This window comes from Drosophila suzukii, chromosome 3 (assembly GCF_043229965.1).
Source record: "Drosophila suzukii chromosome 3, CBGP_Dsuzu_IsoJpt1.0, whole genome shotgun sequence".
Taxonomy (NCBI): domain Eukaryota; kingdom Metazoa; phylum Arthropoda; class Insecta; order Diptera; family Drosophilidae; genus Drosophila; species Drosophila suzukii.
The window spans coordinates 64879901-65024079 of NC_092082.1; the positions used below are offsets into that span (position 1 = coordinate 64879901).

General features: G+C 39.6%; 2 protein-coding genes across 3 annotated transcripts; both read right to left on the reverse strand.

Annotated features, from left to right (window-relative positions):
* Nucleotides 1-28671: 28671 nt before the first annotated feature.
* On the reverse strand, nucleotides 28672-43057 carry Antp (homeotic protein antennapedia). Of its 2 annotated transcripts, XM_036819081.3 has the most exons (4): nucleotides 42428-43057; nucleotides 41780-41818; nucleotides 41434-41647; nucleotides 28672-30957 (listed from the first exon to the last, which is right to left on the reverse strand). In XM_036819081.3, the coding sequence occupies exons 1-4, from the start codon at nucleotides 43055-43057 to the stop codon at nucleotides 30707-30709; spliced, it is 1134 nt and encodes a 377-aa protein (XP_036674976.1). In that variant the 3' UTR covers nucleotides 28672-30706. The 2 variants fall into 2 exon arrangements, with proteins under 2 accessions (XP_036674976.1, XP_036674978.1); XM_036819083.3 differs by lacking the exon at nucleotides 41780-41818.
* Nucleotides 43058-43499: 442 nt separating this feature from the next.
* LOC118878017 (uncharacterized) lies at nucleotides 43500-97334 on the reverse strand. Its single transcript, XM_065865536.2, has 2 exons — nucleotides 96901-97334; nucleotides 43500-43637 (listed from the first exon to the last, which is right to left on the reverse strand). Exon 1 carries the CDS (start codon nucleotides 97087-97089, stop codon nucleotides 96994-96996), a length of 96 nt encoding a protein of 31 aa, XP_065721608.2. The 5' UTR covers nucleotides 97090-97334; the 3' UTR covers nucleotides 43500-43637; nucleotides 96901-96993.
* Nucleotides 97335-144179: the final 46845 nt, after the last annotated feature.

The following is a 144179-nucleotide window of genomic DNA, read 5'->3' on the forward strand; positions in this document are numbered from 1 at the left end:
CTAAAATGTTTTGTCTTTTATTGTAATGGCTTTTCCATAAGGGCAAAGAAAACCTTCGATGGGGATTGCAAATAGGTTTTACATTTTTGGATAACAAATCTTTACATCTTTAAATTTCTAAAATCGTTTTTTTAATTTAACAACTTAAAAATAGGAGGTTTGCGGATCTCAAGAAATCATATCTCAAGTGATAGATGTATGTATTTAAATCATATTGTTACAACATTCCACCCGCCAACGGCTGCTGCTCTGTTATCGCGTTTGAAGTTATACAAAACAATGGTGCCCACTGAGACTTTATCCGTAAATCAGATATATCTATAGAATTTTGGCAATTACGACATCAGATTTTCAGAGTAATAATATACCCTATATATATAAAAAAAAATATTTTTTTAAACAAAGAATGGGAAGGTACCTTTTGGAGCTATGTAGCTTCTCCTTGGCTTATGTGTTGAGAATTAAGATTTCATTTTTCGGGTATTGGGTATTTTGAATTTTTCATTGTGAGGATACCTTAAAAAAGATTTTTTTTGAGAGTCTACTTAATTTAGTGTCCGCTTTCTTAACTTCCTGAAAGGAACTTTAAATTTAAATATCAATGTTTATGGAATACTGACTTTCACGCTTAAAAAAGTATTTTCTTCCAGTCGTCTTGCTCTGATATTCTTTGTAATCAAAAATGGAATCTGCTTCCCCGTTTTGTTCTCCTAACTGCGGCCCATGAATAAGTTTCCACGGCCGCAAACAATAGTTGGGGAAAATACACCGAAACCGGTGCACTCACAGATAGTATTGTCGTTCGTCGAAACTTCAAAGATATCCGACATTTTTGTTTTGTCTTGCGTGAGTCGTGAGCGTAAGCCAGCTAAAGTTTTGTATGGCGCCTCTCTACAGTTGTTCCTCAATTAAACTTTCCTGTGCCTCCATACTGCCCTTTCCCCGCGATTGCCCCACAAGGCAAACACAATGTAGCGCAAGTAAACAAAAATATCTGGAAGATACAATTATACGCACGCAATTCGTCAATCAGAACGACATTTTTCTTTTATTTGCTCGCCGGTCATTAAGAGCCACAGCAACCTGAGAATGGGAGAACAAATGTAATAAAAGTGCCGCAAGGCGTTGTTTCTTTTTTTTTGGAGACCAAAGTCTGGGGGAATAATAACTTTTGTTGTGTTTGGGTTTGTTTTGTTTCGAGTTCAGGGCTTTCCTGGGCAATTATAATTCTGTTAGATTGAGTTGCTCTCTCCGGATTTTTCTGCTGCAGTCCGAATCGCTTGAATGCCGAGATGCTCGCACAAAAGGTAAACTAATTAATTGATTAATGGCCGCGATCACACGCCTTATCTCGCAAATTAATATTATTCAATTTAAAACTGACTTAAAGTCGTTTTCACCACAACTAAGAGTTGTCGCACTATAATGGCGCTCATTAATTTCCCCAGCCCCAAACAGAGAAAGAGGGCTATAGCGAAGAAAGACAGAGAGAGCAGTCAGCAAGATCCTTTTGAGATCTTTATCGCCTCGCCGATCCCTCCGACCATCGATAGTCCCCGAATGAATCAGTTGCCGCTTGTCACATGCGCCCAAGTCGGTCCTCAGATAATGCCAATGGATCGCATAACTCAAATCTCGGCTCTCGGGCTCCGAACCACCGTCCTGGTCACATGAGTCCCCACAATTAATTGAGCTGTTAAATGTAAGTCTCGGAGAAACGAAAGGGAAAAATTAAAACCGACATCCCAATTAATATTTGGCTCGTTTGCATGTCGGGGCGACCAGAATACTCGGGACAGTTTACAGGTTCTACAGGTTTTTCCGTCCTCCAAGTGCCGCCGAAGATTTTTTCTCGCGAGGCATCCCCGAATCGTATCGATTTCAATCAGTTAGGTGTGGATATTTCAATTTCGTCCTCAAATTACTCTTGAAATGATAAGTTTTGGGTTGGTGATTCTGGGAACACGACTTGTACAGTTTAGAAAATTATGAAGAAATACGAAACAAGTAGTCCATAAAGTGTTTTTATAAGATCATTCTGTTTAGGACATGGGGTTCTATGAAAAAAAGATTAAAAGTGATAAGTTTCTCGATACAAATTGTAACCGTTATAGTATATAGTATTTTATTGAACATAAATAAATTAAAGTATGTAAGTATTATTCAAAGTACTATACAAGGTATTTCACAAAAAATACATTTAAATGTGTTTTTCAAATATATTTACGGCGTTACTCGCTGAAGGATACCTTCAGAGGCTGGAAACCAATTAGATGATTGTATTCCCCCAGTGCGCTGAATGTATCCCATAGATTAAAACATTTTAATCACACGCATCGCTTGGTGGGTTTTCCCGGCTTTCCCAGCTCGCTGACTGATATGGATTTGTTCCACGCAACGTTCGGGGGATCAAATATATATAATGAAAACTTCAACGCCATCGAGGGTTCCTTACCTCTGACGGAATGCTGCCAGAGTTTGGCAGGGTTTTCGGGCAGTCGTCATCGCCGTCATCCACCAAGATGGTAGGCATTTAAGGCCGACACAAGCACACAGACGGGCCAGTCCGAGAGTATCCTTTTCGCTTCTTTCACTGGCTCGGCCTCCCTTCAGGGGCGTAGTGCATGATAAATGCCGGGGAATCCGTCAATGTCAAAATCAGACTGTTACAAAGCAGCAACGGCGTCCGCAGCTCTCCGAGGGGAATGGAAAGAGCAGGGGGACATGGCAGGAGCAGGAGCTCAAAATGGGAATGCGTCCAGGATGCGAGCAGGAGCATCAGCATCGCAAACAGCGACAGCCGTTCCGGATCCGGAATCCCATTTCAATATCATGCATTCAATATTCACTTAATAATTTCGTAACATTTTTGCCTTTTTCGGGATCGCATAATTTGAGCACGAAACATATGTACACTGCTACAACCAAATTAAAACATTAGTAATTAAGAAACAATAAAGAAGAAGAAATTTTTGAGTTTTCGAGACATAAGTCCAGAAGGTAACTTCCATTATATAGAATACCTGTAGTTTTTTACCTTGTCTTAATTTCAAATGATGCAAACAATTGTATAATCCACACAAAAATACTTTTTTGGCAAATATCGTTCATCTAAAACAAGAAAGCTCATCTAACTTGCATGCCTTAAATAAATGGGAAATGTTTTTCTCACTGTGCTTAAAGACAGTCAGGAACATGCGTATATGCAGGCCATGCAAATGCCAATGCAAAATCATCTAGCGGAAATTATGCTGACTAATTGGAGGCGATTAATCAGCTCCTGGCGCCCACACAGCAACAATTGCAATGTGAGGCGGCGTGTGCAGTCGTGGCTGTTGAGTAACTGGCTAGAATTGAATTTGATATGCTCCATTGGCACCTTACCTCATGTCAGCCCAAGTCGGGATAAAGTAATTAAATTACTCAGTGGTGCAAAAGTGTTATATATTAGTGTTTTTCATTTGACATGCATGCTGAGCGGGGTTGCGTAGTAAGAAAAGAGAAAAGTAATGCCTTGTTATTTAACATTAAAAGAAAAGATGGACTAGAATCGTTGACTATAATTTTGTGGTATTTTCCTACTCTTATCTAAGGCCTAAAAAACCATAAAATATAATTTCATGAATTTAGCTCGAATTTCTATCCTCCCTAAACATTAAAGTTCATCCCAATATTAAACAAATTTCCACATCAGCACAAAAAGTAAATATTTTGTCCGGTCCGGGCGGACAAAAAACGAAATAAGCATGTCCATTGGCGAGTATTTTGACAAATTGCCCGATTGGACATTGAAACATTTTATCTGCCATGTCGTCGATGCCAATGGGCGTAGTCCTGTGGGAGGAGGGTGGCTTGTGGGTGGTGGTTGGTGGGTGGCTGGCAGGCGAAGTGGGTGGAATCTGAGGACGGGGATGGGCCATGGGCAATGCGTTGGGTCAGTGCGTGGCATTTTGGTCATTTATATGAACACTCGCCCTTTTTCATTGCCAGTTGGTGTCCCTGCCTCCCTGCGCCCCCAATATCTCCTTCTCCCTTGCTCTCCCGGCATTTCGCTATCTCTGTCTGGGCACATGTGTGGAACTTCCAAACTCCAAACCAAACTCAACCGAACCGATCCAAAAGGGCCGCCTTCGGGAGCACATCATGGCGAATGACAGATTAGCAAAGTCCCAATGGACATTTGTAACCGAGCGGATACTCGAGTGTGGCCGGTACTTTCACTGAAAGAAAGCATTACTTACCCTAGGAAAAATCCATAGTATAGTCACTCGAATATGTTCGAATTTTTAAACAGTCAGAAATTAATTTTTAAACAGTCAGAAATTATTTGATTGAATATTAATATTGATTAAAAACATATTTCTAACTTTTAAAATTACCGTTTGGCAAGAATGTATCCTTAACTATTCTGGTAAAACCTTGTATATTTATATAATAAACAAAAAACATCTTTCAAAATGTGATTCATATATTTATTAAAACTATGTTTTCTGAAGTATGGAGGTCAAACCCAGCTTTCCGCTTTAAACCTTTACATTTCTCCAAAATATATTACTTACAAATATTTTTTGTTAGTTAAAATATGTTTATACTTTACCAAAGGGTTCAACCAGTATGTGGCTTAAATAATTTAGTAATCGGTACATTTTTGTTAAAAAAGCTGCTATATATATTTAATGAGGTTAAATGTGTAATTTTAAAGTCCTCCCTGTTTTGTTCGAGTGTCGACGAGTGGGATTATTTCGGGTGGTGGATGCGAGTGTAATTTAAATTGGCAGCCTGGCCGGAACGCATCGCTTTTGACCGCTGCCCACCTTGAGGTCCCCGGAGACGCTCGCCGGTGGACGCTCCTTATCGGCCGTGATTACTTTCTAATCCGTGGCAGCATCAGAGGCAGTCGGTCCGGCGTTGACACAAACAAATGGCCAAGTGGCAGCGGCAGTCGGAATGACAGGGCACATCAAACGGGCCAGAGTGAAAGGTATTAATTGCCGGCCGGAGTCCAGGTAGGCCGGCAGGACTCGTACTTGTGGTGGGTGAGAGTGTTTTTAATGTGAAAGCAATTTCAGCAAATCCAAGCCAACTCAAACGAAACTGCCGCCGCTCACAGGTACACGTGGAAATTCTCTAGTTATTATGACCAAAGTGGCCATAATTATTTTGATGTTGCTTTGTAATTAGTGTTCGATCAGCTGAATGAATGGGCCGGGGGGAAAGCCAGAAGGCGAAAGGGAAAGTGAAAAATTGCATTTCATGCGTGGCTGCCTCAACAAGGAAATTACGCACTTATTCCGTGCGCATAGAAAAGTGAAATTCGGTTGGGAGCAACTAATTGCAGTCATTCGGTGCACTTGCAAAATGGCCGACTTGGGTGTAATGGCCGAAAGGAAACCGCTGTAATCGATGGAAGGCAACATCTGAGGGAGATGATCTGTGGGTTATTGCAGTGCAGGAAGTGGAGATGAATTCGTGGATTGATTGATTTGTAGGGTGTTGGAAATGCTCCTTTTATGCATTGGGGGAAATAAGAAAACTTACAAGTAAAAGCAAAGGTAAAGTGATATTATTCAAATTTCTACAGTATGCATTTGAAGGATTTTGAAAAGTATGCCATTTAAACGAATCTTAAATTAAGTAAGGGTTTATCGAGTAACATCCAATATAATCGAGTGCGCAACATTGGTTGTACTTGAAAATATATTTTATGATTGAAAAGCGTATATACATTTTCTTGTTTTTATATTATATATATTAATATTATTACAAAAATACTAATCATCTCCCACACACCCAGTTGGAACATCTGGTCGAATTGAATACACCTAGAGGTTAAAGGGCGCCTAGGCCAAGGAGATCTCCTGTCATTTGAATGCGTCTCTCTGTCGGCGGTTGAGTAATGGCCGCAACTCCCGTTGACGAGCACAACAAATTTCATTGCAACGTCTCATACTATCAATGTCGGCAATATGTCAAATATAACAGCAGCAGTCGGGATCGGGGGGTTCGGGAGACACATATATGTGGACTGCGGGAGTGGCAGCCACGTGATGCCAAAAAAGTAAAAATAACAAAATGAGAGATGCAGAAGCTGCTATGCGGTGCAATGGCAGAGGCGCATAAAAATTCATTTTGAAAACTTCTGCTCCCGACAGCCGCTCCCGCATGTGAGGCACAAATTAATAATGACGCCAACGGCGTCGACGGCGCGACGAGGCTATATAGCCATATATCTAGATGCAGTCGGGTGGGCGCAGATTCCACCTAGAGATGAGTGCTGGATAAACCATCAGCATCTCTAATACGTCTATAATCGGAACTTCAGATGGGATGATGTAATGAAGTAGCTTACACAGTAATTTTTTTTTTTTAATTTATCTTGAAAATGTTTCTAGTTAAACGCACTCAAAAATATAAATAGTTCTTACTTAGAAGTAATTTAAGCAATAATTGCATATTTTATAAATTTAACTTAAAGTTTTTACTAATATCTTACTGTTATGAATGTGCACTAGGTTGAAAGCTTTTAATTTACTTTATTTGGATTAAAAACACACCAAAATGTAAATAAAAATGATCAAATTTTTTTATGTTATTCGATAGCAAGGACCCAAAATAATAGTTTTTTTATTACTTTGGATCGAAAAACCAAAGAAGAACACTAAAATTCGGATAAAAAATAAAACCAATTTAATGCGGTCAATTCACTCCCGCAATGACCAAGATTATATTAAGTTTTCTGAAACCGATAAAAAAATAATATATATTCGATTTTTTATAAAAGTCAAAAAAATAAAAAATAATACAAAAAAATTAAAGAACACAAGCATTTTAAATCAAGAGGAATCAACCCAACTCCATTGTAGGATTTCAAAATGGTTTTTAAAATAACAGTGGCACCCCTTTTAAATATCATCATCATATCGACATGCCAAAGCTTAGGAATGATCGATAAGAAATAAGTAAATTATATCTGCGTTTCAGGAAATGTATTCTTAAAAAAAAATACCGAAGACTTTATATATTAAATTATTATATTATTATTATCTGTAAATTTTGGAAAAGTTTTAAAAATAAATATGTTTGTTCTATGTAATTTATATTTCTTCCTATCCGCATTTTCTGCCGACTATCATAGAATGATATATTGTTTATAGATCCGTGTCACGTTGTCATATCTGTCGAGTGCAGAACTCGACATCAAAGACCTGGTGAATCGCTGTCTGACTTTTACCATTGGCTTGTTTGAGTGACAGATCGTTCTGCAGGAAGCTTTGAAGTGGAACCCGTGGAAACCGTTTAAGATATAATTAACTCAGTGCTCACGAAAATTGGCGAAGAATAAGTGGAGGTGAAATTTGTTTTCAATATTCAAATGCCCCCGAGCTAATGACAAACACGATTCCCCATTATGTGGAAAATGTGTTAACAGAGGAGTCAACGGAATAAACAAAAAGCAAACAGAAAGCCCAAATCAAATGACAGTCTAGCAATGGGAAGAATCAAAACTTTGCCCACTGACAAACCACTCAACTCATTGACATTGAAAACAACAACGGCCTGGCCAAACAAACTCACACACAAAATTAGATTAATTTGGGTAATTTGAAGTTTTGTTGTAATGAGTTTGGTCAGTCATTTGGCTTTGACGTTTTCGTTCATTTGGCTTTGTTGTCTTTATTTCGAGGGACCGCGACTTTGTCAACGATTTTCTTATCCCCCGCCCAGTGAAAATACATCAGAAAACCGAACTCGGACCCAAAGTTTTATTCATCTAAGAATTTTTGTCATAACGTTGCCTCTGATGCTGTTTGCCGGTTGCTCTTTATTTATTCGGCTGCCCGAAATGTTGAAGTTGCCCATTTTTTGAGTGCCCCGAGCGACATCAGTTCCGCATTCAGGGATTCCGATTCCAATTCCAATTCCGACCCGCCTGCAGTTGCATCTCCGGGATCTCTGGGGAGCCGAGGGTCTGAGTTTCCAGGCGGGCAGGGGCGAACGTGTTTCTTATTATTTTTCGCTGATTAATCGATTGTCGGCTGCGTGTCGCTGGCTCTCCCTGCCTCCATATGTCATCCCCAGTGCAGCGCCCAGTGATTCAGACACTTGTCACTGGAAAAATGTAAACATGAAATGCATTTATGTAGAGATGTGAAAAAATATCTGCGCGAAATACAAATATCCCCCCGTCATCTCGGGAGGAATGCAAAGTTGCTGTGGGTAAAAAATGGTTTGACATGGCGCGTCTCAGTTGAGAGAGTCGCTGGGATTGGATCGGGGGAGCCGTTGCGTAAGGGAAAATGGATTACTTTAATTCCTAAGAAAATTTTCCGAAAAAGGATTTATAAGTAGCGCACGCATACTTAAGTGTCGCATCGTTAATAAAGTATTTGCAGCTATGAAACTAAAGTAAATATATATAAATATTTTAATTATATATGAAATTAAATTGACTATTTAAACATATTTCACGTTAAAGTTTTAAAGTTTAGAATACAAATCCATTAAATCCCTTAAAATAAAAAATTTTGTATGGATAGAAAGATAGATATATAGATAGATAGATAGATAGATAGATAGATAGATAGATAGATAGATAGATAGATAGACAGATAGACAGATAGATAGATAGATAGATAGATAGTTAGATAGATAGATAGATAGATAGATAGATAGATAGATAGATAGATAGATAGATAGATAGATGGATTGATAGATAGATACATAGATAGATAGATAGATAGCAAGATGAATAGATATTAGAAAGATTTAAGCCACCGTCTAATATTATGTTTTGCTCAATTTAAGTAAAAGCAAAAGAAATGTAATCCAACTGAATTATATTATAACAGTTCACCTAAAATGGATCTCCTGACCTCACGATATCTTCAGCATAGTACAAAGTGCTCTAAAAGTTGTGTTATTCTTATTCCCAAACGATTCTGTTTGCGAACAAAACCCAAAGCTTGAAATTGAGAAAACGAAAGCGAAATATTCAACAATTCCCAAACGTTACATTTTGAGCCAGGAGCAGGCTCGCAATTTGAGCCGCATGGATTGGATTTCCTTCAGAGCCTTTGGCATTGGCCTGCTCATTGTTTTCCGAGTGCCGTGGCCCGGGTTCCCAGATCCCAGTTCCTAATTCCCGGTTCCCAGTTCCAAGTTCCCAGTCCCTTCTCCGGATTCTGCCCTCCCTGCTGGCTCTGCCGAGCATACTGGCTCCCCTCGACCTCAGATCCCGGCTGCTGGCTCGGTCTGCTGGGCTGCTTTTGATGATGATGGCATTTCCTTTGGTAGTTGCGTACGTCATAGATTAATGGCAGCAATCCATCAAAATCACTCGATGGACATGACGAACAGCCGAAAATTCAGAAGAAGCAGCCAGCCCGTCCAGCAGCTCTGAAGGAGCAAGTGAGACAGCAATAAGGGAGAAAGGGAGGGGGATGGTTTGCCAGCTTGCCAGTCAAGAAAGGCACAAATTTTGGGTTTTTTGTTTACCACGTTTGGTGGATTTTTTGTTTGTTTTCAGCTCCTGTGAGTTTCGTTCAGGCTTTTCGACCACCAAAGCTTACATTGGCTTTATGTTTTGCTGTAAGATAGACCTTCTTTTGGTTCAACCCAAGTTTTAAACAAGAAAGTGAACGTTTTCTTAATGTACATGTTTTTTTAAATTCAGACTAACTAGTCTCCATTTTTTAAATACGTCCTTCGAAAGCAAACTACTCATAACTGCTTATAACAAGCCGACTTTGACAAAGCGTTGTTAATTTAGGTTAAGCAATATTTTTTCAAAGCTATTTTTTTTATAATATTTTACTTTTGGTAAACACAATTTGAAATTAAAGTTTAAATGTGATTTAATTTTATGTGGACTCACAATTTTGTAGACAATTTTTTAAAAGTTGTATCTGAAATAATAACATAGGATAGCAATATTTTTATGAAGCTGAAAATTAAAGCTGTGTGCTTGATACAATATGTGTATTGATCGACTGTTGACCCTGTATCGAATCGGATTTGAAGATTCCCATTGAATCGAAGGCGTCAAAGTGCATCGTCCATGCCGACGCTGTGATCAATCAATTGCCGGAAGAACTGGCAACTCGCGGCAAGGTCCAATGACAACGCTTCTATGAATAGATCCCAGATCCCAGCCATCGCCAGCACACTTACCAACGAGATCTAGGAGGCACACCACTTAGCATGAATCCGGCATTAGTGGGAAGGCATCGACATCCCCAGAAGACACTTGAGATCGGCCATGGGAGAGAGGAAAATCGGGAAAGTGGGAAATTCGGGGAGAGCACTGGCGTTCGCTTGCCACGTTCAATTAACAACAAAAGTGTGACTGCGACACGTCCTCGGTGCTCGGAGTGATCACTGTACACCTCTGCGCCCAGACATCTGTGAGTTTTATTCAAAACTCTTGTCTCCTGGTCGACGGCATTATCGGAAACTGATTAATAACCATTGTCGGGCTATGACGGCATTACCAAAGTGTGAGTTCATGTTCCCCGGTCCCAGGCCCCTTAAGAAAGCGAAGATCTTGTTCCGAACTGTGTACTTTGTCTTGATCTGCGAGGGGTTTCGGTTTCTCATTAGGCATCTTCCAACCAGAACACGATCTGTGGATTTAAAAAAGTAAAGGGGCTGAAAATAATTATTTAAAATAAGTTTTCAGTAAGGCAGGCAATACTTTTCGGTTGATTTAGTTGTGGGTTATAGCATTAACACAAGATTTTACAAAAGCACGTTTAATTTTATTGGTATAAAACTCGGGGTACTGTCGCTTTATTGTCTAGTCTTACTACGATTGCAGAATTTTTAATAAAAAATGGATATTGTACTGCAATCCAATATAAATGTTAAAATAGTAAGTATGTGGGTTTAAATTGAACAGAGGTGCAGGTATTAAAATGAGTTACTTAAATGTTCAGAACTATTTTCGGCAATTTTCCATTAATCAAAAACTTAAGTTGGACAAGGGCATTTATTAGGGAGATTTAACAATCCAATAATACAATTTAATTGTTTTTTAAGTGCCGCACAAATTACATAATCACGTTCGGAAAAGCCAAGGGCCTAAGACTCGGATTCAGAGTCGAATTCTGAATTGGTTGGCTCCATTTTTGGGGATGGGCATCTTTTTCTGCGCTGGCCCCTTGCGATTATTCGTCTGTTTTGGTTGATAAATGCTTTTATCACCGCATCGAGTTCATTCAGTGCCGGCAGCGCTTAATCTGAATGCCATCGTCAACTGATGGCAGGGCATTAGTTTTCCAGGGGCGTCCAGAGGAAGGGGGCCTCTTCTGGGGCTTGCCAGCGGAAGTTTCATTACAGTCGCCCAAAGGAGGAAATGAAACGAATGCCCCGCTCTGCGAAAGCGCTGAAATCGATGCGTATCTTGAGCGATGATTTGCGGTGTGTGCCAGTTGAAACTTTGTGAAAACCATAAAATAATTAACACTTGATTATTATTCGGGGAGCGATGACTGGACGAAAGTTTGGCAACTCCGCTTAAGTGCCGACATGGGTGACATCGATTTAATTTGCTCGCCAACTCCTGCGAAAACTATTCCGCTGCAATCTAAAAACAGATTTAGACTCTGCCGCTGTCAGCAGCAGAAGTGCAGAAAGGCAGCTGAGATTTTTGGGGCGTTGGGGGATGCAAATTTCTTCACAGCAAGATGGATGCAAACATTAATTTATCAAAAAATTCCACACCCTCGGCGGTGTTTTTCCGCGTCGCCTTTGTTCTTTCTAATAAACTTAAGTGCAAGTTGCAAGCCGGCGACAAAAGAAGCCAAGACAAAAGGAGCAAGAATAAAAAATTAACGTCAAACAAAGAAAATCCACCATTATTATGTGCCACGCACACACACACAAATGCGGGTGAGGGAAATGCGGTTTACTTTGGTTTTCCGGAGCGGCTTCAAAAGTTTTGGAAGTATCCGAAAATATTATACATTTTAAGTATAAATTCCGGACTTAAGGCTTCTATTTGACTTAAAGGTTGTCCACTTACTTTTTTGACTTTTTAAACTTTGACTTTGACTTTTTTAAATGTTCAATAATTTGTAGGTGAATAAATAAAAATAGAGATAGAGTTTGCACTTGACCCGAAATAAAAAAAAAAACGTATGTTCTTAAAATATTCATTAAACATGTTTATCAAAAGAACAATATCTGTGCTAACCACAAATTAGCTCTACTGGGATCTTTAATGAATACATTTTGTTTTCATTAGAGTGCTTTTTTAGTTATTCTTTCAATTCAAATAATATGTTGTTAGTTTAAAATATTGGCAGATGCCCTATTTTGTTTCGTAACACAATGATCTGTTATGTTTAAAGTTTCATTTTCACATATACTGAATTATACTTCTTCTATTGCAGTTGAATATGTGGTTTCTCGGTTGCCTTTGTGAACTCTTAAAACCACCCAGGCAAGGACAAAGCGTGAAAAAATCCGCTTTTCATCCCTGCGAGGATATTCTTTTCGGGAAACCATAGTTCTCTGTTACTGTTTTTTTTTTGCTCCGGGGAAACAAGGGTGACATGATGGACAGACGTCGACGTTTTTCATCAGCGGTCGTCATCTTGTGTCATCGTCAGACGGCAAATTTTACACTGGGAGAAAGTGATGCTAAAAGTGTTCATCATATCTCTCCTTAGATTTTTTTTTGTATTTTAGTGTCACTTGTTTATTTATGTGTTAAAAATAAATATTCTAATTTAAATAAGCGATATTTACAATTTATAATTTAGTTAATGCTTGTATATAAAAGCAAACAAACTATCATAATTAAAATTTCTACAATTCTATAATTTACCGACTAGTTTGCTTATAACATACTATAATACTAGCGGAGTGTCAAATGTCACTACTCCAAAATTCAATATTTTTAAAAACTCTAAAAGCAGAAAGTTGCTGACATCTATTGAGCATATTACTGTAAAAGTTCCATGCTGAAAATTCTGCGGATCCTACAGCTCTTGGGGTAAACCAATTTTTGTGCACTTTTAAAAGTTGAAGGGTAAGGTGACGAACTGATAAAGTACACTAAAACTGTATGCAGATGTGAAAATGATTTATTTTTTCTTCAAGAAAAGTTTAAATTGTAAAATTATGGAATACAAATTTTACTTTAAATTGAACAATTAAGTTCACCCACACATAATGCTCGGGTGATTTTAGTACTTTTACGGCATCTACAAATATTATTGGCCTTCTTTAAATACTACTACTATAATATTTTTCGCCGTGCACTCTGCCTGTGAAGAGACTCACGCACCCGGAATTGTGCGTATGGCGGCCATTGGCATCATGGCGGTGCTACGGTGGTGCCATGGTGGTGGTGCTGCGATGGTGGTGGCAGTTGTGCGTATTTTTGTGTCACATTCCAATCTATATCAATCTTGTGTTTGCAATGACGGATGGCATTTGTCAATGTCAGACATTTTCGTTTTCCATTTGAGCCTCTAATGGCAGACGGGCAGAAAGGCAGGAAGGCCGGAGCAGGAACGCGGCCAGGGTCCTGTGTTCCGGATCCTGCTCAGTGTTCAGTGTTGTCCTGGGCCTTAAAGTCACTCAGCCACTTGCCGAAGTCATCGCCCACGCCCACCCCGCCCATACCGCATCCCACCACCCACCTCTCACCCCCCAAACGCCCTCGACGCATGAGTTTGACGAATTCGATGTCAAATATTTTCCTTGTTTCCCTCGACATTTTTTTATGAAAAGCATTTTCTGAGAATTAGAATTGGCTTCTCTGGGTGCCCTTTTCCCCCGAGACAAGGGAAATTCTTTTGTGTTGGGGGTTGTTGTGTTTGTCCCCCCCCTTTTCCATATCAGTGTTTTCGGGAATCAGTGTGTTTGTGCCGGAAATCAGTAAATGTGTTTGCATTAAGTGTTTTCGATTCACAAATATTTGCATTCTTTTGGTGGATCCCAAGCCTTTATAGGTAGGGAGTTTATTTGAGTATACTGCTAGTATAAACATCGATTTGGGTGTTGAATGAACAAAAACATTTAGACTATTTATATAAAATACTAAAGAGGAATCTCTAATCTAATAATAAGAAGTTACAGGATAGTTTTTAAAATTAGCTTTCTTTAAATGGAAGATTAATAGGCAGATATTCTTCTAAATATATTAATTTACAAATTCCATTTAGGAAAATAGTAAGCACTTTTGGAAAGAAAAATAGCTGCCAGAACAAGAAAAATAGTTAATTCCAGGAACAGTACAAACAAATTAAATTAAATATTTCCCTAAATCGCGTGTAACCTTTTCATTATAAAAGAGCTTGCTACTCAAACCAAATCTTCATTGCACTTCACCTCTTGAAAGGAGTTACTCACAACAAATTGGAAAATCATTAATCACAGTGCTAAATGTTTAATTTAGCAGGCAGGGCAGGACAGTCGCCGTCAAAACAAACACTCGACATCATTCAACATTAAGTAATGATAAACCAAGACCTGCGTGTCCCTATAAAATATGAAGAACAACTGAAACAATGATGAGGCTGAGCAGAGTAAACAGAAACCACCCGCCAATGTGTCAGCGGCCAAAAGGGAAAACAGTCCAAACATCCAAAACCAAAACCAAAATAAAACGAACCGAAGAGCCGCCGTTTTGTTGAACATCATTAATAACAAAATACAACGAGCGGAGCGGTCAGAATTAATGAATGCTTATGAGATGCCACTGCAAAGATGTGCTAAACGCACGTCCAGCCCAGAGAACTCGGTTCCAGTCCGGTTCAGACCCGTGCGAAGGATCGCATCCGTGGGCAGTCGGTCGGATCGGAAATTAATGAACTCGGCCAAAATTAAAACCGAGAAACAAAACCGAAATGCATAAACAATTGAAAAGTGTGTCGACACAAGACGAAATGATTGGGTGGGTCGTAGAACTCCCAAACCGAGGTACCATGTTGTCTGCCTCGTTAGAGACTTTCTGTATCCTTTAGCAGCACCTTAGTAGACTCCATGTCGACATTGCATTTGTTTGATCATTTCGAGTGGAGCGGAGCGGGGAGTTTGGAGTGGAGTTGGGTGATTGATGAAGCCCAAACGTGAATTTCACACCCTGCCGATATCGCAAACAAATCGAATTAAAGACAGAGCCAAACGATGGCTAATTAATTTCCACCAAATATTGATAAATGACTCGTTGGCCAGCAATGCAAATCTACAAACGAAGAAACTACAAAGTATCTCCACTCTGAAATACGTTCTAATAGTATTTGTATGATTATGCTTCAAAAATCTGTAACTTATGAACTTTGCTCTTTTGGAAGCCTTGCTATATTATATATATTAAAGAGTAATAATAAGATATTTTAAATAATAATTGGCTGATACTTAAAAAGTTTGTATATACATAAGAGTTGCTAAAAGTTCCCACAGTTTTGAAACGACGTGTACTAAGACTTTACCGGCTTTACGGATTATCTTGATATAACCTTTTGTAAATATATGTAGGTACTAAGATAAATTTAACCATTTATTAAAAGCTCCTTAGGTTAATACTTTCGTATATCGGGATAAAAAACATAAATAAAACAAACACTTATTTCTGAATTTTGATCTGTTGATACAAGATGTAAATGAAATCTGTTTCTGACGTGCCATAACTTTGCGGCTTAGTTCCTCCAAGTGTAGTTGGATCGAGGGACTATAAATAGACGGCCCTGATAAATGATGTGCCGAAGAACGGCTTCAAGTGACGGGGGCAATTATGCGAGGAGCCAGATGAGGCCCAAATGACAGGTCGATTGAGTTAACGTTAACGCTAAACGCTAACGCCTGCTGCCCTGCGAGCCAAGTGGATGAGTCGAAAGGGAGGAGTTGCTGCACCGGCTACCAGCTAAATTTGTGGCTATTTCTGTAGCAGCGCTCGGCTCGATCGGCCCACGATCGATCGCCAATCATTAATAATCCATTGGAACAAGGTCTTATGGCAGAAGCAGTCTTCGGTGGAGTAACACGGACCAGGGCCAAACAGGTGTGCCGGCCCCTCTGCCACCTTTTCCCCGCAAATCTCTTCTGTCTGGGGATCGTGGGCTTTCGAAATCGATCATCGTCACGCCGCAGCTCGAGTCGATTAAAGTGAGCGAATTTTCATTACCAGAATTCATTTATTTCGCTAGAGAAAAATATAATTAAATATCCCGTTGATTGTGTTGGCTGATCGCTTTTCGTTTTTGTTATTCGGCTTTCAATCTTGTGGCTACAAATTGAGTGGGCTAGAATGGTCAGAGAGGCCAGGACCCCACACACGCTGAATTGGTAATAGAGATTGTTTACGGAATGAGGTAAAATGAAATGTATAATGGAATTGGGATTTTAATTTAAGCACTGGATGAGGTGTGATTTTCAAATCACAAAACTTTCTAAACATTAGGCAACTATAGTAATTATACAAATATTTCCAATACTAATTTGAGAGAAAGCAACAAATAATTCGTATCTAATAAGCAACCACTTAAGTGTTTTAATAATAACCAGTTTGGGAAACAATTTAAGAAATATAAACTTACAAAAATATTTTATGGCTTAAACTTTAAGAGATTTAATTTAAACTTACTTTGGTGCAAAGGAGAATCCTGGGCTGAACCTATTGACTCGGCAGTGAAATGGAAACTGATCTGCTGCTGTCGGCACATCACATTCCCATTACCATTTGCCATTTCTGCACCCATTCGCATCTGGCTCGTCAAAGTCAAAAGTCATAGGCCATAAATCACCGACAGACAGTGGGCCACAAAGGATAGAGTCAAAACACAAAACAAACAGACACCCAATATTTCGCCCACGCGGAGAAAGGATGTGTGCAAAGCGAAGTTTTATGACGGTCACTGTCACTTGGCAATTGACGTTTTGAAGGACATGGACTACCTAGGAGAAGGATTACAAAGGATTGCCGAACAAGCGAATGGACAATATTTGCATATCAATTCGCCACGCATCCCGGAAATGTCAAGGACATTCCATACGAAAACAATGGTGAAATTGGAGAGAGTAGGTCGGGCTGTAAGGGTGACAAAGGTTAAGGGTAGGGTCTTTGAAAGGAGAGCGTTCCCGTAAATCGGCCTGCTGCAATTGAAGGACATGTGTTGACGGGTTTTCAAGATGATTGTTCGGTTCCTCTATATCTACACTCAGCGATAAATTGGCCACAATTTGAAAATTGCTTTAGGGCCATTCACCGACTGTTAATGCAATCGGGGGGAGGTTTGGGGATACTCTCCTTCGTGCTGTATGAAATGGTTGCACATTTGCATAATTATGGTAATTATCAATATATATTCATTAGTGTGAGACTGATGCTTAAATTTAATTCCCTTTTAATTAGCCTCATAACAATTACGTTCGACCAGTTTCGGGGGCAACAAGTTGTTTCATTGTACTTTAAATGCATAAGTTTACAGACAATTTACATGCACTTTGATTGCGTGAAAAGTAAAAAATAAATGCAGAAACTCCGATTCATCTGCAAAATATGTATAACAATTATTGCTTCTAAAGAAGACAGGCTTAAAATTGATCTGATAAATGAAAATCAGCGAAGTAAAAATACCGGAAGGATTAAATGTTACTTAGTCACGAAAAAATGATGATATTTATTTGTTAGATTTTATTTATTTATTTTATTTGTTAGATTTGTTTGTACTGTATTTAAACTAGTTTTAAGAAATTATTTAAATATACATACAATGAAAAATGGTTTCCAAAATGATCTCCCTTATCTGACCAAGCCAGTAGCCTTTGTTTTAGGCCACCGGGTAAATTTTAGATTTATTTATTTTCCCTACCTTTCGTCCAAGCCTTTATTCAAATCACATGGATTTGTTTTGTAATTAAACTAAAATGCAGGAGAACGCCTAAAGACAGAGAACCAAAATCAGCCATTGACCCCACGCAGCTGGGAAAGCGGTGGGAAAACTGGTTTTCCAACTCATTTGAGCCTGGTCAGTCCGGCAGGCAGGCGATAAATTCTCTACCTGTCAATAGATGAGCGGCTACCTTAATGGCATCCCAAAGATCAACCGGCAGGGCCTTTGATTGTGTGGGCCCCTGCTTTCTTCCCTTTCTTTTCCCACATCCAAAATGGCTGGCCAGAAAATGTTGAATGCACTGGCCGGCCACCACTTAAAAGGCCGTTATTATGGAATAATCGCTCGAATTATTTAGCAAAAAAGAAAAAAAATGACTTGGGCGAATTAGGGCCAAAACACGCACTAAATGGGGAGTGGAGTCATACTCGTACTGGGTTGCCTGTACAGTGGGTAATGGCTATGTCAACAGGCCAGCAAGCCCCGCAGCTCCAAGCCGGCCAATGAAGTCATTAAAATTTCACCCTTATTATGGCTTTTAAAGTGATTGCAAAATGAGCTGGAGAGAGGTGGTTCGCCGATGAAACGTCTTCATTAAACATGCATCAAATATGCGATTAAGTAAAAAGTGCACGCACATTTTCCGTATGCAATAATCAACCTGCCTTCCTTTATTTTTGCCTCTTTTATGCCGTCTACGGAAGGTGCAAGGAAGCAATTTCCTGTAATTGCCACCATTCTTGTTAATCACACTTGCATAAGACCATATATGTACGAGAGGAAGGTAGCACATTCAGAAGCCGGGGCATCCAAGTGCAACAGGCTAAATCGTTTTCTCTCCGCTGCCTTCTAAATTCGCGATGAAATATTTATGAGCTGTTTAAAATGCACACACCTGAGCTCGGCTGTGTTATTTCTGGTTCAGGTGGGGCTCCCACAGCCAGAATAAAAACCATAATTGAGGTCCTGCTGGCGAAGATCGCAATACTTCCGTTACGCGACTCCAATCGACCGCTTTAGCAGCTCCAAATAGTATGGAATTATTTAATATTGGGCCATCAAAGAGCATTCCCATCAACGAAGTACCATTTAACTTTTTTGGAAAAAGTAAAAAATTTGTTACAAATTGTTTAAAATCGTCTACATTATTTTGAAAGTTAAATTTAAATTACATATACTTTATGTTGACCCCAAAATGTTGTAATTCATTATGTATCTTTTTGGCTGTTTTTGGAGTTAAACACAATCAATCAAAACAGCAAGAAAATACACATTTCGTTATACTTTCGAACAGGAAATGGGACATACGTTCGTAATGCAACTTAATAAAGAGAACAGTATAATTATATTTATAAAATGGGTGGAAACACTTTAATCAAAAAAGGAGGCAAGCCGTACTTGCATTTTGTTTTCTCAAAAGTATTTCTCCTCTAACATATATCAAGTTGATGCCTCAACTTTTACCACAATTTGTCCATGCGCAGACACATAATCAAGCGACTTCCTTTGGTGGCGCTCGAAAGCGTCGCTATTAATTACTCTAATCAAAAGATTCCTTTTTCTTAGGCCTTACAGAGGAATGGGTATCGTTAATCTGCGTTTGGCTCGGTTTTGCCTTTTTGCATTCGCCATTTCACTCCGTAATTTGCCACAATTAACGACTGATCAGCAATTAAAGTTGCATTACCAGCGACGGGTTTTGAGTCCCAAGCGGCACCTGCGGATTGGCTGGGTGCGTGGATAATGAATTCCATGGTAAGTCCGATCCATCAGTTGGCCGGCCATATATGCGGTGGGTCGTGATTGCCTCTGATTGCTGCTGCAGCATCAAAAACGAGTTAAGGCCACCGCCGAGTATTTGGTGGACTTTTCGCAGTTTCTAATGATGATGACGGAGCCGCTGGCCTCGTCGAATGTCGTCAAACTCGCAGTTCACCAAATGACTGAGAGGAGGTCAAATTGACGCCCATTTGGCCTAAACATCAGTTGATCTTTGGGAGTGGCACTACTGCAGGAAAATATAAAAATTTGGTACATCCCCTCCATTATGTGTATACTTTGAACCCTTTAGTCATTTTTGAATTAAATCAACGCAAACTTGACATACAAATTAAATTAACAGTCAGGAGACACCCAAAATATTATAAAAAGAAAGTATTTTTACTTCATTAAACCATTTTTTCACTTTGACAATTTATATTTAAAGCCACATGCAAACTTTTGGAGCCCCTTTTTATCCAAAACATTTAATAAAGTTGTATATATTTTTTTTTAAGAACTTGTTCAAAACACTTTAAATTTATCAAATTTGTCAAAGTAATAACCGAATGCAAGTTAAACTTAACATTTTGAGAAGTAGTTTGTAGTTGAAAAGTCCGCGTGGTTAACTAAAAGAAGATACACGCTACAAATTAATATTAACAAATGTTAAGAAACTAAGAAATAAGTTCTCTACCCAATCTTTCGAACATATTTTTGGTGGGATTATCGATCCTTCGTGGTTGTTTTACCCCAAACGAATCTGTGTGAGTTTTAAAGACCTAGTTAAGTTTAGTTTTCCCATCTTAGCAACCACATGTTGCTGTCCCCACTTAGCATATTAAAAAGTGAGCTCACCCTGCAGCAAATCCCGTATGCAACTCCTTCGCAGGCAGCCAAGATTTATGGAATTTAATTTCCTGAGCTGCCTTTCCTGCCCGGCCAGCCGTGGAAAGTGGAGTCTTGTTGGGTTTTATTAGGGGTCTGTGGGGGTGTCGGCAGTGTAAACAAGGATGCAACGGATGCGTGGCCATGTGAAGAGTGACACGTAATATTTGCAGCAAGCCACGGGCTGCTGCCACTTCTGCTGCTGCTGTCGGCACATCTGCAGTCGCCGCAAATGGAAAACTGGGGAAAACGGAAAAATGAGGAATGGCCCCGCCAGCAGGACGACCCAATAACATTAGGCCAACGGCAGTGGCAGTATTACCAACTGTTACCTAGGGAGGAGGCTCGGAAAGGGCGAAGGATCAGGGGAGGGATGGGCTGCCTTCGGCCGGAAGACAGTGAAAGTGAAAGTGCGCCTAGGCAGGTCGCGACGGCAGGCAAATTTCATGCACCATTGCGTGACAGGCAGCGACTCAGCGTGGCAGGGTAAAAGTGTGCCTGGAAGCGGCAGGACATCGTTTCTACACTGCGGGAAAACAGGGAGTTAGCTGATGTCAATAAGGTAAATAACAATTGTACTAAGTATTCTTTGGTAAACCTGTTTTTAAATTACAACTAAAAATGATATATATAATTTGGTGACATTTAAAAAGTAATACTACGTGGATTTATATTGATAATAGTAGGTACAATTTAATAAGTTTGCCGTTCAACAATTTTTTGTAGTCTTAGTCCCACTTCTATTTATTAATTTTAGAACATTTAAGATTTATTTCAGTAAGTAAGGGCACTACCCTTTGATTAATAAGAACTAAAACATGTCCCGATTATTGTCCTATCAGGGAACTGTCCAGGAAAGATCTTCATAATTTACGCTGCATAGTTATTTGTTGCTCTCCTATAGACACACTAAATTTGATAGGTAAATATTTAAAAAAAATGTTAGTTGTTTCTCCACTTTTCTCTCCCTGCACTGCCACTGTCGTTGTCCTTGCTGTCGTCCTCTCCTCGTTAATGCCACACACAAAGGGAAGGAGTTGCGCGGAAGGGGGAAGAAAGGGCAGGGCAGTGCGAAGCAGGCGAATAATATATGAGTGCACTCACTCAAACTGACTAAATTCCCTGTCCCACTCCCCCGGCTTCTCCGCAGTTTCCCCACCTTCACATCCAGCCCCACTAAAAAAACCGAACCGAAAAATGTTTGCTCTTGATCGATTGCCGTTGAACCGTAGCGGAGGCAACGCACGCGTAACAAATGCAATCCTCCTTAAAAGCAGAAATGTGTCACACGTTGGCAATACACTCCGCCCATGGACGCCCCCCTTGGACGCCCCCTCCTCCGCAGGCTCGAAGACCCTCCAATAATGGCTGAATCCTTTCAGTGCAACTCCTTGACTCCGCCACCCTTTCCTTGTTTTTCTCCCCATTGTCGCCGTTGTTGCTGATGTGTCCTGGCAGATCCTTTTGTTGCCCTTTTACAGTAAACTTTTTGTCCTGAGCTTTTGTTCCACAAGCTTTCTCCTCAGCTTCTTCTGGTTGTGCAGAAAACAAAGATAAATTGGTTAATTTCCCCCACCCCTTCCAGTCAGACATCAATCGATGTTCCTGTCTCCATCTCGCTCCCGCGGATGCCTTCTCCCTCGCTCTGGTAATGGACTTGACTGAGCTTACGCATTATTCTATTTCCCAGGATATTTTCTCAGTTTTTACCGAATTTGTTTCGTTTTCTTGGGTTCTTGGGAAGGACACTGAAATAGTTAGCCCATTGGCAGCTCGACTAGCTAGGATGGTACCGAAAGATCTATTACAAAGATATAAAATTAAATCTATAATGTAATATTTTAGGCCAGAGGTGTTCTGCTTGAATTGGGGAACGACACAAAATGGTTATGTTCTTAGTTTATTTTTTAATTGAATCAAAATAACAAAACCAGCCTCGAAGCACAATACAAAATATTTTAAAACACATTTCTTTATTAAACACAAATACCTCAGATTATAGGAGACTTTAATTTGCTTGGGCCATGTTAATTATAAGGCAGTATTTTTTCATCTAAATAGATAAAGTGGTATGTGCCAAATATATTACATTATAAGCCCTAGAAGATTTTTAAAAGTAGTAAACACTCCCCTTGCCCCTGTTTTACTGCTAATGCATTGACTGGTAGTTGGAAAAAGTCCAGACAGTGATAATTAAAAGTCAATGTCTTAACACACGGGCGGATAAGTATCAATGAGGTGCAAGTTGCTAGATGTATTACAATCCATAATCGTTGCCAGTTACTATGGCTATTCGTCACTCAGTTTCCAGAGAAGTAGAAGAGATACTTGTAGAAAAGCCGAGCAAGTTCATCGGGTCAAGGGTCGGCGATATAATGTGGATATCTCTCAGAATGCAATTTGCAGGCACCACTATTTTTACATGTTCCTATTCATAAATTAAGTTTTCCCGAAATCAGCTACCGTTGGTCTTCCTGGTTCTTGAATCTCCCCTGCACAACTCCTGGATCCTACAACTTATTGCCTAGAACAAACAGCGGGGCAGGAAAAACACAGAAAGCGAAACGAAAACTGAAATACGGCTGCATCATTAAATTTAATATGATACTCATTTAATGAAATTGTTGCCGATTTGTTTTGAAATACACGCGCTGGCTCCGCACTCCCGCTCCTTTGCCCCTTTTCCCCGGAAAACACCTCCGCTCCTTGGAGTTTGACGCCTGCTCCGAAGAAATACAGTGAGGGCGGTAAGTCCGTGCCCCTCTTTTCCCCCTCCCCACATCTTTAGGCCAGGCTTCAGCTTCAGAAACAGAATCAGTTTTTGTTTCGGTTCCCTTACCCGTGGCAAATGCGGGCGGCGGTTTTGGGGCAGGGCTGAGAGAGTGCAATATTGCGAACATGGCCGGATAATGACGACAACGCCATAGCCATTGACGCCGACGTGGGTTCGGAAGGAAATATGCACTGGCCGCAGGCTGAGGACGAGTGCGAAAGGCAGGAAAGGATAGGTACACTGCCACTTAGGAATTCTAAATATGAAAATGAATATTTCTTAAGAAATATCGTTTAGCTACTGCAAGAAGTCCCTATACAATACTATTTTTTTTACAAAGTCATTAGTTCATGTAGTAGATTTTAATTTGGAAAGGAATACTTTTTAAGCCATTCATGAATTATTTATGAATATGTTATTAAAAACAATATGTTGATTTCTTTAATCGCCCCAGCTTCCAAAATAAAAATGTATTGGGAATATTCATAAGTTAATATATTTTGTCACATTTATCTGATACTTTCTTTAAAATTCCTCGATTTTCTTCCAGTGTTTTCTGGGATCGTAGTTAGTGGCAAAAATCATTCTAATGACAGCAAAACGTAAAAAGCTCTGAAAGTGTTAAGTGGTTCCTCATTAAACTTTATGTACTGCCCTGCTCTCCGCCGGTTGTTCGTTTCGGATTGGGTTGGTTCCGTCCGCTCCTGTCCCGCTCCTCGAAGTCGGTTTGAGTGCGGGGGCGGAGGGTGGTTTTGTGGGATGAGGCTTAAACGATTGCCCGACCAGCGTCATTAGCACTTTTAACCGCATATTAAATTTAGTAAAGCCCTGATTAATGGGTTCGCACTTCATTTTTGTGCATTTGACCAGCTCCGAGTTCCTGCTTCCCTACCGGCATCTGTATCTGAATCTGGGGCTCTTCCTAACCCACGCGAACGCTCATGCTACCGAAAATCTTATCTTTCAATGAGTCGCAGAGACAAATGACACGTGATTTTATTTGATTTACTTACATCTGCAGCTCAATTTTCAGTTTGACTTCTGGTGAGTCGAGTATCTCGCTCTCCCGCTTTTTGTCGCTGGCCTTTCTTATGGCCAACAGTTTCAGATACAGTTACAGATACAGTTCCCTGCTTCTTCATTCGGGCCATTATCCGAAATGATTCGATCATTAGCGACGTCGTTCCTGGTCGCAGTCGGGATTGTTGTGTTCTTTCGGCATTACGGGTAATTACTGGAATGTTGTGACAACATTTCCCTGCCTTGTCTTCAAATTACTTAATTTTAATGGCCAGCCATATCGCACGAAAAGATTGAGACGTATAAGGAAATTTATACACTCTGCTGTAGGCGGTAAGCTTCTTTCCTTCCTCTTTTTATGAACTCAACAGTTGGTGGCGGTAATGGAAATCGCAATCTCAATCAGTTAGTATTAAGAAGGAATGTATTTCTTAAAGGGTCGAAAAATACACACAAAACAATTTGGCTAGTTAAATTGAACAATGCAGATAGTTTAGTAACTATACAAAATTGTACTTAACTATTAAAAATGGTTATATATGTATTAGATTTTGCTTTATTTACGGTTACCTATTACGAAAGAATAACTACTTGATGTGTAAAATTGACGATTCGGTGGTTGGGGACCGTTTTACTATTATATTGGTCAATTTTACCAATTGATTTTTTTGTGTGTACAAAGGAAGGGGAAATTATTAAAAAGGAGCAACATAATAAGGCAAATTCATTTATTCAAATATGATTTTTAAAGATCTTTGCAACAATATTTTTATGGCCTGCATTTATAATACAAAATTGAGTATACTTATTGTGTAATGCCGATTAGTGCATTAAGGATCTATCAGTATTCAGCAGTAATTGAATTTTTATGTGTTGCAAAGTTAAATATAACAAAATAGTTTCTTATTATTTGTATAATACTGTTAAAGAGTATCGCATAATCTTTAGCTAGTCTTAGGTACTGATTGGTAGTTTGCAGATAAAGTTGCACAAACTTAATTCGTTATTTGAAATCCTATATAAACATTTTGTAATTTTTTTAAAGCAATAATTTTTTGTAATCAGAAATTTTTATATTTCTAACAAAATAAGACTGAAAATTAAATTTTTTATGGATTTTTTGTAAACATTTTGTAATTTTTTTAAAGCAATAATTTTTTGTAATCAGTAATTTTTATATTTCTAACAAAAGAAGACTGAAAATTAAATTTTTTATGGATTTTTTGTACACATACTTTACAAAATATATTTATTAAGCATTTGTGAACGAAATTTGTGAATTAATTAATAAAAATGAAAATAATTTTATTTTTTAGAAATCCGTTTAGAATTGTAGTAAATTAATTAGTTTTTCGTAATAGTAAGGCATTTCCAAACATTTGATTTCATTTCCGTTCCGCCGGCGGCAAGTGGACACCGACTCTTGTGAATCGCCGGCAAATGGTTGCCCCTACAACAAACACAACGCACTCACACTCACACTCGCACAACAGCAACAATAGGAGCTGTCAAAACGGCGGCCATATTGAAAGTCAGTCAAGTATTTCGAAACCCGGGGGCGGAGCCAATCGACGCGCATGCGCATGGGGCAAGTGCGGGTGCGAGCGAGGCGACAAGTGTGTGCGTAGAGTGCGTCGCTTGTGTGGAGCGGCCATGCCACCGTTACTCCAGTGTCTGGGTAAGATGGTGTGGTGCGGAGCGTTTTCCCTTCGACGTCGCATGCGCATCGCACGGTAGAAAAGGGGGAACTGCTCAGGTCCGCTCGAGGGTCCGGGTTTCAGGACCGGGCCGCGAGTTCTCGAACTCGAATTCGAACTCGAACCCTCGGTGGTGTGGGTGCGCTCTCTTGCTCAGGTAGCTGTCGATGTATTGGTGCCCGCTGCACTGGTATTGGTGCGATCTCCGAAATTTCGCAGTTCGAAGTCATCTTCGAATTCGACTCAAAACCGGACTTGAATTCGGCTTTCGGTTTGGACCCATAACAGGTTTGCTCTGGGCCCAGTTTACCTGCCTGCTGTTCGGGCATCTCTGCATCTGTATCCGTATCTCTGCATCTGTGAGAGTGCTGGGTCCAAATGCGACTCCAATTTCCCCGGCATAACCACTGCATTCGGTTAGGCGGTTGCCCGAATCGCTTTTTGGGAGTTAATATTCTATTAGGAGCTCATTTGGCTGATTGCCAGCCAGGATGTGTTATGGCTTTTTGCGCAATTGAATTTGGCACTGGGAACCACGCAATTGGAGTTTGTTTTCCACTTCTAATTATCGACCAGTCGCCCTTTCAATGATTTATGTGCCTTGATGGATCGACAGATCGATGGCCGATCGATTGATGGATTGTGTGAACCCCGTCTCCGAGCACTTGTCCGCTCGCATCGCGCTGTCTTCATTATTAGCTCGAGTGGATTTCTGACATCTTGCTTTGTTTCCTACAAATTCTCAACCGGTCTCAATTTGCTTTCCGTAATTAATGATTTATCTCAGTCTTTTTGAAGTGTTGTCTTAATTCCAGCGAAGTGATTATTGATAGTTTCTCCATCGCACTCACTCGATCCGAAAGTGTGAGATGTCTCAAGTGTCTTGGTATCCATCTCGGATAGGCCCTAGGCATATGGCTCGATCGACGAATGTTGCAGTTTACTCGTTTTCAGATGGCGGGGGTTACTCGTAGATTAAACATCGGACATTTACATCATTATTTTTGGCCAATGGGTATTGATTGATTAGATTTTGATTCATTACTTCAAAGACTTCATTATTCAATGTGTCCACATCCTTTTGAATTTATTCAAATAGTTTTACAAAGACTTGTTTAATTTTTGTTGCCACTAATCGTGGGATACTAGATAAATATGATGGAATATTACACATAGTAAAAGGAGTAAAATAATTTCGAATAGTTTCTAAAAGCCAAGCCTTAAATGTAAAACTTAAACATATTCTTTAACAAAGCAACTATGGTTCGTATCTAAAAAATATTTATAAATTTTAAAATCAGAAAAAAAGTATAAAAAATACATTGTTTTGGGTACAAACCTCTTTACACCTAAGTAGACGAACATTTTTCGAATACCAATCAAAATAAAAATACAACTTTTGAAGAAGTCATGTTTAAACATCGGTTTAAATGAATAAAATTTTAATTTAAAATTTTAAAAATACTTTATTAATTTGCCTTTATACATTTATAAGATACAAATTATAATTACTACATAAATTATATATACTACATAAACATTTAATTCTATACCTATCAATAATTAGACCTTACACTTGTTTTCAATCTCAAACTTTTTTGTGACATATTTAATAGCCATATTCTGCCAACTTATATCTCTGGGCTACCGTATGGATAATTTAGCCAAAATTACAAATCTGTCCCTCGAAAACATCTCTTAATAAGCCATTCAACTCATTATCACACCCCATCGAATATGAGACTCACAGCATAGGTATGCACACTTTCAAAGCTAGATCTCTACGTTCTGTGGACTAGGTAGAATTCATAATGAAAATTCTATTTGAGGGCCAAGTAGGAACCATTTTAATTAACTTCATCAGACCGAAAACCAAATAGGAACTCAAACTTGGCAGAAAATCTTTTGGGAATGGATGCGTCTTCTCGATGTCGCTGATTCGACCATGGAAATGGAATCTTCACATTCGCATCCGTGAGTCCAAATTGGCAGCTGCTCAATTCTGAGGCTATTTATGTCAACTAGGGATGCGTTGTGATTGCGGCAAACACATCGGCGAGAATGCCGACATCTAATGCATTGGCCATGCTGGCAGAGCAGTTTCAAAACTCAAAATTCAAAATTCTGCCTGAATTATTCATGCTATTCTGTGACGTAAACGTGAGCACATTCACTGAATTTCGCGATTACAAATGGCCGGCGATTATGCGAACAATGAGAATTCAATTTGTTTGAGCTCCTGACTCGGGCTGAGTCAAGTTGAGGCCAGTTTATGCGGGTGGAGCAGCTGCTGATCGTGGTCTTCGGATGAGGGGCTCAGGTGTCTGGGCTGGCCATTGGCCAGTGCTTTGTTAATGCCACTTGATTAATCGCTTATTATGATGTCAGATTAATAAGATCGTTTTCAGAAATGGTCCGTGTTCGAGGCCTGCGAAAAAAGGCGAATGTTTAATGAACGATTCCACGTGAAATTGTTATATCAATTCTGTGCTTACCTTCTGACATAATCAGTGGCCTTAGGAAATATCCATTCATGCCGTCATTGCACAGTGGAAGTTACTGAAATTACATGGAATTATCAACTGAAATATTAAATATTTAACTCTTAAAACGCTTACCTTACCACTCAGAGGATTCACATATCCCATGGCCCACTAAAAGGAAACCCCATGCCAGTAAAACCTCCTTCAGATTAAATTTTTAAATACTATATTTTTATTATAAATATTACAAATAAAAACAAAATCTCATTTGTAATTTAATTATAATTTTCTTTATGCTTTTTGCTTTGCCTTGCAGCCCTTCCACTGCATTCTCCATCCTTCTTGTTTACACTAAAGTTTAAATTTTATTTACAACAAATTGTTTAGCTTCCACATTTCGTTTCAATTTCGCACAAATGTTTGGGTGTATTTAATGTTTTTGTTTTGTTTCAAATATATATATTTTTATCAACGCATTCGAATTTTGTTTCTTGTGAATTTCTACATTCTATATTTATGTTTTTACCAATTTTTTTTTAATTTTCTGAATTGAAACTTAAGTTATTAGTTTCTTACAGAATGAGGCCGAAAGTTACGTATCTGGATTGAGTTGAATTTCGCTCTCAAGGTTCTTTAAGCCAATACATTGTAATTTTTTTGAAATCTTTTGACTATTTTCTTCTTTTGCAAATCACAAATCCTTTCACCTTGGATTGGGAATCTGGTTGGGAGGGGAAGGGGGTTTTCTGGGGAATTTACAAACGAAACGCTCTACAAAGATACATGTTTTATATTAGGCTTGTTTAATTATATATATCTACATATAAACATATGATGCTTTATAGTTTTCATTCCCGTCCTTCTATCTCTTTCTCCTTCGTTCCTTTGACTTTGGTATATGGATTTCCACAGATGGCGTGGAAATTGAGTTTGAGTTACGTACATACATTTATATAGTTGTTAGGCGAATATTCATATAGAAATCGTTCGGTTCTGCATTCAAAAGGGATTCTCTACATCCTCGTATAATAATGCATTTCAATTTACTACTTTACAGGGTTTTTGTTTGAATTCATTATTTATACATATTCTTTGTGTTCCTCTGTTAACAATTTATATTCTTCCTCTCCGCTTGCCAATTCATATTTTTATGCATTTCGGTATACTTTATATCCTTTTCGACCTAATTCGAATTTCATTTTTGCAAGAACTTAAAATTGCACAAGAAATTAAAAATATAAGAAAATACAGAAAAATGGTAAATCTAACCGAAAGTTGAGGAACTCTCAAATTTGTTAAGGTTAAATTTTCACTTGCGAGTTTTATAAAGTTTAACTGCCGAATTTTTACATATATTACTTTGAAGTGTTGCCAATCTTTTGCGATTCCTTTCTATTTATAGTTAAGCTTCTGCCAGTTAATAGGTTTTATTCTGTATTGTATGTGTAAAACGTTTTGTTTACTTTAAGCAACGTTTCTCCGCGGTTTTGGTATTTCTTTGTCTAAATTTGCGACATTCACTTAGGGCAAAGTTTTCTATTATCATGTTCAGTGTTATGAAATATTTATGGGTTTCTTGAACCAACATGCAATGGATTTTGACGCCATTTTGGTTTTTTAGATTTTTATTTGTTTTTATTTTATACTTTTGCGCTAGGATTGCTACAAACATTGATTTAGTTTAATGTTTATGTTTTAGGTTTAGGGTTTATGCTGGGGTGTATATATAAGTTAATCGTACAGTACTTATGACGCGTAAGAACTAATGTTATCGTGTATATAGTATATATGCTTCATATATATTTATTTATATATAACTCCTTGCCTTTAGCTTTACTTGGTATCATGTATAGTTATCCATATATTTATGTGTATATATATGCATTATAGTTAAATATAGCTTATTTAGATCTGAGGTCACATGAGTTGGTTTTGTTTGAGTTTTACGCTTTACTTGTATCTTTATCGTAATCGTTATCTTTACGTTTATCTTATTTCGCTTTCTCCACTTGCCATTCGTGTACAATTAAATAATAAGTAGAAAATAATAACAATTAACTAAGTTGTAGGTAGAGTTCTCAGCTCTGCTCTTTGTTTAGTTTAGTTCACGCGAAGTTCAACGGATTGGATAGGTAATAGATAGTCCTCTGGGATCGAAGTAAATTCATTTGCGCTCTCCGAACTAACGTAAATTGTATTTAGATAGAAATTTCATTTAACTGGTGAGACTCCGCCGGACTCGGTCTACTGCGGACTGTTGGGTGGCGTAATCTCGTCGCCCTCGCCTCCGGATCCCGGCTCGCCCTTCGTCTTGTTCTCCTTCTTCCACTTCATGCGCCGGTTCTGGAACCAAATCTTTATCTGGCGCTCCGTGAGGCACAGGGCGTGGGCGATCTCGATCCTCCGCCGGCGGGTCAAGTAGCGATTGAAGTGGAACTCCTTCTCCAGCTCCAGGGTCTGGTACCGGGTGTACGTCTGCCTTCCGCGCTTGCGTTCTGTTGGTTCCAAGTAAATAAAACAATTTTCACAATTAAAATCAATGCAACGCTTGACCGGCCACCAAATCAACAACAAATTCTACTATATCTACAGGTCCACTACAATGCATACAACAACAAGAGCTGGATGAAGAATATATATAAATATATATGTATATTTGATGTTTTGTATCTTTTTGTTCTCTTTCTCCCGGATAATCGGATGAGGACTGAGGGTTCGGGATTGGGGGGAACTCAAAACCACATGAAGCAAGGCGCTGAGGCTCCGAAACTGAGGCTGATTAAAAGACAACCTTACCGAATTCGGATATTTGTACTTGTCAAAAAAAAAGAGAAAAAAGCAGGGCCCACAACAGGTCTGTGACGAGGGGCCTCCTCTCTGTCGTCCATCCCGATAGGAACTCTGGGTTTAATTTTCAAGCCATACCCTTTTCATGGGTAGGAAGTCTTAGAGAAAGAAAAGGAATTTGAAAGTATTGTAACAATTTTTAAATTTCTTAAAATCGTTATTGATAAAGGATCAATAACTTGGCCCTAAATAAAGTTACCAAACATTTAATTTTAAACAAAAAACATTCTTTTCCTTTTATTTTTCGATTTTACATTATTATATTTAATTATTTAGTATAATAATTTTAGGTAAGGGCATCCAGTTTTCGATTATACACCCTGTCTTGGGGTTCACTTGTGGATTAAACTCGGCGGAGATTTCATGGACATCAAGCGGCGAGCAGACAAGGTAACTAATTATGCCCCAATGCGGTCTGTCCGTTCATCCGTCCGTCCGTCCGTATCTTTGTCCGTTAAGCGGAGAGGTATCATGCCTGTGATTCAGGCAAGTGCAGTTCACCTTCGAGCCTGGTTCAGTCCCCTTGAATTCCTCCCCCTTGGACGGTAGCAGGGCATAACTGTAAAATAATTCGGCATAATTACGAAGGCTGCCCCCTCCCCACTCGAAACCGCTCCATTTCGAAAGCAACCAACCAAATGAGTTCGGCGCCTAATGACACTTACTATAATTATAATTTCGGTAATGACAAAAAAAGAGCACAGTGAAAACGTCGGGAAAAAATATGTCAAATATAATACGCAGCAGCAAATATTATAATTGTCAATGGCGAAGGCAGGTAATTGAAATGGGTTGCTAGCGTGAGAAGCCATTTTCGGGTGGAGTTTTCCCGGCCTCTTCTTGAGTGTATTTCTGTGTTTTTTTAGGGTTTGGAAAATGTCCGGCCGGAAATTGGAAGGCGGCCACAGCAGCATTGGCATTGCGGTGGCTTTTGACCAACCACGCCAAGCGGCAATCAGTGGAAGTCCCCCCACCCCAAAACCCCAACCCCCGAGGTGGGCAGTCTTAACTATTTTTTAATAACATCTTCAGCATTTGTCTTGCTCAACTCGCTCTTCCAATTTTTTTCTTTTTAATATTTCACGTATTTTTGTGTCTTCCATCTCTGGCTCGAGGTCGTTACATCATAAGCTCTTTTATGTATTTTTTCTCGAAGTTTTTTTTGTATTTTTTGCGGCATCCATTAAGGCGCGCGAATCCAAATCGTATAGAACCAGGGGAGGGGTGGCTATAAAGAGGGGGCAGCCGCACAGCGGTGGTCAGAGCAGCTACCTTCTTTTAAATGACACGGCTGATGCCATGTCTATAACCCGAGGCGTTCGCATTTAATCATCATCAGTTAGACGAGTCGCTGTGCCGGCAAAAAATCTTGAAAGATTTGTGGCAAAAAGCGTGCGTGGTCATCCCCCTCGACTTCCGCGCCCATCCTTCAGCAGTCTGCGAAGAACCCATGGGGGGAAGGCCAAAGAGTTGAGTATTAGGAGCGGATTAAGAGCGGAATAAATGGGCTGGACTTTCACCCGAGATGATGGATAACAAAAAGGGAGAGGTACGACGGGGGAGTTCGAATTTTTCCAAAAATAGTTTTAAAGAGGTGTGTACCTGTAGGACTATTCTAAGGTAGGCATATCTAATAGCTCCTGTTTTAATTCTGCAGAAATCGTTTCCAACTAATTTGATTAAGTTGATATCAAACTAACTGAAACTCAAAAAAGTCCACTCATTAGCACTCATTTTTCAAATCAAATAAAGCATTTTTTCCGCCTGTCCATAACCATTGCCGTAGTTCCCATCTGATTACTACCTTTTCTTTCTCCTGCACACATTCAGCGCATTTCCATTTCCATTTGCATTTCAACTCCCCTTTGACGTAACAGAAGCTTTTGCTGATAATTAGCAACACAAAGCTGTATGCCTGCCCTCATGCATTGCAAATAAATGATTATTTTAATTGATGAAAACACCTACAAGTTTCGCATAGAAGACTGGGATCTGGACTGGGTCTTGAAAATAAACATAGTTTGGGGAGGGCCTCAGTGAATGGCTAGAGGGGCGTGCATCGGCAATTTAAGAGCGGGCGCTCTCTGAAATTTGTTTTTAATGATGCCTTTGCACATTTCATGTTGCCATCACTCAAAAGGCAAAAAAAATCAAACAAAGAAGGAGAAAAAGCCAAGATGAAATACTTGTTTTTCTTAGATACTTTCAAGGCGTGCGTTGATCGGTTGGGGCGCCCTTTTCTGGACAGGAGCTTCGAATTGAGCGCTGGGAAATTATTATAAACGCATTAATGGCGCTTTGAGGAAAAGAAGCCAGGAGCAAGGGGAAAATGGAGCCGAAGGTATCAGCAACAGAAATATAATAAAGGTGAAACAATTAATATGAAAAAGAGTAGCGATACATGTGAAGTACCAAAGGCAAGACCTCTGAGGTTCTCCGCTCCCCTGCCACGCCCCCGCCCTGCTGCCACTCCCCCCGCCCCTCAACAGGCCATACGTCTAAAGTGGCTGAGTGGTTGACTGACGTACCGAGTGGACCGGGGGCATTAATGCTTTTTGATATGAAAGCGTATTGTAATTAAATTGCGATTAGGCCACCATTTTAACCATTTTACTCGTTTATTACACTGCTCCGGCTCCATAATGGATTTTATTTCATTTTCTTCCCCTGTCAGCCCCCTCCCCCCTGCCGCACACACAATTACATTAGTGCTATTGGCCGTATGTGTGCCGGTTAACGTTTAAAGGAAATCATTAAAATAATTGCTAACAACATTTTATGGAATTCGTTGAGGCAGGAAAAAATTAAAAAGCATTATTTAATAGCTCGAAAAAATTCTATTTTATAATGCCCATAATGAATTATAATATTGGCAGAGATTGCTTTTTCATCAAGCCCGAGGCACGTCGAGCGGAACTAAAACAATGGCCAGCATAGTGCGAGGAGGCTGGGGAAAATGCGCAATGAATTTCTGTGCCTGGTGGTGGCACATTCACGTTTGCTTTAACAAAATAAGTAATTAATCTTTAATGGCTACATTTCGTTATGATGCACCATCTTGAAGTAAATGTTTTTCAAATGGTAACGCATTTTCCCGCCAATCTGCATTCATTATGTTTCTCTTTCCAGGCAAAATTGAGTGCCACCACTGCGGATAACCTCCAAAACAGAAGACTTGGCCCCAGGTTAAGGCTATATCCATTCCCAACTGCAGTTGGGTGGTCGCCGCAGCAGTCGCAGTTATCTTGGCCAAAAAGCCGCTCGTCATGCAACAAATACAAAAGTGCATTTGGCAGCAAACAAAACGAAACGTAAACAAGTACAAGCCAGCGAGCAAAAAAAGCTCACATCAAATGCGAGTAAATGTTTTTTTAATTGCGGAAATTACAGACAAACGCAGGCCGCCGCAACAAAAGCTGGAAAATTATTATTATTTATGATCGTAAGTTGATAAATTTTTCATCCAGCTGAAGAGTGTTCGTGTGTGGCATTTTGTAGAAAAAGAGGAGACAAATTCCGCTGGTTGATGTCACTTTATTCTCTGCGCTGTTCTGGTGCGAATCTGCCAACTCATTCGATGACTTTGTGCTAAATAAACAGAGGGTTAAGGGGGCGACTGGGGGAAAATGGAAGTGGGTGCCCCATTCTGGCCAAAAAGTTTCCTCCCATTTGATTGTTTTGCATATTTGACGTATTTTTGCCGTCGCAAACTTTCCGTTTGGTGTTTTCACAACCTTTGGGGAGTTGGCCAAAAAGGGAACGCAAAGGAGCAGGGATAAATATAACCCGAAATCCTTTTTGAGGTTTGATGTCTTTGACTGCACTGCCAGCATTTTCCATTTCTACCCTTCTTTTTTTAATTAAGTTCAAGAATTTTATTTTTTATTTTCCGAGGTAAGAGTAACAATTAAATATTGCCATTGACCATTTGATCATTTGTTAGCAGTTTTTTTTTTAATTTTCATTTGGCTGCCCTTTTCCATCTGGTTATAATCTCGGGAGACTCGACAGCGTTTTTAATTTGGGACTTGTTAAGCACTTAAGAGGGTTAAGAATCGACAAAAGTTGACAAAAAAATGGAGCCCAAAATTCAGGGAAAAGAAGAGCAGAAAGGATGGCCAAGGAGTTGACTTGGGGCTTATAAATGCATTCATTTAAAGGAGAAGAGGAGGGGGTTTTAAACTTTATTTAGTTATCGCTTAAACAAAAGCAAAACGCAAACCGAGGGGAAAACGAGGAAAACTATACGCGCCATCTGATTGTTATTGCGGGCTCTTCTTTCTTTCGGTCGCTTCGCTTTCTTACCACCGTTTGGTGTTCTGCACTGGGAAACATTTTACGGACAAATGTAAGATCTTAATGGTTGAAAAATTAATTTATTAAATTAAAAGACGGTAATAAATCAAACTGAACATTCTTGTATTTTAACATTGCTACTCCATTTACATTTTTTTTATTTTAATTTGTTTATGTAATTTAATTTGACCCTTTTGATTTACCAATGGTGTTTGAAATAGAACTAACTTTTAAAGAATAAAAACGTTTTCCGAAAGGGATTTTATATTTAATTATGGTATGCCAACATGGGCTTTGACTATTTTTCCCCAGTGCATGACCTCCATTCCCCCATTTTGGATGCTCACTGTGGCCATGGCTACCCATGTCAAAATATTTGACAGCTGACTAAAACACGCTATGCGAGGGACGCGAGAGAGAGCAGGCATTCAGTCAAGTCAGGCTCATATCAAGTATCCCTGAGCAGCCGAAATGTCTCTCTCTCTTTTTCTTTCTAGCCATCTCGCTTTTTCCAATGGCAGTTAGCTGGCAGCCATTGAAACATGTGGCTGACATTGACGACGTCGACGTCGACAGCGGCAGAGGGAGAGAGGGGAGAGAGGAAAGGATGCTGGAGAGGAAACTAGAGAGGAAGTCCTCTTTCAGTGGGAAAAGCCTAGGGCATGGGTAATGACAACTATAATGAAAGCAAATTATGGGAATACAACCCAAGGGCACAGCCAGTTCGAATTTGTTGAAACAAATTGATTTGCCTTTAAAGCTTTAAGTTCTTATAGCTTAAAATATCTGCAGAAGCTATAAGTTAACCAAAACCATAAACATTAAATTAACTTGGACTATAGCATCAATTTAAGAAACATAATAAGCTACAAATTAATTTATAACTTTAAGTTCTAATTCTATTAAATCAACTGGGTATTTATTATATCCATTATAAAAAAAAAATATAAATTGTACTGTAAATCTATATTTTAGTCAACTCTATCATATGCACTTGACTCTAAGAAATAATATCATTATGAAGGTGTTCGGAGAAGTGGCTCCAAAGGCCCCTTTGTCTTTACCCGAAGTACTTAAACTACCATTAGTTTTAATTGATATAATTGAAGAAAGCTTTCAAAATGGTCCTCCCCTTCCCCAACTCCTTTGCATAACCTCAAATTAATAATTCCTAACTAGTTTCGGATGTTTCTGCATTCCCATCTTGCCACCAGATACATTTTTTAAGGAATCCCAAGCGCCGAAACGCGGACCGCAGGAGGCCCAAAAGGTTGGCGAGGGACGGCGAGAGAGCTTCCTCACTTCATTGCTGCATGAATAATATTCGTAATTTGTCAAAAGGTTGGCCAAATCCCAAAATACAAAAACAGCAGCGGCCCAAACAGAAGATGGAGAAAAAATGGAATCCGAAAACAGAGCTGCGATTGAGCCACAAGGCCCCGGATGCCTCTGCCATGTCCAAAACTGACCCATCTCCGAGTGCTGAGGCCCCCAAGGACCTTTGGCGAGCTGTTGCCATTATTTTGCGCTCCTCAGCTGGCCGCAAAACCCAGGGGCGAGGGCGTGGGCGTGGAGAGAGGGGGTGGCTTTGCCGAAATAAAAGCGAAATTTCCTCTTCGCATTTGCTGCGCTTTATTAAACTTTTCCACCCAACGCCACAGAGTGTTTGTGTGTGTTTGTGGGTTGGAAATCCCCAAAGTTCCTGTGTCATTTTTTGTGCTCCACGTTGCTCAAATTTTTGACAGACCCTGTCAGAGGGGTGCGTTTTTCTATACGTATATATGTTTGGGTATATATTTAGAAAAAATCTTCACGCATTTGGCAAATTATCTTTTGATCCGCCCGCTTAAATTGCCAGAGGCGAAAAAAATACGAAAAAAAGTTATGGTAGAGCGAAACGAACTAATAAATACCTTGTACCATGTACACCTTTAAAGAAATGTTGTGCCTTTTTAAGATCAGGTTCCAAATACTCTTTATAACAACTTTAATGAGTGATATTGTTTTAGTAAACCAAAGTTACATCCCAAAAATCTTTTGTTAATATTCAACACATTTTCAAAGCACAAAACACCCTTAGAGCTCCACAAGTACCTAGAGGGTATGAAAATCCTGCGGAATGGCAGAGGAAAATACGTTAACACAATTTCACTTTGGGTGGACACATCTAAGCCGGGCCAATCGTCCGCCTAAGTAGTTGTCCTCCGCCCACCGCCCCCTGTCGCTCTGGTGCCATCGAAAAGTAGTTTGCGCGCAAATCCTCAAGTTAAGCAAAACTCTCCAGGACATTAAGTGCAGCGCCAACAGACAACAAAGTCCAAGGATGGCAAAGTTTCCGCCTCGTCTTGCTCTCCCTAGAACGCTGGCAACTGCCAAACGGATGATGGCCGGGATCAACGTTTTACCAAAGCCGGGGCAAAAGTTTTTCCAGCAGACAACGTGCAACTTTTTGGCCAGCGAGAAGTTCTTTTCATTGTCTTGAACCCCACTGACAGCTTCCGAGGGAGCGGAGTGGAAACTGTCGCTTATAATGCGCACAATGAAGTGCACTTTTCCCACTCGCCCTGCCGGCTGCCCGGAATTGAAAAGTGCTCAGCTTTGGCTCCGCTGGCATAAATATTTCCATTTCGTGTAAGCGAGAGCTTTCCCAGGCAATCTGAGTGAATCACAATGAATCTGACAGGGACAATAAAAAATGCATTTCTAGGACGGCGAAAAACCGCACTTTAGGTGACCAATAAAGGGCTTTTCTAACATAAAATGGGGTAAATATAGAATTATTTCTGTTACGTGTTTCCAAAATTTAAATACAAACAACACTACTTTAATTTAATTATCTATAAATACAAATTACCAACAATAGGACTCTTCAAGTGGTATTTTACTCTTTGTATAGCCCCCAACATTTTGCCACATTTATTCTCTGTGTGTAAATGAGTACACAGGAGGCCAGGCAAACACTTGTTGCAAGAATTTGTTGACTGTCGCTTAAATTTATGACCCCAAAACTCGAGGACCGCAAAAAGAGCCAGCAGCATCCAAAGGATTCGGCTTGGACTGCAAGTTTTCCCCCTCAACTCACCAGCAAATTATCAAATGGCAGCGAGATAAAAGGGGGTAAGTGGAGGAAATCGAGTTGAACTTGGTAAATATCAAAACAACATTAAGGCAGGAGAGCCGACTGAGGGGCCAAAGGGCCCCCAAGTCCCATTGTGCCGACTGCCATCCATGAGTTACAACTTAATTGAAACGGAGTTTCGTTTTCCCTACACTCTTTTTTTACTTCGAAAAAGACCCCGAGAAGAGAGTCTTCTCGCCTTGCCCAGTCACGATCGGAACCTTTGTGGCACCTTTATCTTTTTATTTGTTCGCCTTAGTTGTTGCCTAATGCACGCTTGAAAAATGTCCAGGCGTTAAGTAGTTGCAATCGTGTTACAGTGGATGGGTTGAGATATAGACGGTGTTCTATGTGAATTACGTAATACTTAAAATTGTGGAATCTTATAAGTGTCGGTATTAAAAGTATTAAAAGCCTGTGCTGTATCAAACTATTCTAATTTTTATATAAAACAAGAACGGTTTTGGTATAAATGGTATCTACAAATGAAACTTAAACCAAGAGGAACAGTTTATCCTCAAACCAAACCTGATCTGGTCAATCCCTCAATGTTTTTGCCTCAGGCCTTTGGGCAATTTTCGATTATTTGTCCCACAGTCGCCGACTATTTATGGGCTATGCAAAATGCAGCCAACTCGGGCGAAGAGGAGCTGTGCTGGCAAGGCAAAAACCTAAGCAGAAATAAACTCGTATGCATTTAATCATCGTAACTTAAGCTCGGGGATCATGTTGTGGCACAGTGAGAATGCCGCAGTTGCCGCCGCGGGAGATGCGGACCGAGCTTTGGGCCAACTCCAGCTTTAATTCCCCGGCTCCTCCCCTCGTCCTCTCTGACCGCTTCATTTTTAATAAAGAAAAGAAGCAAGAAATCCAACACAGAAAAAAAAGTATATAATAAGAGAAAAGAGGGGAAAACTTCATGTCATCGTGGCCTGGTGGTGCCGTCCTTCTCTTTATTTTTTAAGGCGCGTTCTTTTATTTTTTGCACCGCCGCAGAGGCGTAGAGGGAGGGGATTAAGACGACGGAGTGGCCACTATGAATGGAGCCTCGGCGTGTTCTGGAGATTAATAAATTGATGGCATCCATTGCACATAACGTGTAACTAATGGCGCCCATCAATTCTGCTTTACATCTCAATCTGGCTTTGGCGAAAAAATACAGCCGGCAACAAACAAAAAACCACAGCAACATCCACGGATGGGGATGCGGATGGGGGAGCTCCTTGGATTTGGTAATGACCCAGGAGCAGGTCAGCTGGCGGCGAGGCAGAAAAAGGACCAACCACTTGAGGCCTGCTCTCACTTTCTCCGGGGAAAGTGAAATGCCAACGGAATTCTATATTTGGAAAGGACTCGCCTCCTTGTCCGTACACCAATTTCCCTCGAAAGGCGGGCAAAAACACTATCCCAACTTATGCAACATCCTTTGAATCCAGAGCCGAACCACATGCAGTCTGTGTGCTCTACTTTCCAGCTCTCATTAGTTACGCCTAGGGTTTTTGGCAAACCTTTTTCTGGCAGTATCTGGGACTATTGTCGATTTGCATTAGCTGGCAGGACCGCCTTCTGTGCTCGGCTCCGCTGGACAAGCGTAACCCAGGGGCACCTCTTCCGCCACCTCTTTCATCTGCCTGCATTCATCGATTTTGGGATTTCGGAAATTCGCAAATTTGAACGAATGTCAGGTATCGGACGGTCCTCTGCAGATGGATTACGGTTAATGTCGAGCAATTGGCCAGGGCAATAAAGTGAAATTGCCCTGACGTGTCAAGGTCGAAGTCGATTCGTTTTGAACCGAAACCAAACGCAAAGAACATTTGCAGAACAAGTTTGCTTTAGCATTTGAAAAATAATTCAAATATATGTAACATACATATAAAGATATTTAAATTTAAAATAAAAGTAATGTATAGTTCAAAAAAAAGCTGCATTTGTAACCACACAATGTTAACGAAAATGGTTTAACTTTGCCATTAGTTCTTCATTGTATACTTAATGGAAATTATTAAATAATATTTCATGTATTGAAAATTGTAAAATTGCTGGCTACATTTTTTCAGGCAGTCTTCGGAATTTAAGAGATCAAGATGAATTTCAGATTTTTAACATACACTGCTTGATCACTTATCTACATTTTACATTTACTCTACATATGTTTACTGATATATGCACTGCTTTCAAAAGTAAAAAGTGCAAGAACTGCTTTAAAACCAATATTTCAATTAAAATAATCAAAAATTAAAATTTAAATGTAAAAATGTTTAAGAAAAGTAAAGTGAATATAGAAATATTCTATAACTCATAGTTTCAACAGTTTTGAAAACTTTTATATGACATCTTAATAAAAAAGATTATTTTTGTCAAAAATAAAATCGAAATTCCATGAAAAGAATTTTGCAGGAGAAATGTTTTTATACTCTTCCCGAAAACGATTTGTTACCTAAAAATTTCAGACCATTTAAAACGTGAAAATAAGTAAATATTTATTTTCGACTGCTTTTCGTTCGAAATACCAGGTTCGCTGTAAAGGTTCCAATGGTTTAACTTTAAATAATTAGCTCTAGCCGTTGTATGCACAGTTACGTTTCTAAGGGGAACTACGATCAATTCTATACGGGGGACTAACTACTGCAACCCACTACGATAAGAAGAAGAAAAATTCCACTTAATACGTTTCGTGGAATTGTCGATCACTTTCCTTGACACTTACCAAACTGACTTCGCATCCAGGGATACAGTGGAGACGGCATCCCCGAGGACTGCGAGTTCGGGTTTTGGGAAGGGGGCGTGTGCTGGCCAGGATGTCCTTGGTGCATCTGGGGAGGACCCTGGCCCTGGTGCATCATTGCTTGGGGTGGTGCACCCACCGGCGGAACCCCCGCCTGTTGCTGGTACATGCCCATGTTGTGATGGTTCTGATGGACCTGCAAGGGGGGATTATTCAGATTAGTGATACAGTATTGCTGGAGATGGGGCTTCTAACCGTCCACCACTGGGAGGGGGTTAGTCCTAGCGGATGTGGAAAGGGGGCAAGCGGAATGTGAACTTGATCTTACCTCTGTCACGTCGGGAACTCCCACGTCCGTGTAGCCCAACTGCGGGTGCGAGCAGCGAAAGCGGAAGTGAAAAGATGGGAAAAGCGTTAAGTGTTTGCGAGATATGCGGGTGGGGTAGGGAATTCTACATACGATTATCGATTGGGGAAGGTGTTTATATAAATATTTAATAACTTATAATTAACCCTAGTTCCAAAACTTATTTACCAACTTGTTTATGAAAGCAATTTGTTTACTTAAAAATACACGATCTTCATTATTTGATTCATGATACTTTGGTTTGAAAAACATTACAAAAAGCCACTTTAACTTATATATCATATCCAAAAATATTCTTATAAATTTAACTTTTAACTTTTTTTAACTGAAGTAGTTTATGTTCGAGTTTCGAGAAAAGTGTAAATAATATTTAAAGAATGTGGTACCAGCAACCATTGCAGTTAAATGACCAATAAAAATGAAGGTACTATGCACAGAAAAATATTTTTACTTTAAAATGTGCCTTAAGTAAATATTGAATGGATGAATGGATAGTTATTAGTATCAATTTCCTCAAAAAAATTAAATAATTCCTTAAATTACTTTAACTAAAACTAAAATCCATCTAAACTACACTAGAGTTATTGAAAATACAGGATCCCTTCTCACCTGCGCCTGCGGATGGCCCATGTGGTGGGGCAGCGTCATCTGGGCGTTCATGTGGTGGCCGGACATCTGATCCACCAGCGGGGGCGACCCGCCCTCGGGGACCATGCCCAGTCCGCCGACGGCCGCCTGCAACTTGCAGCTGGCGTAGACGACGGGCTGCTGCTGCTGCTGCTGCGGATGTGTCACCTGTTGCGTCACCTGCGGCAGTTGCTGCTGCAGTTGCTGCTGCGGGGCCTGCTGCGCCTGCTGCTGCTGCTGGTTCTGCGTGGGCTGTTGCTGCTGCTGCTGTTGCTGCTGTGGCACCCCCAGCTGGCCGTTGGTCTGCGCCTGGGGCATGACCCCGCCCACCTGGCTGGAGGGGCTGTCCGGGCGGGAGTAGACCTGGTGCTGCTGCTGCTGCTGCTGGTCCATCCCCTGGCCGTTGTAGTAGGGCATGCGGTCGTAGGGCGGGAAGCGCGGGTAGGGCATGTTGCCCTGGTGATTCGCGTTCTGGCTGTAGTGGTGCATCTGCTGGGCGTCCAGGTCGGTGACCCCGTTGCCCGGATAGTGCCCATGGTGCATGTCCGCCCCCATGTACGTGTTGGTGAAGTACGAGGTCATGCTCTCGCAGTTGTTTGTACTCATCGTCATCGTGGCAGCCTCCTCAGCGTCAGCTGATCCCGCCGCGAGTCCTGATCCTGGAGTGAACGTGATCGTGACTGTTACTCTGCTTAGTGGCTAGTGACTGTGGTGCTCTTGCCTCCCTGTCTCCGTGCTTTTAGCTACTTTCCTTATATACAAAGTAAACTGGAATGTAGAAAAACGAGTGTTTACTGCTTTGAGAATTGAAGAACACAAAAATCATTCAAATATATAGCCAGCTTAAAGTCTTTTGAACTCGTATTACATAGCATAGGTCTAAAATATATTTTTGAATGGCTAGATATCAATTGCTCCCCCTATTATACCGCATACTCACCTAAATAACCTTTGAACACTTAAGTACAATGTACAGTTGCGTAGCCTAATCTTAGTTAGTGTGTAGTTGTTGTGTGAGGTATAAAATGATTTCCGCTTTGCTGTTCCTCTGTTTGCTGTCTTGGCCAAAAATGACGAAATTAACCTGCTCCTCGTCTCTCGATTTGGTAGAAAATCTCCTCTCCTTGGTGTTCTTTGATCCTTAAGTAGCCTTATCCTCTAGTTGGTATTCCTCAATTTTGATTTTGAAACTCTGTAAGTAATTGAAGACGGAATTTCCGTTATTATTGGTGTGCTCTTGTCAAAGCTTTGGTTTAAAGTGAAGTTTGAAGTGATATTGGGGCTGTATGATTTCATATGTTCCCTAAGTTGGGAGCAACATGTGGAGCCCACTGACAAATTGTTTATTGTATGCATGGCTGCCGGGTTTTTGGTGAGGGAGGAGGACTCAAGTTTTCTTTCAAGATTACCGATACTCTTTTGGGGTATTGATTGCCAGTGTGAGAACCGGATTTTATTTGTATAACATTTTTAATCATATATGTAAGAGAGTAAAATTGTAATAGTCATACATAAGTAAGAACATTTGACGCTCATAGTTTAATACCCATGGCAACCCTACCATCATCCTTGTGTCTGAAATTCCACAAAATCAAGCCAAGATGACATTCTGTAATTTGCCCCCGGGAACTTTTGAAATCCTCAAACCTAGAATCTTCCGTTGGCATGCAATTGCCCCGTTTTCCCCGCGCTTGACAAGCTGACAACATTCATTGAATTTATGAATATGAAATCAATTGTGTTATCCCCTTTTGACCTGACATCCTTCCGGTCAAAGTGATTTAATTTCCTGGCTCATTATCACGAGTCTCTGACCTCATAAATCACAAAATTCCCCACTCCAGCTCCATTCGGATAATCCAGACAAAAAGAGGGAGACGGAGACACACGTTGCCTGCCAAGCCATGCATATTCACATGTCTGTCCCGCTCTGGCCGGGTCTGTGACTGCTTCTGTGGTGATGGTGACAACCCTGCCGAAAATCCCCAACTAACTAACGGTAACTTGTTGTCGGAAATGAAACTTCCCCGACTTGCACAAAGCATGAAGCCCCCAAACAAAAAAAGGGCATCGTAAAATAATCGGAATGGTAAACTTTAAAATATTTCAGTCTTGTCTCTCGCTCTCTTTGCATTGTGTTCGTCCTGCTTTTCGCCACACCCCCCAGCACACCAAACCCCCGTTTTCCTGGCATTTTCCCTTTTGTTAACGAAATAATTTTCTTGCCTCCGTCGCTGCCAAAGCCAAAAGCTTCCCTTTCAATTACACATTTCCCAATGATGGCGATTGAGCGGGCGACTCGGCATGGGCAAAATGGCGCGAAAGGACAATGGCAGCGGCGGAAGGAAGCGTGTGTTCGTGTTTGTGTGCTGAGTGCTCCGCTTGTGAGTTGTGTGTGTGTGCGTGTACTTATGTGTGTGAAGGGCCAAACGGATGCTGGCAAATCGCTGGACTGTGGCCCGATCCCTTCCTATATCAGACATGTGGGTGGGCGGAAAGGCGAGGGGCCGATGGGCCGAGGCCGGAGACAGGGCCTTGGGGTAGGCAAAGAAACCCACTCAAGCACAAGCGAGATGATAATAATGTCTGATGTGTGTTTTGTCTGTTCTTCCTGTTTTTGCCGCTGCTGCGGTTGCGGGGAGGGGGGCAAGTGCCTGCTCACTGTATAATTTATGTTCGTCTGATGTGATTTATTCAAGCGAAGAAATTGCTCAAATTTGATTTGCCATAACTGATTTGGCCACTCTTTAATTGCAAACGTATTTGAAAATATGGAAGCGATTTCTATTGATTTTTGCATAAGTGTTATACGTTGTTTACAAAGTCATATAAGATTACATCAAATAAATATCAAATTATTTGTTTAAGCCCTATCGTTTTTCAAGTAGCTTAGAAACTAAATGTAACGCCACCTAGCATTAATTTTGGGAACTACCACCACGGCATGTCAAATGTCAAATGCTCGTCAAATTTGACAGCCCGAAAGTATGCCACGAAAATTAGAGGACAGGCGGCGCCATCTAGCAGAACGTGAGGGAACTGCCTGTTATGAAATTGAAGTTGACAGTTTGGACAGCCGTGTTGCCTGCTTTTGGGGTGAAAAAAACTCTTTTCGACTACACAAAAGAAAAAAAAGTTGACCAAATGGATATAAGTTTTTCTATTAAATTAATACATTTTAGGTTTTGAAAAAAACATTAAAGTGAAAAGGTATGTAAGAAGTATGAATTTTTTATAGGAATATAAATAAAACAAAATTGAAAGTGTCGGGAACAATGCTAATTTAGCATCACTGGTTGACAGTGTTGTTCATCAAAAATAAACTTTTTAGTGATCTGTTACTTATATCGATTTTTTTACACTATGATTTAAAAATAATTTGCTGTTCCAGCTGACTTTTTTGCACGGTTTTATTTCATTTAATGAGCTTCAATATTCAACATTCAATCATTCGTATTTATGATTGCTGTCAACTCTCTTTTCTCGTTAATATTAATTTCTTATTCTTTGGAGATTTGTATCTTGAAATTGTTTTGAGGACACAAATTAGAATTAAAATTCTCAACAATCGAAATGGTCGTGATTTTGACAAGATTCCATCCAAGAATTACTGAAGGTCATCTTATGCCTTCTCTTCTTTTATTTTTCTCGTAATCCTACATAGATAGACAGAGTGGTTTTAGTAGGCACTTAAAAAACAAAAACAAAACTAACTGGTTTGTCGAGGTATTGAATGCCTCTTATATAGTTTCAAAACTAATTCGTGTTCTGGCTTATAAATGTTCTAAAGAATTTTCGATTTCTTTCAGATTCAACGAGATCTCTATGCATCTGCCCCACTGTGCAATGGCATTGCCCGTCCATTCAGGTTCAGCCAAGACAAGAACCATAGTTTTAAGCCCAGCCCACTTAGCCACGCACACATTCGCACTAGACACACTCCCACACACACACCCAGGCACAGAGTGCGCATGCCATATGGGCAGTCCCGTTACCAGTTTTAAGCCACACACCTCGACAGCTGATTGCACAACCCGAATCGGGCGAAAAGTGGATCCGTCGGCGAAACAGAGGTCCACTGGACGGGTTATCCATCACTCACTCAGCAGATTTTACTCGGAATTCGGTTAATGAGCACATCAACACTTTCCCATCCCGCTCATCCACTCCCACGCATGCGCCGTCCCTGTCTAACCAACGTGTCCGGAACCGAAATGAAATGAAATGAATGACTTCTTTCTTCGGCCATCAACTTCAGCTTCAGCCATTTTGATTTACGACTGCCAGCGAAACTGTGAGTGTTATGCCGTCGCATAGCGCTACTTATGGGGATGGAACTATGCATTACAAATATGGGAGAATTCCCAAAAATAGTTTATTTTACAAAAATATCTAAAGTGCTATTACCACAGAAAATATAAAAGATACTAATCTTGATTTTGAAAAAAATTCAAAATACTTTTTCAAAAGTATTATCAACCCAATTAATACGGGAGAGATTTTTAAAGAAAATAAAGAATGATATCATTATAAAATAAGTATAAGACTGACTATAAAAAAAACCAATATTTCTGTTGTATCATTTGAAGATCTTTAAAATCAACCCTGTTTGAAATGAACTAAAATGGCAACTCTGACATCTTCCTCTTTCTTTTTTCGCTACCAACTTTTTGTTATTTTTCAGCCGTTAGACGAAGGCGTCGCCCGTCAACTGTCAGTTCATGTTCTCGTTCTGGTTGTTCCTGTTGCCGCCGCTGCCTGAGTTGCCATTGTTGTCGGCATCATTTGAAGAAGGGCGGCCCAGAGGAAGCGGCAACGGTAAACTTATAGCCAGTTAGTGCGTCTCATCTTCAGGTGGCAAAGGGGGGTGGGCTGGAGTTGGGTGGATGTCTCTCAATTAAACCCAGTGGAGGGGGGCGTTCTGCTCGGCTGCTCCGACCTCTGCCGGCGGCTTAAATTGCTGTTTTGCATTTTATTTAAATAATAATTGGCCTGACTAAGTTTTCGCAGCGGTGGAAATGGGAAGACTGAGCGGAAGGTAGAACGCATAGCATTGGCCTTAAAAAACTGTAAGAAAATATTCACTCCAATTAGGGGAAATCACACAAGAAACTCCGAGAACGCGGAAATTTAATTAGTAGAGCTATTCAAAAACGAGGGTAGAATAAATCAGAGACATTATCAAGAAAGAAACATACATGGTATTTTTATTTCAAATACTTTTTACCTATCGATATAAGCACCTGATTTTACAAATGACCTTGAAATCAAGTATTCTCAATCCGTCACTCGCCAAGAACATATTTCAATATAATCACCTGAAGAAGAAGACCCCGAAGCACGTGCTCTTTGAGGGGTCCCAAAAATGCCAAAAGAGTTTATTGTGCCATCAACTAAAAGAGCAAATAAAATTTTATTACCACTATAAATTTCAGGCACTTGAAGCGGCGCACCAAAAACAGAGGCAAACGCAAAACAACAAAAATAAAGCCTTAAAAAACCCTACAAAAATGTATCAGAGGCGTAAGCTGAGAATTGTTAAGGGGGTGTATTTAAGAAAAATAGTTCAGGGAACACTAAACAGTTTCAATTTATTTTCCAATATACTCCATTTTCCCCGGTATTCGATTTAGAAAAGAGATAAATAATTGGTTTTGAAATTGCTTAAGCCCCCCATTCGACGCCTCTGTTTTGCAGGCCATGGTCAGGTTCTGGCTCAGCCTGCAGGAGGATAAACCTACGACATTTGGCGACGTCGGCCAGACAGAGACGCCAAGACCAAGAAGTCGAGGAAGGAAAGGAAGCCGGCGATACGGAAAAAGGGGGAATGGGAATGGAACGGGGGCCTAAAGAGCGGCGGCAATCGATGAGGGGGTTTCAGGGACTGAGGCCTGCATTTTTCTCACATTTATCTTACTGCGAGTGCTGCGTTTTATTGCGATTGGAAATTGAGCTTGTCAACGCGGCAGCGGGCAACGCTTGGCTAGTCATCGAAACCAGAGGCGAGGAAGGGGGTAGGGTTTCCGCGGGAGGGGTACGAGCTACAGGGACAGCTGGTCGAGTTTTGGGTTCCCGGTTCCCTGAGATAATAATAAAAATGTCAGGCTTTGACGATTCTCCTCGTCGTGGCCGTCGGTTCATAAATAAAGTGATGCACTACAAAATATAGAAAAAACTATCAGTGTTTCTCGAGGCCTTGTTTAAAATTGTAAATATCCAAAATTACTGGTTGTAACATCATGGAAATCCAGGAATAACAACTTTTTTTAGAAAACTACAAACAATGCTCTTGGTGCTAAATACATACATATTTTGTACAGCAAAATACAGAAAACATTTTTAAAGTGTTTTGATTTATATTTTACTTTTATTTTAAAGTCAACTAAAAACATGTAATACCGAATAGAGATTGCAGTGTTATTAAAGAAAGGGCGAGAAGTATTAGAGGGTTTATTAATATTATATTGTGTTTAATAAATAAAAATGTTGTAAATTTTTTGGGGACAAAAATGCTATAAAAATAGAATAGAATTCTATTATATTTTAAAATCTTTAGTTATAAAACCCATATTTCTTACAGTGTGGCCTCCACTCCTTTTCCTGACAGCCTTTGTTTTCCCTTTTTTTGCTGCATTTAAATTTTGGCCATGATCATGGCCAAGTGGCAGAATAAGGCATTTTCCTGGATATTTAATTGGCGCATACTTAGCATTTACTAATGGACATGAGGCACAGTGTGAAGGCACCTGCCCCAAGTCAGCGGCTCCCGGGGGAATGCGAAACTGGAGGGGCGCAAAACAGGAGGGGGCAGACAGTAAACACACACAAAAATGGACAATGAAAAGAGCTGATAATAAATCTAATTGACACATTTGCAATGGTTGACTCCCCGTCCGCAATTCCGTCGAGAGATCGGGCGAGGATCTGGATCCCAGATCCGAGATGCAATTAAAACTGCAACTGCATTGCTAATGATCGTGGCAGCTCCATAGCTCTCTCTCTCCATCACAATGGTGAATTGTGTAGGAAAAAGCTGGAACAACTTGACAATCTACACGCACACACGAAATACATAAATTGCTGCGATCATATCGAATCATCGATCAATCGGGCGCTGCGGACGGCCATCGATGGACCGCTCCTGCCGCGATAACGCCGCAGGACCTCAACCGCCGCTGTCTGCTGCTGTCCACACTCGAACCACTCGGGCCACTCGGACCACTCGAAGCTCTCAAAGATTCGCTGCCACTGACATCCATCCATGTTGGACTTCATCTGTTGCCGTTGATTGGCAGGCAAACGGCGGAGAAAAAAGCTAGGGGAAATTGATTGGCAAAATGAAACATGGCCAACACATTGGGCTCATGTTTCGATGGCAAAAATGCCTTCATTACAACGCGCAATGCGTAAAACGCAGGCCACGCATGCGCATTGCATTTGGCTGCTGGGAAGTTCAGATGTTCAGATGCTCGGATGTTCAGATGTTCGGATGCTCGAATGCTCGGTTGCTCAGATGCAGACTCCTCACGCAGATCCCGAATCACGCGATCCTCAGGACCCAATGCGCAGACTCCACTATCTCCGTTTGTCACCGCAAAAGCCCTCGTTAAGTGCAGTTGGCTTTGAAATATATTGTGCTACAATTGAATTGTTAAGTGCCTGGCCTTCGGACCGGGTTGCGTGTGAAAATTATAATTTCCTGACCAGTTTCAGTTCCAGAGCGGCTGACCCCAGCAAAAAGCAAAAAAAAAGTACATAGTATGTAAGGAAAAACACAGAAAACCAGCACAGCAATGTTGTCAACAATTTGCAAAGGTTTTTTATGTTGCTGCGGTATCGCAATCAACCACGCGTAGAAACATTTAAGTGGAAGGTAATTAAATTTCATTTTATGACCACTGGCCGAACAAAAAAGAAGGGAAATTGGTTGCGCCACGAAAATAAATAATGTTTTAGCGCGGAAAGTGAAATTAGTTGGATCGGAGCCAAGGGGAAAGAGTTGAAAGGTTACCTCAATTGGAAGTTAGCAAGGCGCGAAATGCCGATTTCTCTCTCGGATTTCACCTCGAACGTTTTCAGGGAAAACCTTCGGCAAGAACCTGTCCTGCGAGGCCCTGCTGGTTTTGGGTTCACAAAAGTCAGCGGGTGTCAAAGGTGAAAGTTGCAATTGTTGCATAAGGATTGGCGCAGATGATGCAACACACAGAAAAGGACCTGGTCAGGTAATCGCCATAAAACTCACAGAATATCCAAACTCCCTGCCTTGAGCACAACAAAGAAAATAGAGCAATTAACCTGGCCTACGTGCCTGGTGTTTGGACCAGGCTAAGTCGAAAAGAACGCAGTAATTTGCTTAATTGCCAGTTAGTGTCAGAGATTATCTGGACTTGGTTTTCTGGTAAAAATGGAAGCGACGGAGCTAAGGGACTTCCCTTCGATCAATTGCGTGGAAATGTCACTAACTGCGGGCAAAAAGCTTTTTTAATCAATTAGCAAGCAATCTATAAAACGTAAAGTTAATTAGATTGAGAGTCTTTTGGATTACGTTATCGTTAATCTATTAAACAAGTCTCTTGGTTTTGAGTTCTAAGCATTTCCACTTACTATGATATGTTCAAAATGAAGAATATGATATCACCAATATTAATTCTCATCGAATTATAAAGTTTGTGATATCTTCCCTTGGTCTTAACCTTCCTTCGTTTAGCAATCTATAAAACGTAAACTTAATTAGATTGAGAGTCATTTGGTTTACGTTATCGACAATCTAGTAAATATGTCTCTTGGTTTTGAGTTCTAAGCATTTCCACTTACTATCATATGTTCAAAATAAAAAATTTGATATCACCAATATTATTTCCCTTCGAAATATAAAGTTTGTGATATCTTCCCTTGGTCTTAACCTCCCTTCGAATAACAATCTATAAAACGTAAACTTTATTAGATTGAGAGTCATTTGGTTTACGTTATCGGCAATCTAGTAAATATGTCTCTTGGTTTTGAGTTCTAAGCATTTCCACTTACTATGATATGTTCAAAACAAAAAAAATGATTTCACCAATATTATTTCCCATCGAAATATAAAGTTTGTGATATCTTCCCTTGGTCTTAACCTCCCTTCGATTATCTGCCGTCGCATTAGCAGTGTCATCTTCATCTGCCGCCATGTGCTCTCGTTTCGTACTTTATTTACTTATTCAAATCGTTGAGAGTTTTCCCCGGCCCCTTTGCCCCCTCTGACCCAATCCCAAGGCCCTTCCCCACTCACCACCCTCTCCGTGGGACAGCATTCAACTTTGCCGCCTGACACTTTTCTGACAGCGACAAAAACTTTTGTTCTATTTTCCGCAACAGAAGCCGGCGACGAGAAAACCCTCGACAGCCAGGCAAAGCAGGCAACATTGCAAAAATGCTAAAACAAAAGGCTGGAAAAAATCTATACGTATAAGAAGTATCACCCCCCAACTCGTGGCGAATGTCATGACAGGCTCAGTGACTTCGGGACCCGGGAACCAACTGAATTGCTGACTAACAGCCTGTCGCGAAATATGAGTCCATTTCAGCAAAAGAGATACCGCAGCGGAGTGAACTGGGTACTGGATACGGTGGGTAATCGCGCACAAGGTCGAGTTCTACAAGGGCTTTCCATAAATTTACTTGGGGTATTTTAAATTACTTAAGCTACCATAGATTTGGAAAGAAAAGTTTATATTATTACTACTCGGTACACTTTTATATCTTGAGATCTTGTGAAAAAATGATCATGACATAAAGAAATGGTATAGTATAATGTATTATAATAATTATATCATTATTATTATTATAATATTTGGTATTTTGGTTCTCAATCCTTAATAACTTTTAAATAATCATCGCTGGGAAAGTAAATTGCATCATTCAGTACTTTTATTTGGTACTGTTCCACTTTCAAAGGGCTGCCTGGTGACAATGATGATGTTGCCCCAGGGCCTGTCCTGTAATCCCCATCTGAATCCTGCTGCCGGCTTTCGCTCCACTGTGCGTGCACGTGCTTAAATACTTTGGCATTACCCAGCGCCCACTGTCACTCCCCCTTCAGCTCCACCCCCGCCGCCCATGGAAGTCTTCAGGATGTGACACAAAATGCCGCCATCGTCGCTGGCTGTCATCATTGTCTGCTTTAAAGATTACACAAAATATTTGTAAAAATACAAAGCAGAACAAGGGGGGCCGCTGCCGCAGGGGCGGGCGGGAAAATAAACTCACAGCTTTACAAAAATAACAACTGCGGAGGCAGTGCCACAACAGACAAAACGAAATCAAAGAAAAAACAACGCGGCAAAACGAAAACGAGGAACACGAAAATATTTACAAAATATTTTCCACTTCAACGAAATGGAAAACGCGACCGCCCCAGTAGCCGCCACCTTCTGCAGCATTGCTTCTGCCTGCCTTGAGTTGACTTGGCTTTTGTCTGCCCATTTTCCATTTCCCATTTTCCATCCCCATTCCCATTCCCATCCCCCGCCCTCAATCGCTCCACTTCTTTTTGGGATGTCTGGCAACGGCTCGTTGGCTCCTCTTTCTATCTGCAGTGATGCCAAAACTATGGATTCAAAAACTAGATCTTTAAGTTCAAATACCAATAGTATTAAAAAGATACTAGGTATTCTAAGTATTCGAATAATAATATAATATAATATTCGAAGCTTTCTTTTTGTTTTCATATTATTTTAAAAGAATTTAATAATATAATATTCGAAGCTTTCTTTTTGTTTTCATATTATTTTAAAAGAATTTAAGATTTTTTACATAATATTCTGAATAAAATGTAATAATAATAATAATGTAATAATAATAACTTATTGATACAATATTTTTCTAAAATGTACCAATATTATTGAAATACAATAAAAACATTTGCAACGTAATTATTCCATTTTAATCCGATTTTTATAAAATATCCAACTAGCCAACACTGTTTCCCACCGCTTCAGCTTCAGTTTTGCCAGCGGCGCCGACTGCCAACGAGCGTGAAATGCCTTGGGAGCAGCGGCAAAAGCAGCAACAACAAGGCAGCTGCAACTGCATCAGTTGCACATAGCAACAATAAAGCAAGAAAAGCGATCCGGGCAACAACAAATTGTTTAAGTGAACTTGACTGAGAAATCAGCGGGCAGAAAAATGAGGAGTAAAAAGATTTTCGCACAAAATGCGACAAAATGATACGCCAAACGAAAGTTGAGCAAATTATATAGACGGATCGTTGTGGCACATATTTCTGTATACACTTTTTATGTGTGTCTACATTTTTTGTGCTCTTTCTTAATTGGCAAACAAGTTTTTAATTGATTTTCTTTTTAGTGGTGCCTGAACTGACCCACAAAAGACATAGCTGAATCCCTATTAGGAGGAAAAATAAAAGATTTTTAAATGCATTTGGTAAATAAGAAATTATATTATTATTTTAAAAAGTATAAAATAGGATTCTCAACTATTAAATTTATGTAAATTTTAATTTATATAAACAAAAGTCAAAACCCTAACTTTAAGTAGTCCTTGAAATGTTCTACCTCCCACCAGAAGTCAACTGCAAACCTAACCAAATAAGGCGGAAAAGTAGATAGTAATTTGCTGCCCACAAAAAACTAATGCTCATCCAGCGTTAATCCCTTTTGGAGCACATACCCCACTCATTGCCCTCGGGGGACTTGCAACTCGTCCTCGGACCCGCCATGATATGATAATTACATGGCGCCACAAAATAGAGCCCAGGGAAAAGTGGAAATGGAAATGTGAAATTCATTTTCATTTAGCGCTGGCCGCAAACTTCAACGCGGCCACTCAAAATATGAAATGGAAAATGTGTGAATATTTTATTTGCTTTCAGCCAAACTCCATTTTCCCTTCCTCCCGAAAGTGAGGCACATGTGGCAGCGGCAGCAACAACAGCGAGCCATGTCAATGTTAATTTAGTCAACGCCACAAAAAGAGAGAAAAAGAAGCCAAACAATTCCATTGGGCATTGTTAGCTGAGCCAACCACCTACTCAACCGAAAACCAGCACCGCCTGATTCCACATGTGGCTCTGTGTCAACTTTCATGAAATTAGTTGGCAACATGACGAGCTGCCAGGCAAATGTCGCCGTATCCGCCACGAACACGCCCATTCCGGGGGCGTGGCAGGGGGAGGTGGTTTTATTCAGCACTGACAAAAAAATCTAAGTCAGTCAAATGAAATAAATCCATTTTATATATAGCATTGCTCTTCAAATTTGAATATTTATTGTATTAAATTATTTAGCTTATAATAAAAAAATGTTTTATTAAAAAAAAGTTTAATGGATATATTATTCTGGAGTTAATATTCCCAATAATAATTTAAATTGGACAATCTAAAAAAATTTAATTGAAAATTGCTTTTATTCTGAAATATTTCTGAAATCACTTTAAATCTTGTTTGAATCATTTTATTGGAAATTTTAAAACATTTTCAGAATTGAATTATTAAATATTGCCATTATATTGCCATTACTATGAATTTCTGTCAGTGCTGTAGGCTGTGACTTTTGGCTAATGCGCAGCTGACATCGAGCCACCAACCAACACCTTGGGGCAAAGTAGTTTTCGCTGTTTGGGAACCGAAAACCAGACTGAACCCGGGTCCATGGGGACTGCGCTCGTAACTGTGAGTGAGTGTTCATATATCCATGTGCCGCACTGTACACGTGTTGCAGCAACGCCACAAAACACCGCAGAACGCAACTGAACGCACCACAGCGACCACGCTGACGGCCCTGCCTGCTAATTAAAAATTTCCCTCACCTCGTCACCACCCACGCCTCTTTTCAGCCCTGTCATCCATTTAGTCTAATTATTACAAATGGGCGAGGGGCAGGTCGCTAAAAAACGAAAAACAAACGAAAATTGCACAGAGGGTTTTCACGAAAATGCACTCACAAATTCATTAAAGTAATTAAATGGCCATTCAGAGGCGAGAAAACAACTCAGCAGTTATTACAACTTAAATTCAAAAACCTGTGCACAGTGGTGTACATTTAATTACAGACATGGAAGTCATAAAATACAATTTTAAGTTAGATGTAAACGGGTTTAATGGCTGAAGCTAAATATCAATCATTGAATGAATTAATAGTATCTTAAATATTAATTCTTCTTCCAATTTTCATTCAGTTTGTAGGAAGTTAAAAACCACTGTACCGTCGGTAGGTTCCATTGAACTTTGCCGTTGTCTCAGAAATCTGTTTTTCCTGCATTTTAACTTTGGCGTGACAAACACTAACTACATCCCACTCCCATTTTCCCTTTCCCACTCACAATCCAAACACGATTCTGTTTAATCGATAAAAGCATTTCAACTGCAATTTGGCTATCGCTTAGTGCGAACATTTAGCAGGAAGAATAAGCAGCCGAAGGGAAGGGTGGTGGAAGTATCTGAAACTACTTTGCAGATACAATATGGTTGGAAAACAGCCCCCGCACACACAGATACATTTGCGGATGGAAATAACACAAGCTGAGATTTCAGTTCTCTCCTGTTGCCCCCATGGGAAAATCCAGCACATTCGAAGGCCGAAAATCGGCTCTAAAAGTATATTTATGTGCGTAGAGTGTATTTTTTATACAGAAGTTTGCTAGGATACAGAAGTCAGAAAATGAAATGGAACTAACAAAATATCATAGTCGATATGAAAAATATATGATATGTGACCTATAGATCAGCTTCGAAATAATATTTCTTTCTGTGTACGAAAGAATTTGAGACCCATAACCAGAACTAAACCTGGCCGGGCACTCAGCCGATAAGGTTAGTCCAGTTTCAGCTTGGTCCTGCTCCTGACCAGCTGCCATATGGATGAATACCAAATACTGCAGGCAAAAAAAATTGGAGGTGGAGAACCGAAAATGGCATTAGAACATCGTAATCGCAGGCACCACAAAACCGGGTGGATTTTCCTCGATTTTTTCCTGTTCCATCCATGGCGTTTCGATGGGAAAAACAACCCCGACCAAAATGGGGTAAGTCTTGCGATATGTGTGTGTGTGATTTGGTAGGGTGGTTTTTATTTGGCCAGGTTCAAGTTATCCCATCTCCCAGCTATTGAAGTTTTCCTTTCGCTTTTCCTAGCATAGGCAGGGAAAATTGCACACGCATTTAATTACATTGTTCAGGGGTTAGGAAATGAGATTGAAAAGAGTTTACTCTACCATGAACGGTTATTGAAAACCCATCGGACTGGCGTTGTGGATTTACCTGAAATGAAAGAAAGAAAAGTGTTATATAAACATATTGCTTGGTATATAATTTTCTAAACATTCTCCCCAAACTATAAACATTATCCAGCAATTTCTTGGTAATTTTAAGCTTAATTGCCTTTCGATTCGAACCAATTAAATCATTGACCAGCATTAATTAAGAAAAGTCACTTGCAGACGTTCGCCAAGAACCTAACTCAATTTCGATTCCAAACCCGCAACGTGTTGATTAAAAGACCATAAAAATAATAAGCAAGCGGGAAAAGAGCCGAGAAACACACATCAGCAACAGCAAAAGTCACAAGAGCGAAAAAAATTACTTAATTAGTTGGCCAGCAGCAGAAAGGAGGCAAAAAGCGGTCCACGGCAAAAGTGTAAATTGAATGAAATATTCATGCGAAGGCGAAGGCCCAGACTCCTGCCTTTCGGTCCCCACCAAAATTGGCAAGTGCGAATGCCGGCCTGATGTTTTATTGAATTGAAAATCTCATTATCACCTCGCTGCATTCTTTGAATGCATTCGAAGGGGGTTTCCGGGGGGAACTTGGGTTTCGGACCAGTCAGGCCAACGCATTTGGCAGATACTCGCAGCTAATTATCGTAATTATTGCAAATTTACAAATTGATATGAAATTGATTAGTGCCCCTTGGACGTGGACGCCGAACTGGATGCTGTGGATACAGGTGCTACAGGTTCCCCATCCTTTGCAGAAAACTGGTTTGTGGTGGCCAAGTGTTTGGCCTTAATGAAGATGCCAAAACGGGCTGGGAGAATCGGTTATTTTTTAAAGGCTCTCCCCACATTTATATATTAAGTTATTAAATTGGATAGCCAAATTGATAAAATCATGTTCTAGAGATTCTTGCTTGTTTATTTTTGGATACTTCATTATTTAAACTATATTTAATTTATCGATAGCATTTTAAAGTAAGGTTAAGACAATTGAAATTGAAATATTTCAGGGACAAGCAAAACTAAATTAATCCAAGTGTTATTGCCTTGAAAAATACACTTTAAAATTCTAAAAAAAACTTTAAAAATCTGTTAAATCAAGCCGCTTTATATCAACTACAGCAAGACTGGGAAAATCGCTCAATTTGTCCATTCGACTGTCACATTGTTTGCCTCCCTTGAGAGGGAACCAGGCACAGTAAATTCTCATGGCGAGAACAAATTTTTCAATTAAGCCATTAATTCACTCCGCGCCACACAGATGCAAACACACTCGCACACAACCACAGCCGCACGCACACACACACACAATCGTTCGCAGTGAGCCAAAGCTATCATCATCGTCTTTGATCATCATGAACCGCATCCTCATCGCTGTCGTTCCTTCTGTCGCATTATTTTATTAAGCGAGCGGTCCGCATCTCTGCGTCTCGTTCTGTTTATCTCATCCCAATTGAAATGCCGCCCCTTGCCACACCCCCCGCCGCCCCTCCTGCGCTGCAAATTTCGCTTGTTGTCCACTTTTACGCAAATTTTATTCATGTTTGTCCTCCGTCCGTCCCACTGTCCCGCATTCTGGCCCGCGTGTCGCTTTGTTCGCTGCCCTTCTTGGCTTTGTCCTCCCAAGTTGGTTAAAAAATAAGTAAACAAGTTTACGAGTTACTTTTTAAACGGGCGCAGGAAGAGACGGAGAAAATATTCAGAATTTTGATTTGTATTTTTATTGTCGCGATTAAAGCAGTTGGTTAAAGGTTGAGCTAAGTGCGAAGAATTACATTAGTTTTAAGTGGAACAATACTTTCTTAATCATGAGAAAAAGATAGTTACAAAATTTAAAATTGGAAAAAAACAGTTTCAACTTCTCGGAGACCAAAGAAAAACGAATATTCAGAATTTTGATTTGTGTGTTTATTATCGCGATTAAAGCAGTTGGTTAAAGGTTGAGATGAGTGCGAAGAATTACTTATATTTTAAGTGGAAATACATTTTCACAATCATTAAAAAAAAAGGTGGTCATAAAAATAGTTTTGGGAAATATTATTAGTATTATTCTCAAAGAACGAAGCACAACCAATTTTCAGAATTTTGGTTAGTTTGTTTATTGTCGTGTTTAAATCATTTTGTTAAAGGTTAACCCGAGATTCTATAAATTACTTGAAATGGTAAACTATATTTTAAGATTATCTAACAAATTGTGGTTATTTATATTGCCCATTTTTAAAAGTTACAAGTTGAATCAAATACAGTAAAAATAATTAAAAAACTACTTTAAAAAATAGTAAGTAATAGTCTTAAAAGAGCTGTAATGCACACTCGCTAACAGGTATTTAGAATATTTAATAGCTTTATTTTTATTATTATTTAGCTGTAATTTTCGAAGTTTTGGGCCCCAATTGCATTCATCATCCACCATTCGACCGCCGACCGTTACTAATTTTCAACACCTTTGCAACGAGCCGCTGCTGCTTTCCCCGTCCTTGTCTCCCTCCGTCTGGCTATCTCCCTCGCTCTCGGTATTGCCCTCTCTCTTTTTTCCACCACTGCGGGTTGCCTTGGTTGTCGTCGTCATATCGTCATACGCCCCGTGGGTGTTCATGCAAATGGTTTACTTTTCACCTGCTTCTTTTTGGCCAAAATGCCCCGCAAGGAGAACTACATGTGTGTACGGGCTTATATTCGGCTACATTGTGTGGATGTGTGTGTGTAGAATGGATATGCGTGCTGTTCGTTGTTGCTTTTGGTGGAAATTGCATGTTATTAGCCGCATACACGATCCCTTCCACTGATAACAAAACCATATTTTATTTATTCTCCCGATGTGGTTTACTTTTTTATATACAAAATTTGCGCGCTTAGACATTTTATTTGCCAATAACCAGCGACCCACGAGCCACGTCCAAGGGGGCGGTATTCGAGTCTCAGCCGCAACAGTGTCGCAGCATAATAAGAAGACATTATACCAACAACGGTGGCAGCAGCAACCACGGTAGGAAAACAGGAGCGGCGGGGCGGAGGGGGAGGTCTTTTAACTTTGCGTGCTAACATGCAATTTCAATGTAACCAACCAAAAATGCACGGGGCAGGGGGGAGGGTGGTGAGAAAGGGGCAGAGCTGTAACACGTCTATAAAGAATTGCGAATAAATTTCTAAATAGCAACGGGATGTGATGACAAACAGTGGTTAAAAACGGAATAATAGAACGTTATAAAATAAGGAAAAATAATAATATTTCAATTCTACTTATAATGCTCAATAAAATCTGAAGTCCAGTGATTTCGTTTTGGCCCACAGTGCCAGTACAATAAGCAAATATAGCGTATACGCCTCGTGTAACGCAGACATATCAGGCAGTTGAACCGTTTTTTTGGTCCCGCTTCGCATGTATTTCCACGGAAGCCCCTTTTTAACCCACCATCAATACGCATGGGTGGATATCCTCTGCAAAATCCTAACCGTAGCCGACAAAACTTTTCTGTTTGTTTATCATTAAGACATTTTACACTTTACACGGTTTCCCTTATAATCTCCCTGCTGTCATATGTGGGTACCACACACACATTCGCGTATATATCTGGGTTTTCCTGTGTATATTGTATATCTCTTGTTTGTGAGTGCGCAGGATATTGGCGTCGCCTGTCGCCGTTGGCTGTTTGTGGAAAGGATTACAAGGCGGCCGCAAACAACTGCGACTGGTAACTGGTAACTGGTAACAGGGCTAACCAAACTTCAGCCACTTCTGCTCAACTCTAGTGTGTGTGAGTGTGTGTGTGTGGGGTGCTCCCTCCCGCTCACACACCTCCACCCCTCTCGTTTGCTCGCTGGCTAATTACAATAATTTTTCTAATGTCGCTGCGGCATAAATTTGTAACGTGACGTGGCGATAAGCATCTCTGCTCAGCGACGGAGTTCGTCGGGCCAGAAAACAACATGACAATTTCCAGAGCCTTGAAAAACGAACATGGAAGACCAACATGGACTTGGCCAACATGGACAAGGTGGCCATCAGCCGAAGAAGAAGAGGCCCTGGTGGAAGCAGCCGGGCCAGAAACAGAAACTAAAACAGAGCCACAGCCTGAAACGTGTGCAGCGATAGACATCAGGCGGATCGCTCGGATCGTTGTCAATCAGGGGCCTCAGCCAAGGCCTACATTGCCAGAAAAAGGTACAAAGAGTGTAAATCATACATTGAAATCGAATTTCAAATATATTTATTCTATTCACATTTTTTTAGGCTCGGGAAAGTAAATAAATGGATTTGATCTATTAGAAGTTTGAGAAATGTATAAAGTTCGCATACTTCAAACCTTTGTTTTTAATGTTTCAAGGCTACACTGAAAAAACGATGGAAAAATCAAAGAACTTAATACAAATCATATTAAACTATTCATATCAACTCGGAATATTTTCTGTCATTAAATCAATGTTTAAAATTTTTGATTGATGAACTATGATTGTTAAATTTAATGTTTAAAATAAATAAAAACCGCAATGGATGAAAAACCGAGCGAGTGATATTAAAGCTGAATATTTTATAGCCCATAAAATTAGTGCCAGTTTATTTTAGGAAAGGTCGAGTTTTAATTGTTTGAATACAGTATCTTGCTTAAAGAAATTAGTTATACTGTATACTTCATTAAGTCTATAAGAAATCACATTTTGTACAAATATGAACTTACTTAAGTTTTAAATTTTCCCTATTCAGTTATAGCAAATATTTAAAATTAGTATAATATATATATAATATTTTTAGCATTTGGACCATATTTGGACCACTTGCTCCATAGCGTCTTAAATAGATTATTCTTAATAGATAATGGATTTAATAAAAGCAGTCATATCATTTATTGTATTTTAAAAAAATACCTAATTACCATAACAAAGTTTTCTTTTAGGTCTCAAGCTTTTCCGCAGTGCCTGGCTTCATTGAAAATGCACAATAGACGCCGCTTCAGCCGTAAGTGGACTGTGTGCAGACCGCTCAATCGCTGTACGGGCGTACCGCCCGGCTTCCCGCCCGTTGGCCCGTACCGCCCGAAACGCCCGTGAGTGTTGGCAATGTGCGCCGCCGGTGGCATTTAACCGCTGTAAATGAGTTTATCTGGCGCAATCAGCAATTTTCGGTATCCGCTTTTGTGATGTCGCTGCGCATGTGCAGTTGAATGTTAATTAATTGAAATGTACTCGAACTTACAGCGAACAGCGGCGAAGAAGACAGCGCCATGGCAACAACAATGTCGGTGGAGCCCCCCTTTGATCCCCCCACCACCCCCTGGGGGCTCCCTATTGGCAATCGCGATCGGCGGGCGATAAGCAAATTGCAGGCGCTGCAGTTCAAAGGAAAACGACAATTATGCGCCGCACTCAGGTCTCGTTTTTTGTTTGTGTTTTGGTTTACTTCTTGGGGCCTGTGTCGCGAATTGAAACAAAAGCCTTGAATTGGGGCAGAGGCTCAAAAAAATGGCGATCGGCTTGGGGAAGGGAAATCGATCCGGGGATAACCAAATTAGCTATACAAAATTCGATCCTTCAATGAGTCACACATTTTCTGGCAACATTCACTTGGCTAAAAATCTCAAATAAGCCTAGATAAATATCTCTTTATTAATTTAATTAATTTTGATTTATTGTATTTGCATTTAAGAAATAACAAACCTACCTTCCATAAACATTCATAAAATATATTTAAGAATAAAAAAACTTTATTTATTTATTGGAACTACAAAAACAATATCTGTTTTTAAAAATAAACATTGTCATCATTAAATCAACAGCGTACAGCATACAGCGCCCTGAAAACTTCGGAGAGCTCTGAAATGCATAAATATTCTAGGCTCAACCGGATTACATAATTCCCCTTAAGCCATGTCCTACTCCCACTTAACCCCATCCTGCCCACAACAATAAAAGACAACAACAGCAGCGACAGCAGAGGCAACATCATGGAGCCTACGTCCATGGCTAATTAAGTTATTGGCTGCACGTTGGCAACTTGTTGCGTCATTTGGTTGACATTCGAGTGCAATTGACTTAATCCCCAGTAAGCTGTTGCCCGATGTTGTTGCCGCCAGACTGCAGACTGCAGACTGCAGCTGCAGCTGCCACAGCAACTGCCCCAAAGGTGCACTATTGTGCACTCGCCTTATTTGTACCGACAACACAACACAGCAGCAGCAGCAACAACTGTTGCCACTGCAGCGGCAACATGAGCCAGTGGATCCGCACTGCGTTGGCGGTTTCCCTCTGCTTTTCCCCACTCCTGCCCGGCCTTGTATGTTAATTTGTTTTGGGATCTCCTCGGCAGCGTCTAGTTGGGCGCGTGTCATCATTAACGTGGCCAACATCCCCGCCATCTCCTCTTTTTCCACTCCGTCCATTGTTGCCTGCCCTTTCACATTGTTCCCGCCGCTTCTTGGCCAAAGGAGAGCTCAACAATGGCAGTCGCCTTAATGGAAAGGCTAACACCCGCGGCAACAACAAATGCCACGAGATCAGGGAGCAGAAGAAACGACAGTTGCCACTGACCCAAAAATAATAGGGATACGAACATAATTTTAGGGAAGGGCTCGCGACTTAGAAATTGGATGGGGCTTACGAATTTTAAGAGAAATTAAAAAAAATAGATGTAGGATACTTCAAGCTACTTTACAAAAAGCCGGTTTATTTAGAACTTGTAAAACAGGTCGTAAGTAATATATATTTATTTTGAACTGATTAAGGTCTCTTGGGCAGAAATCAGTCCTTAGTAAAAATCAACTCTATAGAACATTTGTCAAAAATAGGGACGTTGTATATTAACTGCTTCGGGCTCTGCATTGTTTCTTAAAATTTTAAGCAGAGTTTTATATATGGATAAATAATCAGTAACTTTTACTCTCACAAACAACAAAGCATATAAATTACGAATGTATTCAAATATACTTTCCTTAAATTCAGATCTTGTATTTTTTTTCGAACCCGGTCCAATTATGCCACCGCAAGAATAAGCTCTAATTTTTATAACACACATCACCTCATCAGCGAGCAACCCGATCGGCAATAAAGCTCCGGCCAAACCTCTCCCACATTTGATAAATCCGCGAGCCAAGAGCTCTAAATTAAGGCAAATTAATGGCCATTCGTGGGCCAAGAGTCGAAATCAATGGGAACTAGTTGGCCGACTCAAAATCTGGGCCAGCCAAGGAGAAATAGCGAGGTAAAATCGGCGAAATGTCCAACAGATCTTCCCAAGCTGCCGCCGGCGCTTTGATTAAGCGCTGTGACATTTCTATCGCTTGCAGATAAAAAGGGGAAAAAACACAGAAATTGAAATTGAAATTAATGCCAGATTGATGGCAATCGCTGGTCGACAATCGCTTGTCGTTCCATATTAATGGACACCGAGAGCAGCGGAGATTATCTGGCCATAGCCTTTGATCATTGGTGGCCATGCAAATAGTGCTGCTTCTCGAAATGATTTTATCATAAAATAAAGTGAAGCGCATAAAATTTGTAAACTAATTGCAATGCCAGAGTGCAGCTGACAACTAAAAAATCTGACTGCATTTGTGTGTGGCAGACGCTTATATTATGGAGATTATGTGACAATGATGGCTTCATTAAAAAGCAGTTAGACATTTGTTTATTAACTAATATTAACTATTAGAAAGTTAGAACGCTAAGGCCTGGAGAGCAAATTCATCATAAACCAAATTCAAGTGCCTAACCGTTGAAACTAATGTCAATGCCAAAGTGCAACTGACAACTGCATGCATGTATCTCCCTGCATTTGGAAGATACTTTTGTTAGAGCGAGAGATTATCGGGCGACAGGTGACAATGACAGCTTCATTATAAAGCAATTAGTGGGGTTTATGGCAAAATTAATTTTTAATACAACGCGCAGCGAAAACTGCAAGTGACAGGAGTCACATGAGAGGACACAAAGGACACCCACATGGGACCCACGTACGTAATGCCCCCTTTTCAAGCTCAACTTTAGCTGACAGCCTGCACTTGTCTGCCCCAGACTCTCGGGTCCCTACTCCGCATATATATATGTACTTCGTACATATATGCATATAGTATCTGCAGTCTGAAGTCTGCAGTTCGAGTTGTTGGAGTGCGTGTGTTATTCAATATAACAGCATGTTGAACAGCACTAACAACAAGCAACTGCAGCGACTCCGGAGCACGCTGCAAAATCTAACGAATATGTAAACGATATGCTAGAAAAATGTCAGTCAAACTGTCGCTTCCAACACACGCGCAGCAGCAGCAGCAACAGCAACATCAGCAGCAACATGCACGGCAGCAACAACATTTAGTCACTTGATGCTTATATTGAAAATTGTTTTCTGCATTGCATTTTGCAGTAGTTGCATCCGACGTTTACTGCTACAGTTGCAGTGAAAGAAAGCCGGGAAAATAATAAGGGAAATCTCAACAAAAAACGAGATAGATCTAAAAAAAAATAAGTAGAAATCGCAACAAAAGCTCTTGTAATGTAAAAGTTTTAGGAAGGTCTTTAAAATAGTAAATGGTACAAAGAAAAAAAAACAGAACACCACTTATAATATGTTTAAAATAGAGTTTTGGAAACTATTATATAAATTCAGTAAGGATAGTGATGTAAAGTTCTTGGCAAATCAATTTTATAAGAAAATCTATCTTATTCATATTCAACAAGGAAAGGAATTTTCTATACAATTGTTTAAGACATACTTTTATTATTTTACATACAGGTACTTTGATCATGTTGTTACTTTCCTTTTTCCCCCAGTGCAGTCATAGTTCACCTCAGTTTTGATCAGACTTACGGGCAGAACCAGCTGTAGTCGCAGCTCTGGGGCAGGCAGACGACGAGCAGAATGAAAAAATAACGAAAAAATAAACACATTTATGGAAATTTATTCATAGAACTTATGAAACCGATAGACAACAACAACAGGGGAAAAAAGCGGCTGTCTGACGGGGTCCCACAAGTCGGCTTCCCGCCCCCTGAGCCCCCAATTTTGCACCGTTGGTGGCTTGTGAGCCTGGTTTAGTTTCGCCAAACAGTTGTCAGTTCTTTTCGTTTTTTCACTGATTTTTTGTAGAACTGTTCGTGCCCCACAGCCTTGGCTTTTGGATAGGGTGAGAGCTTTGTGCAACGGGAGGCGTTGAAATGATTGCCACAGCATGTTATATTTACTATATAAATATGCGCACGGGCAACAAAGAGATTGTTTTTTATCTGTCTCGGAATTGTTTGCTCAATGAAAGTGCCGGACAAATAAAGAACGTGGTGCAAAATGCAATTTGTTGATGATTTCATAAAGGAAGTGCACCAAAAAATAGGGCAATTTGTTATGGTGAGTTTTTGAAAAATAAGTGTTAAGCGTTAGCAAGTTCGCTCATTTTATTTTAAGTTTGCTAATAATAAAATACATCTAAATATATGTGTGCTGTAAATGAAAGTATCTTAATACAACCTAATCTTCTTCCTACATATGTAAACGATTTCAGTTTAACTCAGCATAATCCTACCTCAAAATCATGATTCAGTAGCAAAGCTAATTAAAACGGTTATTAAGCTATAATTATTCCGCAAAATGTCTAAAAATATACTCCAAACGTTTAATCAAACAGCACCCGATAGAGATCTCGAATGTGATAATCCATAGGATTTTCCGCTTCTCATTACCCGCTGGAAACATTGAAAAATTCTTGTAATTTTTCATGTTTTATTTGCAGTGGCAATTAAATTAATTGTTACTTGAATACTTTGACGCCATTCAGCGGCACATCATTATTACACCAACACACAGAAAGGCCGGTTTGTGTGGCTGTGTGTGTGGCGAACATATTCATATGCCAGTTGAGAGAAAACTAAAAAATATGCGCGAAAATATGAGCGAGAAATGATTTATGGCCATTGCCAATTGCAGCTGAGCGAGCGAGAGGGGAGATAACGCGGGGGATAAGGTCGAAAATTGGGGAATGGCATCACTCCGTCTCGCTCGCTCCGCATATGCCCCTCTCTGTCTGCTCCCTCTCTCCCTCTCCCTCTCTTTCTCTTTCTTATCTGCCATCGCTGCATCTGCGTGCGCTAATTATTTCATATGTTCGACGGATCTCTCGCTCTAATTCTCCTGCCATCCCTTTCGCCCCATAAATTAGGTGCAATTCCATGATTTTCCCGGTTTCATTTTGTATTTTTGGTGTTTAGAGAACAACTTGTTTGATTATCGTGGCACTCGAGTGTTTAATCCACGATTACCATTCGCGATTCCGATTACCCGGTGCTAATTTGCTTTGTAAAGCGACGACGAGGAGCGCCCGAGAAAGATTTATGAACTGCTTTAATGATCTAATTAAATCGCAACTAGCCGTGAATATCATTCGACGATCCCCCTCTATCGCTATGTGGCATTATTCTCTGCCATTAATCATCCGACTGCAAGTGCTCGCCTCTATGGGAATTATTCCGATTCAGGTTCAGACTTTCTGATTACATTGAGTTATCGACACGCGTTTATGCTAATTAATTTGATTATCAACTATTATCTGCCCGACGTTTTGGCATATCATTGTTTTAGGCGGTTCCAATTGAAACTTAATTGTTTTATGGATTCCGAATTTCATGTTATTAAATGCGGTTTATTGTGTGAGACAGTAAACTGGAATGTGATGACAATTGAATTTATTTTGCAGTGCTGAAAATGAGAGCTTTTAGGAATGCAAATTTACAATGACTTTAATTAATTCAATTTGATTCAAAAAAAAATCGAATAAAAATCGGAAAATGTTATTTTTAACAAATATAATATTCTAAAATGATTGTATTGCTAATAAATTTAATACATATTATTTGTAGACTCTAGACACATAAATATTACTTCCCATTATAAAACTATTTTTTAAAAATGATTTAAAATATTTACCTTAGTTTTCTGTGATTGTTTTCGTGTCTTTTCTATCGATATATAATTGTTGTTGTGTAAAAATCGGTGCCCAAAATATATATTCATGTATATTTATATTTATTCGTGTGTACTTTGCTCAGCCAAAATATTCATTGATGTCCCTCGCTCACTATATGTACACAATATTGTTGCTGATACTTTGACTCCTCCGTTAAATATATAATATCACAATTTCTTTTTTTAAAACGTAGACGTTTTGTAGATTTACACTTAGATTACTTCTTAAATTTTAATATTTAATGCCGTTAGTTATATATGTACAATCACAATTCAGGCGAACTAAGCATATTTGTGTGGAAACGATGCGAATGTTTTGAGATTGAGATTGAGTTAATGTTTTTGTTTTTGCTTGAATTTTGGTTTTTACACGCGTTTGTTTTGATGCTGCGGCTGCTGATGATGAACTTTTTGAATTTCTTGAGGTTTTGCAAACGATACAGAAGCAAAATTAATAGAAACCGCGCCACCACGATGGCAATCAGAACGATAAACGAAAGGACGAGAAGATGCAAACGCAAATAATTTCGATGTTGGCGCGACGCTCTGCGTTTTCTACCCATAAACCCAGAGGTATCCGTATCTCCGCTGGCTTTCATACAGGTCAAAATCAAAATCGAACTCGAATTCAATTTGCCGCGGACCGTCCTCCTGTCCTTATCAGCATGGATTTCTTATCGCCGGTGCCTGGAGAACCGTTCGAACCGAACCCAACGAAAATTGGCAATCTCGGTGTCGTCTCCTTCGCAGCCGGAAAGTTCAATGTTGCTGCTGGGCTATCAGATAAGCCCTGTATGCTATGTATATGGGGCCTGAGTTGCACCCAGAAATTATTAAAAAATCAATTTCGTGCGTTTTGTGATTGATGCTGACTCTAGCACTCGCGATTTCCGGCGAATTTTCCATGTCATTTTCAGGCGGCTCCACCACGCGGCACTTGGCGCCCGCTCATTTTGCGCCAAAATATTTGCGAAAAGGTCGCTTATGTCACTATTATCTGGTTCCTGTTCTTATTCTCCCCCCTTATTTGTTTTGGTCCTGGGCAGGCAGCGCGAATAAACCAGAAACCGTCGACTTTTCGAATTTATTTTTGTATTTATTCGAGATTTCTTTATCTTATTTCCGTGCTGGTCCGCTGGAGTGTATTTTTACGTCCGATTTTGTGGGAATTTGGGAATGAACCGAACGGAGCTGAACGCGAGAAACGACGGCAGAACCGAGAACCAAGTGCGAATCGAGCGGCGGCGGCACGTCTATTTGGCACGTTCATTCATTCACAACTGAACCGCCAGTGAATCACAATGAGCCCGGCTCGTAAACATTCGACTGCTGCTGCCGTGCTGTTGCCAGTTGCTCCCCGCCAGCAACATGTTGCTGCCCGGCAGCAGCAGCAACATCAACATCAGCGACAGCAACACAGCCACCAACGAAAATGATAAATGGCGGCATTGTTTTTGTGCAAACACACACACGCCGGCTGGAGGAGGAGACACAGTGCGGGATGGCCGACTAGTTGCTGTTACAGGACCTACAATGTAATAATATGTCATACAATGTATTTTGAGAAGAAGAAATTCGCTTTGGAGCCACTAAAATACGCAAATACTCTTTACTGTGACATTTTTTCTGCGTTTTAGCCATTTTGATAATCTTAAACACACCGCTCGACGCTTGTCAAGGTAAACGCATTTAAAGTTTTCAAGTCTCATGTGTCTTTCAGCAAATAAGCCCAACTTCAGCTTTCTCCAAGGTGTGTATTTAAAACAGAATGGAAATTTAGGTAAAAATCTAAATTATTCAGACAAAATTAACAATATAAAATGGCGTTACTCAACCTATGTCACTGTTCTAGTACTCTTAGCTCAACACTTCATATAATTAATATAATTATGAACAAATTGAAACAATTTTATTAGGTTAGGTATTTATTAAAATTGTTTTATCGAAATAATTGTATTGATAGTATAGGATTGCAAATGGAACTTTTGAAACTATACAAATAATTTATACTTAACTAAATAGGGTGAGTTTGTTTTAAAATGGTGCTTATAGCCTTTCCTTGTATACAAATTATTTTATTTCAATGATAAATTGTTTTGTTTTTACAAATAAGCATTAAAAACATTCCATTAAACATTTTATTCGATAGCCAGTTAATTATTTAATTGTTTATAAGGATTTGAAGTAAAGCCTACAGCTTTTTTATTTTTGATTTAAGAACGAAAATGTCAAAGTTCTGTCCCGTTTTCTGAAGAACGTACAAGTGTTTTGTGGTTAAATACAAGTATACTAGGTTATTTATATAGTCAGCCATTTGTAATTTGACCAAATAACTTGCCGTTCCCATTTTTTTTCGCGCACTGTGTTCTCGGGCAACATTTGTTGCAAAGCAACTCGCTTAGAATGTTGCTGGCCAATGTTGCGCAACTTGTTGGCGTGCAAATGAAGTAATAATCGAAATCGAAATAATAATTACATTAAATGGCAGAAGTTACAACCAGCGACTGGGTATTTATAAACGGGCATAAATTAAATACACATTGAAAACAATCAAGAAAAATGTTAATAAATAAATAAAAGCTGTTGAATATAAATGATAACTATATAAAAGAGAGCTTTGCACATGGGAAATTCAAATTTTAGATAGAAATTCTTTGTCGCTTTGGGATTGGCGCTTTGATTTTGTGCCGATAATTGCTGCCATGAATATATAATAATTCAGAATACACAAAGGGTGAGGAGCTGTGTTTGTTTAGTAGCCAGCGAACCCTTTTTAGCTTTTTTGTTTATGGGAACAGGCTGAACTTGAATTCGACGTTGTTGCTTTTTTTTCTGTTTTGGACAACATACAGCAACAACATAATCACAAAAATTACCGCCATGCATATGAAATACAAATATCCCCCTCTCGGAAATCCCCCCTCAAAGAGCACGCACACAAAAAAAATAAAAAGCGGAGAAAAAAGATTTATGGCTGTTGGCGGCGCAATTGTTGTTGCCGCTTCTACTATATAGTAAAAAGTTGAGCCGCAATTGAAAGTGAAAAGCGTGGAAACGGGGAAGTCATCGAGAGTGTCGTCGGTCAGTGAACGCCGTGGGCCAAGGACCTCCTTTCCCTCCTCTCCCCTCCTTTTCCCTACCCGGCGGTATGGCTTCATTATGCCTAGAGGTCCTGTTTTACTCCTGCATTCAAATCAGTTGCTATATCTGATTTTTCAATATCCCTTTGCATATATTTAAGCGCTAATTGCGTGAAGCCATAAATCTAAATTCTGTTTTTTACTCAGACAGAGATGGCACGAAGGCGAGCGGGCCAGACAGAGAGGGCACGATCGTGTTGATAACTTCATTTAATGCATTTGCAACGCACCAACTAGCAACAGTTGTTGTTGTCGTCTTTTCTCGTTTTTTGGGCTAGAAATCTAAGATCTGCCTGGGGGCTAAAGGTTCGTGCAGATGCCAGATAAAAGTGGTTAGGTTGGCTTACAGTACGACTTATAAGGCACAATTAAATATAAGAAACGTGGATAAAACTAATAAATATTGGTTAATATAAATATTGTAGTTCATTTTCAAAAAACTTATTTTATAGAAAGATAGAAATGAAAATATCTGTCAAAATAAATACAAAAAAAACCGCTACCCAATTATGTTGATTTTAAGTTGGTCCTCCAAACATGTTCTTAATTTTAATTTTAAAATACTTTATAAAATTGTCTTCCATTTTCCCAGTATTTACTTGCTCCTGTTTTACTCGCACTAATTTAATTTATTTCGGCATCTGTTTCGAGCACATTTAACATCCATTAAGCGCGGCAATTCTCTTGATTGCGCTCACATCCTTGTACACGGGCCATCCCTAATGCACTTTTCCCCACCCCCGAAAGGACACCCTCATGCCGCACAGCATCCTGCCCCCTTTTACAGAATCGCTGCTCAATCAGGGCGACTCTGAAGCGGGACGTCATTAGCCATATCCTGCACTCGGGAAGAAACGGCCATGTACAATGGCCAACGACGTATCAAAAACAATTCTCGCCACAAAATCCGTTGAATTGAAATTTCAACTTAGGGAAAAGGGTCCACTCCCGCGGCCACCCTCTTCAAAATCCGACCACCCTCCGTCGACCCACTGTTGTCAGGCCAAAAGCTGACAAAGACGAAAATCAAAAACGTTACGTGGTCCTGGCAGCTTCCACTCCAGGACTCGAAATTAGAGCCTCCCATGCAACTGCTAATGGGAGCACACATACAGTGCCTCCAACTAAAACACTCGCACACATGGCCACACTTACAGTCGGGGGAAAGTAAATAGCATATAACTTTGACATAATATAAACCATATAATATCGATTTTCTTTTTATCAGTTTAACGCTTATCATATTGGTAGCAGCTCAAAGATAATAAATATTGCAGTCGAAGTCATAAGGATTATAATATAAAAACCCATTCTATATAACATTTCTATTCTATTTATCTTTTAAAAAATATATAGAAAATTGTTAAATGATTTATGTAATAATGACAGCAATTCATAGATTATACCATTTAAAAGTTATTTTTTAAAGAGCCATCTTCCGTATAAATATAAAACCTACATTATTCAAACCAACAATATGAACATCTAATCTGTCCTTCTGATCTACTTCACTGTTCTTTTAAACTATTTCTGCAATTTATTGATACTATAAAAATAATACCATTATTTATTTAGTTTCCTCTTCTTATATGATTACGTAGGCTATACATTTTGACCTATTTTCAGTTTTTATATTTAAGTTAAACCAGGAAACTCATAAGGATTATGATATAAAAACCCGTTCTATTCCATCAACAATATATAACCAAGAAATCTAAATTTCTGTTCTATTTATATTTATATAATAATGACAGAAATTAAAAGATTATATAATTTAAAAATTACTTTTAAGGAGTCATTTTCCGTTTAAGTATAAAACCTAGACTATTCAAACCACCCATGTGACCATCCAATCTATCCTTTTGTTCTACTTGTTCTTCTGTTCTTCTATACTACTTCTGCAATTTATTGATAATATAAAAATAATACCATTATTTATTTGTTTTCCTCTTTTTATATGATTATTAAGGTTATACATTTTGACCTATTTTCCATTTTTAGTTTCAATATAAACCAGGGAATAGGCTTATATTTGTGTGTTCCAATCTGTGGATATCCCGCATCCATATCCAGTATAGCAGGAGACTCAGAGCGAGGGGCGGGGAGCGACCGAGTTGACTGGCAAAAGATATTCCAAACTCCCATATCCGATCCGCACACACACACCCAAACACCCAAACACACACACAATCGCACATTCCGGCTCGCATTCGCATATGAGTATTGAACGACGAAATGAAACGCACATAAATCAAAATGGCCGGACAGCGGACCCAGCGACGGGTCGTCGGTCGTCGGTCGTCGGTCGACGGTCGAGAAGGACGCTCGCTCTCCGTTTTAGACTGACAGGCGGACTCCGCTGCCGGGACCAGGGGCGGCGGCCGAGGGGGAAAACTCCGGGGAGGGGGCTCAACTTTGGGCGCACGGGAAATGAAACTGAAAAGGGAAAGGAAACGCCGTTTTGCTGCCGCTGCCGCTGCTCTGCTAACGGTTTGGTGGCAAAGTGGTAAGAGGGGTGGGCCGCCAAAGGGGGTGGCGAACCGAGGGGGTGGGAAGCAGGCGGCGGAGGGGTGGTGCGGGCATGGCTGAGTGCGCGCTGCTGAACAAATGAAATGACGACGGGTTGACTGCCTGTCAAAAGAACAAACATGGGCGCACAAGCCTCTGCCGCCGCCGCTGCCTCAGTCGACGTCACTGTCTTACACTGAAAAAAGAGGTAATCCTCTACGGGATATACAGCTTTCTTTAGTTGAAGAAACTAATGGGAACCTTGAGGGACGTACTGGCCATACAACATAAGTTAAGTTATAAAAGTTCCTCTTGGTTAAAATATTTATAAACACTTTTAAAATTTATTTTAACCCATGTATTATCTTTACATTTTTAAAGTTGTAAACTCATTTAGAAGGCTTTAAAAAATTTAATTTACTCCAAATGTTATTTAAAAATTAATAATTATTTGTAGAGTGTTATGTACTGGCCATACAATTAAAGTTAAGTAATAGAAGTTCCTCTTTATTAAAATATTTAAAAGTACTTATAAATTTATTTTAACCCATGTGTTATATTTATAATTTTAAAGTTGTAAACTCATTTAAAGGCTTTAAAAAATCAAATGTGTATTAAATACAATTTAAATCAATTATTAAAAATTATTTGTAGAGTGTTAAGACCATTTTTGACTTGATTTTTTGTGGTTGGTGATACTTCTTAAACAAAATGGAACACAATAATTTCTCTCCGTGCAGTCGCCATAGGAAATCAAATGAAATGAAATGCACACATGACGAAACAAAAGCCAAAAAACACAAAACACCAAACCGAAAACCGAAAACAACAGAAGCAGCAGAAGCGGCTGAAACAAAAAATTATCAACCCGAAAGGCCGCTGGCAACAAACAGAGAAAGCAAAACAAAAGCTCGCAAATAAGCAAAAAGGAAGCCGGGAGAAACCATCATTGTAATCATCACCAGCAGAGGGTTAAGGGTCCTGGAAGTGGGGGAGTTGTTATGAAGGGGGTGGGGGATTTGGGGGGAGACCAGCAGGAAGAGCTGGAAAGAAGCAGCAGCAACAGGAGCGGAACAGCGGGCAGCCCCAATCCTGACATTCCCTGTCGGTCGGTGTGTCTGTCTGTGTTTGTATCTGTGTGGGTGGGAGTTGGCCGAAGGACGATAAGGGGGAGGAGTGGGCCGAGGCCTTGTGTCGGTCACATTTGCGGCTTGGCCCCTTACCCACTGAATATTAATTAACGCTAATAGAATTGTTAGGCAATAGAACACGTTGACTAAGTACTGGGTTCGGAACAGGGATTTGTTTTTAAATTTTTACACTTATCTCTTTTCGATAAAATGTATACCTACATTGTAAATACAGAATCAAAATACTAACAAAAAAAGGTAGTATATAAATCCAGTCTTGGGACAGCTAATGTTAAAATATATGATCTCAAAAAGGATTTAATCTTTCCTGTGTGGATTCCTGTCTAAATTTCTACATTTCCATTATAATTTTTAAATTTTCTTAGCTTGAAAATAGTAGTTTAGTCTTTAACCCAACAAGTTGGCTTATTGTTTTACTAGCCCAAAAATAACTGCTCCTTACTCCCATACATTTCCAACCAATTTGATATCCCTAGCCGCAAATGAGAGCATAAGTCAACCGAGATGATTACAGCGAATTACGAGCCGCACCTGTCATCGATTCGGCCACGAACTCCCCTCCGAATAATTTCCACCGAAAATTTTAACAAATGACAGCGAAAGAATGAGAAAAAAACCTTCGAACACGCCCCCCTTTAAGGCTGAAAACATCAAGTGGAAATTGAAATGTTTCCATTGTAACGAATATCAATTTCGACATTTCCTAAGGACAGCAAGGAAACACACAAAAAGAACAGCCGAAGGACATGGACAGAGGGGGCTGGACAGGCTGCCTTGTCCTGTCCCATTTCTCGTTCCTGGTTTTCCTGCTGGTGTTGGCAACGCACATGTTCCAATCTAGGCGCACAAAAACTGTACATGAAATGATTACCCGAACCGAACCGGGAAAAAATAGAAAAGAATTTCAATTTTAGAAACGTGTTTCGGAGGGTAAAAATAAAAAACAAACTTCAAAACACGAAATGGAAATTTTTTTGTTCGAAACAGGAGAGGGCGACTTGACTTGTCTTTGCCGGATTTTTGGACACTTTCTAGTGCGTGTGCATCGGGAAAAAACACCCCCGAAAAGGCAGGAACTGAAACTGAAACATGGAAACACGGACACGGACAATGACGGATGAGTGCTGTCATTATGGCGGCAGCGACGAGGGCTGAAGTGTGTCTAAAATCGAGCTGACGAACTGTCACTCACTTGCTCACTCCCTTTGCCAGTCGGAGAGATTTTGTGGCATCTGGAATGGCGTCTGTCCATCCACCAGAAAGCAGATACCAGCCACCGGATAGGGGGAGGATTTTCTCAGATTGATTGCTCTCAAAATGGATAAGCCGGAGGCAACATGGCCGCCGAAGGATGCCGGATCCCAGCATCCCCGATTAATATTCATAAATACGGCAGGCTCGAAAGGTGCAAAACTGGCAACCGGAAAATGGAAAATGTTAATTGTACTCCACGCACTCAAGTTGAAAGCGCACGCAGTCGAAATGGTTGGAGTTGTGAAAATGAAAATGGAAATGGGAATGCGTCTGTCTTAAAGTTTTCCATTTGTGAGAAGCACCAACAAATTTTTACCAAATTCCAAATTTTATTCATGGCGTATTCTTTTCGTCTGGGGTTGGGTTGGCTTGTTTTTTTCGGCCTTAATACAAGAAGAACAAAAAATTTAATTGGTTGCGCTTGAGAGACACTTGGATGAGTTGAAGTTGAACAATGCCTAATGGGTTATTCTTCTCGTGGGTCAGAGTTTTGGGGTGATCTGATAAAGTTACAGCCGGGAGAATATCAAGATCGAAGTTTCTTACCAGAACAAACCATAGTCAAAGAATGTGTACAGTACCTGAAATAAAAGAAACATAAATATGTGGTTAGTTTATTTGCTTATAACTGACGGGAATGTTATCTATTGCAACGGAAACATAAGTAAAATAAAATTTTAGGAGCAGGTTTCTCAGACATAGTTACTTTAAAATGGTTCTTTGGTTAAAAATGTCAATTACCAGCATTAAAGTTATAAAGCAAACACATTTTTTAAGCGATTGAAGTCTTAAAATATCTTCGATAAGAAGTTGCGATTACAGTTACTTAATTTGCACAAGTGAAATGCACTTAAAAATTCGTCACACGCTTACACGTGACCGAAGGAAATTAAACAGGAAGGCAATCCCCTTAAAAACCTTTCGAAGCAACCCCTTAGCAATGTTCTCCCTAATGAATCATTGTAGCGACACCAACGCACTGCCTAAAATCAGTTCAAGAAACTCCAACCCCGAATAGCGAAAAATCAACAACCTCTAGAGCTGAAAATGGTCAACTTTCGGGAGGAACAAGTGGGTCTCCACCCACCTCGTCCTTGGAGGTGGGGAATTGGCAGGACCAGAACCCGCGACATACATGAGTTACAATATTTTTCAATTAGAAATTATTCTGTTGAAAGTAATTCGATTATTTTCACTCGGCAGGCGACACGACTGCCGACTGCCTTTGGCCGGTAGCTGTTGTCAGCATCCGTTGGGCGCAGGATTCAGGACTGAGGACACAGGACCTCCCAAAAACTCTCCCCACGGAAGCGAGCAAGCAAAAGCGAAAAAAATGCAGGCAAAAATGTTTGCAAACAATTTTCGATTGGCGCCGCCGACAAAGGTAAGGGAAATATATATATTTTTCTGTTGAGTTTTCAATTTCTTTTCATTTCCCTTTCTCTTAAAATGAAATATTTTCCTGGAAAATGGAAAATCTGTTGCTGACAAAGTTAACAGTTGCCGGATAATGATTTTCTCGTCGTTAAAAAAAGGGAACCTGTTAAAGAGCGAGCTATGAGAACTTAATCAGGCATTCCCTTCCAAGATCGTATAATACAAGGGAACCCCTTTTTAAGTGCCTTCAATCGTAATCGCTGATCGTTCATCGTTCATTCGTTACAAATGTCTCTGGCACTTCATAAAACAAATTTATGAACTCGCCGCTCTCGATCATTGATCTCGACATCTTCATCAGGTGATCTGGATTCAGCACGAATGTGTCCCCGAAGAGAACACTTGAAGAAAATGCGCTAAGAAAAATAATATTCAACAAATGAAAATGAAATCCAAACAAATTATGTTTTTATAATAGGTTAGAAAGAAAAGCTGATGATAACATAATCAAGATTAAATGGTATTTAAAAAAAAAAGTTCTACTAAAATGATGTTGCACTTAAAAAAAATGTTTCTTTTTAGTATATGCACTCTTGTTTTTAAAAATAATCCTATAAGATTAACATATTTTTATCAATTTTATGTCAAGCTAATATACATTTTTTAAGAACCTCTTGTTTTTACCTCAGAACTTCTTTACTTCAAGTGCATGTCTTGTTATAACTCAATTGTTTGATCCAAATTCCATGCAATTGCTCCCCTGGTTACCCATTGTGGCTGCTCTTTGCGATCCGTGCCCCATTCGTTATTGCAACTGGCCAAGAGCTCCTTCTCCGGCTGCCAAAGTCGGACTCTGGGCTAATGAATTTAATGCAACTTTCGGCCTGGGTTTCTGTTTCTCGGTTTTTGCCGACTTTTCTCAACCATTTGTGTCTGACGTTTTTGCGCACGAGTTATGCGTATTTATGATATACGGAGTACGTTTTTCTGGGTCCCCTTCTGAAGTCTGAAGTCTACGGTCTGAGGTCTGGGATATCTGCGCATGCACAAGATGCCTGCGACTATGTTGGTTAACCTGTTGCGTTGTTGTCGCTCGTTTTTGCGCCTCATTGTTAGCCGGGTTTGCCGTTGGCGACCGGTTTGTGACATTTTCTTGTAAGCCACGCACCTACAAGTCAATTTTATCTCGCTCATTGCGGAATGAAGTTGTTACAGTTTTTCCCTCCGATTCGATTCGATTTGAGTTGATTTTTGATTGTCACACAATTGTGACATGAAATGACGCAATGCACGAGTTATGCCCCTCTGCCCCCCACACATCCCATTTATGTCCCGATCCAAGATAATCAAGATTGGGTCTGGTCCAAGGTTTATCGGATTGCATTTCAGGTTTCGCAGAGCTTTGGCGATGGGCATTAAATTAGAAGGGTTTTCATGGGAAAATATATTCTGAGAGATCTTGTTCTTGGGTTTTCAAAATGTTTAATTTATTATGAAATATTTGTTACATTATTTAGAGAATGAAAAAGTATTTAAACATATGTTCATAACTTAAATGCTATCTTTGAATCCGTCCAATCACTGCCTAATTTTTATGAATTGCATCCTCAAAAGCGAACCCAAATCGCGACCCTTGGCCCTTGGCCATGACCAACATGGTAATCCAATTTGGCCTGGAACTTCCTGGAACCTCTCTCTGTCCGCTCCCATTTCGAGTTCAAATCGATTCATTAAAATGTGGCAAGGGATCGATTTTGGGCAGCGGCCAAGAGACACAAAAATAAATCGAACCAAAATAAAAGAGCTGACCAGACAAAGACGCCAACCCATAATCAAATCCCAGGCATATACAAACACACACAGTGGGTCCGAGAAGTTCGCAGCTTGTGGTAATTTTGTGGGCGTTTTTACTTAGATTAGGTCAGGGAACGTGCTTTGAATAGAGGACCCTTCTCCAGGCCCGACTGCCTTCTAAGTCATCTAAGCCGTATCAGAATCCGAATCAGAATCGATGTTGTTGTCCTTCCTGTGTGCGTGCGAATCAGTTAAACTCGTTTTATGGCCAGAAAGGGGGGTCCTCAGTCGGACACATGGCCATCTCCTGTTGGCCCAATATATGCATGCGGCGCACATAAATCACTGTCAACCATAATCATTTAAAATCAATCAAAATGCGAACGCTTTGACTGCAGAATTGCCGGGAATTGGTCGAACGTGGCCAAGTCCCAGCTCGAGGTTCCAGCTCCAATGCGGCCAACATCTCCTCATCGCGCACACATGTGCATTAGCACCCCTGGCACCCCTCTATTGGCCCCTATGAACCCCCCTTTGGCTCCTCCCAAAACCCCCTTTCAGCCTCCTATCAAACGTCTATGATCTCGTGCAGTTGGTCAGTTCTGGCTGTCTGGTCTTCTGGTCGAGGGTTGCCTGGAGTTGAAGCGATTAGTGGCACAATCCCTCTCTCTCCCTCTCTGTCCCTCTCGGTATACCTATCTTTATCGCTCACCCACTCTTCGCAGTCTTTTTTCCTTTGCTGGCCCGTCAATTTTGTGCAGTTTTTACGCGTGTGTCTCAACCTGTCCGGAATGGCCTCAGCTTTTGTGAACGGCGAATGTTAGAAAATCACACACACACCGAGGCATTAGCATATCGAAGCCCCCTATAAGCCCCTCTGAAAACGTATTCAGCCGGGGGTCCTGTTCACCCCCTTCTATCGACATGGGTTGTTGTTTACTGGTGTCTGGAACTGACTTCGGCCCAAACTGTGCGTCATGCGTCCATCTAATGACAGGACTGCACAGTGGGATCAGATCAAGAGTACTGTAGTAAAAATGGTAATGAATGAACAAATAGTAATATTCTATTGACACAATTCCAAAGCAATTTTTTCAAACGTTTTTGCCTTTTTGAGTTAGTGTTCGGGTCTATAACTGATCAATTTATTAAAAAAAATTTTTTTAATATTAACAGAACCTTTCCATTGTATTTTTTGTTTTTCGCGCCACTGACAACTTTAAAATTTGAGGTTGTGATGCAGTGATGGCGCAGTTATAAGCTGATCAACTTTGGGTGGCCTCTACCAAATTGCCTTATCGACCCGATGACGCCACCAAGCTCAGTAAATCGCTAAATTTTTGAGATACCATAACAACGAGGCGTAAATTGCACTACAAATTATCGATAGATTTGCGATAGGCCCCGGGCAAATTACCATGCTAGTAGTACGCGGCGAGTCGCTTATGTAAGTGCTTATCGATCCCATCTGGAGGTGTTCGTTCAGGTCGTATCTTTTCGTTTTTCCCCCAAGCAGATGCCAGTCAATGTTCAATGCCTTGGCACCTGTCAGTGCAAGTGTGTAAGTGGCCGAGTATCTGTGTGTTTTTCTTGCCAGTGTGGGTGATATACATATATATGCCAACTTATATATATGTCTATATCGTGTGAACTGCTGCATATGTTAATGTTCCCCTGGCTGGCCGCCATCTTCCACTATTTGGTTCGCCCCTATTAAATTTGTTTTTGTTTTCGCCGGTTTCTTTGACCGAAAACTTTTGGCCAGAGTCTTAGAAAATTACAGTGGAGACTACACACAAGTTCCTATTTAATTTTTTTTTGTTTTTTTGAATAATTTAACTCTAAGAAATTCTTTGAGTTTACCTTTTCGCCTTTACCTTTGTGGCTTTGCTTTGGTTTCCCTGGCTGTGGTTTCATTTCCAGCTCCGGCGGCTTTCATAATAATAATGGCGATAAATCATAAAAATTGCACCTTTCATTCAAGCCGGAGTTGGAGTAGGGGTTTTTTGGCCCTTTTCGGGCTCCCAGACTGAGTATTTTCCCTCTTCCTGTCTGAGAGTCTAATGATAACTTGCAGCTAAATTTACAGTCGGTTTAGAAGCTACCTAGTTAAATTTTAAGTTGTTTAAAAATGTGAACAATTTATATTTTAAGGACTTTCCATCAACAAAAAAATTTATAAACGGTTGAAGCCTGTTTGGAAACTTCTTTGTGGTGATTTCTTAGCTTTAAATAGGTATATGTGTAAAAGAAGTTTTAAAAAATAAATAAAATAATAAACAAAATAAAAAATTATTTTTGAAAAGAAACCGTTTTAATTTATGCCAAAAGCGGCATATTTTTGGACTTGCTCATACATATAATGGCGCTTAAAGCGTGTCGGGAACTATTCCTTTTCGGGATGCCTCACAAGTTTTGGGTGTTCAAAACAAACCAATCGGCCAAAATTTTGGGTAACGTGTGTTTCGTGTTGTTGCTGTTCTGGCTTTTGAAATTTGCGTGTTTTGAATAAATTTTATGCGTTTGCAGTTGACATGACATGTGCGTGCAAACATTTTTCATTTCCCCATTTTGTATGCCACGCTAGTATTTCAAAATATATTCGTAATTAAATACAAACAACGCAGGCGGCACAAAGAGAGTGGAGGAATATTATGCTCCAAATTGGGTTTTATTGTGGCTCATATGTTTGCACACAAGGATAACGATCTGACGCCGGACTCATTGCTCTAATTACAGGACTCGCTCATTCATAATCCGGATACCGGATTCCTGTTTAGCATTGCGTGCGGGAATGTCTTTTTTATGTGTATGTATTTATAATTGTGGAGCAATTAAGATTGTAGTGGGCGAAGTGATGCGTGTGGGGAAATTGGAGTGCTGATTTTGAGGTGGATTTATATCAAGAAAATCTAAATTAATTCGGAGAGACACTCAGTTTTTATAGGAAATAAGAAAAATATTTTTAGATTGGGTACCTTACTATTTTTCACACAAATAACCCCTTAATGTGCAACAACTGTGATCGCCACTTAATTATATTTTAATAAAGTCTTCATAAATAATCCCCACTCGCTATTATTTGTCACAATTCTCTTTCAAGCCAATATACTAGAGAGCCTCTTCAAATTTATTATCCCACATACAAAGTGCCAAATCAGCCATCAACGCTGGCTGCCAAATGGATTTTCTCGACCATGACAAGAATTTGTTTAAACAAAAAGAGCCAACAGGGAATTAGGCGAAATGGTGTGTTTTAATTATGACAAGAGCGGGTAAGTTGACAGTTTTAGCGCTCGGCAAGTGTCACGCTTGGAAAAGAAACTGATGTTTATTATTTTAGGGAAATATACATGAAATAAACCAAATATTTTAAGTGTTTTGCAACATGTTTACGAGACAGCCGGATCGGGATACATATTTATAAAGATTTCTCGAAAAGCTCCCCCGAAAATAAACACAGACATTTTGAAAGGGACCAGGATTGATTTATGGCCCCAAATTGAGGAGATTCCTCCCCTCCATCGCGGGAATTATTGGAAAGGTATCAACTTGGGGTCGGGCCCGCAAGTTGATTTCCATTCATGGACAGCTGCAGGAAACACATGGAACTAATTTTTAATAATTATTAAAATTGCCCCAAACGCTCGCTTAACCCTCGACTGCCCCCGCTTGCTGTGCAGAGAACCTTGAAACTTTTATCTCGCTTTCCTCTTTTTATATAAATTATTTTATGAATTCATTAAAATAAATACGGCGCATTTTTCTGAATTCCGTTCACGTTTTCGGTGACCTTACCTACCCCAAAAAATGAGAAATAATAAAAAACCAGAGTTTTCCCTCAGCTGTATTATTGTTTTCTGCGCTAATTAGTTGAAGTTTCCATTGTAGCTAATTAATTATGTGACACGCTTATCTGGATTCTAAAATAAAAAGTCCGTTGTTTTTTCGGTCTTTCGGCGGAAGTGGTTTGGATGGGGTTCGCCTCCGACTTTTGAACTGGCCACTCCTCCCGCTTGGCCGTAACAATTAAAATCCAATAAGCAGCCAATTCATGTAATTCACTTAACCAACCTCGGGCTTTCGGAACGGGAGTTCTAAGGCCATAAAATCCGTTTTACTGCCGCCTAAGAACCTTTCTTGAAGTGGAGCAGGGGCTGGGCCACACATTTTATGGGCAACAGCCAGCTGCGGTCTGTGCGGCAAATGGCGAAATGATTGCTTTTTATGACCTCATAAAATTAGATACAAATCGCTTTGTCGACGTTTATCTTTTGCCCAGTATCTCCATCTCCGTCTACCAGTCGTTTCTTCCGCTTTCCCCTCTTTTTCCCACACGCCTTACAATAAAATGTGTGCCAAATGCTTGTTGGATTTTCGCCCAACCAACTGGTTAAGTAAATCAGTTAACGCTTTTTACGTTTTATGTCTGTGGGTGGCAATTATCAAGTGTTCACTGTGGTTTGTTTTACGACCTTGACGGATTCCTGGATTGGTAAGGGATTTTTCTGTTTATTCGATGAACGATGGAGATTCTAATGGCGTTATGGTTGGTATGATCTGTGGTGATTGGGGGTGATTTTTCAGAAAATCTGCAGAGATGTTTAACAAGTGATTGTAATAGAGTCATAAAAATTTGGATCTTTTGTTTGGTATGAAGTGCATTATACCAATATTAAATATACGAATTAAACAAGTAAAATAATTATACGGATTGTAAAAGTAATTAAATATTTGTTGACGGTAGTATCAAATTACAACCTTTGTTCTTAGACAAAGGAATACAATAAAATATATTTTATATGTAATACTTTTATTTATCAAAAAATTCTTTCCTATCCTATAAGTCGCAAAATAATTATTAAATTAATTGTTTTATCATAATTGCTTAATAAATACATTGAAATATTATGCTTACTTTCAACAGAATTCCCTTTTTATAAAAGGTCTTCATTTCAACAGAACTTTAATTGAATTCATTACACTTCAAAAAAATATCTGCATTATTAAAAGGGAAGGGAGAAAACGGAACGAAGAAAAAAGAGACCGACAGCATGAGAGGGGGGCTCAAAAAATAATAATAAACCGCCGCTTGAATTCGATGCAGACACGGGCGGATATTTTTTGACGTTGCCCAAGGAGAAGACATGCTGTGTGATCCCCCTCTTTGCTACCCCCGCCCCTGCCGCATCCCCCTGCCCCCATCCAACCCCCGCAGTCGAGGGGCGTAAATGGTTTCGAGGCCGAAATCAACTGAAAAGGGCGGCCAAAAAAAGGAAACCCGAAATTCTCTGACGCAGCTGGAGGGCAGAAGCAGTAACAGGAACAGGAAAAGGATGAGGACGAGGACGAGCACCAGCGACACATCCTTTGTGCCAAAAGGTAGCCGCAAAACAACGCCAGCAACAATGGTGGTTGCAATTTCCAAATGAAAACTTTTTTTGCATACCAAAAAATATGGAATAAATTGAAGAAAAATAATCCAACTCATCGCGAATTCTTGGCCAATCCGTAAGGGATTTTCGCACATTTTTCCACGGTTTTGGTTAAAGGTGTCACAACTTTAATTTCCGCCATGGCTTCGAGAACGACAACTCTTGCCACCAGGAGAGATCGCAAAAAAAAACCCTTACGACATGTTCACTTTGTATGTAAATCATCCCAGAGCAACAAGAACAGGATGCAGGACGAAATGGGGAGGATGGGTGGCTTCCAGGATGCGCCGTAGGTGGCCAGCGGTATGCAGCGACCGCAGAGGGCGCCGTAAAAGCTTTTTGTGTCAACGCCATCAACGCTGAAATCAATTCAACCGCCGTCGCCAGAGGACCGAACCCACAAAAACCCCAGCAAAAGGGCACTAAGAAAATTTTGGAGAATTTAGAAAACTAGTTAGATTTATTTAAAAATGTATTTCATAAATCTGAGACGAGGAATTTATTGTTTAATCTACAAGAAGGCAAGATTCCGTAAAAAATATTTTCTGAGGCAAGCAAAATCGGGGTAAAGGATTGTCCGATCTTTTATAACCAAATTTATGGAGTACATTTTATTCAAAATATGTTCCAACATTTACAACATAATTTAAAATACTTGTGAAAAATCATAGATATTTTTAACCATTAATCTTAAAAGCATTAATTAAAATTAGTACCGATTTGCATGTTACAACATCTTTAAAATAGAGGTTAAGTCTTCAAAAATTGTACATTTCAGGCTTTACAAATATTTTTTTTAGTGCACCCGTACCCACTGGACCATCGTCTGCTCCTGGCATTGTTGATGATGCCCGCCTGAGGTCCTGTGGACAACGACAACGAACAACGGAGGACACTGTTGTGCATCTTCTCCCACCAGCCGGAGTGAACTTTCACCTACGCGTTTGACTGCACAGCAGGAGGCTCGGAGCGAAAGAGATGGAGCCAAAGACAGAGACGGACAAAGGAAAGAGATGCCATCAGCAAGTGTCAATAGCAAAAGCGTCGAGGGAATTATGAAATATTTTATTAAAACCGAAAGGCAAATGAAGAGGGGGACGGGAAATTGTCTGGAGAGAACGCAGGGCCTTGTAAGGGTGGAAAATTTCGGTGGTAATTGTTTCTAAATGAAAGCACAACTGAAGGATGGAAGCTGGGAAGATGCTTCAATATAAGATATTTATTAAAGATTTTACTTCTACTTTAAATCATAAAAAACGATTGATTACAATTATAACTTTATGCAATGCTCAAGAACTTTCTAGCAAATATTTAAGAAAATGATTTAAGTCTTCAACAAAATTAAAGACATATATATTCTTTTGAATTCATTACTAATAAGCTGTGACCTTAAGTTATTAAAATATAAAAACAACCCATGTAAAATCATTATCGTTAATCCACTTTAAAGATACTCTATCCTACAAACAATTTTCGATCTCTTATTTCAATTCCCTTATCACCAAACGTGTCCAAAGCCCCAACAAATCAATAGCCATCACCAAATTAATGCATATCCATTGAGAATCATTCAAATTCCAAACAAAATGACCAGCCAAATCCCGAACCAGAAAATGTCAACGCCAATTCCAAAATGCAAAACAAACTGTCAGAGAATAGGAGCGAAAGGGGCCGAATGGCCGGGCCGGACATAATTTATTGCTGCCATTTTCAATTATTTAATCAATAATATTAATTTTCGTATCATATTTTGTCACGGCCAATAAATGAGAAATTTGTAAAACAGAAGCCAGAGGGACGGACAACGACATTTCACTCATGCAATGCACAAACACGAATACATGGATGCGGAGAACTGCATTCATGTTCACACATTCGCACATGGGAAACCAATTGTCCTGGAACAACCCAACAACTCGGCCCACCGCCACCCCGAGTTGCACATTTCATTTGCATTTTGTGCAGCGGCTGCAATTTCATTTGTCATTCCTGTCCCCTCAACCCCCTGGAAATTCCTGGGCAGCCCCAGTGAAATTAGCCACTTAAATTCGCCGCCCACTCCCATTTTTCATTAGCAACAATTACTCAGAGCGGATGAATGGTTTGCCAATTCGCAGGACTTTTTCCACCAGCGCCAATTAAATTCAGGACGAAACTTTCACTTTAATGTTGGATGGCGGGGAAAAGTGTAAATGCATCCTGGCTGTATGCATTTTTCCACTCGCTACTCGTTTTTAATCAAATTGTCAATCGCTGTCGCTCGTTGTCCTCGCTCGACTTGTAGTCCGAGTGTCCTTTGAGCCTCTGCGCCGAAGGGGGGTCTCTGCCCCCTTATTTATGGCCAATAAACTTCAAACGTTGCATTGGAATTTTTTCATTTATTGCCTGACGCCTCACCCCAATCGCCCCTTGAGTTGTGTTGTCTTTCCGCCTCGAGGACAGTGTGAATTTAATTTTGTGTAAATTGCAGCAGCAGAATGAAACTGACAAAATACTTCGCAGGACTTCGGGACATTGGCAGGGGATTGCTGGCCGAAAGGAATTTAATCTAATTCGAGAGAAGGGAAATTACTTGAATTTACATACAGATTAGGTTGAAGCTTGTGATGAGAATTTCTTTAATGAAAATTGAAACTGAAATAGAGAAAAGTTCCGGTTTGGAAATGATTCGTTTTTTATCATGTTTTTCAAAAAATCATTAACATATTCTTATAACATTTACATATTTTTAGCCATAAATTTTCCTTACACTTCCCAAACATTCCGAATATTTATAAATTAGCGTTGACATATGCCCTCCAAATGAAAACAGCTCTACAAAAAAATGAAACGACAAATTTCCAAACACATTTAGACCCGAAAATTATAACAACTTAGGAGGTCGTAAAAATTATCATTAAGTTAATGACCATAGAAATAATGAGGACACAGCCATTGACCTTGCTACAGTTAGCTGACCACACGCCTGTTTCCCACACCACTCCATCCTGGAAAACGGGGATTAAGGATCGGTAGTCATAAAACCCTGAATAACTTGTCCTTTCCGTTGGCCTTCGCGTGGTTCCGAAATTGCATAAGATTACGCTAGGCCCAAAATTAAGGACAAAAGTCAGGCAACTGCAGGCGTGTCCTTGCCATTTGTCCTTGTTCCTGTGGCACCGCTGTGAAACTGTAACTGCAGCGAAGCGATTGCATAAGTTCTTTTCTCTCGGCGAGTCAATGTTTTGCCTATTGATATCTTGCGAAAATCCCAAATGACAATGGCAACTTTCTCTTTTTTTGTACTGCCTCTAATCCGAATTGGCCTTTTGTCCTAAACACTTTCGCCTCAAAAGGAGTTGATCCTTTGTGCAGGCGAACAAACAGGTTGCCTGTCGCTCAAAAGGGATTGAAGGAGAGAGTAAGAGAATGGCTGAACTGCACTAAGAGAAATATCTTACTGAACTAAAGAAAGTTTGTGTACTTCAAATTTAGGCAGAGGTCTTACAAAATATGTTTTCAAAAGATAAAGAAGGATGCAAGGATGTACATTGTAAATTATTTTTAAAACAAACTTTGTATTCAAACTAATATCAAATCATTATCACTTTGTTTTTTACATACTTATTTATTTTCCTTAATCATTTTTTTCAAGATTTTTTTAAATGGATATTTATGCAGTTTTTTTAATGTACATCTCAAGATTTAATAAAAATAAAATTATTTAAAAAGCTCAGATACTTTTTTACAGTGCACCGATTGAGACAGATCTCAGTGTGGCTCAGTCAGCGGTCCAACGAAGATGGATTGTGTGTGAAAATCCTTTCAAATGATTTGTTTACCAACAGAGCCGCGGCTGCCTCAGCTACTAAACCTCCTCTGGAAAATCTTCCTCGGCCACTTTTCCTTCTTACTCCACTGCCACTTCCACAGGCGCATCCACAACTCCTGCCGACTGCCTGCTGGTGCGGAGCGTTCTTATCCAGCTCTGGCAGCTGTTGCATTTTCCACGCATTTATCAGTCGATGCCATGTCCATGTCCTCCGCATCCACATCCACATCCACATCCTCATCAGCTCTCTGGGGCCGTGGACAACACATATTTCAATGTTCGTGACTCGATTTTTCCGCTTACGTTTTCATTTCGACCCGTCTTCGCTCAAGGACCCTCCTCTCAGCACCCGATTTCCTCCACTCTAAGGTGAGCGTTTTTATATTGTGCGATTTAATTTTTATTATATGCGCCTTGGTCAATCGCACACCTCTCGCCTCCCTCACCTTATTTTTCCCCCGTCACCTTCGCCTTGGTTTATCGACAAACACTTTAGCAACGAAGCCATCATGAAATGGCAGTCTTAGATGGTCGTGCAGGGGCGTGCCAAAAGGGGGATGGACGGTAAAAAATTATTCGAATTTAAACGTATTTCAACGTTACCTTCCAATTATCAGACGTATTAGAAATAGTTACAAACAAGATTTTTTCAAAAATCTATTACTTTCTACGAGTTGTTCTAAAAAGTAATTATTTTCATAAAGATTTCACAATCACGAGGTCTCCCTAGGAATGTTAAACTACTTTTGAAATTTAACAAAATCTTGTAATTTTGTAACAAAGATAATATAATAATAATATACTTTCTTGAAAAGCATAGAAGAATATATTTAATGTCGTCCTCTTTTTAAGATACTATGTATAAAAGAGAGTTTTCTAAGACTCTCCATTTCCAAAGTATAAAGTAAAACCAAAGACTATGAAATAATAGTCTATATTATCTTTGGTAGAACTCTAATATATTGGTATTCTGCGTTAAGCGAACTTAAAATCGGTATAGAAATAACATTTGTGGATTAGTAATTTAAGGTTATTATAAAAAAGAATCCATAAAACCCACTTGTCGGCGCCTCTGACCCCATCTGGTGGTATTTAGATTGCCATGTGTGTTTTTTCCCCTTTATTTTCTCATTTTGGTAAGCTTTCGTCCGGGAAGTGAAAACATGTTTGTGCCGGGTCTGGATCTGAGCCTTCAACCCGATTCGGCAGCTCAGCTCCGTTAGGTTTGCTCGACTCTGGAAGGCATGGGATGTTATACCGGGAGTTCTCCTTCAGATCGGACTGGTTTTCGGGGTAAAGACCAAGAGGTTCAGTCACCATTTGTGTTACGTACCGCACTGTTTTAGCTCTGCTCACCTGCCTGTCGCGGCTTATTAAAACCAAAAAAAAATGGACCCATAGCCCGACCTAATCGCACTTGTCACTTGTGTCCACGTTTTGTCCTCCACTCCCCCCTCCCGGCCCACTTAAGTGGTCATAGCTCATAAATGCGGTCCGGGGCAATCTTCAATTCATTTACATTTTTATTCACGCAGATTAGGAGTATCGGGTAGTGTCATCTGCTTTTTGGCCCTGCAGCGGCTTTATGCTAAGAGCTGCCAATAAGGCAGGGGTATGCCGAGAGGGGGCCAAGGGGGCGGCATCACCTTCGACGGGCTCGCACGTTCGCCAAACTGTTGCAATGTCGCAAATTTTTATCGCACGTCTACAAGAAATTCAACGCGTGCACATTCCGCATTCAAGATGCTCACACAGCATCCAAAAAAAAGCTCCAAACAGTGGGGCTAATTGGGTATTTAAATTTAAGATATATTTTAATATGTTGCTTAAAGTTTCAATCATTAAAATACAACTTTCGGGTTTTTTATCCTTAGTTATGTTTCATAGTACCAATGTTGTACCTTTTTTAGGTTTTTGAATATCAGTTGGCTTCAAGTTACACACTGAAGAGATTTTGAAATATGGTCAATAATCCATTATGAAAAATGCTCTTGTTTTTATAAGATATTTGGAAACTATTCTTTAAATATCTTTAAAATACATTTTAAGAACTGTGCGTTTCTCAGAATTGACTTTCAGTTTTGGTGCCTGCATCTTTCAGATACATTTTAACTCGAAATTGCATCTGCCTGGCCCATGGTAAGGCCATCTCTTCAGCACGATGGTCCTCCAGCACTTTGGCAGCTTGGCTGCTCGCACTCGCGTACATCTGTCTGTCTATTTGCTGGTCTTGGTATTGGCCGAGAGTCGAGAACCGAGAATCGAGTCTCCTGGCCAGACTGAGTTGGCAGGCTGCCTGCCTGGGAGATGATGGTCTGGATGCTGGATGTTCGATGCTGGGTGCTGGCCCGGAGAAGGAATCGACATGGCTGCAATTGACTAGCGCTTGTTTGATTGCACTCGAGGAGCAGTCGAGGAAATCGCACCTTGGTCCGGGCCTCAGTTCCATCTGTGGCTGCCAGTGCCAAAGCCAAAGTCGAAGCCAATGCCAATGCCAATACCATTGGCAATGCGATTGCGATTGCCTTCGAGACGTCGGTTTGTCGGTTTGTGTCTCTGCCATTTCGCAGAAATAAAGATGTTAAACGTTTTGCTGATTCGTGTTTTATGAACTCAATTTCAATTTATAATCTCTGTTGCCACTCACTGGGATCCCCAACCAACCAGTTTGGGGCGTTTTAGCCATTGTGTTATCGCCTAGGAGTACACTTGGCCAATTGGCCAAACCTTCGTGTCCTCTCCCCGAGAAACCCATCGGCTCCCCACATTATTCTGTATCCTGTCACTCTATCTGTGGGTTACTTAGTTCGGTTCAGTTCGCTTTGGTTCGGCTCGGTTCTTTTGTCCGTTGCATTGTCAGGTCTGCAATTTTAATGTTGACAGAAATCAGATATAGCCACTGCTGGAATGCTGCCTGCGCATTTAAGGTATTTGAAATGTATCCCATTCAGCTACCCATCCCATCGCAGAATCCCCCTCGCTGCCCCCATTTCCCACAAATGCCTTACTTGGTGGGGCAGACAGAGATGGCATCGCAGCACAGTCTGTCCCTGTCTTTTGGCGGGTTGAAAAGTGGTTGCGTGTTTACCTGCAATGACAAAGAGGTGAGCATAGGAAATTAGTTCAATTTGTTAGATGCATAACTGAGAGATCATATTGAGAGTGGGCGATAAAGAGTGCATATGATGGATGGAGTGGGTTTTTTGTGTAAAAGGTGGATGTAATTGTAATGATATGGTTGGACTAAAAAGAGGTTGTGCGAAACCTTCAATGAATATGGATTAAAGTGGGTGTGTAACATATGTTATAATTTATATGTTATAATTAAAACCTAATATTATTTGTGTCAAGTTAGTTAGGAACTTATTGATAAGTTGCTATGTGTTTTATGCATTCTGTATTTATCTTTGTGCACAGACAAAGACCTAGTTTAATTCATCCAATTAAACCACATCGAAACTAAACATTTCCATCCCCAAATATGGAATTCCAAATTTTCCCTAACCATAACCAGATACGGATTCTTCCCTTTCAAAATCGGGGGACCCATCGAGAAGTCATATTTCACAGACGAAATCATTCCAATTAAGTGCAACATGTATTTTAGTGGCGCCACCGATGCCCTCGTGGGACCTTTGACATACATGGCTACCCAATCTCCTGCTCGCCTCCCTTTTCCTCTTTTCAATTCCCTTCTGCTGCTTGGGAAAATTGTGTGAAAGATTCTGTGGCTACAAGGCAGTTGTGAAGATCTAATTTCCCCACAAGCTGCTTGTAATATCCTGTTTGGCCTGGGCCAAAGGAAGTGCAAGTACTCATAAGGACATTATATTTATATATGTGTGTTGCGTATTCTCCTTTGACACTTTGAAACAATTTAGCCATTTCATATTTGCTGACATCATCTAGTTGTAATGCAAAAAGCCAACTTCCCTCATCAGGCCTCCGGATTTCGTCCTTTGGGGTTGGGGGCGTGGCATTTGTTCGGGGGTGGTTTCCGTCACTCGTTCTGTCTCCCTCGCACTTAACTATTGACGCCGTTGACGTTGACAGTTACATTGATTTATGGTCCCGTTTGGACCTCTTTTTTTTGGTCCTACGATAACTGAAATCTTATCCATCAGGCTGGTTTTCCTCCCCCCAAATTCCCCGCTGACCCGGGGCTTTTCCTCTAATGAATATCATTTGAGGACAATTAGTTAATTGAGTGGCTTATCCGGGCTTATCCTTTTTCTTGTTTTTCTTCCTTTTTCTAGGTGCGTATGTCTTATCAGCTGAACTTCTACCTCTGGCCGGCTAGCTTTTCCAACTGTTTTCTCGCTAACTGACCGATCCCGTTTCCCCTTTCCATTTTCCACTCCCAGGAGCATGGGGAAAATGGCCGTCGATTGCGGTAAATGCAGCACTTCCGATGCCAGCTGATGGTCCAAGGAAAAGGGTGGGGAAAAGGGAGGAGAAAAGTGTGTAATGAATTATTACCCTCTGATAAAAGTGCACGACGAGCTGTTGTTTTTTTCTGGGTGGTTTTCCGCTTCTGACTGCCGTTTGTCGAACGTTAAAAGCCAGTTTTGAAACGGCGTTAAAAATATTAAAGTTTGTCTACCTAAAAAAGGGATGCATTGCAGCCGACAAGCTATTTTTATAAAATACCAAATTTAACGGCTATAAACAACATTAAAGTATTGGTTAAAGAAATATAAATACAAATTTTTATTTTTATTCAAATATTCCCTTTTATTACATTTATCATAAGGAGATTTATTGAAAATTAATGATCATGTTTTGGATAACTTTCCCTTAAAGTATTAAATGTTTGTTGGCTCTGAATTTACTGAACTATTACACTAAGTTTCTTCAAAAAACCAAATTTGATTAAATTCTGTACCTTTAAATCAGAAAATTTTAAATCGGTGTGGATGAAATCATAAGCCTCCACGGTATTGGGATCCCTACAGTCCACCCATCTTTCGTTTCGGATCGTTTAACAAGCCAACCTCTGGGTTCGGACCATCTACTCTGCCTTCCATTTGCTAATCACTTGCAACATTCACCGCTCCGGGGTCTAGACAAACACTTCAATTAGAAAAGGCCGCTCAGCCCTCCCCCCAGAAAGCCCAGTGCCCCTCCTTGCCCGACGGCTCTGTGCGCTCACAAATGAATTCATTTTGTTTCGAATTCGATGAATCAGTTGGCAACTTTTTTGCCATTGCCTGGCCTCCACGAAATGGGGGGCGTGGTCGGAGCGGAAAAAAAAAGAGAGGGCGGCAGACGATTTGCGGATGTTAAATAAAAATGTGAAATGAACAAAATACAAAACGCAACAAAGCATCTGAAACAAATGGACAAACGATGCTGCACCTTTCTAGATGAAGCTGCAGTTTGTGGATGGAAGATGATATGCACCGAGAAAAAATACTTAAGACTTTTTATTTATACTCTTGAGATAATACAAAAATAGTTATATTTTGATTGCATCAAATTAAGTTCTTTTTAGTTTTCCATCAAGGAAAATGAATTTGTATGTACAAGTTTTTCTTATATTTTGGACATTTCTTATCAATAGATAAAATTACATATAGATGAGCTCTTCTAGAAGCTACTCGCAAATATTCTCTTATTTTAATTACAATATTTCTGATAAACAATATAAATATTTAATGTTTTTTTAATTCCTGAAAAGTAATCGTTTAATATTTCCTGAATGATGATTTGTTGATGATTCATTTTCCAAAAATAACACTTAAAGTAGTACAAAAGATTTCTTTAAGTGCCGAAGGAGGGCAAGGGAAACCGGCTGAGCTAGCTGGCTGGGATTAAGTTGTGAATCGTGATCTCGGCGAGCACTGGGCAAGTGGATGGGACTGCGCTTCACCCGAAGACTTCCAGCTGCAGTTGCGGATGAGGTTGGAGTGGGAGTCCGAGTTGCTTGCCGAGTCCGAAGAGCCTTGGAGTCTGGGGCTTGCCCTGCCCGCGGTGATTAATCCACGACCCTCTCCGCGGTCCTCGACCGCAACTACTCCATGAAGGTGGAAGATTCTCAACTTAAGATACTTTCGGGGTTAAGATGGCTCTGCACTGCGAGCAGCTGGCCCTGGCTTCGGCGATATTTAACCCGTGATTACAATGTTTGTAAATTTTTTCCCTGCCTCGGCCTGGCTCTTCTCGCTGATTTGGGCTTATTTTATTTATTTTTACTTTACCCTGGGTTCACCTTGCGGGCCAATTTGTTCGAGGGACTGCTGAGAGTCTGGCAAAATGAAGCTAAATTGCTGCAACAGGCGGAGTGGAGAGCTGGGGCTTATGCTCCTGGTAGTTGAGCAATTTATTATTGCCGCAAATTGATTTTTATCTACGCTTAATCGATTGTTCCTAGGAGTGACTGGGAAATGCGCCGGAGTGGGCTCAACGAAAATTATTTATGTTAGTTCACACGTTGTTTTACACGTAATTTATTAACTCGCTTTTCTAGTGCAAACTCTCTGACCTTGGGGGCAGTGTTGGAAAATCGGTTTTCCGCCCGTCTTTGGTGTGAAGGTGATTTACAATTTATGCCGCCCCCTCTCGAACGACGGCCATGCATGATGCGATAATTTGCGCCAGTCTGGAGCTGGCCAAAAAGATATTTATGACAGAGAAATGAGCGCCAATTGCTGCAATTACCAGCGCGTGTTTGGCCGTCGGCAATGGCTGGCCCAAACGAGTTTAGATTTAGTTAGATAGATTTAGTGTGGAGACAGGGATCTATGGGGGCGGGTTGGGGAGTTCGAAATAGAGTGGTAGATGGAGTTGATTTGTTGAGAATTCGCTCAATTACCGGGGATAAATTCTTTTCGAACGGGGTAACCAGGAAGTGTTGTGAGCAGAGGAAAATAAAATTAAAGTTGCATATTGCAAACTGATTAATAATAAATATTTAAATTCAACTAAACTTTTATTAACTACATTATTTTAGGTAAATTTACAATCTCACATTGTTTAATCAGTTAATCGTTGAGCTTAACCTCTGCTTAATTGGTTCAGACAAAGTTCTTTTCCCTCCTCCGTATTAAAATTGTTATTAAAAATAAAGCTCCTGACAATTTCAGACTCGGCTAACAAATCGATACATTTTCAATATCCGCAGTTGTAACATGTAAATGCGCTGAGGGGGGAAATGTAAATTCTGGGGATATGTGGAAGGGCGGAGGAACCGCAGAAAAGCCAGACCGCATCGTTGTGTTTTATATATTAATTTGCGAACAATCGAAAATCGACATGTGACACGCGTTCGCTGGGCCCCTGTTTTCCCCGCCACTGTCTCATTTTTGTGTTTTTTAAATTTATGCGTTACGAATTGCATTTGCAATTTTTTCTCCCTCTTATTGTTGTTTTGCGGCTGCTCTTGTTGTAAATGCAACATCGATGAATGCAAAATGAGGGAAACAGGACGGAGGAAGCGAGAGGGAGACATCCGATGGAGGGAGAGGGAAGACGTCTTCCCTCCGTTTGTCACAAATAATAATAATAATCGAGGCAATGAGGGACCCCGAGAATCGTTCCTGTAAATGTACGATATGTGCTCATGTAACAGACCTGCATCTGTCTCTATGTCCGTCTCTCTCTGGCTCGTCTTGCCTCTCCCTCTATCCCTCTTTCCCTGCCCGGGACATATCAAAAACAATTCCAGCTCATCAGCATCATCGTTGTCAGCCCCTTTTCCCCCTATATATCCATACATTTTATACGTTTTTTTGCCTCCCCGACATTCGCACACGCCATAAATCAATGTTCGATTTTCCCAACAACAACTGGAGGGAAATTCGCAAGGAAAGAGAGGGAAGACGGGCAAGGACACAGGACATTATGTTCGCGCCATGTTTAAAATTCTTTTTTCCCGGTCTGCTGTTTTGCTTCCTTTTTTTCGCTTTTCGCTCGCCTGATTTTCAATTCTCGTTTTTGTCCAATCTTTTTTTTTTTGCCCTCAGCGCGTGTTGCATTTCATTTCATCTCATGCGTTACACACATTTCATTGTTGTTGCATTGCTCAATTCCATTTTCAATGTGGCAGCAGCGGTGGAAATGCATTACATTCTCTTTTTTTCGGTGACATGCGGGGCGCCACGGAAAAAAACGCAGGGGAAATAGGGACAGGGGAGCGGAAAGCGGAAAACGGAGGCCAGGTATTCCTATATTGCCAACCCAAGGAATATTTGTGGTAAATTGAACAGATTTCAGCTGTGCAAGACGCTCAATGGAAAATAGTTCTGAAAATAGCTCGGCGAAAGCGGGAAAGTGAATGGAAAATAAGAAAAGAAAGTTTAGCATACCAGGCGACTATATTAAATGATATATTATTTGTTAGCTTAATATATTTTCTTCGAATAGTGAGTAGTCGAAATATTTTAGACCATTAAAAACCTATTGTTAATAGGTTACGTACGATACAATTTTAAACAAATATTTTCAAATAAGGTATTCGTTTCAAGAAATAATGCCCATAATAACTATATTCCATAGTGAATTCCTCAAAGGCCAAATATTTTAAACCATTAAGAAGCCAAAATTATTTATTCACGTTCCAAGAAATAGCGCCCATGATAATAATTCCCATGGTCACTTCCCCAAAACCACTTTCTTCGGGAAGCTCATCAAAATAATGCACTCTGACCCCAACCGGAAAATAAAACCCAACTGGTATGCAGTCATAGAAATTATTTATACAAAGCATTTTCGACACTTGCTGAGCGGGAAAAAACTTTTGGCCCAGCAGCTGTTTCGAAACTTTCTAGAACTTTTGATAGACCTAAGAAGTAAAATAAACAAGTACCGAAACTGAAGCACTCAAATCGGCATTTTACCTGCAGTGGATTGAGCGACACTTTCCGTCGAACTGAAACCTCCGGAAAATGGACGAGTTGGGGGAAAGAGAAGGAACTGAGTTCGATTTTCGGCTATTTGCGATACTTTTTCCGCTTCGTCGGGGGCCGTAGTTTTCGCTTTTCGAGGATTATCGTGGACAGTAGCTCAACGGGAGTTATGGGGCACATGTTCGCTCGATACGGCCGGAGGGGGGTGAAGACGCGGAGGGGGGCGGGAAAGGACTCAGATCCATTGGCCGTGTCAGCCGCACATTTGGCTAAAATCAATCGTACACTCTGTTTATGCTAATTTTCGCGATGGTGAGAACTCATTTGCCGACGGAAAAACTGTACGGAGAGATACTTTATCGCTTTTTCTGGCCACGTTTTTCTCCGGAAAATTATTGCGCTCGAATCTCTCTCGACTCGACGCTGCGAAATTGCCAACTAGAGATGCCTCCAGTTTTGCTGGCCGCCTTAGGAGCCAAAATACAAAAGTATTTTCCGTATTTCCCCCATTTTCCGCTCTCCTCCAACGGCTTCTTCCTCTTATTTGGGAGCGTTTTGGCTGGCACTCGAAAATGCTTAACAAAAGCCCCGAAATGACAACAAGGGGGCGGGGAAGTGGGGTCAAATCAAGGCGTAATAAATTATTATACTTAAGAGAACGGCCCCCGGGGTCAAGAGAGTGAGGCAGAGAGCCGGAGTGGCCACATAATAATAACGCAATTTTCAACTAGCAATAAACTTTGGGTAAATGACTTCATTGCTGTGGCAACTATAACTTTATGGCTCTTTGATAGCCCCCATTCCATGTTAAACCAATCCCAACTCTCTTAGAGATTCTCGGCATGCGCAGTTCGTGGGGAAACTCTCTGTCTCACTTTCTCTCTGAAACGTACACCCCCTACAAAATGCCACCATCCTCGCCAATCTCCCTGCTGTCGAAAAGTGGAGGGATCCGAGAAAAGCAAAAAACAATCAAAACCAGAACAATAACAACCCGTACTATGGAAGCCAATGGGGATTCGAGTGGGAACGTGTATCCCTTATTTGGAAAAAGGTTCCGGAAAATATCATAAAAACTAATACCATTTAATATACATAGGAGAAAATTATTTTACTTCTTTAAATATCTTTATTTATTTTAATACTTCAAGAACGATAAGCTTTAAAAATATTTGCTAGTTCGCTAGAAACGGACAGACGGACGGACAAACGGACATGGCTTGATCGACTCGTCTAGTGATGCTGATCAAGAATAATTATATATATATTTATGCTGATCAAGAATATATCTACGTACTATATGGGGTCTGAAATTTCTTCTATACTGCGTTGCAAACTTCTGACTTTAGTCATTATACTCTCTGCAAGGGTATAAAAAATGTACTGATTTTTATATATTTCATCTAAATAGCTTTTAAAATCTGTAAAATTTACAAAAATGAAAGCTTCAAAAATATTTGTAGTGTTTTCTAATCATTGTTATGGTGATATTCAGTTTCCTAACGATGGCTTCCTGTGGGCACTCTCAAGTGCCTTCAAAAACCCATTTGATCCCATTGTCGCGCTCGGAGATTGTCATCGTCACCATGGCCATCATCATCTGCACATTTATTTGGCTTGGGAGTGTGCTGCATGTAAAGGCAGCTAATAAAATTAAAATGCCATATTTCAGCCGTTGATAACAATAAGTGCGCTCAAGTTGCCCCTCGGATGCTGCCGTCCTGCTTTCCCTCCTCTGCGATCTTTCCTTACTTACCACTGCGTCTGGCGAGTAGGAAATTATTTTTTGGCACGAACGCACGAACGTGCGGCCTTGCCACAAAATGTGTGGAGTCCCCGAATGGGGGTACGATTTTCGGGGGGCAGGCGACTGTTGATATGACAAAGCATTCGAGCTGTGGAAAAAATACCTGTGGCAAAACAGCCTGCAAGGAATTTTCGTAGATATTGATTTTGGCGTGTCAACGCCGACGGCGCAATTCTCTCAGCCGAAAATTATGAAAATTGAAAATTCATTTTTGGAAGGGGCTTGCCGAAGTTTTCCTTATTTCCCAGACAAGTGCGATAGGCATCTAGCTAGACAGGAGGAAATGATTTATGCGGACTTGATTTTATTATTGATTATCAACATGAGGCGGGGGGATTTTAGGATGCACTGTAAGTATTATCAATTGATGGTGAATATCCTCTTGCGGGAAATGAATATTGATTGAAGCTGAGCTGATGGAAACATAAATCTAAGTTCATACAATTTTTTCTTGTGTTGCAATTTTGTATCTTTGGCAGGCTAATCTATTAACGTGCATATTTATTCTGTGAATTGAAAACATGAATACGGATCCCTCCAGATTTCGCCTTCAGTCATGGCTTGTAATTAAATTAAAATTCCTTTAACATGACAGGCCGGGAAAACAGACACACACACACTGGCAGAAAGGAGTCAACAACAGGCGTCCGTGTCCTGGTAATGGAAAACCCCTGTGTCTGTGTGTGTTGACTGCATCTCTTGAGCTCGTTTTGTGCAAACTAAGACACGTTGTCAGCATTCATGTCACCGAAAGAGAGAGCTGGCCCACCGAGAAAGTGAGGGGGCGAGTGGGCGGGAAAGGGGCAGGCGTTGCCCTTTCAAGTGGCTTTTGCATGCCGGCCAAAAGATTTTTCATTAAAATTTTCCCTTCCATCGTCTAATAGTTTTCCTTTAGCCCGAGAAATTCTGCATTGTAAGTGGAAAAAATTTAACATTTTACAATTTTTGTTGGGGGTGTGGATGTCAAATTTCGGAAACAGGAAAACTTTAAAGCTGCATTTTGGTAACTAGATTTAACTACTTGTGGAGGAAAGTTTAAGATTTTATTGCAATTTTGTTGTTTAAGGTGTCACAGAAAGTAGGACATTTTGCGGTGATTCTTTGAAAGCTAAATTTAACTTAAATGAAGGGCAAAATAAATGTTTTGAATATTAAATAAAGTGTTTATGCTGCTCGCAAAGTCCAAACTTTAGGGGAATGGAAAATCGAGGATTTTGTTGGCCCCAAAACCATTTAATTAAAATTTTCCCCATTTCACTTGCAACTTTTTCCAATCTAAAGTCGCACGCGTTGAAATGCTCTCCCTCCTCTGAATTTTCGTAATGGACTTCGCGGCGTTTGGACAGCGTTTAAAGATCGCACTCGCGTTTATCGTTGAGGGCGAAAGCTACATGATGAGGCTTCAATCCGGCCAGACGCCACCCCCATCAAGTGGGGGTCAGGGGCAGCGGAGGGGGGTAGCCCGTCCGGGGGGAAACACAAAAATCTTTTTACGTCAGTTCTGCTTGTCTTGTTGCCTGGCATTTTCTTGCGTTGTTACCTTCGGAGCGGGAACAGTGCGAAATGCTTGGTTGCGTTGTTGCCCCGAACCACCCACCCGCTCCACCTCAGCCCCTTCCTCAGCTGCCAAGGCCTCCCCCCCTTCGAGAGCTGCCAAGTTGGCTAATTTCTGGCCACTTTGGGGTATATTAAAGTACTTCACGGGTGCCCTAAAGCTTCTGTAAAGCTTAAGAAAATGTATGACTCTTAATATTAGCTTAATCTATCCCTATCTTTCCTTTTCTATCTTTTATTATATCTCCCTTATCTAGTTTTTAGTATAATCTCTGTAAAGGATTTCACAAATTAAGGGACAGTATCTTGATTAAAATATAAAACGTTAAATTTCGGAGCAAATAAGAGTTGTAAAGGAATTGAAATGGGAAGTGATAAGTTATATTATATTATATTGAATATTTTCAAAAGATAAGTATTTTCTAGACTGTATATGCAGACTTTTATGCTCAAGAACCAATGTAGAAATGTACTTGCTTACAATTTCATAAAAAAAATGTCCATATCATATATCCCCGATCTTAAATGATTTTTAATAGATTTATTTGATTTGGCTTTATTTTGTAATCTATTGTTAACAACACTGCCTCCGTTCCGTCTGTGACTCGCCGGCAATTTCCTTTGGCGCAGAATATACAACGAAAGCGAAGCGAAAAGTTTTTGCGAAAAACGTTAAACGCAATTGTCCGTCCGCCCCCTCTGTCAGTCTCCCTTGATCTCCGCCCGACCGTCCGTCCGCCTGTCCCCGTCTCTTTCTGTCTGTCTGTCTGGCCCGGTTCATCCTTCCGCTTACCGCCATCCGCTTCCCAATCCCCACTTCCCAATGCCCGCCCCTCGGGCAGTTTAGTATATAACAAGTCAGCGTCAGCTGCTCCTTTCCGTTCCGCCCGCCACGGTTCCTATAAGCATGGCCATAGCTATAGCTATAGCGATGGCTATGGCTACTGCTGCCACTTTGTCGGCTGCCTCGAATACTTCCATGTTCATTTTACAAGTAAAACGGAAATGACAGTTCCGCAGCGACTCGAACATCTTTCGCTCCTCCGCTTCTCACGTCTGGTTTCTCCGGTTCTCGGGTTCCCGAGTTCCCGAGTTCCCCGATTCTCCGCTCCACTCCACCGCCATGGAAAGTGAAAGAAACCTTTCTCGCATAATAGTCTGTCAAAGTGCTCGAGTTGCTCCGGTGACCCGCAGCTCGCCACTCTCGAGCACTTAGCACTTGACAATCCGCAGAAGGAACGAAGAGAGATACGGAAATATCCTGGGAGATGGAAGGATATATACAGAGATAAATCAAGGATCGTTGTGATCCTAAAATATTGGGGTAGATACGTCATATTTCCATTATTAAAGCATATATGAATTGAAGCCAAATAAAATATTTAAGCTAAATATTCTATAATTTTAAGATTTCATTTCTTATTATTATTATCTTGTTATTATTATTTATAAGGATTATATTTAATTTAAGTATATCCCATCTACTCACATCCCAAGTTTCATATCGATGGGTCCAATATGTTGTTCATTAGAATCCTTTTAGTTGTATCTTCCGTATTATTCACGACAAGTGGTTACCAGAAAGTATGCAATGATTTTTAAGAACTTAGAACCGGCTATCTAATGCTCGGGAATCCGACTACAACTTTAACCCACAGAAAGTAAGAATTTAAACACCCCCCCCCACATTTTCCATCACCACTGAAGTTACTTGAACTAATTTTCTAATTATGAGTCCAGAGCAAAGAAATCATGTCAGACGTCCTCCGTTGCTCTCTCGCTTGCTCGCTCGCTGAGTGATTTATGGTTGCTGCTGGAAAAAATGTCAAAATATTTGTTGGCCAGTCTTTCGGAACCCCTCGTTCCCCCAAAGATTTCCCCCCGCCAGTTTATAGACTTGCCTACGCAATATCGAACTTATCCAAATCACTTGGCAAACTTTGCCCTCTTCCATTGAGCCCCTTCAACTGTGCTCCTCCTTCTGGTTCTATTCCTCCCATTGTTTGTTGTGAATTTGATTTATTTATTTATTGTTGGCTCTCGTTTTGTATTCGCTAATCGCCAGTGGAGCGACTGATTAGCGTAATTTTCCGGCTGCTGAGCGTTTGGATTGCTGCCCTCGATATTAATGCAAAAGTTTGGGGTTTTTCGTTGGCATTATTATTCTAAAAACTTTGCTGATACCAAATATATTTCCCCATATAGATTTGAAAAGGGGGAGTGGGATGATCGGGGGGAAGGAGAAATATGTGAAGGAGAATATGATATAGGAAAACATATTTTAAAGATCAGGCAAGATACAATTAAATGCTGTTTAAGAAATGCTGCAAAAAAATGGGTTTTTTAACATTGTTTTACATCGATTGTCCTTTATTTGAAATTATTGGGAAAGTTCTAAGACAGAGAGAAATATTCAAGTGTATTGTTCTTGAATTGAGACCATTCGTTCTTTAAACCGTGTAAGTATATTTTGGTATCAATGTTCTCAATATTAGAACAAAATGGTAATGACAAAAGCTAAATTGAGATTATTACTGACTGCACTAATAGTTTATTTGTTGTAATGCCAATTCAACTTGATTCTAGCAAAATAAAAATATTTTCAATTTCAAAAATGTCGAACGTTTTTTAAGAACATTTTCAACTCAGATAAGATCGTCCGAATTTTCTCTGTGAACCTAAAGGAGAATAAATTTTGTATTTATTTTGAAATCCGTTATGCAATAGCCTATATCGAATGCGTACTGTTAACATATCCCTCATTTTCCCGCCACTGAAAGACACCCACACATGTTGCTCCACTTTGCTAAGCCGCTGCTTTGTGCGAGCGAGACAGCGAGTGAGGGAAAGAGATGGAAAGTGCGCTAGTGCGTATTCTGTGTTTATATGCTAAGCGATTCCCAGAGGCCGGTCCAAAAAAAAAATATATTTTTGGGGCAACGGCTATGCGATGTCAACTTCCAAGTAATTTGCAAGAGCCTGACACTTTTCTGTTTCTGTAGTTTTGCGACTTTGATTTATGGGGCATCGTCAAAACACAAATACCAAGGGGCGCACGAGGGGCGGCATATGTGACTCAGGTCTGCCCCGAATAGTGGGCGTGGCATCTCATCAGAGTGTGAAGGTCAAACTTGTTACCCGCCGAGAAAACAATTTCTATTTCCGCAGTCGCTGTTTCAGTTTTGTGACACATGAAAAAACCGACCAAAAAGGAGGAAATATAAAAAGGTGACAACCCAAAGCTCCACAAAACTATGAATAAAGTCGCAAGCACACACGAATAAAAGTGCAAAAGAAATCGGAGGAGCGGGGATGAAACAAAAGTCCATGTTATTCTACCGAAAAAGTCAAAAAGTCAACTTCACATGCCCGAAAAGTCGCACAGAAATAATCCCAAAAAAGTTTTTGCGCTCAAAAACATGAAAACGTTCAACACAATGGCAGGGGCGGAGGGAAAAAGGGGATTCCAGAGGGGGCGGCTTACTGGGGATGAGTGAAAGAGAGCGCAGACGTTGATCACAAAAAGAAAAATGTCAAAGTTCTTCTTTTGCGGTCTCCGAGGTTCTTTAAATGTTCTTGGTAACAATTTCGGTTCAGTTTCTTCGACTTCTGTTTTTTGGGGGCTGTGTTTTTTTATTCTTGGAACAAGCGACAAGGGAATTTCGCACAGAAGAACGCTACTCTTTTTTAGGGCTTGTTTGAGTACAGTGGTTTCTCAGATGTTGTATCTTAAAGATTCCTGGATTAAAACTAGAAATTCCATCCACTTATATATGTAATTGCGTTCATTAAAAATAAAGTCCTCTCTGTATCCGAAGCATTTAGGTATTGTTTAGTCTACATTTTTCGATTTCCAGCCGTATTTATTTGTATTAGTTCGAATTATTGTTGAATAATTTTACCTATTGGCTTAAATGTTATTTATCCAAATTTTAGAATTAAATTTTTGCATTACAAGTTATAATTTTTTGATGAAGCCTTTATTATTTGCTCTTAAATTAAATTCCATTTTTCATAAATGGTTATTATAATTATTCAAAATATTAAAATACCATTGAAAATTAAAAAGGTAATTTTTTCAACAAGATATTTTTTCCCACATTTCCTTCCACTAAATTTGAACACCTTTCTACCATTTTGCTTAACCTAACTGAGTTTCTGGTAAAACAGCTTCTGGGCCGGTCATTCGTTATTTTTGTGGTTGTCACGCTTCTGTTAACATGAAAAGGAAGTGCACGTCAAAGCTTAGACACAAACTACGAAGCGTAAAGGTGCAAGTGAAGCCAGAATAACAACATTCATTGCAATTGCCACCCGGCAAATGGAACAAAAAACCAACGTAAAGAGAGGAAAACCCGGTAATAATAATAACAATGGATTAAAGGGCATCCGAAGCCAGCAATGCGTGCCAGCGAGAATTTGTTGAACAATTTCGCCAAGAGAAACCGAAGGAGAAAAAGCACGGCTTGCATAAATGAATAAATGACTGGCAAATGAAAAGGGAAAACTAAGTGGAAAACCGGGGGAGGAAAGCGGCGAACGCGAAGCACAAATTACTAACAATTAAATGGCGAACAAAGTAAGCCAAGCTGAGCCAAGCCGCAATTATCACATCACTGGCTAACTGAAGACCCCTGAAAGTCCCCCTGAAAATCCCCCTAAAAGCCCCCCAGAAAACGGAAAAAAGAGGGAAGCCAACTCTAATTTATGAACTGAAGCACAAGAAGGAGGCGATGCACAGTGGAATTTTGGTATTCCTCTGCTCTTTTTTCGCTCTAGTCTTTTCACTTTACTTTCGAACCGTCTTCAAGGTGAACAGCGATTTGTTAAGATGCAGCGATAAACAGGTAACAAAAAGGAGGAGGAAGGGAACGGCCATAAAAAAGTTGTAGGCCTAACAGGTGCTAACTGTCCGCGCGGCAAATTTTCAGGCTAGCAAAGTAATAACCATAATAGCCCAAGGCCCGGGGAGTTTTTCCTTCTTCCGAGCCACCCCTTCTACAGAACCGCTTTTTTCCCAACCAAATTGACAACGATCCAATTTCATAATGAAAATTTTTGCCGCTGTCAGCCTTCAATTGAATTTGATATAAGAAGCAAGCGAAAATACAAAAAAAAAGTGAACAACAGAGACGGCCAAAGTTTTGCAGGCTAAAATAGTCCCAGCGAGGGATATACACAAACACACATCTATAAGTATAACCCCCATGAAGAAATCCAGCTGACAGGCCAGAGAAAGAGATAGCGCCAATTGAAGAGCGGGTTCGAGGGAGTTCTCCCCCATCTGTGTTTGTTTTTGGTCCTCTTTTTTGTATAGTTATATCGAGTAAACGAAAAACAAAAACTTTTTTCCACTTGAGTAACTTAAGTGCCAATTCCATCAAAAAAAAAAGAAGAATAAAGAAAGACCCGAGAAGACAGCTACGAAAACCAAAGCCAGCTAAAGTTGAATTAAAGAAGCGCAAGAACAATATTTGGCAATTGGGGGAACTTGGCGTCCGAGGGTGTGCATTAAATTGATGTGAGAATCGATTGAAAGCCAAATGAAAAGCTGCTTAATGAATCTGATTGGAGAAAATGAATGTGGCGTACATGGAAGTATTTAAATATAAATAAAAACTTAACGTTTTCTAAAGGTTGATGGGAACAGAATATTTTCAAAGATAAATAAATGAGTAAAGAAATAACCTCTATAACAACATATAAACTTTTTAGTGATAAATAAATGATTAATGAAATCACCTCTAATAAATAAACAACAAATAAATGTTTAAATAAATCATTTACAAATCAAAATTTGCAATGATTCTACCATTACAACTACGTAACCACGATAATTCTAAATATTATATAAGTAGTCATTATCAGTTTCTGATTGATTGAAGTAATATAAAGGAAAGAACTACTTTCAAAGTTAATAACATGTGTTGGACCATTTTGAAAGTGAAATATTATTTTTTTCTGGTCCTATTACTTTGTTAACGCTAATAAAGTCATAAAAATGTAATGATTTATTTAATCACCAATTTCAAAATTAAGTAAATACAACTTTTTATTATTAGATCAAAATGGTCTATCTGTTTTAATTAAAACTAAACGCATATAAGAACTCATTTCCGATTCTACTGCCTCTCAATTCATACGAGATTCACTCATTTTAAATTAAAAAAATTAACATTAACTTTTTAAAGATACAAATAAAATTGAACATATTTGCAGGAATAATATTTTTCTGTTTTGCCGTCGGCGTGTTTATAAAACGTCTTTCCTTCAAACAAAAATTATACAAAATGCGCAAGAAAATCGAAATGAACTTAAAAGGCAGTAAATAAGTAATGACACCGATGAACTTGAAAGCTTTTATCGACCTTTAATTGTTTTTCAAAGGAAAAGATGAATAATGGCCGCGCGAATCAATTTGCAAAAACCCCAAAAAAAGGGAGGAACACACACACAAGCACACACAGGGCACACAAACACACTAGCAAGCAACAACAATAGAGAGCAATGGAACGGAAAGGCGGCCATGATTTGCCGTCGGCAAATTCCAAAAATCCTCGATTTCAACCATTGCGGAGCGGAGTTCAAAGTGAAGAGTGAAGAATTCGAGTGGCGGATGCCAAATGGCAGAACCAGAGAGGAATCGAAACTGAGGCTAAAAGAGCGCGGCAACCCTCTTATGAAATAAGGAAGAGAATCCTCTCTTGTCCTGTTTTTCTCTTAAGAACAGCGCACAGCTGTTGCAGCAGTTTGGCGCCAAAATTATAGCCCCTCTCACTGGAAGTTAAGAGATAGCAAAAGCACCGACTGAAAATGCCTTTGCCTTCCAGTCAGGAATAATATTTTGCATTTGCCTTTGTTTTTGCCCCTTCCTTTGTTTTTCCTTATTTTTAATCGAAATTTAATTTCATTGCCAAATCGAACGATACCGATTACTGCCCTCGGCTGACTCGCATATTGATCGAGTTTATTAAGCCGATATTAACATAAATTCTGCGCTGTATTTGTGGCACGCAACATAAAACTTTCGATCATTTAAGGCAACCAACAAGAATTAGATTTGGCTTAGGTTATGTTTGTCTTTAGGCCATTCGCACGTTTGACCCCCTTCAAGGTAATCGCTTTTGGCCAAACAATAGTAACGGGGTTGGGCCAACAGTCCAATTATTTTCGCAACACTGTAAGAAATGTGTAGGTTTTAAATAAACAAAAAAAAAATCAAGAAAAACAAAGCATTGGCTGAATGTTTTTAAGTTTAATATAAAACCTCTTTTTATAAAGTCCAGATTAATCTTTGCGTTAGTATTATTTTTTACAATGTACTTTTAAATTAAAAATATAATAAAACAATTCTTTGGAAAATGTACCTTTGTTAATCGTAACAACAAATAATTATAATCCTAAAACGTTTTTAGCATTTAAAGAGACCACCCCTCTATAAATTTGGCATATGTTTTTCGAATTTTATTATAATTTTTATAACTCTTTAAATTGAAAACAAAAATCTAATATAATAAAAAACTATAATGTTGTGACTGGATGTATACAAAAGTGCTTAGAACAATAATATTTTAACAAACCAAAAATGTTCAACTATTAATGCTATACACTACCTAGAATAAGAACCAATCCTAATTTCAGAAAACCCTTCAAGCCATGCCAAATCAAAACCAATCCGAGAACCTCTCAAACCGAAATCCATAACGAAGACCTTCGCATTCCTACGCATCCGCTCCAGTATCTCAGTTTCTGTTGGTGTTTCTGTCCCCTGTCAGTTGGTTAAGATATCGGTATATGTGCATATATATATAGCCCCAGTCCCGTATCGATTTCCAATTGGAAGTCCCAACTCGCACGGCTGGCGAAACAGAAACAGAAAATAATTAAGTTCTCAAAAGATAAAAATCATGTTAGCCGCAGATCAATTAGTTGATTTTTACCATAACCCGGGCATATATCAATTTTTGCTCTGCAGCTCCACAGCCTCTTCTTCTTCTACGACTACGTGTTGTGCCCGAGGTGACGCCCCCACCGCCTCCACCCGCCGCCCACCTCACCACCCCCTCTCCCAGGAAAAAAGTGGTCCGCTTAGTGCATAAATTTACATATGAGAATGTCTGGAAATGCTTTTTGAAGGCTGTTGAAATGTTGCTACAGCGGGGGTTCAGTGGGTTAAGGGGGTTAGGTGGCGGGGGAGGGTGTTGGAGGTTTCTCCTTGGATGTAGCACCTGCTTTTTGGCCTGGAGCAAGACACTCGGCTGGCCAAGAAGGAGCCTCGAACGGAGCCTGATACTGGACATGCACATGCTCGGACGTCAGTAACTCATTTATCGCTTAACTGGAGTTGCCCCTCCGAACGCCTTTTAACCAGGTCCAGCTGTGCACAGAAAAAAAGTATCTCCAAATAAACTTTATACTTTGAAAAACCAACCGTTTTGAAGAACTCATCTAACAAAAATTAATACCATAAGTGCAAGAGCAAGTTCACACTTATTTTCAAGCTGTTTTTCAAGAGCAAGGTCACACTTTTTTTCAATGTCTAATACCTGTTATTAAATTTTGGATAAAACAAATAGTAGTAAACATTTAAGTCGATATTTTTTCCCTGTGTGCTATCAGTTTCTGTTTCGATTTCACTGCTCTTATTTTATTTTATTTTGACAACGAATTTGCATGCGCTGGAAATTGTGTTTTGAGGCTTGTTAATTTTGACTAAAGTCGCTGCAGTTACGTGCTGCGTTCGGTTCTGTTCCCAATCCAAATCCCAGATCCCAGCACCCGGCTCCCAGAGTCGCGGCCCATTGCGTGACTGACCCAACCTGAGAGACTTACGCATGCGCGCGCTTACAAACGCCAAACGGAGTTTCACAAAAAAAGACAGCAGCGGAAAAAAATAAACTGGCAGAAACAGCGAGCAAAAAACGACTGGTAAGGAAAAACAAGTAAAATGTGAAACAAGAACCAAAACAAAGTGTTCGATGTTTCCGTTTCAAATTCTGTGGAAGAAGACATTTGCCAAGGCCCCAAAGTCTCGGGTCCGTTCCATTGTGGGACCAAAACCGATCCCGAACCCAAACCCAATCCCAAAACCAGTGAGATGGGACAGTGGGACCTCGGGACGGAGACAATTGGCGCGCAAACAATTGTTCGGTTCGTTCTTTGGTTTGCTTTGGTCTCTGCTCGTTGGACATACGAAAAAGTAAGAACAAGTTCGGTATTTTGCTTTAAAGCACTGCTTAACTGGGAAGAACGGCTAGCCAGTGGAGTTGGTCTAAACAGTGGGTTGAGTTGGAGAAACTAGCGTTAGAACCTAAAGATTACTAAATTATTTGCATTCCAAGGAATCTATTTATTTAAAAGCAGGCACAGACAAAGAGGTATAGCTTTAAAAAACTTAAAATTTTCACAAGATCATTAAGTTACTTTCATAATTTCAAAAGCTGCCGTTCTTAATCTAAATTTTCCTGTCCTATTCCCCTGTTTTTCACTGCAATTTTTTTTATAGAATTTATTTTCCATTTCATTGAAGGGTTAATTAAAAATTTGTTACTTTGGAAAACCTTTTTTATGTATAACTGCTAGAACCGATTGACACAGTACAAGTCTACTAAAAATAAATGTGTAGGAAGAGTATTTAAAATATCTTTGAATTTATTAAAAGTGTCTAAATATAGTTATCAATTCAGAGGCAGACATTTAAAAATTGTAAAATTATATATGAAAAATATATTTTAATTTATATGAACTATGGATTCTTTCTTCCTAACAGTGTTACTAAAAATTCCAAATCGAACCAAGGTATTTATTTTAATCAAAATTATGTCCACAGAATTCCTAGCCACGCCCACTGTACCCATCCCGATGCTCATCCAACTGGGCGATTGTGGCGCAGATAAAAGAAAGGCACTTGAGCATTACATCGGCGAAGGCAAGCCAAGATTTCTTTTTGGGCCGAGTCCAGCAGAACAGCAAAAGGGAAAAAATCGGCGGAAAAAGTGCAAGGGAATTAACAATTCATTTTATTGTTAAGTATGCGGTCTGGCGGGCCCACAAATGGGGAGTTCGGGGAGTCCCGGCCTCTCTTTTAGACCATCTTGTTAGCCCTGTCTGCGGATTCTGCGCTGCTTCGCTTTTCGCCAGCCGGAGCATCCTTCCTCATAGTTAATAATGCGATAATTTCATTTTCATTCAAAGCAAATCGAAGGCAGCAACAACAAAGGGGCAAGAAAAGCAACAGCTACCGGATTACGGGCCATAAAAAAGAAATAAAACAGAAAAAAGAAAAGGAGGGAGGTTGTTGCTGGGCTTCTTGGCGTGTTGCGGCAACATGTTGCCCAGGTTTTTTCCCTCGTTTTTTTATTTCGGGGATGGAGAAAAAACCTGATGCATGCGCAAAATTTAAATTATGTTGTTTTGTCGCATGTTTCTCTCTTCTTCTTCTGGCTGCGCTTTGTCGTTGTTAGTCTTTTTTTTTAGTTCTTAAAGCATTATCAATGAATAAATGAAAATGTCTTTTGTCCAGGGAAATTGTTGTTGCCGCAGATGTTGGCATGCAACTTGCAGAACGCTTAACATCTTCCTTAAGTCGCTGTTTTGTGTCACAGCCAACTGTCATTTGTACATTGAATTGCGGCCTCGTTCTCTTCTGTTTTCCTCGTTGCCCGGCGATATGTTCGATTTGCATAAAATCACAGGAAGCACTTAGGATTAATAGCGAGCGCCCCGAGTGTCGCGGGTTAAACATTTGTGTAGCAAAAATTGATTCAATTTGGGGCCTACCTTTTTCGACGAATGCGCGGCTAAATCCTCGTAATCCATGTAAGTAATCCGCGATTGTTGTCCATTTACAGCTGGGTTAATCCAAAATTGCACTGCAAAGAAGGAAAAAAGCCATTTAAATTGTTGTTCAAATTGTTTCCCAGGAAAATTAACGCCTTGCGTTTTGGCTGGCGCCATCCGTTGGCGGGTGGCTGAAGCTCACATGTAAAATTGTGAGTTGTGGGAAAATATGTGAACTTTCTTATACAAATACGTGTTAATTATATTGAAATTGTAAAAAAAAATAGAATATTTAAAATGTTATGTTATTTCTTTAATTGGCAGCTTAGTAAAGTTATACACTTTTATGAAAATACCATTTAGAACACATATCCACGATTAAAAATATAACAAGAGATTGTATGACTAAACAATAATAGGAGTATTTAGGTTTTTTTATGTTTATCATAAATAATTAATTTTTATTTAGGTAGCTTGTAATTACATTATTAAATTTTATTTATGCTATTTTTTAAATGGTATTTGGAATTTCTGGCTACATGTCGTATGAGTAATTTAAATTAAATCTTTGTAAAAACAGAACGTTTTATCTTGTGCTTGGCTATAATTACTTTAAGAGCGAATTGGTGTATTTAAGAAGCAAACTAGAATTTGTGTGTACACTTTTGGGTATTATCTATCCCACAGCAATTATTACGAGCAACAACTCAAAGACAAAAGTTTCTTACGTTCCATTGCCATTTTTTGACATTTTCCCACCTTTTAATGTCACCAAGTCAGCTCGCATACGGAACCCAGAAAAAAGGAACGATCGGCAGCAAAAAGATCACTAACAGCCAAAGTGCCAAAGTGCCCAGAACAACAAGGAAGCTGGCCATGGCCAAAAGAGCCAAAGACCAAGTGGCAGACTGTCAGGTTCAGTTTCAGTTAAAGTTTAAGTTTGGGTTCCAGGTTCACAGACTCACAGATTCAGGCTCGACTCCGGGGCTGCTGTCATATCCTTTTGCGGTAAGCGACTGAGAAAAGGGGGGAAAGGGGGAGGAGCGGATATTTGAGCCCGCTTCTCATTCATTTGCGCCAAATGTCATTATTGTTGCTCGTTTGTTGTTGCCCCTTTTGTGGCCGCTGCTGCCTCTTTTTGTGGCATCTTCGGGTCTTTTGTAAAACTCCCTCGTTAAACAGATTATTTTCACACCCGACTTCGGTTCCTGGCTGCTGCCAATTTGGTAAGTGAATTGAATGGAGTGGCCCAGAGTCTGCACTGCAGTTCACTCCTTGCAGGCGTTAATAATGCGATTTCAATGCAGTTGGTTCCACTGGGAATAAACTTAAGTATTTTTGCATATTTAATATTGTCGTTTGACGAAAAAACTACTTGCATCTTTTAAAAAAGAATTAAATCAATCAACAAATCAATAAGATGCAAAGGCATTTAAAGCAATACAGTTTAGTTTAATTTAACCAAATAAAATATTTTAAGCACATGTAATATTTCTTCGACTAAATATTATTATAATATTTTCATTTCTTTATAAATAACCTTTTTATTTATAATAAAACGATCTAGTTTTTTGTGCAGTGCGGACAAAATTCAAAGACCCTCAAAGTGCGAAATGTTTTCCTTTTTATATTTATTTAGGGAGACCTTATGAAAGCGACAGAAGGAGTGACACATGTATGCACCTGGTTTAGAAGGTTGCGGTTCCAACAATGGGCAGGCTTCGATTTGGCTTTGAATCCGCTGATTGTTAATTGCGCGAGGTATGAAAAGAATTACCAGAGCTTTAGATATCAGTTTTTGTTTTGCAAGTCAAGATTTAGGCATTGATGGTAAAGATTAGATATACAATTATTATTTCTTACTCAAAGTTTAAGGTTTATTTTTTGTTGAGTATGTTGTTCAGCCTTCAAAATTGACTTTTTTTAAACTCTTACAAGTTTCAAAAATGTTCTAACTATTTACCTGAGTGTATAGACCGTCCATTTGATGCCATTTGGTTTATTACAACATTTATCTTGAGAAAGCCAATGATATAGCTGCTCCCCTCTCAATCAAAATAATCATCGCTGAAGAAAGTGAAGGCTTCGAAATTTCAGTGGTTTTCCCGGTCCCCCCAAATCATTTCGCACCCAAGACTCGAAGGTATTTCGCTTGAAATTATTTTTGCGGACACGCTCCGCCGCACGTAGACCCGCGAAAAAAACGAAGAAGCAAATAAGCCCTTGGAATTCAAAAACATTTTATGGCATTAGAGGGGGAAGAGACCACCTAGGCGTAACTGTGGCCAAATTCATATGCATAATTTTTGCGCTATTTGCGCCGTTTGTTGTGATCGCGAAAATATTTTTGCGCTCGCTGCGTAATTGTTGAAAGTCAGGCAAGGCAGGGCCAGCATACCGAGGGATAAAGATACTGGGGGGCTCGAGGGACTGACACGTGAATGACAGATCAGACATACAGCTCACGCCCAACATCAGAAAACATCCATAAATATTTTTGTCATTTAGCCCCCGGCAGCGGCACTCGATGCGATTTATGGCCGGGTCGTAAAAAAACCGTAAAAAGCCTTCCACCGAACCGAGAAAATCGTGAAATTAAACAGCGAAAATAGTTTTTTAGCCGCTTAAGTCGTCGATTGTGATCGAAATATTTAATTAATTGGTCGAACCCCTCGATAGATCGATGGATCGCTGGAATTGTTCGTGGGTGGGCCACCCGTCCCCAAATCGGTGTGCGTTCGTTTGATTTATGCAGACAACGCGGACACATTAAGCGGCATTTGAATGCGCAGTCGCCGATGCCCAAATCCAAATTTTGCACTTGTCGCTAAAAAAATTCGGCGTAACGAGGATTGCAGTCGCTACACTCAGAAAAAAAAAACAGTCAGCAAATACTTTGTCGAAAGGAGTGCTTTTAAAAAGTGCAGGAAGTGCATTTCCTCATCTATTACAGACTCATATGGATTGTGATAATTATTGTTTCAAAGCTTCGAAATTTACAACGAAATAACTGGAATGGTCCCACTGTATGTAAATATATTTGACATCTGATGCCCGCAGGAAGTGTAAGCGCCATCCGACGGTCGGTGGCTGAACTGTGCTGAAAGCTCAGGATGAAGGATATTTTTTGAAGGTTGTTGTCCAGACTAAAGGATAATAAAGGGAAAGCAGGAGGAGCGGTGTCCCGGCTAAAGGATAACTAGGAAAATTTAAAAGAGAAAAGTGGGAAATGCGTGAAACAAACGCCACCTATTGGTCCTTAAGGGTTTTTAAAGTTTATATTTTTTTCAGAAATTTTTAAAGAATCAGGCGTTGCCACTGGCAAATTAAAAGTATCCGTCCTAACAGACCGAAAAAATGCTGATTTTCTAACAGAAATGTTAAGATGTAACGTTTTCTAACAGTGGCAGCTTTCTTAATTCTGTCAAGGATATTCCACTACCTAAGAAGATAACCCTATAATTAATTTAATGAACAGGATTATTTAAAAAAAATCTTTTTAGTATTAATGCTAACAAACCTAAATAATTGTATATTATAGAAATTAGATTTATTTGTTATTAAAAATGCAATAAATTAATATCTTTAAAAAATGATAGCACCGAAAACATATGTTTTATCCAAATAAATCTTCCTTTTGAAACCACGATTGCGTATTCTACGGAAGCCTTCATTTTTCACCCTCACTCTTGCCCCACACATTTTTCCTGAACTCAGCAAATTTAAGCAATTAAATAATAATAAATAAAAAATGGTAAAGAGCGCAATCAAAATTCAAAGCGAACAAGATGTCTTGGGCATGTCACTTAACCATCATCGTCATGCAAGTCAACAGATTTCTGGATAATAAAAAATGTATAAAAAAAATTATCAAAGATGTACGAAAGTTTGTAAATCATTTGTTGACAAAATACGAACAGAGCCATATTTAGAAGACCACACACAGCCACTAGGCTCAGACTCAGTGACGGCAAGAAATATAAAAAACATATAAAAAACAACAGGCCAAAACGTAAGGCAATAAAAAGTAAAGTTCCTTTTAATTTTATGACAGAGCCGACACTTAATAAACAATAATCATCATCTCAAGGGGAGATGATCTTGATCTTCAAGTGGAACTTACTCCTCGACTCCACTTCGCATTTATATTTTCCATATTTATAGCTTCTTTTTTTAACAAAAATAACCAGTGAGTCCCAGGCGTTTATCCCATGTTTTTTTGCTGTCGGTCTTGTGGCAACGAGATTTGCATTTTGATGAATTGCAGGCGAAAGATGGAGAACTGAGTTTGAAGTAACCTGTAAGTCATTTTCGTGACACTATCTGAAATGCCGGTGGGGAGACTGGGGGACAAAGTGCCAGAGCAGCTCATGTACTATTCTTTTTTTTTGAGCTTCTGGTTTCTTGTGTGACTTGAAATTTAAATTAACCTTTTGGTTTTCGGACTTTTTTGCCTCCTCAGCTGGGGTAATTATTTTTTCATTTTGCGAAAAAAGACCGAGTTAGCTTTGGCTGGATGTGAGTTATTGTGCAAATTAAAATGAACGATGTGTCGGTAAGGTCGCCTTTTGTTGTCGTAGCGCCAACGATAAAGTCCCCCTGCGGACCCTGAACCTGAACCGCAAGTACGATGTTTCTGGCATTTTTTCTATATTTTTTCCGTCGTGTTTCTATATCTTGTTTGGCTGTCTAGCGCGTACATGATGTGACTATGATTCGTGTTGTTCGCTCCACGCCATGAATTTGCCCTGTCCATGGCGGTCGAGGCGATAAGAATCTCTCCCGAGTTCCCAGTTCGGAGCGGTCCAGATGAAAAGCTTGCCCCGGCGAAATATTGACTAAATGCCGGCGGAGAAGGAGGACCGTCCGACCTGACAGCGGTAAGTGATTAACTTTTTACATGACTCCGTCTTCACGGTCAGCACTTTCTGATTCAATCTAAATTCATAAGACAAAAGCGGCAATTTCGGCGGATTTTTTCTGGTTAGTGACTCAGTTTAGAGAGTGCCGTTATGTGGATGTGGCTGAACTAGTTGCCATTTAATCGCAGGTCAACCATCTTGATTTATTAATTTGCCAAATGATTGAAGGCTTAAGGGCTTGTTTGGGGTGGAAATTGAATTTTAGTTGGCTTCCTTTGAATTTATTATTTCAAGGCGTTTTATACTTAAAGAGGTTAAGGTTTGAGAGATATAAGGTTGTTAAAGTAGATATAAGAAAACCAATTTTCAATTTAAATCCTTTATAAAGGTGTCTAAAAGTATGCAGTAAAAATATGAATTGAAAATATTCTGTTGCACACTTTTATACACCCTTATAATCACTTACAGTGAGCAGTAAAAATATTAATTACACATATACTATCGCAAACTTTTATACACCCTTATAATCAGTTATACAGGTGTCTAAAAGTATGCAATAAAAATATGAATTAAAAATATACCGATGCACACTTTTGTATCCCTTTCTAAGTGATTTAAGATCCTACTGATTTCTGTAGCTCATTCGATAATATATCAAAGCTTGTCTAAAAATTCTATAATATATTAATGTTGACATAAAAATCCATATTAAATTTCCTGAACTAAGTTTTCAAAAGATCCCAGTTCAAACTTCCGCTTATATTACTCAGTTTTCTCTGGTCGATTTAAGCTAAACTTGTAGGTTGGACTCTATACCGAGTACACTTGTCCACCTCTCTTTCTATTTTTCTCTTTCTCTCAGTCAATTTCCATTTTGGTAACCAATTGAGACTTGGAATTCGCCATAAATTGCATGTGCGACAACTGTTCCTCTGCAGCTGTGTGTGTGAGGGTGTCTCTGTGTGGGTGTAATGCTGTAGGTGTGATTGGGACTGTGTGGGTGGAGAGGTGGAGTTGCGGCTACAAGCTGAAAATGCTTCTCAATGAAGTCAGTTCATTTAAGTTCAACTTATGATGCGGCAGAAATTTGCAGACAATGTTGGAAATATTTCAAACTCAATTCCGAAAGGGCGACCTCAAATGCCTAGGTTTGTGTGTGTATATATATTTGAACAGGGGTGTGTGGGTGAGGCTGGAAAATATGCAAACTTGGTTTGAATTTTGAATGACCTTGGCATAGAGGAAATGGCAAAAAGCATTATTTAAACTTAACAAGGCGACAACTGGGAATAGCCTCTCACAGATACACACACACACAGTGGGGAATCGTGTGTGTGTGCGTGTGGGAGGGAGAGGAATACATGTAGGTAGGGTTGATGGTTTCGGTTGAGTAGCAATTTGTGCCGAACTCAATCAGAGCACACGGCAACCCATTAGTCTCCTCACTCCTCTGGGATTTTCAGCCCGAAAAAGGAGGTGTGGCCAACACACGCATACAGCAGAGGATAAAATAATAGAAACAGAAGTTTAAAGTTTACCATGAAATACTAAAGTTATAGATATATGGTTGACGACATTTAAGCATTTGTTCGATTAGTTTTAACTCTCAACTAAGGATAAAGGAAAAGCTTAAACACTTAAACAACTTACAATTTAGTAATAATTGTTTAAAGGTAACTTTAATAAAATATACTCCTTTAACTGTTGGGTTACAATTATTTCATATACAAAATAAACTTTTTATAAAAATTGATATTCTAAAAATATTCCCAAAGTTCTATTCAGCTCTATTATTTCAGCAGTTAACACATTTTCACATGTGAGGCCCTCTGTCTCTGCGTGTATTTTGCTAATTTACTAGACAGAAATACGCCTTTAACCCACCTAGCTCATTTATTATATAAAACACAACGGCCAAAGGGAGTCAAAGGGTGCCGGGAGGGGGTTAAGGGGGTGGCAGGGGACAAAGGACAGGGCGACAGGTTAACTGGCAAGGCAGCTGCTGAGCCTGATTGCAGTCCTTGGCAAAAGGAAGTCGAAAAAGCCGCAGGACTCATCGGCGTCATCGTTGCGTCGTCCTCCCTTTGGGCTTTGAACCCTTTTTTGGCTTAGCTCCTGCTGTTCCTTCCTCTATATGTACGTACATATCTATATATCCATGTATGTTTCGAGGGTAGCAGAGTGGAAAAATCGTGTTAATTTTGGAAGGTAGCGTGGAGACGGAGATTTTGGTGTACCCATTTTATATGAGTTTTTAATTACAGAAATTAGTTGGCTTCCGTTTGTCGCGCCCCTTTATGTTTTTCTTTTTTTGTGAAACTGGGGAGATTTTTTGATATATAGTCATTAATAAAAAAGCAGATAAATTATTAAATTTGTAATTATTAAAATACATGAATTCGTTTGAAGTTGATGTATTTCCAAAAATATAAGAAATATTTTTAATTTACAATCCTTAAAGTGTTCAAAATGGATCCCTTAAATACCCGTTTTATTACCAAATTGAATTGGTTTAATTCAAGCATAAATCGCCGAAATTATGAAATATTTAAATGCAACTATCAGGCTTCAACAGATACAAAAACAGAGGAGAAAAACATGCAAAACGCGAGTGCAGCCAGAAGAGGGAAAAAAAGTTTTGTCAAATCAACTTCCTTCCGTTCCCGTTGCGCAGAAAATGAAAAATATCATATGAAATTAACCCCGCCGCGGGCAGGAAAGCCACCCCAACCCCCGTGAACCACCCTGGGTAGAAAAGGGTAGCTCGAAGGACAAGGGGCGGGGAATGCGATGGCCGAGGCAGACAATGTGGCAACAAATTTGTATGTAAATGTATGCAAAAGTAATTAATCATAGTCGCACATGCACGCACACTCTCACACAAAGACACTCGGGCACTGCGGACTTTACACAGACATGCAAACCAAGAAAGGACTGTCTCTCACACACAGATACCTATATAAATACGTGGATGGAAATCCTGGTCGTTGGCTGAGGTGCAACTTGTTTAAAGGTTAACTTCATTTTTATTATATTATGACAGGACAGGGCGGGATTTCGGTTTGGATTTGGGTGCGAGGGAAATCCTTTTAAGGCAGGGATGCGAATTGGGGGTGAAATAATCGGGCTATTCGCGGAACTAACACAGTTAGCCAAAGCGAATAAAATCCAATTGTATAAATCAATCTGCCTCTTGGTAAGGACGATAAATTATAGACATAAACAAGGCATATAATAAACGTCCTTGAACTGTTAAAACTTAAACAAATCCATACAAGCAGTAAGCTTTATTTTAAATAATAGGATTTCAAATATAAGTTGAAATCAATTAAACTGAAACAATTATATCCCTTACCCAAACACAATATGAAATAAATTATTGCATACTTTCTGGCGAATATTATAGAAAGCATCTGAAATAGTTTTCTGGCTCTTTTACTTATCTCATCGATATAAAACTTATTAAAAGTACTGGGATTAAGAGTTCTATAAGGATCGAACCTAACAAAATTTAAGAAAGTGAATCATTTATTGGTTATATACACTTTGTAAGATATTTATATATTTTGAGCATTTCGTAGTTGTTGTTTATAGATTTTATTCGGGACACTGAGCCAATTGCTTTGAGAAACCCGCATTTAAAAACCGTTTAGTCTGCACGGCTTGGGTTTCATCTTCCGGAAGACTCCTTGCACCATCCCCCAACCGCCTTTCCCCTATCCTTTTCCACAAAAAGGGTCTCAAGTGGAGTTGTGTGCGTGTCCGTGGGCGATATTGAAATTTGAGACCGCAGAGGTCGACAAATCCTTTGGCCCATCGCATGACAACATGTGGCGATGCAGGAGCATCAGCAGCAGCCATTCGCCTCGTCCTTTTTGCTTCTGTATGTGTGTGTGTGCATGTGAGTCGTCTGTGGGGTTGCTTATATAACGATAACAGTGGCGGCCATGATACTACCGCCTGATTTTGATGCTGCCGTCGCTTAGTGCGACCCAAGCGATACCGAGCAGACAATGGCGGTGGTGGAAAATTCGAGCCAGCGACACATGTGCCACGTTTCCATGGGCGGCGAGGGGGATTACAGGGGGTGGGGGGCTCGGAGTGGGGGCGAATCGGAGGCAAGCTGGCGTTGGCGTGGCCGCTGTGTTTTGGCTTTTTTCCCTGCGCCCGTCTTTTTTTGCGGCCCATAAATCATCGCTGAGAAGACACCGTGTTAAATTGGAACTTTTCCCATACTTGAATGGAATTGGGTGAAAATGTGAAATATATGTAGTTAAATACATATTGAAAATAAAGTAGAAACTATAAAGTGTAAGCTAAATATTTAAAATAACTGTTTGATCTAATTTCAAAATTCTGGAAACACATTTTCACAATCTTTTCTATCTTCTGTTTTAACTTCAAGATACATAAATTATTAAAATCCCCAAAAGATTAAGAGTATGGTATAATTAAATAATTATAAAGGGGTATGCCAGAAATTACGACATATTACATTTTCATATCGCAACATTGTTTCAGCGTTCTAAAATTAAATAAAGATTAGATATAATTTTCAAATGCCAAACAGTGCAGGGTTCTTGAGATATTTCCGCTCTTTGCAGCGACCACAAAAAGCGTATAATTTTCTGCATTTAATTTCAGCATGTGCGGAGCATGCAACATTTCCACTCACATGCATGCAAATCAAACACACGCGGCTCGTAGCCCCCAATTCCCCACGACCCCCCTTGCCCCATCGACCAACCAGAGCTCCGCACAAGCCGAAAAAGCCATAATTTTCCAATTAAGCGAAAATGAGCGATTTATTTGCCATGAAATCAGTGAGAATCGCCGATAAAAATCTCTTCATTCTGTTGCACAGTTGCTCTGGCCAGCGGCCATTTGTGCGGGGGTGGAGAGCCGGGAAGAGGGTGGGAAATGCAGGGGGAAGTGGGCAGGACCCGGCAGACGAAAATGTGGGAGGGGCGGGAAAGCGGGTGCTGCCCCGTGCAATTGTTGTTGGCTTTTTCGCTTTGGTTGCAGAAAGTGCAACGCGAAATGTTTCCCGCCGTTGCAATTATTTATTATGCCCAGAGTTCGAGAGGTAGAGAGGTCGGATTTTCGGGGGGAGTGTTGGTGATAAAGGCAGGGACGTAGAAAAGGGGTTCAGGATATCTTAAGTTGATACATTTTGTAATGTTCAGCAAAAGAAACTGCTGATTGCGGTTAGTTACCATATGACACAAACATTAATGAATGATAATACCTATAATCATATTAACTACCTTTAGTTATGTACGGATAATAATGAGCAATGGTAAAATAATAATATAGGTAATATTATCTGAAATGTGATTCAACCATTACAAATTTTTAACATTATAATCAACTATTGACCTCAAATATCTTTTCATTTATTGCAAAAAGGAATCAAATGATTATGTAAAAAGTTGTTAGTATCTGAACATTTTTTTTAAACCAGCCCCCTTTAAAACGTCTCGCCTACGGCTCTGCCCAAGTGGGTGTTTTGCAGCAGCAGCTGCTGTGGGTGGGTTCGAAATGTTGACGCTGTGGCTGCGGATGACGATGTGGATGTGGAGGTGCCTGTGTCTGAGCCACTTAACCCCAAAAGGGGTGGGATGAGCGGGGGCCAGCAACATTGTATGTTCCCTATCCCCTTTACAACCGAGAATCGGAAGCCCGTGACTCTGATGCTGCACTGCTTTTATTTTTACCCACTCGTTTGGTGTTGCATCTTTTTATTTGCGTCTGCAATTTGAAGTGGAAAATTGCTGAACATGCGACAGAATATAAAAATATGAAAATGCGTTCGAAGTACTAAAAAACAATGCGTTGAATACTTTGTGTAAAAAATAAAATGAACAACCTGTTAACAAAATAAAAAAATATTTACCAAGTCTTTAAGCTTTAAAAATTGAACTACCATGTTATTACATCTATTTAAAGCAAGAAAATTTCTTGAAAACTTGTATTAATCTGAGAAGTGCGCCTTGTTACAAAAAAATAAATTTCAAAGGTATCCTTTTATTTTAAGGAGTAACTTAATCACTTAAACGATAGCATGAAGTACATAGAAATGCTTAAGATTAAATTCATTTACACCCTAAAAGTCAGGTTTTTTCCTTTTTATATAAGGACTGCAACACCTCGAAAAATGCTTGAGCAACTCGGAGTTGCATGTCCGAAAAGGGACATGGCTATTTAGCACCTGTGAGCCACACTTAATTAAAAATGCAATTTTTGTGTTGTTTTTTCGGCCACACGCCAACACCTTGAAACAAACCGAGTCTTTGATGTGAAGTAGCGTGTCCGTAGACTTTGCCTCGTTTTGTTGCACTCACTGTATTTAGCATTTTGCTCAACTGACTAATTCAATTGTGCGAGCAAGCAAACCCCTCGAATCCCCTTATTTCCATTTAACTCATGGAATAGCTTTGTTTATCAACAACTTTTCACTCGCTCACTCGTCTGCCACTTCCGTTTTTTAAGGGGTGAAAGGGGAAAATAAAGGGGTTGCCCAGGTGCCAAATGCAATTTGTGTTGCATTTTTAATTCAAGGGAGAATCCCTTCCAAAACTCGTCGGAAAAAAATGTTTAACTTGATGAAGTTCAAGTTGGCCGTTGTGATTGTGCTGAAAGGTTTATGCAGTGCAAGGAGATCTCTTTATAGAGTGGGAAAATGATGAGGAGAGTTGAAGGTGTTATTTTATTTTAAAATATAGACATTTTAACTTTTCAGGAAAGATTTAATCGGTATTTTAACTGGTTTTTAACAGTACTTCAATGACAAAATATTTACAAGAAAGCACATCGATGCAAAAAGTATTCGATTGCAGTTTGACTAATTTATTGAAATGATATTTTGAACTGAACAATAGTTACATCGTTTTCAAGTTTAAGTTATAAGATCAAAATTAAATTCACAGTTTTTAGACATATTCTCTCATATGATACGGAATAGTTTTAAAGTATTGAAAAACCCCTGCAGTATTTGAAGTATTTCTCGTGATATATATCCGAAAAGCTTGTGAAAATGTTGTTCGCCATGAAAATGAATTTATCTTATTCACTGAAACGTCAAAAAAGGTCACTGCTCCCTGCCGAGAATTTCCCCCATCCTGTGATTGCAGCCAGTGCATTTGCATTGGCGCCAGTTGCAAAAAATATATGGACCGGGATGGTTTCGGGGTTGGGGATCGACAATTTTTCGGACACACGCATTTCGCAGAGAGGAGTCTCCAGGTTCGAGTCCTCGAACCAGGACCAGGCCATAAATTAAACGCATTTTCCACACATAAACACAAACACAGAGGGAGCGGGAAATGCAGAGCAGCGTGAAGTGAACTCCACAAAATTTCCATTTTCGTTTCATTTTCTGTTAATTTGCCCATGGCAAGAAAAAAACAGCCTGCGGGAAAATGAGGAAATGCAGAGCGCCGAATGCAGAAATTTATGAAAAATTAATTTTGAAAATCGTTAATTGAGTGTTTATGGCACTGCACACACAGATGAAAATATGCATATGATTCGGAATTTTTAAGCGCATAAATATGAAAGCAAATTAAATGTGAGAGATTTACGACTGCCGGCAAAGGCTTAAATTATTTTTAAAAATTATAATTACTTTTTGAAAAGGCGAAAAGCGTCGGCAAACTCAACGACAAATAATAAACTGCTTAAATCAAATGTCAGTCAGCCAGTTGACTTCAATTTGCATAGGCAGCTAAATCATTTTGTCGTGTCTTTCGAGTGTTTGTGCGAATGTGCGCAAAACAAGAGCAAACAATATTTCTCACATAAATTCACACTTTAACCAATTTGCATGCAATCTGCGGGGGTGCAACAACTTTTGCCCAACTACCACCCAACGACCCCGTCTGGGGGGTGAAAACTCTCTGTATTTTGCGCATGATTGTCGGGGAAATGGGGGAATTCTGCGGGGGTTGCCGACTCATTTCTGCTGCATTCAGTGCGAACTTTTTGCATATTTAAATGGCTCTGGTCTGGCAGCCAGCAAACTGCACGAGTGACTGAATGAGTTTGAATGAACTCGCTGCACAGGAAAAAACGTACAAAACCAAAACACCAGCCACACAAACCAAAACAAAACAAACTCTTTGGCAGTGCCCCACGTTGCAGCAGAGTTTTTCACTTCCCTGTTCTCTGGACATCGTCACCAGCAACAAAATCGAGAACATTTCAACGCAACCCAAAATAGGGGCCTTTGCGAAGGGGTCCGGGGAAATGGGAAACAAATGGGGGATATATGTTTGGGGGTATTCGAGAAAATATATGCACCCAAATGGAAGGAAACAGAGAGCCACAGTGGGTTTAAAGTATTTTAAATTGAGATGAATAAGTAAAGTAAGAATAAATAAAATGTAAAAGAAGGAATTCAAAAGCTTACTTAAAATGATTCAGTAATGAGGCAAAAGAAAGAGAAATATTGCAAATTTACAAAAACCAAACATTCATTCTATTTATATTATATCATATCATTTAAATCATACTCGAAAAAATGTATTTAAAGTAATGCCTAGGACTACTGTCCATGACCAAAGCAGGGGCATTGAATTCACCCGTTGGCTAGAGGGCTTCACTGTTTTGTTTTACGCATACATACATATATCCCTTTCAGGCAGGAAAACCCACTAACCAAGCTAAAAACATCCACTTCCTCATCCCCTAAAGCCCTCCCGCTTTGGTTGCACCCTCTTACCGGTTCAGCTGCACTTTGCCATTGTACGAACTTAAATCAAAAGGTGACTAAACGAGAATTTCCTTTTTAAATTAATAAACTCGGCCAGTTGGCTGACGTTTGCTTTGGCCTTAGTGGAAGTTGGTTTGGTTTAGTTTGGCGTTGGCTTTTGGCTTCTGCCCAGTTGCCTTTGCTGTTGGCCCAAAGGCGCCTCAAACTTACCCGTTAACTGCACTCATAAATTCAGTTTTGGTGGCAAAGTTTTCTGACAGTCCGATTTTTTTATGGTCGCCAAAAAGTTTTTCTTCTCACTTTGCATTCGATTTGAAATATATATATATATACATATTTTTTGATAATTGCTTGACAAATCATTAGGTGCAGATACTTGTGAACGGAACTCACCTGAAACGAGGGCAGATAAAAGCAATGATTTATTAATTATAATTTTTAAACAAACTACTGATTTATGCTGAAATAACGAACTAACTAATTTATGAGTATGGTTGGTCAATTATTCAAATACAATCGATGGGTAATTAAGAATGGGCCAATATTAAGACGATTATGCCTCGAATAATCGAGTCTGTATTAAAGTTTTTGTGCAAATAAAAACAATAATCAATATTTTAAAAATAACTATCATGTTTTATTTTAAACTTCACAATTTTTAAATTTATTACAGAGATGGTGGTATTTATCTTAAACTGCAAACCGACAAAACTTATGCTTATTTCCTATTTAATATATTTTCCTCTCTATATATTTCATCGACAGTTCGCATTCAGCATTAAGTCTGAATTTATTCCTCCACTGCCGCCGGGACATTTGCAGTTCGGTTCAACTACCCCCAATCAGATGGCCATAGATTGTTGGCCAGGATACGGGTTAGCAGGACCACACACTCGCCTGCCAGCTGATAAATATCACCCTCTGAGAAAGAGACGGGCAGATGGGACCAGAAAGAGAGGGCGCTCCTGGCTTTGGTAGAACGCTTCCGAGGAATGCCAAACGGAATGCTGCTCGAAGTCAGGCCGAGGGCAGCGCACATGTCCTGAACCCAAGTGTTTTAATTATAAAAATGAGATATCGCAGAACTGGTGCGCAGACATCTTCGATATAGCTGGAGGTCCTCCAACCCCCGGAATAGTTGGCCAAACTATGCGAAACGCGTGGCAGTTGCACGAGCCTTCTGTTTGCCCACGAGGGAAACAGAAAAAAAGCCGGGAAAACAACCGGAAGGAAGCGCATGTTGACTGAGTCCTCGTCCTCATTTTCGTACTCGTTACCATTCCCATTCCCCGACTTATCGGGCCCAAATGCAGCGTATCTTATCACAGACAATTTAAATGCGTGGCCCGGAATGGAGGGTTCCATATCGAAGGACTGGCCAAGGAACGTCTAACTCCGACCAACATTTGGTATTTACCCATTCATGCGTTGAACCCTCTTTCGGTCTTTGATAATGCCTATCAGATAACTGTACAGACAGAATAATTAATTCGTTTTATATTTAAGTATTTTACAATTTTTTTATATTTTTATTTTAGAAATAGTATAACCATTGTTATTTGAATAACTGACTTCTTCTGACATGCTTTATTCGAGACAACTAATTTATTTCCCTCACAAAGATCTCATCTCGGAAACCCTATAAGTTCTAGCCCAAAAACTCATCGCATTGTAAACTAAAATTAATTTTCAAAGGAAAATAAATTTAAATGAAGTTCCCAACTTTAGGCTGACACCATTTGAATAATGACGAAAATCACAAAAGTTGAATCGGAGGACTCGGGCGAAAAGTCACCGAAAAGTAGGCAAAACGGAAGCCATAAATGAAATTAAAACAAAGAGTGGGGGCATCAGGGTGGACCCAAAGTTCAGGGTGGGTTCGCTGGTCCCTTGGATGGATATGGCCGTGGCCATGGTATTTGCTGGCTCTCAAAGGACTGAAAATTAGGGTCACTGGGTGTGTGTCGCTCATTTTTTTCCAAGAAGGTTTTTCGGGAAAACATTGCGTAACACAAACGGACAAAAGAGGATGGGAAAGATAGCGGGAGAAGGGGGGAGTGTGGGGATATAGCCAGAGATAGGGAAAAAGCCAAAATATCTAGACCGAAAATTTGTTACCAAGTGGAAAATGTTGCTCTGCTTGTTGGTTTTCTTTTCCCTTTTATTTTCCTTGTTTTTATTTTGCGGCGCCCATTTTTTCCACTTTCTGCCGCGGCGTTGACCAAAAAAGTTGGAAAAAGAAGGAAACTTTTGCCGGTTCGCTATATATAAATATATATTCTTTGTTCGGACTCATTCCGTTGGCCATATATATATGTTTTTCTGTGAGCAACTTTTGTTGTTTGTTTTTGGTTTTTGTTTTATTTGACTGCCCGCTGTTTTTGCCATTTTTTATATTACCACGCCATTTATCATTTCCCTCTGCCAAAACACACTTCCCCAGCAACTATCCCGCTCACACAAATTCTCCCACCAAATATATATATTTGCATATTTGGAACATTTTTGGCATTATTTACCCAGACTTCAGCAGGTAAATAAGACGATTCTCATGCGGCTTTAATTTAATTTATTAAAAAAGAAGGCAAAACCCGACTCTGGCAGCGATTTTCGTGGTGATTTTCCCGGTGGGTGGTGCGTGCGAGCCCTCAGTTTGCCACACCCCCAACCACTCCACCCACTCAATCCATCGGGCTAATGGAAATTCAAGCTGCCACTGAAAATGAAACCGAAACGGGGAAAAATGCCTCGAGACTGCGTTTTGTTTTCGTGTTGGGTTAACTTCGCTCTTGACATTTCCTGCTGCCAGAATCGGGCCTCCTGAATCCTGACTTCTGACTCGGGATCCGGCTTTGGTTCCTTGGTTGTAGCTCTCTGCCTTGGTTTTCCTTGGCTCCGACGACTCTGCGTGTTTGCATTTGACACATTTAATTCCAGGCCCCCCAGCACTCTCCGCCAAAACCCATTCCACTCCCCCTTTATTTTGCGCCTGACGCTGACATGATTTATTAATTATGAGCCGAAACATGAAACGAACTTGAGTTCTTAATTTTCGACCTTAAAGCGAAGGTTTTTGCGCAGAAGATATGGTGAATGGGAATATTTTCCATATAATTACGGTTAAAATACAGCACTCATTAAAATACCAAAATATTTTGAGTAATCAGTTTTTCATAAAGGTTTCAATCTAATATAACAATAAGCTCTTAACCATAAACCATAAAAACAAATCTTTCTTTTGAAACCCGTTTTCGGAGCCATAATAAATAAATGCTAATCCCCAAAACAGTTTTTAATCAAAAGCCATTAGACATCGGTAAAGAAAACACACGTGTTTTTCTTTTTCACATTTTCACCGACTAATGAAAAACAACTGGTCGGCCAAATAGAGAAGCCAAAAGAGCCAGACGACGAAGAAGAATGTATTATTTTTCGAAAAATTAAATTTTGTAGAAAAACAACAAAGAGACAAAGCCACGGAAAATGTGGGGATAGAACTGATTCAACACAGAAAACAACTTTTTGGCGCTGCACGCGGAACGCGCCAAGCGAGATAGATGGATGGCTATGGTGCCAAGATTTATGGTTGATCAAGAATTTCCCGTACGCTGCATGCGTTTTTCCAACCCAAAGAACTCCCCCCCCCATCTTCCGCCCGCCGACTCCCTCCTATTTTTAGATTTCCTTTTCGTTTCGGCTTTCAGTGCGATGCACCCATCTCAGTCAGCATCTTCGTGTGTTTTCCCATTTTCCGAATTGCATCTAAGCCGGGTGCGAAGAAGAGAAATGTCTCTTGGGTGTATTCATAACATGGCCGCGCCATAAATATGCCGCTTTTCCTACAAGACATCCGATGTCGGTTCAACGGGCCGGAGCCAATCGAAAATAGGAAAGCAGGAACGTTGGAGCGGGGCAAAATCAGAGAACTGGGCGTACGCCAGTCGACGCCTTGACGGATTGCACGGATGTACCCGGCAGATGCAGAGATCCAAGAGATGCAGAGATGCAGATGCAGTTGGAGATGCACTGCATCAAGTGGCGATCGTTGGCAATCAAGTTGCAGGCGAGTGTGCGCCTGGTTAATTGAGAAACTAGTTTCACTTGGCCGAAGATGTTTCGTGGCCTGCACATGGCCAGCGAAAAGAGTAGAACTCGATGTTCCCAAAGCTGAGAGACAGTGGTCGAAATGGGATAGTTCTTGGATAACGTTTAAGGAACAATTTCTGAAAATATGTCTATCGATTTCCTCTTCTGATAAGTGCAAGAAAGAAAGTGATGTGGGATAATATTAGCTTAAAATAAAAAGGAACATAAGATAGCATATATTTTTCGGAGAATCAAATCTTAAATCTTAAAAAAAGTAAAGTAACTTCCTATTTAGAGAAATTAGCATTCCGAAAAACTTATATTTAACTCTGCCATGACAAATAAAAAACAGTTTTGGTTAAACAATTTTTAAAATATTTTTTAATTTTGATATTAGTTATTTCTCGATTTCTAATAAAGACAAGCCCCATATGTTCCCTACTGCCTTTAATAAAAAAAATGTTCAAATCGTTTTGCTTTATTTTATCTTTGTTGTTTCAACAAATAATTTCACCATAAGTAACCATAATTCATTGTAGTTCGAAATGTATTTTCTTTGTTGCTGATATGACTTTATTTATTCGTCATACATTGACTTTAAAATAGTATTCCCGTGGCTCTAGAAAGGCGAGACTTTCCCCGTGGGTCTTAATAAATCACAGTTAAAAATTTCAATACGGGCGATAAACAGTGTGATGTTTTATTTCAAAACACATTTTTGCATCTACAGTTCAAAGTCTCATTTGCAATCGGTCAATCTGGTTATTTATTTTTCCTTTTTTAAGGCACTTTTCAAGCCACTCGTCCCATGGTGCCGTTGGCATAATCTTTAGTTCTTGTCTTGTGTCGCAGGAAGTGTTAAGCGGAATGTTTTAATAGTCGCTCAGCCATTGAGGGCTCGTCGCGTCCCTTACATACACACACACTATATGCAAATTACAAGAACTAAGCTAATAACACGTTCCCCAGACAGCTGAAGTGGGACGCAAAAGGGTGGTGGAGCCGGGATATATTAATTCTCAAGTGCCGGGGAAACGGGTTCGATGCAACGTCTCAATTTGAGGCTATGGGATTGGGGATTGTGATTGGGGATCACCACCTACAGATTCGTCGATCCTCCTTTTTTGTGGTGTAGTGAAATTCATAAAAATGCAAATAAATAAAATTGAAATTAAAAGTTGTTGTGCAACAAAGTCGAAAGGTGATAAATCAGGTGACAGAAATTAATTGAGTTATTCAACATTGGAAGCATCGGATATCAGACACCTGCAAGAGTGTGTAGATACTTGTCGTCGGTGTTGTTATTGGCCGGAGTCCCCAGATCCGGCTGAAGCCGCACCTAAAAAAAAAAGAAATAAAAAGCCAGAGAATCGGCCAGAAGAAACCGAAGCCGAAGACATTTTGCCAAGATTTGCTTTACTTTTTTCGATACTTTTTCAATCTTTTTTTCCACTTTCGTTGCTTGTCGCTGGCTGATTTTGGATTAATTTGTTCTGCAGTCAAGTAAATCCCCCACGCCCGTCTGCATTGCAGGCCCATTGCGTCACAAAAGGTAAAAACGCCGAGGAATACGGAACAAAATCCTCGAAAAAAGAAGTATATACGTATATATGGTGAAGTTAAGACGACAGTCAACTCTACCTGGCCGTTCTGGCTGCGATTTAGCGACTGTGCGGCAGGTTTTCGTTTTCGTTTTTGGTTTTTTTGGCTTTTTGCAACGGAATGATATATGAAGTATCTCATGGTATGACATTAACAGCACACACGAACATGTAGTTTTGTTATTTATTGAGTTTTCAGATATTTTGAAGGCATTAACATTGAAACAAATTATTATGATTACAAGATTTATGGCCGCCAGCCAGCGAAAACACACGAATAATCAACTCAGATACAGATACCGGAGACCCCAGAAAGAGACGACACCGCCGAACGGAGAGAGAGAGCAGAGAACATATCTCATTTGAATGAAATGCCTCGCAATCCCCACCTGACGCCTCCTTTGCACGGACCTCCTTGTGTCGATGTCACATGCAGTTGTATCTTATCTGCCTCTTTCTGTCGCCTGCCCATCGTTTTTGCAATTTGATGGATAGTGGAGCAGTTTGAGTTCAGTAAAGAATTAGAGGATATTCAGCATTTCTTTCCTTATGAACTAATTTTACAAATCTAGCAACTTAATAAAGATTTTTATTGATATTTTTAACTTCGATTTTAATACTAAATACTTAATATATTCATATATATTTTTTTTATTAAAAGAGGTGCTATATTAAAGATTTTTATTAAAGCAGTCTTGTGTAATAAAATCAACCATTGTTGGTTATAAATATCCTGTAATTGGTAGTGGTTTAGTATATTTCCACAAATAAGTCTGTATCTAACTAACTAAATACATTGTTTTAGACCATATATAAACCCAATGAACCGCTTCCAATCCTCAATCGACTCCTTTGGCACTCTTTCAAAATCCACGAAGAATCTCGGCATTTCATATATGATTTAAATGATTGCCGATAGCAGACACTTCCCACAGAATTTCTTCCCAGAACTGAGAACCCCACCAGACCCATTTGTTATTGCCTTATTAACATTGATAATCTCTGGACGGTGGCCAGCTAACCAAATGGCCAGACCCAGACTCAACTTGGCCAACTTGGTCTGCTGGTGACCCACGCATGCGGCGAAATCAGAATTTGCCATCGAAGCGTAGACGCGACACTTTTGGCCAATTGCGATTGCAGTGCGGCCGCCAATTGCATAATTGGCTAGTTGAAATGCGCAAGTGCGAGCGGTTTTTTATTGCGGATGCACCGGCAGACGATTCAGCAAGTTCGATAAGGTAAGCGCCCTGTCTGGTTCTTGGCCAGGCACTTGGAAAAATTGTTTGATTTTATTTATCTAATATTGAGAATATTTTCTTCCCAAAAACAGACATGGTTGTAGTGTAAAGAAACATTTTGAGACTATTTCGAAATGCACACTTTATTTATACTTATATGAAAAGTTTTAACGTTAACGTTAACGTTAGATGGAAAATACGTGAAAATTTCCTTGATTTTTTTGAGTGTAGATTTTGCTTTTCTAGGCTCTGGAGTACTGAAGTTCTGACGGCTGGCGGCTTTCTAATCGCGTTTATTGATTCAAAGTCGGGCCAGGCGGACACCTGACCGCAAATGGTTTGGGCCTGGTTTTTCTCGGGATGATGTTTGGGTGCCAATGCCGGCGGCGTTGCAACTTCGCGCCGGACTTCATAATTGCCACAAGTTGACGCACATCGCACGTGGGGTACGTGTTGGCATTAGGCTCTTTTTTATCACACTTTTATTGCTTTTTTGCGCCAAACGACTAATGCGATTCTTCATAATTTTTATAGCTTTTTATCGCTATTTTTCCCCTGTTGTCTTCCTCCAGCCAAAATGTCTTGGCCGTGGGGTGATGTTTGTTATTATGTGCGTTGTTGTTGTTGTCGGTGGCACTTTGACTAATTGCAGTGCACTTGCCACATGAAGTTGTTGCCGCTGCCGTTGCTGTCGCTGCTGTCAGTCAGCTTGTCCAAACAATTTGTCATCTTCTGTGTCACGTCACAAATGGGTGGTGTTTGAGTGTGTGTGTGTGTGTGTGCAGGTTAATTTTTATTAGATTTTCATGGAAAACCCTACTTTATAGACCTGCCAGCCAGCCAGTCGTTGTGTGTCTGTGGCACATCGTTTATCACTTCCTTTGACAATTTACATGCTAATCAATCGCTGGCTCACTTTTGAAAGCAACCAAGCCTAAGGGCGAAAATGAGGCTCTGAGTTCCGTAATTAAGTCGTTAAAAGGAAATTCATATTGAAGAATATGATACCAGCTTAATTATATTTGAGTTTCATTATTTATTTTTAAGAATATTAAGTACTTGAAGCATAAATATATATTCAACTTATATTTTTAATATCCCTAAATCTGTTTAGTTTCAACTGTTCACCCAATGTTACTTTACAAAATTTATTCTATCATCCTGAACTTTCTGCAATAAATATCTCGCAATCTCTCAATCTCAGCACTATTCCTGATTTTTCGCCCTCCACCCCGTGGCCAATCAACTTCAATTTCGTTCAACATTTCTCTCCCCTTTTCCTTAAAGCTCGGATATCCCATCCACCAAGTATCGACCCTTGGTTGGAGGACCTCATAAAGCTTTCGACTCGAAGGAAACCAATTTGTTCTGCCGTTTGATTTAAACGGTTTTATGGCCCGTCCTGTTGTTTTCACTCCATGTCTCAGGACTCCCTTTCTGTCTGGATGTCTGACTGCCTGAATGTCGACGACCACGACGCGCCCTTAAGTATGCCACTCACAGGGCACCACCAAACCCCAGATGAACCCCTCGAAGGCACCCACAACCCACCTAACCACCCGAATGGCAACCAACTTCGACCACTGGGACTTTGGCAAATTTGCAGCATATGCACGGATGATAAGGACAAAGGACATTTCGGTTTCGCAAGACATTTGGTCAGAATTCAAATATATTTGGGCATGTGTGGGCTACCGAAACACCCCTCGGGCCCCCTTTTTCTACCCATCTGCGTGGGGTGCAAGTGGCAGCCGTAACGGTTTAATCTGTTTTAAATTATTTTCCCTTTTCGCATTTTTCGGGGATTTTGGGAGCAGAGGGAGAGGTGCAAAAACACAATCGCTAATCGGATCTGCACAGAAAAAATTAATTCACTGATTGAAACATATTTTATAAAATATTTCTTAGTTTATAAGAACAGGAATTTGGAATACAATTTTCTATACTATATGTTTAGTTGAGAAAGATCTTAATCTCTTAAAAATGTTTCTTAAAGGAATTGTTCACATTGAAATTATCTTTGAGATCTTTTCAAAAATCTGACGATTGGTTCTTAAAATAAATTGCTACATAAATTTAATAATTCAAAATAAACTTCTTCATGCTCAAAGATTTGTATTTTTCGCAGTGTAAAATGCAATTGTGGAGAGGAATGAAATTTTTCGAATCTCCGAATTTCGGGCATCTGCGTCTTTTGGGTTTTTGATCACTTTTTGTGGAGTGCGCTGCCTTTTTAATCCTCGAACAATGCTCGCTGTCTTTGTCACGCCAAACACTTGCCCTCTCCCTCTGCTGCGCACACACACACTCGCTCTTAAGGAGTTTCTGTGTGAGGGTCTCCGTTGCCTGGCAACGCTTTGGCATCAAGATTAATTTTAGACGAGAAAAAAGGAAAGAAATAAGTCAAAATGATTAATGGGCTTAATTTTTGTTGCTGTTGCTGCTCTCTTCTCCTTTCTTTGGCACATGCATTTGTATGGGCATCGGATTGGCCGTCTCTTTCCCTTTCTATCTCTCCGTTTCACCCCCGCCCTGAGGTTGGGTTTTCGGGTATCCGAAATAGTTTCGAAAGGTTAATGCATCATTTTTTGTTGTTTCCAACCATCTTTGCCATCCCCCTCTCTTTCTGACCCACCAGCTGTGTGGATGCCCCGTCTCTTTCGCACCCCCGCCCCCATCTCGCTCACACCCCTTAAAAGACGGCCATGCCGGCTGTCGGTTATTGGAAACGGGAATGGGAATGGGATTGAGATTGGGATTATGGCTGCTCTTTCTACCGCCACCTTTTGATGCTGATTACTCAGGTCCGCCAAGGGGGATGGATGGCGTCTGTCAATGTGTGGGCTCGGAATGCATCTTCAGATACGAAAATATCTGACCGATATATTTGAAAACTATCTTTACTATATGCTTTAATTATGTGCTATTTTCTGAACTACCTAACTATCAGATTATATATTATTTATATAACATTATATATTACTTTAAGTCCCCTGTACTTTAAATTAAAATAAAAACCCATCAAAAAGGTATTTTATTAAAATGTAATGTTAAACATTTAGTAAATTTATTTCTGCAAAACATTCTAACGAAAAGGGACCAGTAGATACCTTGTTCGTTTTTCAAAAGAAGGGAACATTTCTATAAAAAATTGTAATAAAAAGTTGTGATGTTAATATTATGTTGCAAGAAAGGGAAATCCATCTTTGGGAAATTCTGTTTAAGCAATTGAATGCATGAAACAACTTATAGAAACACATAAATACTTTTAAATAAATTTGAATGTATTCATTGTAAATACATTGAATCCCTTAATTTTTTAAAATAAAATTCAGATTTTAAAGTTACAAAAGTCTAGATATGCTAAACAACAAGAAGTGTAAAAGAAATCACCACATTTGACATTGATTTTAATAAACTTGATTTATTCTTTTCTTTCCGTCTTTTTGTCAATTGAAATTTTTGGTAAAAGGAGAGCACAAATATTGTGAACAGATTTTGGGCTAACACGATTTCTTATATCTGTATGTTTGGCTTGATATTCCAGTTAACTCTTTCCTAAGGTTTTTTATTTGGTTTATTTTTTCGTTTTTTTTTCTGTTGTGTGCCCTTTTAATTGTGAAATTTCCACGAAATTTTGCGATGCGACTTTCAGTGAGTTGATTCGTGTTTTTCGAGGCTGACACGATTCCGCCAAAAGCCAACCGGCGACGTGGAGTTGGAGTTGAAGTTGAAGTTGAAGTCGGATTTGGATTCGGACTTGGATTTTTCAGGGGTCCAAGTGGCAAGAGATCGGGGTTGCGGTTTGGGTCAGTGAGCAATCCGGACCGCATTTGTGTCATTTTGCGACAACTTTGACATGTGTGACATTGTTTTTTCCCCAGCTCTTTTGCTACATTTGCTTCTCTCTCTTTTTCTATATATATTTCGTTTTTTTGCGACATTTTCGTGTTGTTTGTCGAGTTTGCTTTGCGGCTTGCAGCAAACAACAAAACGAATTATTTCATGTATTTTTTCTGGTGGTTTTTTGCCCGGTGCTTTCAGAGTTTTTTGTATGCGAAACTGAGGCAGACTTTTGCCCATGGCTAGTTAGTTTAGATACATAGATATAGATTACGTATATGTGTAGATATGTGTTCCAGCTTTGTTTGACTCGGATTTGCCGCCCAGCTTTTGGACAACAATTCGCAGTTCTCGGTTTTTTTCTCGGACTTTTCTTGACTCATTTTTTACGTATTTTGTCCGTCAGCTCGTGCTGTTTTGTACAATGTGCGGCATAAAGCGTTTGAAATTCAAGATGCAGATCTATCTGCATGTAGCGGGCTCTTAAGAACAGTTTGAAAAACCCGAAGATTTGGAGCATTGCGAATTGTTGGGTAAAAAATACAGGCAAATATGCAGTTTTCCAAAACTAATATTTGTCATATTTGTTTCGACTACCGACGGCGCCGCCACCCGCAGCTGCAATATGCAAATATTTTCCACATATGTATGTTTACCTCCCACTTCCTTTGAGCACAGGATGTTCCGCCCGACTTTTCTATTATAATCCCAACCTCTCGCAGAGTTCTCAGCCCAGGGACTCGACACAAAAAATCAAGATTTATTTCGATTTTTTATGACTTATTGACTTCTTCACACAAATAAATCACAAAATTTTCTCCATTGTGATGTGTTTGTGAAAATATTGGAAGTGAATGTGATTTATGGTGGAAGTGCACACGTGGTGGAACAATTCTCACGGTGGGCATAATTGAAGTAGAGGATAAATAACATAAATAGAAATGGGAAATTGTGGGTGACCTGATAAATAGCGGAGGAGTAGTTGAATTCCAATAGGGGATACATTTCCCGAAGAAATTCTATTGAATTTCCTACTTCGAATAGGTTTTACAAAATAATAAGGCCACGCATTCATTTATTTTGAAATTTAGTTATAAGCAAGACCATTTTTATAGATTTAAAATTCGAAAAGATATATTAAGTTAAGATACTGACTATCACCAATAATTTAAATTTCAAAATGTTTCGGAAAGAAAATCATATTTTTAACAAGAATAATGCGTGTATCATTTCAAGCATTTGGATATTAAAATTCATAACTTCCCACTTGCAAGAACCTGTTCCCGCCATCCATCGATTCCCGCTTTTCTTAATCCTTTAGCACAATGCACCGAAATCTAAGCAGAATCGGCTTTGATTTATATCCACACAAACGAGAAGACAAACATGGAACTGCATCTCGGGCACACAAAAATGATTTGATTTATTATGAATTTCGTTTTCAAGTTGAAAGTAAAAATCTTGAACTGCATTCGGGGCTGTGGAGCGAAATAAACCTATGTGTGTAGGGATCGCTGGACGGTTCGATTCCAGATCGACGACAACAATGCGAACTCATAAATAATAATTTGAGAGAGTGCCGAGCAGAACGTTGTTGGGTATCTAAAAAGAAGAAGGCCGTGCCGGGCCCGGTCTAAACTGTAAAAACAGGTAACCTTCAAGGCACAGATACAATGGATGCAGACAGCGAGACGTGGATGAAGCCAAAAGTCATGTACTGCGACTCCAGCGGCTTAGCGTCTCGAGTTCAAAGTCAGATAATGGACTATGGAGATGCGTTTGCCGAGATATGCGCACCAAATTGCCACTGCGAAGGACGCATATTAATTTTTATGGCCGTACAAAATGACGATTGCATAACCGACAGCCAGGTGACTTCGACTTCCTAATGGCCGTATGATTTTTGCTGGAAAACCCTCGATTTTACGACCCCATGACAAGTGACAAAAAGGAAAAGTATCATAAAAATCAGCAGGTTTTCACTTTCGGTTTCGGCTTTGGTCCGTCCTTGTTGTTTTTGCCTTTTCAAGGACACTCTGGGCATTAAAAAATGAGATTCTTTTGCGAATTTCTGGAAGGTGTTTGCGAGCTTAGGTAGGTTTGGTTTTTAGGAATTTCCCATAGTTTCGTGAATTTTCACTTTGTTTCCTGCCTCTTTCGGAGAGTGTTCCCGATTTTGGTGTGCGAGTGGTGTTTTTTAGTTTTCGAGTTTTGAGTTTTTGCGTTCCTTGTCGCGTATCTCATTGCCATAAATCATTGTCACCCGCTTCGGCGCAATGTCACTGCGAGCGCTTCCCGCTGGGTTTCTGGCCCCCGACCCAGGACCCTCCCTGATTCCCTGCCCCTCACTCCGATTTTTGACTCCGTTTTCCTACCACGAACCTACAAAAAATATTATATATATAAAACAGTTCGAGGCGCTGACTGCTTTTGGGCTAAAAAATAATATAGCAAGTCTTTCTCCTTTCTTTTCTTTTTTGCCATGGCCAAGAACGAGCTGCAGTCACTGCAAGTTGCCACCCTACAAAATAAGTTTTGGTTTGTGTTTTTTTGGACCTGCAGGACCTGCTGATTTGTTCTCTTTTTAGCAGCTGCGTAAGACGTATGCCTCTTATACAGCATTGCGTTGCAAGCAAAACAAAATTGTTTGAAACAATTTGTATAATTTTACTTTTTATAAATTAAATGTCAACTGTTCTATAAATCGTAAATTAAATAAAATGATTCTTATAATACTTAATTTATTCTAGAAAATAAAAAGAAATACAATGCAATGTGATTTGTAAATAACATAATATTAAACAGCAAAAGCAAGGCACTTTTAAGCTTATTTTGAAGAATGAGAAGAATTATTACTTCATTGATTTTCTGAAAATTTCCAGTCGATTTCTGTAGAAAATTATTCATTTAACAAATTTAAGTACAAAGATAAGAAATATTAATTTAAGATTTTTAATTTCTAAAATTCTAAAATTTGTGGGCCCTTTGATGAAAGCGATAAAATAAATATATACCCATTATATTTCCGTCGGCTTATCGACATTAAGTTCTCAAGCGTCTAAAAATACTTACACAATTATTTTTCTGAAAAATTGTAAATTCTATTTCTGGAATAAACATAGGAACAGTAGAATAGTCATCAAATAATACTTTATATAGTTCAAATTGCCTAACATTTTGAAATTAATTTATGGTCCCTTTGGTAAAATCGATAAGGAAAACACAAACTCAAACTTTATCATTTCCGGCAGCTTATCAATGTTAGATTCTCGGGGGTCTACAAATTCTTTGGGACCATCCCGGGGCAGCTAAAACTATTTTGGACTACTATTTTGAAATGCCGTTTCTGGTCTTTTGCTTTTTGTAGACCTACGAAGTTATTTTATGTGTGTGAAACTTAGGTTTTTATATTATGCGTTTTTGTTATATTTAAATTTGCCTGGGCTTGCATATGATTAATTAGCCGTTCCATGTCGCCATCTATCAATGGGGGCTTAAAATATAATTTTAATTTCAAATACAAACCAAACAAGTTTCTTTTGTGGCCGGCTGTTTTTGTTTAAGCTCTTTGTGGGATTTGTTTTATTAACAACAATTTCGTTTACTTTTGTTGCTTAGTTTTTTAGCTTTCGGTTGAATCTCAGAGCTCGTGATTAATGTTTTTACAAAAGAGTTGTCGCCATTCGCATGCCGACTTATAAATCTTTATGTGGCTTTGCCATGAGTGTGAACTTGATTGAGAATCCGTTTAAAAGGAAGTGGTTACTCATGGTTTTGGTAAGGGGATTTATAATAATATAGTTCGAAAGATTTCTGGGATATGTGAAAAGCATTCGAAAATAATATCTCTGATGGAGTATGGGATTTTCCATAAATATTTGAAATTTGCCCACTGCATCGGTGTATTTTTGTGTCTGACACTGGGCCATAAATCATAAAAGTTTTTGCAGGGCAAACAAGAACGGAGTTTATGATTTTGTCAGCTGTGTAACATTTCCAGCTGATTAAATCGATAAATTATGAGAAAATAATTTCATTTGATGCCGGCTATTTGATTGCGCAAAAATCGAAGCTGGCAAAAATGCAAATGGCAATGTGTTAACAATAATCGGGCCGCCCGGAAGGGCCATCCCAAGTTCATTAAGGCCAATTGGACACATCAGCAGAGATATTGGCCAAATAAGGGGTCATTTTTAAAATGTTTATTAAATTAAGTACTAATATTGCACTTTGATGGGGCGCAAGTGCAATGAGAGGACGGGAAATGGAGAAAGAGAGAGGTAGCGAGCGGCAGACAGAGAGGACGACAAATATGCAAAGGCCAGACAACTAGGACAACAACAAAATCAGCAACAACAAGGACAATGCACTGCAACAATGGCCGCATAAATTTTCTATGCGGAGAACCCGAGAGTGTCCTGTGTGTGCGACTGTGTGAGTGTGCGAGTGTGCTTGGGCGAGTGTGTGTGCGAGAGAAATGGCCGCCCTTTCCCACCATTCGGAAGTGAAACTATGTTGCCCAGGATATGTGCAATAATTCAAAAACGAATTCCAAGTTCAAAGCGCCCATTACTCGTGGCCAGTTGAGTTCGGAGCTCCGTTTTCAGTTTTCCAGCTTCAACTCCCGGGGAATCCCGAACATCTCCCACTAGCCCTCTCCCGTTTTGCAAATTTATGCAAATGGCTAATAAGCCTGTCAACAGTTTGCAGTTTGCAGGCCAAATGAGTGATGACCTGGCCGTAGCATCCGAAAAACGCCCTTTGAGTTATGAAGTGTTGAGTCTGAGTTTGGGCAAAAAACTTAAGCTTTGCCCGTTACACTTCCAGGAATTGGTTCCTTCCGTTGTAGGTATAATTTATACAATTAAAATGGATTTAGTAATTGAATTAAAAGTATTGTGTTTGACAATTAAAAAAATAAAAAGACATCGACTGGGTAAAAATGTTTACACTCATTTCTTGATCTTTATTATGTTTTCCAAAAATGTGTCTTATAACTTTGGACTTGAATTGGGTTAAAATTTTATTTATAATCTTTATCCAATTTTAAAACTTATATCTTTTGAGTTGAATTGGGTTAACATAAACTTAAAATTTATTGAAAATTTTTCATTTATTGAATGTTTTTCAAAATGTTTCAGATCTTTTTTCAAATTAACAAATAGAAAAAAATACTTTTTTGATTATATTTAAATGCGAAACCATACATTAAAAGTATAAACGTTAACATGTTATAATTTGATTTATTTCCATTACATTTTTAAAAATTTTATAGCTTATGACAAAAGTTAAGTATAATATAAATGGATTAATTATTTTTCAATCTGAAAAAAACTTTTTCTGGGAAAATTTGAATCTTAACGTTTTACAAAAACTATATACATACAAAATTGAAATAATTTAAGACAAGTATTCAATTAAAATATAACCATATGGAAAATTAAATTTTAAAGAAGAAAAATGTGGATCATTAAATGATATTTATCTTTCTTTTTCTTTTCTTTAAGTCATAACAACTTAAGACTTAATTAAGACTTATAAGAAACCCTTTTATCTTGTATGACACTTAGCAAAAGATATATTAAGATACATAGTCCCATAGTAGCCATATTTCTTCAGATGATTTTTTCCTTTCAGTGCATCGGCTGGGAAATTGAAAAGTCAAGCTCTGGCACTTACCTCTTAAATCCAATAACGTGCGCTTATCCTTCAATCCTGTCGGCTTTTCAAATTTCTCAGCTAACGGTAGCTTGCACGTGCGCCAAAATAAAAACTTTGCCCGCAGTGGAAACGAAACTTTTTCTTCTCCTTATTCTTTTTCCGTTTTATGGTTTTTCGTTTTTTGTTTTTAGCTGTTTGTTTGTTGTTTTTGGCTGTCTACGTTTTATTTCTGTTGAATTGGTTGTGGTTTGAGTTGGAAGCCTTGGCTTTTGTTTGTTGTTAGTGTGTAGATATTGCTCGATTTGCGGGGGACTAGAAATCGTTGTTCTACAGATTCGAGTTTTCGGTGCACGATACGATTTTAAGAATAGATAAACACTTAGGTAGTAGGATTTGGCTTGATCAATTGGAACGCGAACTCTTCTCTGAGGCACAGTCAGCCCAGATCCATTAGTGGTAGTAGTATTGCACAATTAGTGGGTGAATATCAATCCAGACACCGGCCAGACACTCGAACATCATAAAAAGAAACGCGCGCGAAATTCAATTACAATTTCTCTGGTTGTTTGGCTTTGTTTTCGTTGGGTGTTTATGCGATAACGACAACGATTACGTTTATTATTGTAATAATGGGGTTTATGACGATCTGCGCCGTACGAGGGCCAATGTGCGACTGATTGCGGTTCTAATTTTTTACGATTATTGTTATGATTATTTTACGGCCTTTATGATCTTAGCGGGCTGTCAATTGGGATAAGAGAGCGGTCGCGACGGCGGAGAGCGAGCGAATAGTTCAGTTCCGATTCCGACAGCCCCAAGATATGGCCGCTATACCGAATACGGGGCACCGAATACCGAATACCGTTATGCTTATGGGATCCCTCTCGCACACACACACACAGTCGCACGTGGGCTAAATCAGCGGTACACGGACGGGTCCTCGAGTGCTTTGTTGTGTGATGTTGATTTCTTTACGACTTCTATCAAACTAAACCCATAAAGCATTCAATTCAAAGCATATACATGTGAAAATCCCAGCGAGAACTCCTTATTAATCCAGCGACGTCGGCAGCGCTTCGTCGGCGGCGGCAGCGCAGTATATAAATAAAGTCTTATAAGAAACTCGTGAGCGAAAGAGAGCGTTTTATTTATGTGCTGCAACGTCGGCAGCGACTGCGACGTGGGCAGCAACAGCGGCAGAGGCAGCGACCGCGACAGAGCCACTCTGCTCTGCCCATAAAGTATTTTGCGAAAAGAACCGTTCTGCTCTCGTTCCCATTTGAGTGACTGAGAGAGCGAGTGAAAACTGCGAGTCGAGAACTGACCACATTCTCCTCACATTCTCGCATTCATTCGCCGGAGGTCCCGGCTTGAGTTCCCTTTTTCGAGCTCGCAGGCCGTTGCAAAAATTGATTTGCAAACTATAGTGTATAGGTGACGATCTTATGGGCACTACCAACTATTACGTTCTTACTTTGGAGACGGAACACTTTTTTATTTTATTATAAGTGTGGTATGTTTTTTCTTTTAATTTATTTTTTGTTTGTTGTAGTAGTTTTTTAAAAAACCTTGTATCCTTTTTAGTTTCTCCTTTGATATCATAGCACTTTGTAGCATAGTAAGGTTTAGAAGTCGCTCATATGCAAATGGCTTGGCTTGTGTTTTATTTTAGTGGGATACTTTCTTTAGTTTCCCTTTAATTTTTTTTTTCATAGTTCTAATGAACGTTTTTGTACATTTCATAAAACAGTTGGCATAAAGAAACATAGAAACCCAAAAAAGGAAACTTCTTTAAATGCTTTGCTATTGTTACATATTCATATTGTCACATATTCTTTCAGTATAGTCGCTTTAAGCCATGCTTTAAAAATTTCAAAATATTTTTTCTCCTGTAGACAAAATGGATATCATTAATTTTGAATTTATTTAAGAATTTATTTACACATTTGTTGATTTTTATAAAGTGCTATTGAGGTCGTTGGGAATGACTTTACTAACCTATAAAAGACGACCTTACACTCAGATCTTTGGTCAAATTGACCAAGCCACCGAATCGTCAACTAGATCATGAAATAGTTACTCTCACTATAACGAAGGACACATGATTTTTTTCTATAGTACTTACATCTTATAGTTAATACTAGTAAACATGTTATTATAGTTACGTAACCTTCCGAATTCGTAGTTTGTTCCGAGAACAATGTTCCCGTAATATTTTGTTGTGATTTAGTTCTTGTTTGGGGCTTAGGAAGAAAAAATATTTTCTAATTTCCAATTGAATTTTAATTAATTTTTTTTTACGCTCAATTCCATTCTAAAATTAATTTTAGATATAATACGTATCGTAATTTTATTTTTAACTTTTTAATTTCGTTTATTAAACTTGATAAATGTTGTCTCCAAATGTATAGAAGGTTTTACTTTCCTAAGAGGGCTTTAAACTCCTTCAAGAATATATTATTAAACAAGCAAAACGATTTCCTAACTATTAGTTGACTTGACCTTTTTTTTAATATTTTTAAAACTGTAATTTTAATTTATCAAAAAATTGCTTTGAATATTTTTTTGTTTAAGTCCTGTAAGGACGTAGTTAATTTCATAGTCAAATCAAATAAATGAAAAAAGAAAAAAGGAAATAGACCTTGTCGATTTAAAATAATTCGTTGAAACACTTATGGAAATAAAAAAAATCAGTTTACCTACATTTTAATTTTATACTTAAAATAAAATTCAATCGTTTAAAAAAGTGCTAAAAATAATTTTTATTTGGATAAGCTAATTTAGGAGAGAAAATATATTTTTGTGAAATGAGTCCTAACAAATTTTATATTAATGCTGATTCATAATTTCATACGAATTATGGCTGTCGTAATATAAAATATTTTTGTTAACCGAATAATTGGTTAAATGTTTTCTACGGTAAAACATGAATTAGTTTCGTTCCCCGAAATGATTAGCCCATTGCCGTCATATTTCGTTTGATGGCTCATTATCGGCCAACATTTCGATAATCGGGAGAATGATGGCCGCCGTGAAATATGGAACCCGGAATCTGGAATATGGCACCGGGGAGTATGGCATCCAAACATCCACTTGCCGACGGCAAAACAATCATGGCCGAGT

Excerpts from the sequence above, each read along its gene's own strand:
- LOC118878017 (XM_065865536.2), bottom strand. The coding sequence starts at position 97,089 with ATGTGCCCCATAACTCCCGTTGAGCTACTGTCCACGATAATCCTCGAA.
- Antp (XM_036819081.3), bottom strand. The coding sequence starts at position 43,057 with ATGACGATGAGTACAAACAACTGCGAGAGCATGACCTCGTACTTCACC. Across the intron at positions 41,648-41,779 it reads GAGTTCCCGACGTGACAGAG|GTCCATCAGAACCATCACAA; the intron begins GTAAGATCAAGT and ends CCCCCCTTGCAG. Across the intron at positions 30,958-41,433 it reads CTGGATGCGAAGTCAGTTTG|AACGCAAGCGCGGAAGGCAG; the intron begins GTAAGTGTCAAG and ends TGGAACCAACAG.